Source organism: Brachyistius frenatus, unplaced genomic scaffold (assembly GCF_029030835.1).
Source record: "Brachyistius frenatus isolate BFR_SWC_R1_liver_20210118 unplaced genomic scaffold, ASM2903083v1 Contig_7, whole genome shotgun sequence".
Lineage (NCBI taxonomy): Eukaryota > Metazoa > Chordata > Actinopteri > Embiotocidae > Brachyistius > Brachyistius frenatus.
In genome coordinates, this window is record NW_027210606.1 from 2,009,544 (window position 1) to 2,153,722 (window position 144,179).

General features: G+C 41.6%; 4 protein-coding genes across 12 annotated transcripts; 3 read left to right on the forward strand and 1 right to left on the reverse strand.

Moving 5' to 3' along the window:
- Positions 1-932: 932 nt before the first annotated feature.
- LOC138615758 (voltage-dependent calcium channel gamma-2 subunit-like) lies at positions 933-71,008 on the forward strand. Its single transcript, XM_069689565.1, has 4 exons — positions 933-1,406; positions 45,781-45,864; positions 63,300-63,440; positions 68,758-71,008. The coding sequence occupies exons 1-4, from the start codon at positions 1,196-1,198 to the stop codon at positions 69,288-69,290; spliced, it is 969 nt and encodes a 322-aa protein (XP_069545666.1). The 5' UTR covers positions 933-1,195; the 3' UTR covers positions 69,291-71,008.
- A 9,639-nt stretch (positions 71,009-80,647) lies between these two features.
- On the reverse strand, positions 80,648-90,727 carry ift27 (intraflagellar transport 27 homolog (Chlamydomonas)). 3 transcript variants are annotated; one of them, XM_069689538.1, is made up of 8 exons: positions 90,516-90,727; positions 90,007-90,086; positions 84,621-84,680; positions 84,188-84,247; positions 83,848-83,965; positions 82,558-82,667; positions 82,262-82,362; positions 80,648-82,217 (listed from the first exon to the last, which is right to left on the reverse strand). In XM_069689538.1, the coding sequence occupies exons 1-8, from the start codon at positions 90,547-90,549 to the stop codon at positions 82,088-82,090; spliced, it is 693 nt and encodes a 230-aa protein (XP_069545639.1). In that variant the 5' UTR covers positions 90,550-90,727; the 3' UTR covers positions 80,648-82,087. The 3 variants fall into 3 exon arrangements, with proteins under 3 accessions (XP_069545639.1, XP_069545638.1, XP_069545640.1); XM_069689537.1 differs by having other exon boundaries at positions 80,648-82,223; XM_069689539.1 differs by having other exon boundaries at positions 82,191-82,362.
- Positions 90,728-91,467: 740 nt separating this feature from the next.
- Positions 91,468-119,316, forward strand: LOC138615740 (synaptogyrin-1-like). Of its 3 annotated transcripts, none has more exons than XM_069689536.1 (4): positions 91,468-92,053; positions 110,720-110,957; positions 114,424-114,569; positions 114,824-116,293. In XM_069689536.1, exons 1-4 carry the CDS (start codon positions 91,952-91,954, stop codon positions 114,923-114,925), a joined length of 588 nt encoding a protein of 195 aa, XP_069545637.1. In that variant the 5' UTR covers positions 91,468-91,951; the 3' UTR covers positions 114,926-116,293. The 3 variants fall into 3 exon arrangements, with proteins under 3 accessions (XP_069545637.1, XP_069545636.1, XP_069545635.1); XM_069689535.1 differs by lacking the exon at positions 114,824-116,293 and adding an exon at positions 117,223-119,316 and having other exon boundaries at positions 91,472-92,053; positions 110,720-110,921; XM_069689534.1 differs by lacking the exon at positions 114,824-116,293 and adding an exon at positions 117,223-119,316 and having other exon boundaries at positions 91,473-92,053.
- A 1,149-nt stretch (positions 119,317-120,465) lies between these two features.
- Positions 120,466-140,542, forward strand: tab1 (TGF-beta activated kinase 1/MAP3K7 binding protein 1). Of its 5 annotated transcripts, none has more exons than XM_069689554.1 (11): positions 120,466-120,539; positions 121,689-121,819; positions 123,667-123,820; positions 126,512-126,607; positions 127,331-127,469; positions 132,036-132,152; positions 133,413-133,524; positions 135,569-135,713; positions 136,577-136,790; positions 137,821-137,974; positions 139,897-140,542. In XM_069689554.1, exons 1-11 carry the CDS (start codon positions 120,507-120,509, stop codon positions 140,120-140,122), a joined length of 1,521 nt encoding a protein of 506 aa, XP_069545655.1. In that variant the 5' UTR covers positions 120,466-120,506; the 3' UTR covers positions 140,123-140,542. The 5 variants fall into 5 exon arrangements, with proteins under 5 accessions (XP_069545655.1, XP_069545656.1, XP_069545657.1 ...); XM_069689555.1 differs by having other exon boundaries at positions 139,900-140,542; XM_069689556.1 differs by having other exon boundaries at positions 127,361-127,469.
- The last annotated feature ends 3,637 nt before the right edge of the window (positions 140,543-144,179 follow it).

The window sequence follows — 144,179 nt, forward strand, 5'->3', positions numbered from 1 at the left end:
TGCCCTTGATTTTGGGGGAGCGCTTGATTCTGCTGGTTTGAATCTGTTCTTTCATTTCTTTCAGCACATTCAGTCCTGATTTTCTCCACATAGTCTGGGCCCTGCCTGTCTGTCTTGCTTGTCTCCCATCACCCTCTTACCACAGAATACATGTGATAGCCTTATTCTTCAGCAGTGCTTGAGATGAACCTTCATATTTCACTGATCCTCTGGGTTACATCAAGGTAGTCAGATCTCATCACTGAATTGTGTCATCATCTGTTGGAGGTCTCTGTTTTTGTTTCTTTTGGGGGATATTTTAAAGAAATCAGGCCGCCAACTGTGTTAGTCGTAACAACACTCCACCCCCACCCCCCATGTTTCTTCATCCCTTTTCAGTATGAATTAATTCACACTGCGTGCATGCGCATGCTCCTCCATGTACAGGTGTGTGCGGGTGAAAGTTTCAGTCTGTGAGCAAGTGTGTGTGCGTCTGTGTGCGAGCAGGAGAATGACAGTGTAGGCTGTGCGTGACGGCCTGTGTGGGAAAAAAAAAAAAAAATCAAGCGCTACGTGCACATCATTCCATACATCACCGTTGAAGCTGTGAGGATTGTAATACATGTTCCTGCTTTAGTCAGCTCAGAAAGCCAACAAAAAAAAAAAAAAAACAGGCCTGAAACAGCCACAGAGAAGCTGAGCGAAATCCTCCATCTTCTCATTATCTCAGCCTTTTTCAGAGTTTGACGTTTAGAGGCCTTCCAACTCAACAAAGTAGGCCTAGATCCCAGACCAGGTCTCTAGTGGGATCTGCTAGAAGCCTGCGTTTTTAGGTCAGAATTTTTTTTTCCAGAGCAGGGCAACTTACTGCCATTTGAGGACTAGGATTTAAAAAGCTTGGTAGCTGAGGGTTCTGTCTTCATCGCCAAAGTCTGTTTGACCCGTCTGCTGGGCCAAACAGACGCAAATCCACCTCAAACTTCACCCTTATCTTAATTTTCACCTGTTTGCTGACCCACCCCACCAAAAACCAACCATACGATTTCCCCCGAGCTCCCCTAATTCCCCCGCCCCCCCAGCGTCCCCCCGCTACCGTCGTCCACCCGACGCCGCCCACCCCCCGTTTTCCGAGCTGGCGTGGCGACGCAAACTCACAAATATTTACTTCCTGTACATCAAGAGGAAAGGGGGCCCCCCTTTCGTGGAATGCGGCAACATGGGCGTGTTTGACCGCGGAGTTCAGATGCTGCTGACCACGGTGGGGGCCTTCGCCGCCTTCAGCCTGATGACCATCGCCGTGGGGACAGACTACTGGCTGTACTCACGCGGCGTCTGCAAGATCAAGAGCACCAACGAGAACGAGACCAGCAAGAAGAACGAGGAGGTGATGACGCACTCGGGCCTCTGGAGGACCTGCTGCCTGGAAGGTGAGCCCGAGATACCCAAGCGGGCACATATACACGCACAGATACACCAACGGCAGCGCAGCTCAGGCACACAGGCAGATCGATCCCTACATGCCCACACACACATTTACACAGTACTGCATTCGTACTCACATGCCTACACATACGCTCACATGCCCACACTGTTCTGTATGTTCGCTGCATCTATTTCCTCACATAACGCTCACACTTTCTAACACACACTCATGATCTATCTATCTATCTATCTATCTATCTATCTATCTATCTATCTATCTATCTATCTATCTATCTATCTATCTATCTATCTATCTATCTATCTATCTATCTATCTATCTATCTATCTATCTATCTATCTATCTATCTATCTATCTATCTATCTATCTATCTATCTATCTATCTATCTATCTGTCTATCTGCAACCTGTGACATCATAATTCTTTGTCTGTTCAAATGAATGCGGCTTGTTCCTGAGAGGTGATTTGGATGACACGTTTACCAAATGGTCGCACACTTATCGGTGGTTTGGCGTGTCCTCCTTCTGGTCTGTCGGGGCCAGAGTGCAGATTGGCTTTTAATTGTCCCAGCAGAGAGCAGCTCGGCCCCATTAGCAAAACCGCCTAACCAAGATTTCACAGGGCACACACGGTCCAGCCAGGCCAAGTCACACAACCACCAGTCCTGCTAGAAGTGTATAATTGTTGAAAGGGTTTTCTTCAAGACGGGCTGACAACACATATTTCTTGCCTCTGTCTATGTCGGGAGCGTTCAGTAATCTCTGTAATCCTTCCTCTTCTATGCACCAGCCTTGAAGTGCTAACTAACCTGTGTGAGTCTGTAGGAAATGAGGAACAAAATCCACGATCCTTATTCCATGTAAAAATTCCTTTTAAAGTTGAGGCAAAGCCAGTGTAATGCTCCCGTAGTCTGGTTTAGCCAATTCAAGGGCTTAATTTAGACCTGGGTTAGAGATAAAACTATATATATATATATATATATATATATATATATATATATATATTGGGCTCATACCAAATAATTTAAGCCTGTTTTGACTTCTTGGGCTTAAATCTGGACAGCTGCATCACCGTGTTCAGAATAGTGGCTGCTCTGCTGGTATGTTAGAGAGCTGAGATGGACAGAAAACTGGAAGAGAGAGAGAGATGTGAAAGCATATGTGAGCGGTAGTGTGAGTTTATTTGTGATCATACGAAAGAAAAACTGTGAAATGTCTCTTTATGTGTGAAAGCAAATTTGACACATGCACACAAACACACACTGTAGAGGGTCAGGTCACACACACACACACACACACACACACACACACACACACACACACACACACACACACACACACACACACACACACACACACACACACACACACACACACACACACACACACACACACACACACACACACACACACACACACACACACACACTAATTGGTGTTAAAAGGGAAGGACAGTGTGTTGTATGAGCATTAACATTGTGTCCATCCTATATGGAAGCCTGCTTTGGGGGTGATACCTCAAAATCAACATTTAAGTAGTAAATATGACATGTTGCTGACTCTAGATATGCTCAGTAGTTTGTCATAAGAAGCACGACTCATGCACTGTGTGTGTGTGTGTGTGTGTGTGTGTGTGTGTGTGTGTGTGTGTGTGTGTGTGTGTGTGTGTGTGTGTGTGTGTGTGTGTGTGTGTGTGTGTGTGTGTGTGTGTGTGTGTGTGTGTGTGTGTGTGTGCGGTCCTACACATCCAGTTATGGATATGCGTGCTCTGATGTGCAGTTCCCTGATTGTGACCTCACGTTGTCATGTCGGTCGAGCCATGCAGCCTGATCCTGTCACACACCTTGCTTATTCATCCTCACCAGGCCTCAACGTATCTTTAAGATCTATTGTGAGACCATCTCTAATGAGCTCGTCTCCTCAGTTCATCAGTGATTCGATAGCTGTTGGTAGCATGTAGCAGAAACCTATTTTTACATGGTCGTCTTCATATATTCTACACCAGCGATGCAGATGATTGTAAACTGGTGCAAAATCATAGAGAAGTAATGAAACAGTGCAACATAAAGCTCCTGTGTAATGTCGATCACGATGCATTGGAGGTTGCTGGTATTTTTTAAGTTACCAATTTCGCCCTGACATTACATAATCTTGTTCTAGTCTCAGCTATTCTGCCATTTGACTCCATGAATTTCAACTCTGCTCCCATTTAATGAACTGTTGAGGGTTCACACTTTTACCAGCTCCCCTTTCAAACTAGCTCATCTTTTGTTTGCTTCATAGAAGGTTAAAACTATTCCTGGGTCTGAGTCTCTTCAGGTTCAGACAGGTGATTTTCTGCTGCTAACACATGCAGCACATCCTGTGGCAGCTAGAGCTGCGACATTTTAATAGACATTATGTTGTTTCCACATCAATTAGTCAATTGGATTGTCTTGCTTTGCTCCATATTTATTCTTTTGACTTTTTGACAGTTTTAATCCGAGCCTACCACTGCTGAACAGAAGGACATATCAAATTGCTCGGCTTCTTCACTTTGCCGAGCAAAATCTGCACTACACCTTCAATTACGTCTCATTATTTAAACATTATGCATTTTCTTTTCTACTATGTTTTCTTCCTACCAAGAAGTAGTGTGCTCTGTTTGGGTTAGAAGTCACAGAGACACTATGCAGACCATCCTGTCTTTGACAAGAAGGGCTTGGTTCTTTGCTGTTCAGGTTACTGCTACGGTTTAGGTCTAAGACTATTACACCTTGTTACATTTGTCTCCATCAGTTCCAAAATTGATTTTACCTTTCATCTAATGTATCGCCAGCTTTCTCTTGCCCATGGCTACATTTCCTCATGTTGACTCTGTATGAGGTGAAAAGGTCAGGCTTTGAGCTGACGCTGTGATGTCACTGTGTGGTCAGTTCTTTTTCCAGGTTTAAAGTAAAGACAAGGGGGGGGGGGGGGGAAATAATGTTCAGGCTCTTCTTTTATGTTATTATTCAAATCTTTGTTATTTTCTTAGAATTGGTTCATAAAATACAGGAAAAAAAAAGTATTTAAATGTGATGTAATTTAGATATATTTATATTTAGGCAGCTAATAGTACATGTAACCTACAAGGTGTAGTGTAAATTAAGGGTTTATGAACCTAACCGTGGGTCCATAATTAATGATTACCTCCAGATATATGGTGCAGCTTTTAGCAATAGGCCGGCAGCGGGACAGTCGCCCCGGAGTGGCAGCTACATTCAGCTACACTTCATCACCTGTTGACACAACCACAACAAGAAAAGTAGCCAGCATGAATCAGCCCGGATACAAACAAGCATCAACAGTTGCTAATGTTAACTTGTTCCAGAAAAAAACGGCACTACTTTTCTGCGAAGTTGATGGCTGACACTGGCTATACAGCAGTTAAGCTGAAGCCCCAGCCGATCGGTTACGAGGCTGCCGCCATAGGCGGTGAGGTGCGAATGCCTGCTCGATACGACCTGCGTAAAAAGGCTGTGAAAAGGAGACAACTGCTGGGTGTCAGGCTCACTCACCGACAATGCTGATCTTTAGTTTTGCTCATGAAGAGTGAAAAGGGATTTGCTCCTGTTGTGCAATTTTTTATTTTTTTGCCAATGTTCTTTTTACCCTGCAGCATGAGTACTCCTCCTGTCAATGTTAGCACAGAAACAGAAAGCAACTTGTTTCACACCTTCTTTTTTTTTCTGTCTTCTCTACAAAAAACATTTACTCATTTTCTGCAGGTGTGATAAAAGCTACCCTTGATCGGCCATGTGTCCACATTATGTAATCATGTTTAAGACCAGGTCTGTATTGCTGCAAGTTTGGAACTACTTTCCCTGCTTGGTTGTGAGTGTAAGGACAAAATGTGTTTATTTTAAAGACAGAAAACATACAATCTTGGCAGAAATTGCAAAATTGTGTCAAATCACCAACACATTTGTCGACGTGAATGCAGCCACGCCAACTCACTCCATGTGATGTGCTTATTTTCCATCGCTAAGTGGCTTTACTTTTCACACTCTAAGCTCGCTCGGTGTCCTTGGCACCAGAGATTTGAAATGGTTAAGAGCAGAGAGGAATCTGAAAGAGATCCAGCTTGCTCCGTGTGCTTCGCCTTCAGAGCTACAGTTGCTTTATAGCTGCGTGGTGCAGAGAAGAGAATGAGAGGGAGGAAGAGAGAAATCGGGAGGTGTTGAGAAAGAGAAAAAAAGAGGGGGAAAGAAGAACAAGAGAGAGAAAGAGCAGGCAGCCCTGGTTTGCTGTCACACCCCCTCAGGCATCCTTTGCTATCTTTAACACACAGGCCCACGTTCTATCTAACCTATCTTGCCCCGGCTTTTAACATAATATGTCACAGTGTGTGATTTTATTTCAATGCATGGGACATGATGTACATGGTTTGCAGACACTGAAGAGTGGCTGTTTTCAGTTTTGCCATCACAGTGATATGTTAGCGTGATCACACGGGACACTTTCATGTCTGCGGATTTGATCATGTTTGTGCTTTAATGCTCCGGCCAGTCTACAGTCATAAGACTGTGCGTGTCTGCGTGTGTGAAGCAGGATGTCTCCAGATTGGAGTGTATTATGGCGATGACATTAATTATGCTAATAGCCAACAGCTCCGCGAGCTTCACCGTGCTCATCGTCAACAGAGCCTCTCCACGCTGCCTCTTTATCTAAAGCTCTGGCTGGTGATATGCCAGGATAGGGAGTAACTAATTACATGGAATCAGATTACAAAAATAATCTGCTGGTGGGGAAAATTTAAAAAAAAAATAGTGCAGACCACCTCTTTATCTAAAGCTCCAGTAAGTGGTTCAGTGGATGGGGAGAACACATGACATGTAATCTGATTACTGAAGTAATCTATTTGGGGAAGAAGAATCATGATCTTTCCTATCAAGCAACAGCCAGGCAGTCACGGTAGGTAGAGATGACGACCAGCAAATGACATGTAATCTGATTGCAAATTAACACACACTGGTGCTTTATCGGACGCTTCATTACTTGATGTGTGGAACGGGAACTGATGACTACAAGCAGATTCCTTCAAAAGTCACCTGATTATGTGTGACGTGGGATCTGTATGCTCCTAGATAGGAAAGAATTACAAATACAGAAGAAAAAAAAAAAAATCAAATGCTGATTTAAGCATTTAGAGTCAAAGCCTGCTCTTTAACTGCCCCGTCCTATTGTTTGGCCAGTCTCTACAGTTCACAGCAGATCTTATTTGGTTGATATTGTCATGTTTTGTATTTTCTGTCAAAATTCAAGGAGTTCATACAACTATTTTTTATTAACTTTGCATGACAATACCAAGGTTTATATTCTCTTTGGATGCTGAAATATGAACCCATAATATTTTATGTACTGTTTAGTGCACAGTGCACCGTCAAAAAAAGAGAGCCTTAGACTGAATATACAAACTCACTACCAGCCTTCTTTGATCTTGTAATCTACAGAGCTTTAAATAAACCCCCTTTCTTATGGTCAGTGTATTGGTTGTAGGTCACACAAAGGTTGGATTTATTTAAGCGAAAACAAGTCAGAGGTAATTAACACCTACTTGTTTTAGACCCTGGGATATTACAAAACTGTGAGTCTGCACCCTCCTACAGTAACTTATAAAATTAATTTTAAGGAGAGCAGAGGTCAAAGTCAACGTCCCTTAATAAAAATGCAAAAAAATGGAACACATTGTTCATGATGTGTGACAGAGGAGGGTTAAGAAAAGAGAGTCATTGTTCTGCCTCTGCGCGGAGGCTTGCAAACAGTCAGCATCCAGCAGCGCTGTGTGGGCTTACTGCTGTTGATACTGTAATAGAAGTGACTGACAGGTCAAGGTAGATGACAAATTTTAGCCGTCACTGTGCAGCCACCCACCTCCTGGAAATGTGTCTCAATAAAGCAACAAAACCTTTAAAGAAAGTATTTTTAGCTTCATAACATATTTCGAGAGAATAATGTCTGTTGGCCACAGAAAGTCTAAATGCACACTGTCACAATACACTCATGAATGTTCCACCTGAAGGTATTATATTGACATGTTCTCAGAAAATACTTTCAAATTGGAGAATACGATGTGCTGTTTTCATCACTTGACATCATACGACTTTATATCCCGGTAATTCCATTATGTTAAACTGATTTTGCTGAGTGAAAATATGTTGCTACACCTCCCTAGCTGGACGTTGCCACCGTGCGAGTTATGGAAAACACCGAAAAAATATTATGTTTGAGAATAGGTTGTCGAAGAAGGAAGTCATTTGACGGAGTACAAGGGGAGACAGTGTCCTTGTAAGAAGAAGGTTAAGTTCGGTTGGCTGGACAAACAGAACTTTCACCCAGAGGAGGGTGGCATGTTTGAGTCTGTGAGAAAGAAAAGTAACGCACTTATTTGATCCAAACCATGATGTTTTCCCAAGCTTAACCGTGTGGTTTTAGCGCTTCATCTTAAGGCACTTTGTGCGTATGTATGAAATGCCAGCAGGCTTTGTTCGGCGGTCACATGATGTTGATGCAGGCCAATGGAAAACCAATGCATTTTGTGCTGTGGAGCAACATAACTATCACACATTTTGATGTGAGACTGCTCACAGCTTCAGTTTTCCGCTGTGGCAATAGTCTGAATATGCTGCTCATATCAGCAATTATTCAGCCACGCTGAAGGGTGGACCAATCAAGGACCAGAGACGGTATTAGAGTGCGTTTGTCCCGCCTCCCGTCCCTGTGAATGGACAGCTGAGTAAAAAGTGACAGTGCAGATCGCAGCGTTTTACCCAAAGTAAAAAAAAAAATGTTTTTACTCTCAGTTGACTGGCTCGGCGCAGAATAAAACCTCAGGGTCTCGTCACACTGCTGGCGTTTGAAAAAACGTGGCACTCCCATCAAAAACTATTTAAAAAGTACATAAAGTCCCATCTCAGCCTCCTGATATCCGTGCAGCCATCACGTCCTCCCGGACCCCACACTTCTCCATCCAGCAGCTATCGAGTCTGCTCCAGTTGGATTCACTCAGAGTGCCTGTCATCCTGGACGGATGGCCCCGTGTCGGTGGTCCAGCTGTGGAGGCTGGCTCCAGAGATCCAGCCTGTCGCGGTCTTCCATGATGGATCTTGCCCCAGGACAGTCTCTCGTTCCTAGGCACAGACCGGAGCTGCCCTGGGGGCCTCAGCCTTGACAGGTGGAGCTCAGCAGGCTCTAAATGCTGCTATTAATCTCCATCACGGCGGGTACGAGAGCGAGCGAGGTGTGTGTGACAGGAGATATGTTTCTGGGAATGAGGTGTGAGTGTCGGAGAGTGTACTGTGCGTGTGTGTTTGTACCACCAGTCAATTTAAGCTTTCATCACACTCAAAATCATTGAGTTACTGAGGACATCTGAACCCTCTGAACCTGTTAAAACAGCACCACATTTAATAATTACCAACAAAGCACTAGCACTGGATTGAAAAAATAACCCACACAGGGTCTTCTATGTTATCGTTTGTAATGGATGGCTTGCACATTTATGTGTGTGTATGCTTGACTTCATCACATGGGGATGAAAAGCTGTTAAGACAATGAGGGGCTCACTCATTGTGAGGCTTCACCTCCTAGTGAGGTTTAATTTGGTTTCAGTTCCCACAAGGTTCACTGTTTATTTCGCGGGTCAGGCTTGGTTTTGTATTTTCATTTAGCACAAAGTTAAAGGAAATTTCGGATAATTTTCAAAGTCAGACATGTTAAAGTAAAAATGTAGTCCTGTTCAGGAACTTTCTAACATTGAGCAGGTTTGGGAAAGAAGAGAATGAAATGTCAGAAGTGTCTGTCTGAAGTGTGTCTGGTTCTTGTACATGTGTGAGGATGATCTTGTATCTTCCATGTTGCCACAATACGCACACTTGTACACTTTTGATTTCTGGCATACCCGTATGTGTAGTGTATGTTGCTATACATAACTATATAAGGTGCGATCAAAACTTTCTGAGGAAGTACTCCAAGTTACGTTGCTTAACCAACATTACTGCTTGTTTTACACACATTTTTGTGACCACTGATTTGTGCACATTTACAATTTCACCATTGACCTGAATCTACGGTGTCAAACTTTTAGGGAACAGAGACAAGTTGCTGGGAGCCAAATCCAGCAAGTGGAGGTGGTGGGGAGCGACGATTGTGTTGTTATGGGTGAGAAAATTGTGAATTTTCAACGTGCTGTCAGTGGGTGTTTTGTCACTTTGAAAAACTAAAGTGCTATCGCATCACAGTTCAGGTCAATTGTGGCAAATGTTTTCCTTAAACGCCTCAGACCGTCAAAGTAAAACTCAGGGCTGACGGCCTGACCCTAGGGGATGAATTCACAGTGCACAACCCTGCGAATGTCAAAGTAAACCCACCTCACTGTGTATGTGAACTGATGTGCCTTCGCTCTTGGACATCCTGCCCCTCTTGGAACAGAAATGCATCTAAAACCACATCACGTGGCTAATCGCTTCATTTCTGTGGAGTTTCTGAAGCATTTCAAGAGTCTCGGCTGCAGATTTCCGGAGGTTTAAACACAATTGTATGTGCGCTCTCAGCTGAAGTTCATGAAGAAATCCCAAATACGCACGTACCAGTGATCACAAAGACAGGTGTCACAGTTACTAATGTTGATCAAGCAATGTAACTCTGAATATTTATTTAGTGAGGTCTTTCTGCTGCTCCGCTCCATTCACATGCAACACGAACGGTCTCGAAACCTTTTGTTTTCCCTTTGTATGCCATGAACTAGAGAACTATAGTGGCAAGTTAGTGACCCTGGCCTAAGCAACATTTGCTCAGTATTGCAACACTGTTAAACTGTCCGTATATGTATTGACCCTATGAGTGACCTCAGGCTTATTCAAATAGTCCTCCCATGGGAATTATTACAATTGTTTTGGTAATACTGCCCATGTGATTTAGGTGAATGGTTTAGGGGCTTTTTCAATAATTATTCTTTTCGACTTTATGTCATGTTATTATTATTTTGTTAATAATTGAGATTATCTGTAGCAGTAGTGAAATATTGAGCCTTTCTACCCTTCTTCCTTTCTATAGTTTATCAAAGTGAATACATTATAGTAGTTCAAATAAAACAATGATGTCCTGCTACAGGGTTGATTCTTAAATCTATTTGTAGTTTTGAGATTACTTTATCTTAAATTATTATCTATTTTATTTTGAAATACTAGTGGTAATATTGCAAGCAATTTGAGAGCAAATGATCTAAAACCTTATGGATTTGTATGAGACAACTTACTGCCACATAATTTAGTGTAGTGTACATCAATTTAACCATTGAACATTGATCATGTATTTTTAGTAAGATTGTATACATCACCCTATCCCCCAATAACCCTCTCCTCATTAACTAATTAATGCGGTGATTCCTATCTCTGTTTGTAGCAGCTCTCCTCGTCCTCCTTTGTGGCATTGCTGGGTATCTATGGCCACATGACACTGCGTAACTATGGCGATGCAGCGCTCTGTTGGCAGCACAAGGCCGCCTGTCAAACAGGCATCACGGCCTCTCAATCAAAGAGACTGTTTACGAGCTCTCACACACCACCTGGGACTGACACACACTCCGCTCCGCACCATGGGAGGGACATCAAATGCACACACACATGGACACACACACACGCAACACATTTACATGAGAAGAACATGCACACATGTACAGTACAGGTGTAGTTGAAACACGAGGTCATACAAGCATTTAAATTGTGCTTAATATGAAAAAATGGGACGAACAAATGCATTTATATAAAAAAAAGAAAAAGTTACACAATTAAAAAGCATTTTTAATGTGAACAGTGTCATAGATATCCCGAAAGACAGTGAGATGAGTGATTTGAGCAAGTTTTGAGGACCAACCTAAGAAATTGACTTGTATTGTGTACTTTATAGGAATTGGAGTCCAATGTTCTTACATTAGCCATATTTGAATTTAACGAACTTTAGCGGGGGCTGAGTGTTGGGGTATTTCTAAATCTGATAAATCCCTCAATTTATATCATTTTCTTGTGTAAATCTTATTTTGCAAAAAGTTTAATGTGTGCAGGACATCAAGAGCCTCCAATGTGAATCTTAAAATTTCTTCCGAAAGCTGCAGCAATGTGTCCACCAGTGTGTTTGTCCTGCTGCAGATGCTGAAGTGTTGCACTAACAGGGTTATGCAACAGGACAGAGCTGTTAGCAGTCTGTGGTGTGACAGGAGGCAAGTGTGCCAGAGCTTTGTAGTCTGTGCAGCAGTGGCCACTGACTGTCCTGCATCTATGCTGTATTATAAATATAGTGAAAGTCAGTATGGAAATCCTGCTCAACTGTATTTATACAACTAATTGAAATGTTTCTTCTCACAATGATTATGTTGTTTTAAAACAGGAGTTTAGTTAATTTGAGCTCTGTCATAGAAGATTGAGAGTTGTGAAAATGCACGACACCTGATTGGACAAATGCATTACTTGCTGGCCTTTTCTTTCTGTATTTAAATTGAAAAAAAAAAAAACTTTGCAGTCTTTTTTCCACAAAAGTTAGTTTCTGAATAAACATGAGGCCACAAATAGGCCATGTGACAAAGTGGAGCAGTGGCTCCCAACCAGGGGTTTCAACCCGTTCTAAAACCAAGGCGGCAAATACGAGGGTTGGCCAAAACGCTCCGAGACTCCTCATGTTGTGTGCGATGTGCATGAAGCAGGGAGAAGCTATAACCTTTAAGTATAACAAGTTATATCACTTTATCAACATCAGCACCTGAGTTACACTAGTCACAAAAATCTTTGATTTGTTAAATATGTTACGTTGCATTAGTAATTTACTAATGTTACTTGAAAGAAATCCCCGTTTGCTTTCTGACGGACTTCAATGTCGGTTTCATTGGTAAAAATTCTGTCTTTGGTCCATCCAACCATCTTGACCACTTGCTCACGTGACCTTCGTTTTCGACATCAACACTTAGCGTGTGCGTATCTCTCTGACGCCAACAACTTGGACCAAAAGACCCCTGGGAAGGAGAACGGACTGGAGGTTTGGGGTCACATGATAAGTGTGAGGGATCGAACCATGATTATAGAAAAAAGTAAAAATATTTCTACTACAAAATGCCATCTCTTCATGTGCTGTAGGAACAGTTTTATTAAATACTGCATAGTTTTCCTCTTGAAGCTAATCTAAAAAGAGAAAAAGCACTCTTTGGTTATTAACCCTCCATCGGCCTACGCAAACTGTGATTGGTTCACTGCGAAAAACAAAAAGGTTTTGAACCACTTGACTATAACAAAGTCTCTTAGAGTACACTGTTTGTATATAAAGCCTAGTTTTACAGTCTGATAACAGTAAATCCTGAGCTGTGTTTTAACATCTGTAAGGATTCACCCAGATCACAGAATTTCTTGAACCTTTAGTAAACTCTGGGGAAATTTTAACTATACCTGCTCTCACAGTATTGAATATATTTCACCAATTCAAACTCAAATCATTTTTGACTCTCTAATTCACTTTTCATAGTGTTTTATGTGCTTCCAAAACCTGAAGTACTTGACTGTGCCTACACCAACAGATTTCCATTTTCCCCTCCACAGCACCTCCATTTATACAGTAATAAAGTCACTCTGTCATACTAGATAAGCTTGAAAGGCACTTTTATTCTTGTAAGGGCATAAAACCTGACATCTGTTAAAATCTCAGCTGTGACTTCGAAACAACGTTGAGATCCTTCTAAGTACATTTTAAAGTGTGTTTATTTGTAAGTATTCCTATTTTAAAAGCGAAAGTGCATTTTGACTATAGAACAATCATACTCATTGGGGTTTTTTTTTATGTCTTTTTACAGCGTAGTAACAACATAATAATTCAGTATTTCACAGAAGGGTAGCAACTACAAGTCTCACTTGTATTATATAACAGTGAGTTCTATTGTAATAATAGTATGTCATGTGCTGTGCTTCTCAGCAGAGTCCAGCATTTTACTGTAGTAACAGTATGTCACATTCTTTGTTTTACAGTATAGCCGGTTGAGTGTAGCGTAGCAGAGAGCTGTTGGCACCTCCACACAGCCTGTTTAACGCCTGGTGGGAGAGGTGCTGACAGGCCGCCTGCTCCCTAATCCTACAGACATCGGGAGCCAAAGGGAATGACCGGGAGATCCGTGTGTCTTTGTGTATGTGTGGGCATCAGTGGTATGTACGAAGAGGCTACATGGAGAGACTCAGTGGTAATTTTAGGACTGTTCACATGTTGGAACCGTGGATTTCATTTGTTAAACATCCACGTGGTCACTTAAAATGAAGGCACATGAGAAGAAGTACACACGCGTGCCATGTTAATGTGAAGGGTCTGGATACTGGTCGCCAAATAGATGTCACCTGTGACTCCGCCCAGCATCAGTCACAGCAGAGTGACAGATCAACCGAGCTCCTCTCAGTGGGAACGCGGAGTAAAGCCACTGTGGAGTTGTATTGTGTTTGCAGCAACATATGGCCGAACTAATGGAGTAACAATGTTATCATCTGTAAGCTACATGACTCATAAACATAATTCCTGGATGTGTGTGTGTGTGTGTGTGTGTGTGTGTGTGTGTGTGTGTGTGTGTGTGTGTGTGTGTGTGTGTGTGTGTGTGTGTGTGTGTGTGTGTGTGTGTGTGTGTGTGTGTGTGTGTGTGTGTGTGTGTGTGTGTGGCCCTGTCTCACTTGCCTACATTAGCCCATTGATTAAGTGATATGCATAAGAGGGGGGGTAAAATAAGAAGACTCAAGCGCACGTTCATGCACACACACACACACACTAAGACAAAAATAATGCTTTGCACACACACAAACTCAAATTACATATATCTATATGTTATGTAATTATGCTTTCACTTACACACTGTGTGAGTAATGGTATATTTGACTGTTGTGCATTGACTTTTGTGAGAGAGCCAAAGAGAAGCAGGACCTGGAGGTTCTGTTCCTGCAGTAAAGAAACCTCATTCAAAATCCTATTGACATTTATTTGGAACAACACTACACTAAAATTACAGCCTTGGTACTGAGCCTTTCTCACCACTATGAGGTGTTGCTTGGTTTATATGTCACGGCGTTTTTTTTTTTTTTACATGTCTCTGAAGAACACCAACCAATAATGTCCCCATTAGCAGGCATGCTGCTGCAGCCTTCTCTGTGTGCAGAGTATTGACAGCCTGCAAGTGATGCATTTAGGGTACATCTGTAAATTGTAGCATCTAAAGATGGCTTGCATCTGTAAAATTGTTGGTACGGAAAATGACGTGGGTTACACTCTCCCTATAAAAAAAAAATAATAATAATAATGTAATGTAAATTACTTTTTTTTTTTTTTAAGAGAGATCGTTCGTAGGGTTGTGATTCATTCAGACATGTTTGTAATAACAGCGGGGCAGGGAGAACTGAATGCTGTTAAAGATTTTACACAGTAGAAATGACAGATTTTAACATAGAGCTTTGGTGCATTTTATGGATGTGGATGAAATAAACTTATAACAATGTAAGTACCCGCACTACTGCAATTGTAAATTGGATTGGATTTGTAGGGTTGTTTTGTGCTTGCAAAGTAAATGTTAAGTTTGTTAAAATAATGAAGGTTTTTATTTATAACAGCAAATGATGTCGTGGATGCAGATTTGTCTGAGAATATGGAAAGTAAACCTGCGGGAACACACTTCATTATTTTCAGACAAACATGAAAAAAAAATGCTGAATAAGAAGTTGCTCTGAGTCATGCAAGCTAGTGGAACAGAGGTGAGCCCAGATGTACGGTTATTTTGCTGTTATTGACTGTTTGTTCAAATGTATTTGTGCCGGCCTTCACTTTTCATCAAGGAGGGCAGAGTTCAGAGGGGAAAGGTCAAACTAGGAAGGTTGAGTGCTGTGTTATATGGACTCTCTGTTACAAACACACACTCACAGTACCATAAACCGATGACCTTTGACACCGATGGATACAATGAGTATTATGACCTAATTATAGCCATTTTACTCTTGAAATCCAGACTAAATAGCCACATTGTAAAACTATGACTTACTTACATCATGTTTTCAAAGGAATAATAATAATAGTTGCATAACTTTTTTTGCTCGTTTAAGCAAAAGAAACAGGGTTAATTGATGGATGGACCATATAACTAAATGTTCCTATCTTACGCTCTCCATTTTGCCGGGTTAGGCGTCACACTACAAAAACTTCCACCAGATACTGATGCTCTCCACTGCAAAATAATAAACAATCTGCTTAGGCTGTAAGATGATATTTATGTTGTTGCAGATGCATTATGATGGGATACAACCCTGGACACAAGCCATGCAGTGCACTCTTACACCATCTGGCAGACACCGAAGATGCCATAACATTGGGTTGTTTTGTTGTTGTGATTGAGAGTATATGGAGTTGAAATCATGTTTGGATGTACTGCATGTGTGTGAGTGTTGAGAGGATGGATGTACATGTAGATTAGATCTCGTTGTAGTTCTTTTGGTACAAAGTTGGTTCGTCCCACTTTAATTACCAGATTCTAATTGAGACACATTGCGTGCATGAGTGTGGTACCATTTTGAGTGTAACTAATGAACCCGTTGAAACTCCAGTCACCGACTTTGCTCAAGACGAAACAAATAGCTCTATAATCTGGTTGTTGACCGCGTAAGAGGTAACCAGATGTCGTTGCGCATGGTACAAATGCAACCCAGTGAGGTGTCAGGTTATGATTCATCAGATCTTTATGGTCAGTAGAATGAGTTTACAGCTACACGGCAGATGTGGCTAACTCACCCTAACGGTAATGGTGCAACATTAAGCAGGCGGTGATGAACTCGGCTGTCTGCTTTTTATGACTCGTGGTCTGCTGTAAATCCTCAGTGTGTTTATGTACTGTAAAGAGTGTGTGTATGTGTAGTGTGTGTGTGTGTGTGTGTGTGTGTGTGTGTGTGTGTGTGTGTGTGTGTGTGTGTGTGTGTGTGTGTGTGTGTGTGTGTGTGTGTGTGTGTGTGTGTGTGTGTGTGTGTGTGTGTGTGTGTGTGAGACTGTGTGCATCTGGGCATGTTTTTGTGACTTTGTACTTGTTTGGGTGAAGTTGTACATATGAGCCTGTCAGTAATTTGTACAGACCAGATTGTGTGTGTGATTCTGTGCATGGGTGCATTAAATATGTTTGAGTGTGTACCTATGGAGCTAATGTCATGCCAAAAACCTGAAATAAACAAACAAAACATGTTTTACAATTGCTCTTACATTTCACACAAAAAAAAAACAGTGTGGTGTGAACATACAAAGCACCATTAATAAACCATTGCGTTTTATTTTGCAAATACAACATGTAACTATCAAACACATATTTCTCAAATGGCTTGCTTCAGAAACAAACACAGAATGTCTTACAAGCACACAAAACAAAACAACCTACAAAGACATTTGGTCTTTCCATCGTATTTCTGCTGAAAATTTTCCCACAGAGATCCTGCGTAATTTGCACTATACATCAGCAGGTGCTGCCATGAGTTCTGCCTGCCTGTTGAGAACTGCACACCCAGAAAACAGACATTACTCCTAAGGCAAAGTACAGCTTAAAAATGATGTAATAGTCTTTATCCAAAGTGTATAGTTTATGAACGCTCAGAGTTATTAGACACGTTTTAGAAGTAGCATTCTTCATACGCGTCATCTGAATTATTTCCAAAAGCAAACTCTTTTAGTCCGTGTGTTTTTAGACACAGCATTTCAGCCTGTTGTATATAAAAAAAAGGATTTTACATTCAGCAATGAGGTATTTAAATTGAATTAGTGTCAAATGCATTAAGTCAAAGTTGATAAAAAATATATTGGGCGTTTTAGAGGTACATATTATATTTGCATACCAGAATGGATTTGTTTGTTAATAGTGTTTTATATTTGCAAACTCAATTTTGTTTGTTTGTGAATCTTAAGGCATTTGTAAAAACCTGTTATGTTTGCTTTTTGTTTTGGCATGAAATTAGTTCCATATATCATCCTGTACTTATATATATATGTTAGGATAAATTGGCTGACCTTGACAATGATGACATTTTATCCTCACTGTCAAGTTGTTAAAGGGGTTTGTGAAGGTTAACGCTTTCAAGCCCCAGATAACTCATTTTTATACCGAACCTATTTGGTTCTGTTTAAGTAAACTCTGGATCATTTGCCCGGTTAATACGACTCATTTGGGCTGATTAGAAAACTGCTAATCGAACCCTGAGTGGGACTATACAACTGCAAATTTGAAAATTTGACCATTAGACCATGTGGAAATAAGATGTCTCTCTGGTTCCAAGCAGACGCTGGTGTGGTTTGTTTGTGGTGTGAAAGCAAATGGACCAAACACAGTATTTTTCGATAGCTGATTTTTGATTTTAGTATAAATTTAAAAGCTAAATTACCTATAAATATATCTCCTTTTCATGAACTGTTCAGGATGCCATCATATAATAGACGGATAAATCAGCATGTGAACGCAGGGATTTTACCCTTGAAAACTTAGACAGTCATAGCTACTTATTGTCTATGTATCTTCTGTGGAAATGATCAGTTCATCAAGTCAAGAGACAGAGAGCAGAAAATAATGATTTTCATCCCGTCTCCACCTGTAATAACCTGCGAACAATTCTCCAAAACAGTGAGTTCTTAGTAAGGCCATTATTTATTACCATGAAACATGAGCATAGACCAGTTCAGTATGACCTGAAGCGCAGACTGACCTTCTGTTCATTTAGTCAGTACAGCTTTGAAAGGGATGTTAATATAAATTATGGAATGAATTAAAATTTCGGTAAAACTTTCCACAGTTTGTTTTTTACATGAAAGATCATTTCTGTGCTCCTTGATCCAATCAAAGTTTGTCAAATATTTGAACAAGAATCTGATGATATGTTGATGTCAAACATCAGTTCACACCTACCTGGTCCTGATGAAGTAGATTTGTAGAGTTGGTGAATGTTAAACTTTACAAAACTTTAAATTTAATATAATTTAACTGTAAATATTTAAAGGACAAATGTGTTGATTTTACACATCAAAGATCACAGATGTTGGAGAGCACTACGCATGGGAAGTTCTTTAAAGTCCGTGTGGCTCCGGAGGAAGAGAGATTACCTGAGGGGATTTAACTTGACTCAGTGTAAACTGGGGTTTAACAATACAAGTTTGACAAGGAAACAGTATCCGTAGTTGAAGAATTGGACAGAAGTGAGTATTTCAGACTTACGACTGCATCTCATCTCAATCACCAAGGACGTGAGCTCCACCGCTAAAACCTGACCATTGTTTGGGTCAGTGAGAGTACTGATGCACTTTAGTGAACTAAGTCTGAGAATTCATTGATAGAGGTTTGTTTGCACTTGTAAAACATATACAACACCTCAAATCTTTGATCAACACTTTGGCTCTCTGCAGGGTGAAACGATCAGGGTTCTCTAAAGAGTAGAGAGGACAAATAGGTGCTGATTACTATAATTAGCAGCTGAGTGTTTTCCTGAATCGATTGTAGTGCTGCACTCATGTCGCATGGACTGGAAGTAATGCACATGTCACATATAGGTGGAAGAAATGGTTTCTAGGGAACTGAGCTTGAAGAAATTAAATATACATTTATTCAGAATTGGTAATTTGCACAAATTAGCATTGTAAGGATCTCAGGTGGAGACTGTAACAGTTTGATAGGAGGTGAACACTGAAGCAAGAAACATCTCCAGACACGGGTGTCATGAACAAAAAACAAAATAACAAGACAATAAATTAAGGTAAAATAAATCTATTGTGTGCTTCAGTTTTATAAAATAGTACAAATTACATTCAGCTTGTAAAATTGTTGATGGATTCAAAAATAATTATAACTACAAAGTTGAGCCTAACGAGGGGTTTGAGCTGGGTTTCACACTTCAAAACATTTGTGGCACAGACTGAAATGAAGATAATTTCCGCTGCTGAATAATGACTTGTTATTTGGTATCAATTTCAATACCTAGGCTACAGCCACACGAAAATATTTTTTGCTTTAAAACAACAATAACCTTTGCTCTATGTACGCTGGAGTAAATCTCAGCAGCGACAGTGAGCCACAGTATTTACCATACATACGATTTGTACTTACAACAGTTTGTAAGGACAGTTTGTACTTGAATTGTTTTAATACATTTTATAAAACTGGTATCAAAAAAGAATTGTTCAGGAACTGGTATCAAAGTCAGGGTATTGGTGCCGGTATCAAAGATTGTGGAGCGATACACGGCCCTACTGGCTTTCAGTTCTGTAGTATTCATCTGTCCTGCAGGACTGAAGTGGAGAGTTACAGAGAGACATACAGTAAGTAGCAACAGAGTGCATCAGTTACTGAGACTTTTAACTACTCATTGATCAACTGCAGCTGCCAAATGACCCAGCAAAGAATGTGCTCGTGTTGGGCAGGTGGTGTTGTGTGGCGATGTGTAAACGTGACAATGAGATGGTGTGTGTGTGTGTGTGTGTGTGTGTGTGTGTGTGTGTGTGTGTGTGTGTGTGTGTGTGTGTGTGTGTGTGTGTGTGTGTGTGTGTGTGTGTGTGTGTGTGTGTGTGTGTGTGTGTGTGTGTCACTGAAACACTGCTTGTATGCTCATCCTTGTTAGTTAAAGTTACTTTGAATTGTGAATTTGTTCACACCATTTGGTGTTTTATCTCATTTGTCCTCAAATAGTCTCCACACATTGAAAGTAAATTTAGCTTTATTGGGTAAATAAAATGCTGGAAAAATAACATTTTTGGGGAAAACAAAAATGAAATTGAACCTTTTAGCTCGTTTAATGTTTGGGGTAAGAATTATAAAAATGTTTTATAAAATTAAATACTTGTCAGATTGTTCTCATCAAGCAACAATAAATCAGACTCCTGACCATCAGAGAAGGAGCAAAATCACTCCAAACATACGTGGATTTTATTCTATACTGCATTCTAATATACTGCAAAAATTCCATACAATAGTCAAACATTGTGATGTTTCCTTTGGTCTTTTCTAACTTAATAAAACACACAGTTTATTTAGGATAGACACGGAGCAAACTAACACTGATTTTGATGTACAAGCTAGATGTGCTTTACTCATGCAAACAGCTGATGACATGGACGAGGACGTGATTGTGCTGTTTTGAGGGAACAGGGAGCCTCTTCCCTGCAGCAGGTGCTGTAGCACATGAGTTGAGTCAGAATAAAGTGAAACGATTCAGCAGTTTCCTGAAGCCTCTCAGAGTTCAGGTCAGTGCAGTGACAGCAGCGTGTGGACACAAAATGGCCTCCAGCGAGTCTGCTTGTTTGGTGTTTTAAAACTCTATTCAGACGTGCTGACCGACAGGTGACACATGCACAAACAGCTATGCTTTATTCAGTGCAGGTTATCACAGTGTGTGTGTGTGTGTGTGTGTGTGTGTGTGCGTGTGTGTGTGTGTGTGTGTGTGTGTGTGTGTGTGTGTGTGTGTGTGTGTGTGTGTGTGTGTGTGTGTGTGTGTGTGTGTGTGTGTGTGTGTGTGTGTGTGTGTGTGTTCAAATACATTTTTGTACGTCTATATGAGCATTAGTTTCAAACCACATTGCGAATGAAGTGACTGTTAAAACACATTGCGTCGCCCGTCAGCTTGCTGTTCAGTGGAGCGTCACTTCTCACATGTTATTGAAGTGTGTGTGATGCTACAGATTGTTTGCTGTTTATTTATTTGTTGTTTTCATAAAGGCTTACTGTTGAGTATGTCTGGAAACATAAAGCACAACATCTTTACACTGGAGACACTGACGAGATGCCAAAACATTTCTAGACACACTGCGTCATTTTACAACAATTTGAAATGTCTCTCAAACAATAAGTCACTAACACAAATAATAAAAAAAAGACTAAATGTCACTGGCACTCTTAAATGAGCATCTGATAGATTTTGGGATTCCTTTTTGTAAACTTTTTTGTGTTCTAACTGTGGTTACACAAACCCTCCTCCTCTCATTTTTTTCTGTGGTTAAGTTTCTTTTAAAGCATTATATATTAGTATATTGATACTGTGAAAGTGTCAAAACACTCAGCATAGGGTCTAATGTCATGTGTTCGCCTGCACCACAGCCCACAGTCCAGCTTTTTATGTTGAAGAAAACACCAAGCAGTCATTCTGTACAAGACCGAAGAACACTGTGATTGGCCAGGGCAGGTGTCAGTCAGAACAGAGTCAGCCAATCAAAAGACAGATTATGAGAGGAGATTTAAAACTACACTTAGGTGATTTTTGGTTCTTAAAAAAAACACGTTTTTTTTAATAGATTTTAACACTGCAAAGAAACGACCAGAAAGTTTAAAATATGGGTCTTTTAAATCTCAGATATCAATATAGCTTTGATCAGGCTTAAGTTATAACAGTGAAAATTGTGGCAAGATGAAAAGGAACTTTTAAGAAATCTGTTTGCTGTAGGGACAGTCAGGAAACTTTAATTACATTATTCTCAGTCTCTCACTGTGACAGATGTTAAAATATAAGCAGTTGTTTAAATAGCTGGATATTAAACTCATTTCTATTTTGAACACTGGAAGAAGGCTGGGATGGCAGTTCCCTCTGAGCATGCTCTTTAGAAAAGACTGTCCTCCCAAGCAAAAACAATAGCATCTGCCAGACACTTCTGCCAGTGCCTAAAGATGACAAATGTGGACCTTTAACTCTGAAGGTCATGTGAATAATGACTCCTGTCTGGAAGTAGTGGGACAGCCACACAACTTTGTGGGGAGGAGGTTGGGATGATGGAGCACAAAGCATGCTATCTTAATATGGCTGATGTTTGTTTTTCCCTAAATCTAAAACCAACTGAGTCTGATGGCGGATTAGAAGACAATCTAAAGAATAACCTGTCACTGACAATCTATTTTATCCAGCCAACATGTCTTGATATTTGTCAAATATATCGACATGCCTTTTTCCCCTGCTACTGTGTTTATGAATGGGTATCTCACGAAAAAAAAAGTCAATGTCATGACTCTGAAAGAAAGTGTTTTGCCTTTGCTCTGGTGTTTTAATATGCTCCTTGTGATATTAAATGAGAATTATTATGTGAATTTTCAGCTGCTGATGAGTTAGTGTTTTGAAGTTGTGGAGAAAAACACAGCTAAAGGCTGGTCTCTTGGTTTCAAGATATTTATGGAACTAAATAGTTTATGAACTTTAGGAGGGGCAAATATTTTTGTTTTTGTTTTCTAAGCACTTTGCCCTCCTTCCCACCCCCCCCCCCCCCCCCACCCCCAGTCTCTCTGCCCTCAGTTCCTTCCTGCTCACTGCCAAACGCTCAGGCATTTGTTGAATATTCACAGATAATTTAGACAACAGAGGAGGCAGGAGGGAAGCAGAGGGGAGAAAAAAAAAAGGGAGGGAGGAGGTGGGAGAAGATGGGTAAGAAGAGGAGAGAGAGAGAGAGAGGGATGGATGGAGGTGATTTGGCGGATTTAAACTCACTGCACCCATTGGCTTTCTCTTAAATGAAGGACTGGAGGCGAGAGCTGCAGCGAGGCGCTACTCAGAATACTGGATGCTCCCTCCTCCCCTCCCTCTCTCTCTTTCACCTCCCCTCCCTCCCTCTCTCTCTTTCACCTCCCCTCCCTCTCTCTCTTTCAATCCCTCCCACATTCTCGAGGAATCAATAGTCGCAAATTAATCATTCTGCCCAGAGCACTTTGAGGGAGAGAGAGAGAGAAAGAGAGGGGGAAAGAGAGAGAGAGGGAAAGAAAGAGAGAGAGGGAGAGAGAGAGAGAGAGAGAGAGAGAGGGGAGAGAGAGAGAGAGAGAGAGAGAGATGGTTTGCATAAAGCATAGAAGCAGCAGCAGTGTGCATAATCACACCTTCAGTGCACTGAGCCTGATTAGATGTTATTCATTGTTGTTTCACTTGTTTGGAGATGAGTAATCATTGTTGTCATGGCGATTGTTGTGGCGCCCCCGTTAGATGCTCTTTATATCATTTCAGAGAGGAAATGCATCTCGGCTGAGCTGGAAATCCACTAGTTGGAGATTTTAAAGCCACAACTCCTCTGAAAATACCTAGTCTGCTGGGAAATATCCAAAAAGTCAGAAACTTTTGACGTAGTTAGTTTATTTGATATCACAAAACTCCAGAAATTTAAAACAATTTGCCACAAAGATAAAAATCTGTGAGTTGCTGAGAGTAGAATTGATCTTCTTATTCAGTTTTTAGCAAGGTGACTAACAAGCACATTTTCCAAAACATCAAACTGTTCCTCTAAACTCTATAAATGAAAATAGAAACCCAGTTACTGTTGAAATCCTTAACATTTCTTTGTTTAGTCATCATCGGTTGCACTGACTGTCTGCTCTTCCGTAGAGTGCTTTGTCAGGAGGTCCTCTCACAGCTTCGTCCTCAGCCTCTGTTTTGTTTATGTATTTTTGCTGACTCTCAGCACCCATCACAATGCTGATTAATCCATCGATTATTCGATCAATCTTTTAGTCTATAAGATGTCAAAAATAACGACGAATGTCAGTCACGTGTCCATTACATGCTGCCAAGGCCCAAAGTGAAATATTCTTGATTGTGACCAGCAAGAAACAATAAACATAAAAACAAATCTAATCATATTACGTTTTAAGCTTTAATATCCTCTCAATTGAACAACTGTTTTGTTACAACTGAAGCTTTCATGGAGCTGAAATAGCGAGTATATGAGTAACATTATGAAATATGTATAAGCCACTTGTATTGAAATGGATGTACATACATTAAAAAAAGTTGATGCCAAAATCATGAGACAGTTATTTACTTGAGTCAAATTCAGTTTAGTGGTTCAGTGAGTCCAAATCACTGCTTTCGCTTAACAAACCAATCTGTTGCATCAACTTTAAAAGTGCACAAGGTAAGTCTGCCCATTACATATGAAGTGCACCTAATTCCTTTATTACACAGTCTCAGGGAAACATATTTCTGAAAGTGCAGATGTATGTTTCTCCGACCACGCCAGAGGAAATGTGTTAAAGAAATGTAGTCTTTCTCGATAGGTCAATCATTTCTGTGGGTTCCTCGATCATAAGCATGAGTGGGAACAAGGTTAGTGTTATGGGGCTTCAGCTGTTGTTACTTATTGTTTCAGCAGAGTCCCAAACTTTACACTGTTGCATTTTTGTCTCAAGTGTAATAGACGTAATGAACAAAAAGTCCCTCCTTCCTTGATGTTGTCTTTCTGCTCAACCCAACACTGTGTTTTTGGAGCATCGGATCAGGAAACAAAAACACATTCATCTTTATCACTTGTTCTCCCCTTTTGCTGCTTTTGAATATTAAACTGGTTGGAAATGGTAAACCCAGTATCTTCACATATCCATAACTTTTGTACAATTGCTTTTTAGGCCACAGTTTTAATGGGTTGAGCCCGTGTGATAGCCTGGCTCCACCAGCCGATCGCTCACAGCTTCAGGCTTCCGTGCTGATACGCTGTTCATGTTACCCTTCGCTCAGGCCCTCTGAAGGGCGGACCAATCACCGACCAGTGTCGATGGTTAAGCGCGTTTGTCCAGCCTTTCCTTCACTGTGATTGGACGACTGATGAAAGTGGCGAGCGTAGCGGCGACCCCGAACGTTCAGCGCTCAGCGCAGAATAAACTCTCAGCGTCTTGTCAAGCTGCTGGTGTTTATTAAAAACAATTAAAAAATACGCTGTGCTCAGGATAAAACGCTTTGGCGGGCGCGGGCCCTCGTTAGTTTAAGTGATGGCCGAGGGTTGGCCGGTGTCGGGCCATGCTGATTGGTTAAAACTTACCTGAGGTCTACACCCACTAGAATGGAACAACTGCGAACGAATCTCTATGGAGCGTGCCTGGACAAATATATTTACGCAGTTAATTTGGGTCTGGCTATGGGCTACTTGTGTGAAGCAGAGCTGGAAAAAAAACGCTCCGTCAGCAGGATTTTATAAAAAAAAATTTTTTTTAAATGCAAATAATTTTGGACCAAAATAAAAAAATGTTTCAGTTGATTTCTTATGAATGTTGATGTTACCAAGCCCAAAACCCTGCAGCTTCAGTGTCCAGGTGGGGCCTCTTGGTTCTTTCCTGTGCAGCTTGAAACCAAGAAGGAAACGATCTTCAGGCACCAAAAAATGAATCTGAAGCCTGGGTTTAAAACATGCCCACACACTTAGTACAACATCCACATGCACACAAACACACAGTTTCCCAGCTTGCGTGACAGTATGTGTTGCTCTCTTTATGCAGGCTGCAAGCATATTACTGTGACCGACCCACCCAACCCAAACAACAAGTACTTCTTTTGCCTCGGGAGACTTTTCAGTTTTATTATCACTGCAGGAGAGATCATCTGTGTCCAGAAACATCTGGGAGGGATGTCACTGTCGGGTGAGACGGAGAATTGGGCTGAGGATGGAGGAAAAGTATGAAAGCGAGGAGGGGAGAAAAAATACACACACACACACACACACACACACACACAGGAGGGAAGGGGAGAAATTGAGAGCAGGAACAGTTGGGTATGTGTAGACGGAGAGGGAGGAAAAGAGAGACGGGATGAGGGGTGGAGAAAGGAAGGAAAATTGGGAGAAAGAGCAGATGGAGAGACAAACAGAATGTGGTGGAGAGGAGAAGGTGCAGAGAGAGAGATGGGGGGGAGGCAAAAAACACACACAAAAAACAGGAAGACGGGGACGTGTAGACATATGCCAAACAACATCTGCGAAGGAGGGAGAGGTAGCTGTGGATGTGTACGGGAGAGGGCTTTCCAAACAACATCTGTACTGAGATCAACGTCTGTAATGAGAGGGGGAGAGGAGAGGTGAGGCGAGAGGAAGAGGAGATCTTAAGAGTGTGCCGAGGTGATGACTGACGCTGCTTTGAGTGACTCTTAGTCATAGTTAATGTTGTTGACACAGCAAGCAAGTTGAAAAAGCAGACACTGGAAACTTGTTTGTGTTTTATGACCGCAAAAACATCAGCTGATAGTGACCAACAACACTTTCATCTTGTTTACTCCTGTGCTGATTTGGGAAAAAAGACTGCAGCTGAGCTTTTTGGGAAACATCATCCATCTCCAGCATGGCTTACAAGCTTCAGTATTTGTCCCATCTATCACTATTAAGATGCTTCGGCCTCAGTAGCAGCTGGGTACCTTTTAGCCACCGTTGCACAGCAGGGTTGTGATGCTCGGTCTCTCAGGAACGAAGGTAATAAAATGCAATTGCATCGTTTTCCCAGTTACATTACATGTGGGTGGCAACGTATGGTAATTGCTGGTTCGGTTGCGTTCAAAGGTACAAAGTAAGTACCTAAACATAACTATTTGACTACTTTCATAATACTGTGGTCCCTAAAAATGTATGTTGTCGGACAAGATTACTTATTTTGTTTTCAGTGAACATATTACTCACACGTATTGTCAAAATGTCTACGTTCTTGATCTACTTATTAGACAACATTTAAAAATTCATTTCCACAGACAACAGACTCAACAATAAGACTGAGGGTGCATTTGAACCTAGCATTTTTGATCTGACAACCTTCTGACTTCTGCCAGCAGTCCTCACCTGCCCCAGTATTTTCAGGCTAAGTTTGGCTTGAACCAAAAGGGCAGGTGTATGAAAGGAGCCTCGGACCACACACCAGATCAGAATGTACCATGAGTCGTCTGTTTCCATTCTCAAAAAACATTTTGGATGGTTCGGATTTTTTGGACCAATCACAGGAAGTTGAGCAGGCTATTTTCTCCCTATAAATAACAGAAGAAGAAGAACTGAAAAAGGAGGCATACAAAGAGGAGAGGAGGCAAAGCATTTCACAGAAATCAGAATTCAACTTAATAAAACATGAAAACATGAAAATGCCGAAATCTATTTTCTGGAAGGAAAAAAAGGTGCTAGTAGTCGTATAATGGTAATGAAATGAATCAGTTATTTTCTCTTCATATTAAAAAAAAAAAAAAAAAAAGGCTTCCGACAAAATTCACGTTGCCGTCTGCGGCACGGCGTCTACCAACAAGTATCGGGAGAAGTAGCCTACCTCGGTGTTGACGACAGGATGTGCGTATTTCATGCGAAGGTCTTTTGTGCGTTCCAAAATTCCTGTCAAACCAAAACTAACAATCAAATTTACACAATGTTCGGACATTGATTGAGACTTCCAGGTGTGGAGCCGTCCTCAGAGACAGGCAGGTCGGAAATAAAACAAAAGATAATGTTTGCTGAGTCCAAACAGCGATAAACTTCATTACAGGCTGCAGAGTCTGAACGGTAGAAAAGCAAACTGTCATAAGAAACATGCAGACAAGCTGGAAACAGGAGAGCTGGATGCAGAAGCACAAGCATATAAACTGAGGGAGGTAGTTAGACAAATGACGGACAGGTGTGTCGGAAGGTATGGGTCAGATGACTGAGGAAGGATGGGAAGAGGTGAACCAGTAGATGAGGAGGTAATGGTACGGTTTGGAACAGCGGGGAATATCAGGGGGCTGACAAACAGGCAACCAGCAGAAAAACTATGACACAACGTCAGCGTGTTCCACTGAACTCCTGGATCTCTCTGTGTGCAGATGCTCGGCGCAAATGAAAATAATATTGGAGAAAAAGAGTGACACATAAAAACTGTCATTCATCCAGGATTTTGCAGAAATAAAACAAAAATAACTGTCCTTCATTCACTTAAACTCTCTCCCCGCGCTCACTGAGCGATGATTTGAAAAGCAGCATATTTCCATAATAAATCACACTCCACGCACTCTGGTGGGTTATTTGACCCATTGATAGCATAAAAACATTGATTATTGCAGCTTCAAGATTGGATGACAATATTTTGGCTCAGGTTTATGTTTTGGTTATGAACAAATTTGTTTCATTCCTGGTAATTCTGTTTTGCACCATTTTATATGCTACTATTCTTACACTGTGAAGAAAACAGCAATATCTCTCATTTACATGTGCTTACTTGACCAATCGAGATATTTGTGCACATGGATTGGTGTGTGTGTGATTTCCTGGGTCCTTCTGACCTGTTAGTGGAGTGTTTATGGGCAAGCACACTGTCAATGTTGGTTGCTATGGACGTATATGAGCTTTTGCACAGCCGTTGCTATGCAGGGAAAGACAGCGAGCGAGCGAGGGAGGGAGAGAGCCAGCCAGAGGCCCATGCAGTGGATGAGTCATAGCCCCCCACCCTCGCCCCCCCTCCACCACGCATACCCCCTGCTTTCCTTCCACTGACTCAATGGGACCTCACACACACAAACACACACAGCTGGGCGTACACATGTATGCACATGGACAAACACAAACACACACACACACACACACACACACACACACACACACACACACACACACACACACACACACACACACACACACACACACACACACACACACACACACACACACACACACACACACACACACACACACACACACACACACACACACACACACACACACACACACACACACAGCTCCTGGTGGTTTCTTACCAATCCTCTCAGTGGTAGCCAAACCTGTTAACATGTCTTGCCTGTGGATCACAGCTAATGGGTCATATTCATATGAGTGTACACACACACACACACACACACACACACACACACACACACACACACACACACACACACACACACACACACACACACACACACACACACACACACACACACACACACACACACACACACACACACGCACTTGAGCTTTCTCACATGCATGTGCAAACACACAGCCAAACACATATGTGGAAATGCCTGCGTAAATGCACACGCATACTGTACATACATGTATAAATGCATTCATACACATGAAGGCACAAATAGCTGCACACATGAATCCCATTCAGCTTGTTCTTCTTCATACATACACACATGCCTGCGCTGCATTTTTTCCCTCAACAAGCAGTTCTGAGGGGTTGTTTGAGGGAAGCTCATAACCTGGATATTGAAGAACTGTGATTGAACTTTGAAGCTCCCAGATGTGAATGTGCGTAACTGAATGAACAGACGCATGACAGCTCATAAGTGCTCAGTCAGCTCTCCCTTTTATAGATGAAGATGAGGATATCTGCTGGATACCTACCTGATTTTAGGTCTGATTTTCCTGTCGCACGCAAGCACGTTTGAGCACAGAGACTAAAACCCCGGATCACGGCCATCACTGACGTTCATTAAATTACAGCAGCCGGCAGTCCTCACCTGCCCCAGTATTTTCTGGCATGCTTGAAATATTGCCACATGATCTGAGGTGTTATTCTGGTTTTAGCTGCTCTCCCACGGTGAGAGTGAGAGAGAAGATGGACAGGGAAGCCAACATCATTGCTTTGATTTAGTTTCATCTCAGGTGTGCGTTTATGTGAATTTGAACTTCATGCATGAAGTTGATCACCACATTAGAAACTGTTCTCGCTATCTCTAAATGTTCCTACAAAATTAGCAGCGACAGAATATTTTGTTCTCACACAGCACACAACCTACATCAACCGACAAATTACTAGCAACTGCCTGCTATTTCATACTGGTTGCGTGTTGCCAGATTCTAACGACATTTAGGGTTCAAATTGTATGTAGTGTGTAGATTGTGTGTGTAGAATGTGTTTTATTGACAATCTGGCAACTTGGGTAATGTCTGATAAACATACACAACTTACGAAGCCATGCATGACCATTCTTAAAAAGTACTTTTGAAGGCCATGCAAATTGTGTGAGCTTGTGTGGCCTTTCAATTTGGGACAAACCTGGGAAAGATTGGAATATTGTTAAGTATTAGTTGACTGAAATTAAGATATGTTCATGTCTTAGATCGGCACTTGTCCACTCAACATGCCCTGGAACAAATCCTGCCTGCCTGTCACTGTGTTCAGTCATAGCTGACCTTGGCTTGGCTATCGGTAAAATCCCAGGTAATGAATGACCTCAATGAGTGAATGACCATCCAATGAGGTTCATCTATTTGAAATAGACTAGCATCATTTAAAAAGTGGTTGTCAGATTGCACACACCTTTTAATTTTCTGTGAACGTATTCACATGACATTGACCAAATGAGAACTCCAAAAACTCAGTAGTAAACAGTAGTAAATCTTTTTTTTTTCTTTTTTTTTTTTTAATGCCTTGTCATTCACTACCAAATTTTGAAATTTTGAATTTTTGAAACGCATAACTTTTTCTCATCAGCATGTGCACCATATGTTGCCTCTACTTGGACAACCCACGTAAAATCAGTGTTTTAACTCAAGTAAGTAACTCTTACAGTAGGATGCCTTATTTCACTCTTTTCAAACTAATTTTAGGCTGAGCGCTGTCTCACTGTGACTGAAGGCCTCTTTGTGCACAAGCAGCTAACCAGCGTCTACTGACGGCATGTGAGGCGTTTAGGAAACGCAGGTAAATTGTAGTGTCTAGCCATAGCTTCATATGAGTTTAGAAACATAAATTGTAGCCTCTAACAATGACTTGCATGTGACATCTGACGTCCGGGAGACATCTGTTAATCGTGGCAACAGAAATCAGACTGGGTTACACTCCCCACCTCTAAACAGGAGGAACATTTAAGATTTGTACTCTAATGTGTGATGTCATTTTTGTTTTCTTATAATAATATGTAATTTGTTTTTTTTCTTATAAACTTCAAATTGGTGTCAGAACACAAAGTACGGCCATAAAATAAGGCTACATGTGACACATTTTTAGCTGTAAGTCTTGATGGCGCCATTATTCAATAAATTATAAAGACCGAAAACAAGGAAACTGGAAAACAAATGATGATGATCAGCACCTTTAACAAATTTAATGTTTCACAGCTGAAATAATTCATCAACGCCAGGTGATGTTTTTCTTTCTTGAAGAATGTAAACAAATTCAAATGGAAATCATCTTTCTACTTTGATTGGTAGAGGATCCCCCTCTGAAGTCGGTGGCCTTTATCAAACAGAACAAAAATATATACATGAAGACAGAGAGGAGGGGTTGTTTGAATTAAAGGGGGAAGGATGCTAGAAAGATGGAGCGAGAGAAAGAGAAGACCAGTGTTGCTGCTAGTATCTTGGTTATTTATAGTTTAAATGTCCTGGCTCTTTTTGCCTGAATTCATTGTCTGCCCCTCTCTGTCTCTTTCCTCCTCTCCCCCCTCTAGCCTCTCTCCCTCTCTCTCTGTTTCTCCCTCTTCTTTTTACATTCCTCCTCTCCTCCATATTTCCCCACGCCCGGCCTCCACATCTTTCTCTTTTCTGCCTTTATTTTCTCCATCTCTTGTCTCTTGGGTTGACTTCGCCTCTGCCCTCTCTCCCTGCTCTCCATCTCCACTAGTTTTGTTTTTTCCCCCTCTCTTCCCCTTCATCTCTTTGCTCTTTCATTAGATATTGGGTCAGTGCTCCCTGCTCACCCCCCCCCCAACCCCCACCCCAAACCCCCACCCCCTACCCCCCTCACTGATGCTGCTCACTGGTGTGCTGTTTCTTTAGTAATGTTACGCAACTGCCATCACAGACACACTGGGGGGCATGGGAGGGTGGTGGGGTGGGGTGTGGGGGGTAGAAGGAGAGAAAGCTGGATGGGGAGGAAATACAGTGGATGAGAGACATTAGGGGGGAACAGGGAGAGAGCTCACTATTCATTGGTCATTGACCCACTATCTTGCCTGCTCTCGCGGTCCTGTCAGTCAACCTTCAGGAGCTAATGGCTGATTCTGACCCATTTACACTTGTGTTCTCCACCGGAGCGTGAATGTATCTTAATGTGGTGTAATGTGTGACATTATGACCATGATTAGCTATCCATTCAACTTCCTAGTCTACCACACAATGAACATTTCATTTCGTAAATCCAACAAAATTGTATTGTGAGTGTGTCTGTGTTCTAATTGCACTATACGGTACAAGCTAATCACTCTACGGGCTGCTAATAAGACCTCTGCTTTAATCTCTATTAGATCAATTGCCCAGAAACTGATGATGACTCTGTTTTCAAAAAATGATTACGTAAAGATTTTAGGGTGACTCATGACTTTATGAATGTATGCTATATTTATGAGGATGGGTTTATTCATTGCCAAAAATATGTATTAGGTGTAATATAATCTTCTGAGTCAGAATATCACATTAGTACCTCACGTTACAATCATAGACTCTGTATATATGTTCTGGGTCTGAAAAGTGAAACCAGTGTGGATGTTTATTAAAGTGCTATCCCACTGATGGCCACTAGGGGCTGGCAGCAGATAGCCTCTGGCTCCAATAGACTCCCATTGAAAAAGCATCAGTTTTTCTTGTGAAATACAAAGCCACTTTTTTTTTTTTCCTAAGTTATTATGGTGTCATCAACTAAATTAATTCCTTCTGATCAGTGTTCTGGAAGTTCTACTGAAAATAATTCCATACTTAATTAGAGTATGTTTGGGGGCGTGCCTGGTTTGGACAGGAATAGTGTCCTCGGGTTCTCAATGGTTAAGATGTGTCCGAAACGATGAGGTAAATCGTTGAGGAACACCATGAAGATTTAAATTTTCCACCTCTCCTTGTAATGTTAATCTGTACAATTGAGTTTTTCTCTCGTAGCCGTTAAACTGTTCGCACTACATATACAGATCTGCACAGGCTTCATTAACTGCCCTTCCAGACCTGACAACAATCCCTCCACCATTTGATCACAATTAGCCAACACCAGTCTTCTTCTAGCCGATGGTTAAACCCCTTAGGCCCGAGGTCATTTTTTGAAAACCTGAAAAAACAGCCACATTTTTGTCAGTAAAAGCTACACAATTGTAACTGTAACTAGCAGAAATTAATTACCATGGGCTTTGATGTGTAAAAGACATTTAGGAGAAACTTGAAATACAATAAGTCTCCTTATCACCATCAAAAGGCCAGAGTTTTAGAAAAACTGACATTCATACTTAGGCATAATCAAAATTGTAAATTAGAGGGTAAATAAAAGGCCTTATAACAACAAGTCAGTGACAATGATATTATTAAACCTGTTTTAAAAGACTGCACTCTGTGACTCTACCTAATTAGATGTAACAGAAATGAAGCACAATGAATACTACATCCATCTTAGTCATAGTCATACTCGGCAGCCTGTTTCGTCAATGTGCATGGTTGGTAACCTTCAAAAATGGCGCTATTTGATTTTTTTTATAACAGATACGGGCTGGTCCCTTTACAGGGTGGACGAGGCAAAGATCTTTAAATGAGTGCTGAACACTGTATGACAATTCGTTTACAAAAAACACAATCTGTCACTACAATTAACCAAAGTGCTCTTGTTGTCTCAACCTAACCACAAACAGGGTTTGAACAAACACCTCTATGTGTAGTACATGAATGTAACACTTCCTGAACTTTAACTAATGTAACACTACGGAGACATTACGTAGAAAAAAGGATAACTCCCAGTATGATGGAACTATTTACATTAGCTGAGTGCCTCAAACATTTGCAAGTGGAGCTCAAGTCAGTAACCAAAGGGATTTTTTTTTTTTTTTTTTTGTAGATGATCACTATGATAGTCCTGTTGGTGTTTAAGTGTATTCAGAGTGCTGCAATTGAACACAATAATTTCAAATGACTCAGACATCACATTAATCAATAATGACATTGTCAGCATGTTAGAAACATATTGCGATGTGATTTGTTTCCTGTACGGCCCCCTTCACTGCAGTTCCTTTTTGTTTTAACATTTGAAACTTCGTGTCCATCTGTCAAACCCAGACAGATTTCTGTCTAAGTGAGGAAATCCCAAAGTTCTTAAAATAAATACGTACAAAATGATCCACATCACTTATAATATTTCCAGTCCATGTAACTGATATCAGCCTCAGTGACTTGCTATAAAAAAATATATATATATATAGGAAACATTTGTGATACCATCATATTATGTAAGGAAATGTGAAACTTTAAGTGAAATGTTGGTTTTCTGTCACAGTAATGGTGAAATAATCTGAGCTCCCATCAGACTGAGGCTCAGCTGCCCAGCGTGTTGCAGCAGGGAGGCTTTTGGGAGGATGGAATGTGGAGCTGCAGAATGAGGGCAGGTAGCTGCTCTACATATAGCAGCCGGGTGTAATTTTATACAGGACCAAACATCTGTTGCCTCATTTATCAATGAGCTTCGCAGAGAAACGATCAGCTTTGTGAGTCTAACACTTCTGTCATTTCTGTCCCCCTCTTGTGTCTCACATGTCTCATTTCTGTCCCCCTCTTGTGTCTCACATGTCTCCTTTCTGTCTCTCTCCTCATCTCTTCCCCTCCCTTCCCTGTCTCACTCTTTTCATTACCTCATTTCCCTCCTTTTCTCTCTGCATTTTCCTCTGTGCCAAAGGAATTCATCTGAGTGGGAGGGGGAGGAAAACATTTCAGAAAGTTTCACTAAACAAAACTAGGATAGAGCAGTGGAGGGACCAGAGAGAGCGCTCGGGGATTTCTCAAAAGGGGGGCAGTGTGGTTGTTTGCAGGTTGATGTTCCTCACCATTAAAACATTAATTGTTAATTGTTTGTAACTGTTTGACTATTTGACCCTTTTGTGATCCCATCTGCAAAATTGTGCCTGCAGTACATCCATAGATGGGGTTATGTGCTCCGTCATCAAGGACAGTGTCTTATCACTCTAACAATCATGCAATAGAATTGAACATTATAAACTAAAAGGTCAAATCCAATACACGATACATCAAGATGCACCAAGTCTTAACTTTGACATATGAATTTGCACTCTTTACTAACTTCAAACCATCTTAACAAAATGTAGGAAGCTCCTGTATCATCTGAGTCGCGTCGTATCATCAAATTCCACATTAATCAGCTCTGCCACAAAGTAAACTGCTCTGAGATGCTGTCGAGTTGAAAAATGTAGTTGAACAGGAGAGACCGTCTGGAAATACGAGTAAATATTGTCCGATTAGTAAAAAGAGTAAAAGTAGGGATCTCATGATCATGAACTTTAGTTGACTGTTAATCACTGGGATTCATTATTCAATTGTTTGTTTCTGTTCCTTTTATGCCACTTTTATAGTACACGTGTTATCATTGTTTAATAATATAAATGCACCTTGTGAAAAAGAAGAGCCATTTATGGCCTTGAACACTCAAACAGGTACACATACATTTAATTGCCTTTTAGGCCTCAAAAGAGGCACAGTGCAGATATGACATAAATAACAACTTAAATATATGAAGTCAATTACTGAAATATGCAAAGAAATTACTCACAATGACATGACCAATAATCAAAATAAGCAATGTACTGTAGTGGCGCTAATTCTCAGTCATCTGTCATTAAAGAAGCAGCAGAAGAAGAGATGACATCATTAAAAAAAAAAAAAAGCTCCAGTCAAACCTCCGTCGGGGGAAACGATGCAGAAATAGTCATTAGATGATTCCAATTGTGACAGGCCTAAGTGCATGTGGTTACAACAACACCAAGGCTAAGTCTACGCATCTATTTTGCATGGATGTGCCATTGAAATGTACCCTGCATCTTCACATTGTAACCAGGCACACAGATTTTAATCATGGCCTTGTTTTCACCACACAGTTGTCGCTTTAGATCCTGTTACAGCCGGCACTTTCAAATTGCTGTAGCTGTTTGGGGGGAGAGTGAGGTGGGTTAATGCGTTCCTAAAATCACCAACCCTTGTTCGAGGCGAGTAGGCACTCACCAAGTTGTAACATTCTTGTTCTGAGAGTGCTGCATGCCTGAGATACAAGTCCTACTTTTAACCGCTGACCTTCCGCCGCTCTTCAGCTCTGTCCCAAAAAAAAGTGTTGCAGCTTTTCTAGCTCTTGAAAAATTATGTGAATATATTCTTCAGCAAACTTTAGTCTGTACGTACAATCAAAAGAAATGTTCAAGCCAAAGTAATGAAATAAATATTAACAAGGAGATGTCAGCAACTGTTGTGTCACTGGGTACACTAATGAACAATGCATGATGGGAAACAGCCTCAGCACCCGTGATGCAAGCATGCACATACATTGTGATTATGGCTTGAGATCTGAGTGGGTGTGGTGAAGCATGGTGCTTCTCACATGCACGTTATCTTGTCAAATTCAGCAATTTTCCAAACTTCAACTACGTATTAGTGGTCTAACTTTAACCATACTATCTGTTGCACCCATGGATATTGCTGAAATTAATATTTAAATAACGCAGACTTTTACATAACCATTCTGATCTGTGTGATGTGTTGGCTTAAAGGAATGTTTTGACATTTTCTGAAGTACATTTATTCACCAAGAATTACATGACAAGATTCTTATTTATTTACCATGCAACAACTGGTTAGCGTAGTTTAGCATAGCCTGGCTCTGTAGCCTGGTATGAGCAGACCCAAAGTCACTGTGTGAATATGTGGGTCTGTATGCGCTCCATTGAGGAGTGTTTCTAATTGTTGCATCCAAATGGGTGTAAGACTTGTGTTCATCTTCAACTATTGGTTCAGTCCCTGTGATCTAATTTGTCATTAACATCTGCATGTAAACCTGCATGTAAACATTGACATACTGTCACCTTTTGACCCTGTTATTCTTCTGGATAAAATGCTCAACTCTGTCAATGATCTTGGTTGGACTACCTTCCCAGACCCACACTCAGTGTCTGTACGCTCACCATATACTGGTATAAATATAAACACCAACTACAACAAAGTTAGAAACAGGATTCTTCAACACCATTTACACGGAAAGCCAATTTAGAATTATCAATCAACCTTGCGAGCATGTTTTTAGACCATGGGAGTAAGTTGGAGCACCCGGAGAAAACACACAGGAACAGGGAGAACATGCAATACAAAAAAAGCCCCAGAAAGTTGCTAACCCAGAACTTTGTTGCTGTGAGTGCTTGTGCTGGCCACTCCACCATCATGCCACCCCGATAAAATGTTTTTTTTAAAAACATGTACAAATGACAATTATGGATTGTAACAGTGCTTCTTGGCCAGGTGCAATGGCTGCCTGGGCTTTTTGGTTGAAGAAAAATGGTCTCATCCAACTATTTCGATGTGACCCAGTGTCACAATAAAATCACGAGTAATCTAAACCTGCAGTAACTTTTAAGCTTTTCCTGCAACACAGCCCGATCACATGTTTGCACACATTAGACTACCTTATCTCCAGATCAGAACTTCACCCCACAGCTCAATGGTTTTAACACTGAGAGATGAAATCATTTGGACCAAAAAAAAGTGTGAACACCTGGTTGCTTTGGTGCCATCACACCACATGTTCTGCCAAATTAAAATTAAACAACCATTTGTCTCTTTTTTGTGTCATATGACAACACGCTGCTCCACTTGCCAATGTAAAAAAAAAAAGTATAATAATCAAAAGAATGGAGCCTTTTTTGCAGCAGCAGTTCTCGTTCCCTGTCACAGCTACACATCAAACTAATTTATGTGTTGTGTGTGCACACGTGTCTATGCCCGCTGATAGGAAAAGTAATTGCTTACTCTAAATTAGTTAGAGCAAATAGGGTGAGAATCTAATTCCACATTTATTACAATTATCTTTAATAGGTCTCTCTATTGTCAAATGTGTTCTGAAATTGTGTGGAAATGAATTGGGCTGTCTGGGTTCAAAGATTAAAATGAAATACAGCTCACAATGAAGTCGTTTAATGAAGTGAATGCTTTTTTTCAGTCGTCTCTGTTCTCTGCCCCATGGAGTGGAAAAGTGGAAAAGTTTTATTCCTGAAAAGTGTGAGGGGTTCATATTGTCACATTTTATGTATCGACCTTGTTTAATGGACTGCTTATTCTCTAACTTTTTAGTGTATAGTCAAATCTATAAACCCAAATACATATTATATTACAAAAGGACAAAATACATACTTTGTATCAAGAAGACTAAACTGTGTCTGTAAAAGTAGAACAAAATTAAATACATTTATTTCGTGTCACAAACATAAGATTTGACATATTTTAGAAATAAGTTGAAATCATGAATGAGGGTGTCATGAATCAGGCAGATACTAAACCTGAGTCTTAGATAAATTATCCTATTACGCTGCAGGTCATTTTCTTGTGTTTATTACTTTCTCTTCCTGACTTTTCCTCCTTTGGGGTCATGACCTGAATTATAAAATGTCGACATACTGATGTGTTATAGAATGTCTACTGGATATTTTTATATGACATTTTTGTACAAAATTTAACCTTGATGCTTCAACTTATATAGTTGCAAAGTCAAAGGGCAAAGTCAATAAGGCTGTCCTGATCCTGTTGAATTTTCTCCTGATGTATGTCACAGACCTTCATTATTTTTGCTGAATCTGACAACAACTATTTTTAATATGCATCGAAAACAATCAATTTAAACTCGTAAATCAGTTGAAATGTGTCTGACAGCAGTACAGTTCTATCCTAACCAGCCACAAGACACCAGTGTCATGTGAAGCAATCATGGACTACTAATAATTGAAGGCTTATAACACCAGAAAGCACGTCTTTAAATCCCAAATGCTTATCTCCGCTAAATATTTACAACCAAAAATGTACGTCAGAAAGTTAAAGTTTGGGGGAAATTGTATTTTCTATGTTTTGCCTGAGTAGTGTGCATTGCAGCAACTAAGGCCTTTCTGCGTATAGCTTGCTAGCTGGCGTTTAATGACAGCATGTCAGGTGTTTAGGGAAGATCTATAGGCTGCATACAAAAGGGGATATAGCTTCGGGTGCTGAAAAGCTAGACCATAGCGGAAGTGTCTTAAACTGTAATACCACTGAGGATCACTACAGGTTGGCTTTAAAAAGGCTTTGACTCCATAGACTCCCATTCAACTTTTCCCTGAAAACACATCGTCAATTCATTTTTTCTTCAAGTCGTTGTGGTGTCATTCATTACAGTCACTCTTTCTTATTCATTTTCTGGTGGTCCATGTGAAAATAAGCCCATTTTTCATGAGATGATGGACCTCAATTGTATTGTGTTTGGGGGGGTGTTGTAGCATCTAGTGATAACTTTCATGTGAGGCGTTTAGGGACCTGCTGTGTTCAATGATAACGTGTAGAAGGTGTTTAGGAGATATCTGTAAATTATTGCTACTGAAGAAAACCTGGGCTACACTCTTCTTCTGTAAACCGCATGAAGCTAAAGATTTGTTTCGTAATGTGTATTTAATTTTTTTTCTTGAAAAGGATTTTGTAAAATTAGTTTTGATTAAAGTATTGTTCAGGAGCAGGTATCGAAACTCTTTGAACAATACCCGGTGCTACCTGTGGCAGGATGAGGTTTGTCAGATTGTCTTTATTTCCAGCATGAACACAATAAAAGTTCAGTTTTCAACCAATCAAATAACTTAGGAGTTCTTTCATGTCAGTGAAAATGGAAAGTTTGCTCTAGAGAGGAGGGATCGATGTGTTTGTGGGTCGAGATGTTGTTGCAGTTTTTAACAGTCAGCGAGCAAAACGGATGTTTGTGTTCAGTGGAAACCTACAGAATGCAACGAAGTGTTTACAAAAGGATGAAAGGAGGGGAACATGCTCCTCGATGAATTAACTATAACAGATCAAGAAAAGAAAGAAACCCATTTTATGCACATCACAGTTGTAATCCACTGAACTGAGCTGATAGCAACCTTTGCTGTGCAACACGTCTCTTTTGAGGTCTCTGATGTTCATCCACCTTTGCAGCTGAAGGATTACTTTAATGGTACTTTAGCATATAGATAGAATGAGCCATAATTAGCATAAGGAATAAAGACACTATGCCAAGTATTTGCATAACACACAGTGTTGGTTCAGAGCAGGGCATTTATACTTCACATCTCTCATGCTTAAACACACACACACACACACACACACACACACACACACACACACACACACACACACACACACACACACACACACACACACACACACACACACACACACACACACACACACACACACACACACACACACACACACAGTGTTCTGTTTCTCATTGAGTGGGTTAGGATGTTCATACTTCATAAAATGATGTCTGCTAGTTTCTCATCACACTACATTAAGTTATCCTTAACAGCGGTGAGATCAGTCGATAAGCAGGCTTCTGATTGGCTTGTGACAGCAGTGGAGGTCACTGAGGTCTCTTCTTATTTGTATAAATCATCCGTCAGGAGACACCGTGGCCCCTCTCGCTGTGAGCATAAGTGGGTGACGGAGGCATCTTGACCCCCGAGGTGCAGGTTGATCTCGGAATAATAGTATCTGTTCCATGTTTAAGCAGAATGTATAATTTAACAGGGGCAATTTGGAGGAGCGACACTCCATCATGACTACTGGGTCGAGAGGCGGTAGGAGGAGGAGGAGGAGGAGGAGGAGGGGAGGACAGAGCAGGTTCGCAGATGGGGAATTTACAGCAGGCACAAGGGCTTTTTTTTGTGGTATTATTTCCGGGGGAAAAAAGATTAGTTGATATCACTGCAGCTTAAAACATGCAACTATTTATTTAGCTTGAATGAATGTAAAGCAGATGTAGTTTGTCTTGCAGTATCACTTTTTAGGGCACACCTGTTCAATTCATCTGCTCAACCATAAAAACTGCTCATATGATGCCTAAAATTCTCAGTCATTGTCATATTACATTTTAGCACTGCATATGTAGAACTATAGGTGTATCTAATAAAATGGCCACTGAGTGTACATTAACGTATTTAACCCAAAAATCAGCCGTGAAATATGCTGCGCAGGCTTCTTCCCTGCCGAGACAATGAAGTGTGCTTTTAATTTGAATTGCAGAAAGAATAAAAAATGAAAGAGAAAGAGGAGGAGCAGAGGGCTGAGCTGGCAGCTCAGTTCATATGGGAATCTGGTCTTCAGGGTACAGGCACATGTATGTATGTGAGAGACAGATAGGAGGGCGAGTGAACGAGAGACACAGGGTTGTGTGTGTGTGTGTGTGTGTGTGTGTGTGTGTGTGTGTGTGTGTGTGTGTGTGTGTGTGTGTGTGTGTGTGTGTGTGTGTGTGTGTGTGTGTGTGTGTGTGTGTGTGTGAGATAGAAGGAAGAGAAGGAAAGGGAAAATGCAATTCCAGATTACATGTGCTTGTGGTGCAGCGTGGGTGGGTGTGTGTTGGAGCGAGTGAGGGAGCGTGTGAAAGGGAGAGAGAGAGAGAGCAGAGATGGTGGAAAGAGAATGGATACGATGGAGTTTCTGCATCACCGTGAGCGAACCGATGCGTTTGACACATTGTGGGAGATTTGCATGAAGACACCAGCGCTCAAAACAATACATCAAAGGTGAAAGCTAACCACAGGTACAAAGAGGTGTTTTCATTTAAATTGAGGGAGTGATGGCAGCAACACAACAGTCGTCTCCCACTTTGTACATCACCAAGCAACCACGGCGGACACCATTTTGAATGTTTTACAATACTGTAGCTACACGTATGTTAGATGATGGACAGAATAATAGAGATCATACAGGAATGTAAAAAAAGTAATTGTCTGAGTTGGTAAATGCTCCTGTTGAGCACATTTACAGACCGGCATGTACCTACATGTAATCACCGACTTCCTGTAAGATAGTGTGGGCATACGCAGAATGTTGGTCTTGACAGTTTGAAATGATTGAATAAATACAGCGGATGGCACACTATGATTAACACCGGGTTTCTTTATATGTAGCTGCCCAAAATAGACATCCTTTTATGCTAAAATTGGTGCAAAGACCAAATTAACATATGATATAGGATGATATGTGGCAGTAAACATAAACCTGGATGAACTAGATTCTAAAATCTGTACCAACCACACTGTGTTTGTGTTTGCTAGGAATGTTTTTAGCAGTATTTTTGCTATTACTCTCATCGTGTGATGCCATTGACCCAGTTTCAGTTGTACAAATGGGCAACTTAATCAGGAGGAAAATGTTTTGAATTGTTTTGCTTTTTTTCTCCATAACTGTCAACAGCAGACAGATCCAAAACGCAGCTTTTCTAATTAACTGTTATGTCTAAATCCAAACTATAATCACTCCCGCAGCTGTGAAGTGTGTCTCCACTTCAACACAGTCAACAATTGTAAAGATCCCCTCCACACATATATACATGTATATTACATATATACATCTCATATACACATATACACCTTAAAGGTTGTATATAAAATATTGTGCTTTCAAAAATAATTTGGTTCTAGGACGGTTTTTCCACAAAAAAATATATTTTTTTGTAAAATTCCTCAAAATGACATCTAATCGTTCTCCCTCATATGCAGATGTATTATAAAGTTTACCCTCTGGACACAAGACGTCTCATATTTCACTGAAGAGTCCATTCTTATACTGCGTGTGCACACTGCAGGCATCAAGTTTCCACATTACGCTTGTGGAAATTGAATAGGACCATTTGTTTTGCAAACTATTTGTGATGTCACCAATCACGCTCGAAGGCCCGCCCCTTAAAATCTGATTTTCAATGAGCGCAGAGAAAATGTCCTCTTCGTGCAGATGAATGTGAAAACAGCCCTCTAGTTTGAAACTCTGCATGTAAATCATCCTGCACAGTGAAGCTCGAACATTTAACTGAAGGAACAAGAAGAAAAACACATTTTACGAGTAGAGGAGGACTTTATTTATCTAAACATAGATTATGATTAGATTATCTTTGTGTTTTTTGTATAATCACTTTTGTGTTTGTACTTTTTGGAAAGGATTATTTCCCTAATTAAAAGACGATCAAAGCAGGGAAACTTCTGTTCATGTTACTTGAACATTCTGTTATTTATGGATGACACCGTTCTCAACACAGATAATAAGATCTATCAGTCATAAATCTTCAGCTAAAAGACATGATGTCATTTGATAGTTTAGAATCCACCTTTATAAAAGCTCAAAGTTGTTCCTCATTACATTAAGATTGATTACGTTCAGGAGCTGGTTTCTGAAGGATTGTGGACGTACAAAGTCCTCGCCTCTCCCACCAATCATCAAGGTTTGCATCCAGACTCCGGGCTGTGCTTTGGCTCAAGTAACAAAAGCACGTCCTCATTGTCCTTCATTTTCCATCTCTTACTCATTTCACCTGTCAACTGATATTTCATTTATCGTCCCACCCCTCTTGTCTTCCCACCTCCAGCTGCCTTTTGTCTTTTTTTTTTGCAAAGTCTGCCTTGTTAAGGTTGGGAAATATTGTGATTCTGGTTAAACCAATGAGCACATTATCAGCTATCTGAACTGATGGAAGATGTTTTTAGCATTAAACCAGAATAAAAATGTTCCAGCAACCAAGTGCTGCCAGTGGCGAAAAATAACCACAAAAAGTTGAATGATGTTTGTCACTAAAAGAGCATATTGAGCTTCAAGATTGGATATTTTGTTGGAAAAATAATATTTTATAAATAACTGATACTTTCCATACCAGTGCATTGCATATTTCTTCATTGCGTAATATAAATATAATCTGGTTATTATTATGTTTCCTTCTGAACATATTTGCTGTTGCAGTTTAGTTGTAAATAAACTTGATTTCTAGGAGGCAAGATTGAAGAGCCTCCTTCATGTCCACTGGAAGGCAAATTGTATCACCAACAAGACCTCAACTCATCAACACTTTAACCCTCGAGTACACACAGTGTGATTCAAGTGTAATTAACTCTGTATTACCACTCCCATTTGCACAATAAAAACAATTACAGTAAGTAATCGAGACAAGGAACATGCAAATGTGCATCATTTTCTCCTGAAACATCATCAGTCCTCTTAGCTCAGTTAACACTTGTAAAAGAAAGCTTAAAACATATCTCTTTACTTCAGCCTTTAACTAGCTACTCTTGAAGCTCTCTTGCACTTGCCTGCACTTAAACTACCACGCCTTTAAAATTAATATTTCTTATTTTATATTTTAATTGTATTTGTTTCATTTTGTGCATTTTATCTGTTCTTCTGCATCTCGTTTCTCAGCGTGATTTCTAAATACTCCTTTATATCTGTTTTTATGTGAAACACGGTGTAATTTTCTTGCTGTAAAGCCCTTTGAGCTGCATTTCTTGTATGAAAGGTGCTATACAAATAAAGTTTATTGTTACTATCATTATTATTGGGAACCGAACAGAATTTCAACATGCAGCTTTTTCACACAGTTTACACTGAAAATATGGAGCCATGGAAGCATTTTTCAGGATTCTAAAAGGTTTCCGCATCTCTTCCCATTGAAATATCTTCTTTAATGCATCTATCAAAATCTGCCTGATGAAAAACACTTTGTTCGCCTGAGTGTTTGCTGAGGTGTATCAGACATATGTAAATATGAATCAGGCAGCTGTTAGAGTCCTGTCATCATTTTATTTTCTCACTTTCATGTGTTGGGCTTTGGTGTAAAATTGTTATTTTCTTTGTAGCCATGATGGAAATACAAAATATCTCAAGTTTAGCAGTTAGTGCTCTCACCAGGATGAGTGAGAAAGAGTGAGGTGATTGACAACAGGGTTGATGGTACAGTGTGTGTGTGTGTGTGTGTGTGTGTGTGTGTGTGTGTGTGTGTGTGTGTGTGTGTGTGTGTGTGTGTGTGTGTGTGTGTGTGTGTGTGTGTGTGTGTGTGTGTGTGTGTGTGTGTACCGATGCCCAATTGAAAGCCGGGCACTAGTCTTTCGTCCTTCAATCGGCAATTAACAAGGGCCCATTTAATTGCAGTGGTTTGGGAGGGCATACAATTACCACTAGAGCTTAACCAAGCTAAACACGTGCGCACACACACACACACACACACACACACACACACACACACACACACACACACACACACACACACACACACACACACACACACACACACACACACAATCTCTCTTAATGAGCAGCTCTATCAGCTCTCCTTTCTTCCTCTCTTATCATTTGCATTTTCCTCTCCTCCTCAGTTTAGATTAAACTCCTCCCACCTTCTTCTTCTTCTCCTGTCTGTCGCTTTCCGTCCTGTGATGTGTTTCCTTCAAAGCTGTTGACAAATTGATCTTCCTCTTCTTATCGCCTTTGTCTCAAATATTTCATCTAACCTTCCTTTCATCTTTCCTTTTTTCCATCACTTTCTGAGATTTTAAATCCATTCTTAATTCCTCCCTCTGTGCTTCCTCTTTTCCTACCACTGTTTTTCAAACTCCGTCTTCTCTGATTCTGCTTCCTGTATCACTTTTTTCTTTCTTTCTTTCTTTCTTTCTTTCTTTCTTTCTTTCTTTCTTTCTTTCTTTCTTTCTTTCTTTCTTTCTTTCTTTCTTTCTTATTATTTCAATGTATACTGCAGTCCAAGTGATGTGGGGGTATTTACCTGGACAGAAACACAAATACACACATGTACATACAAAAATTGGGTTTGTTATTTTAGCTGTTAATTGTGTACAATATTCATAACAGTTTATTTCTTTCTTTCCCACACAGGTTCTTTTAAAGGCATGTGTAAGCAGATAGATCACTTCCCTGAGGATGCTGACTATGAGGCGGATGCTTCCGAGTACTTCCTACGTGAGTTTTTCCTTTCATCAATCCATATTGCCAGAAATGATTGCATGTTTTCATCCATTTATTCATCTAGTATTATTTTCCCTTATCATCTTTCAGTTTTGGTTTGTTTTTTAAATCCCAGTTACCATTCATGGATAAAGTTAACTTTCAATGGCCATTTCTAAACTTTTTACCATGCAGTGCAACATACTACTTCTGTACAATTGTTGTGTTAAATAACAATGCTACATCAATATACTCACTCTGGCATTAAAACATGATTTGAAATAATAACAATAGTTTTAAAAAGGTTCTGCAATGTTTTGTTACAAACAGGTTGTAGTGTGCAGCGAATAATGAAAAAGATTTCCAAACATATCTTCCTGAAGTCCAGAGAAATGTGCTCCAATGATTGAGCTTTCAGAATCCCATAGAATATCACAGATACAGAAATATGTCAGGATCAACTATGTGACGTAAAAACCACAGAGACAAGATCCGGCATCAAACTGCAGCAGGGAACACAACCGTCAGTCCACTACAGAACGCCGTGTCAGTGTCACGTTTTGCCGATTATGTGTACAAAGTACACAAACAGGGTTGAAGAAGAAAGTCATGTGATGGAGGTCATGTTCAAAAAGGTCGTCCGAATAGTGATATAGATTAGGTTGGATGGATCATAACCAAAAACTTTCTCCCAGTAGACCAGGTTCATGTCAGTGACAAAGCAATGTGGAATTTTTTGAAGTAACATCCGTAAGTTACTTACATAAAATACCACATTTAACATATCATATGTTTAGATAACTTATTTGAACTCAAACCATGAATTGCTTTCTTCGAGCCAGGTAGTTATTTTTTTCCTAAACTTAACAATGTGTTTTTTGGTGGCTAATACTTAGGCATCATACTTGTCATGCGTCATTGATGCAAAACATGACACTGTTGAGGACTGATAGATGTATTACATACTTTGGTGAGATACCAGGTCAGAAAATTGAGAGCAGATCTGGCCAATGAGGTCAAAAGAAGAACGGGGAAAGAAAGCAAGTAGGCTGTGACGCAAGATGGCAAAGACAAAGAGTGGCATAAAGCTGAAGAGGAAGGCTGCAGTGTAAAGTTAGAGCGTAGAAGATGAAGAGGGGTGAAAGGTGGAAGTGGAAGGATAGGTATTCATGTGGAATAAGAAGGGCAGCAGAAAGAGTGATGAAGTCTTAAAGAAGACACATTGTGCGAGGTGAAAGAGGACAGGAGGAACTGGTATGGGAGGAAAGCAAAGGACTAGGAGAAGGGAAGGTTGTGGAGGTGAAGGACAAGGAGTAGGGTACCAGTGCAGCGCTGTCGCTCTCCCAGCGGCTTGCCAATTAGGACACTTTCTTCTATAAATACTCCAGGCTCTGCTAAGTGGGTCACACCTCTCCCTCTCCTCCTTCCTTCCATCCATCCCTCGCCTCCTCACTCTTGCTTTCCATCCATCTGTCTGTCCATCTCCGCCGAGGCCTTCACGCCTGTCTGACAGCTGGTGGATGGAGGCCGTGGGGTGGAGCGGGAGATGATGGGGAACAGGACGGAGAGGGAACTGAAGTTGTTGTCAAGTCCACTCAAAATGTTTTTCCGAAAGTTTGTGAAAGTTTGGTAAGAACATGCAGAACCTAGACATACAAACTTTTAGTTGTAGACTGGATAGTTTTAGACTTCGTGAATGTCTAAGGGAGGTTTCTAAGTTGGTTGTAAAGATTCTCTTAATATCTTTAAGGCTTTCTTTGTCGCTCTTCAGTATTGTATTTCTACAGCCATTTAGGAGGAGATGGATGCCAAAACTGTTGATTGGCAGTTTAGTATATTTTACACTCTTGTGGCCACTGAAGCCACAGCCGACCATTTTTAAGTGGAAATGCTATTCATTTTAAATGTATTATATTTTTCCTAGTTGTACCACCAAACCTTCATTCATTGCTTTCTCACTGTGTCGCCATGGCAACCAAATAAAATGAGCTGTGTCTTTGCATATTTGTTTGTACATTAAGGTACAAATATTAGTATCATCAACTTATTGGCTACTGGTGTCAGTTCCTGTGTGTACCTGTTACCATTATAAAGATAATTATCCTTTATTTGTGGCCCAGAAAGGAACGATACACAAGAAAAACTCAACTGGGGCAAATCCATGAATAAATATGGTAATTTGATTTGCCAGATTTTAGCATATGTTTCAATGGAATTTGTTTTCTCGCTCTACAATGATTTTTTTTTTTCAGTTTAACATCTTCTCTGTATCCTCTTGAGAGCTCTTTCATCATATACGTATTAAGACTGCACAGGGCAGTTTCTGCAACTGTTTGTATGCACCATTTGGCTAGCTGTGTCAGTTATTGCAAACCTGATAAGCCCATTCATTTCTAACAAAAACACAAATCTTGAGTCACTGCATAGTTTAATAGTTAAATAGTTCAAAGAAATACAAATCTCTGTGTTATCTTTAAAATAGCTGTTTTAAACAAACATTATTGCATTTTTAGTGACTATTTTCAGCAGTGAATTGCTGTATATTTGATGCACAGATGAGATGTGAGGAACGTTCAGACACACCCGCGGTTCATTCTCACTCCATCCAGATTACCACGTCGGGACCCGGGAACTTCACAGTCATTCGGCTGCCAGTAGATTATTAAGGTGCACACTTGGTAGTTGGAGCATAACTTTACACCGCTGGTCACCTACTGTCAGTCGGCTTTCCTCTCAGCCTGTTCCCGGGGCTTCCCATTCAAACTGAGGCAGAGGCCAATCAGCTGTTTAATATGCCGGTGCACCGTTTTGTGACATCATCAGTATGCGACGGTCACAATTTATTCAAAATACAATTGTTAATCATAAAGACAGGTTTGTCTGAGAGGTATTTGTTGGGCTCAGTGAAGGGAAAATGGATTTGTTTTCAGTTTTGTTTTTTGCAGTAAGCAGACAAATCATAACCTCTGGGTTAAGATATTTGCTTTATTGTATGTATTATTATAATCAATCAGCTTGATGGGAGGGGCTTATTACATTTAAAGGAGCCTCCTGAGGATGGAGGGTCAGTGTGGGCCAAGTTACAAACAAGATAACAGCTACTTTGTTGAGGCACCGTTGACTTCTGTAACTTTTTGGTTTGGAATTTTTTTTTTTTTGCAAACATTTTTGTTGTTTGTTGGTACCTTTTTCTACTTGTAAATATATTTTAGCCACCAATCTGCACTTCTGGGAGACAAGCACACAAACGTTCACCATCACTCTACCTACGACTACATCATGTTTTTTGTTATCTGAGGGCCGAGGCTGAACCCTGTCACACTGAGTGAATGAGATGTTTTTGTATAGCATAAATGAATAAGCTTCAGTTTCACAAAAAGTACTTGTCAGAAATGAAAAAACATTCTTCATCCTGTTTACACATGCCTTTAAAAGAACCTGCGTGAGAAAGAAAGAAATAAACTGTTATGAATATTGTACACAATTAACAGCTCAAATTAAAAATAGCAAACCCAATTTATGTATGTACATGCGTGTATTTGTGTTTCTGTCCAGGTAAACACCCCCACATCACTTGGACTGCAGTATAAATTGAAATAATAACTAAGAAAGAAAGAAAGAAAGAAAGAAAGAAAGAAAGAAAGAAAGAAAGAAAGAAAGAAAGAAAGAAAGAAAGAAAGAAAGAAAGGAAGAAAGAAAGAAAGGCAATACTTTATCCTCTTTTTTATCGTATACCTTTTTCATGGGATTCATTGATAGTAAGGAAAGTGTAGAATATGGGCTTAATTACATAAAGAAACCAGTTGTTCCTCCTAGAGAAGTAGGTATTTATTGGCTGAGTAACTAACCTTTAAATTAGATATTCAGCCAATAAAGTCTGTTTTAAGTGGAGTTGTTGGAAAGCTGAGTACAGCCTGTATTCCACATCTAAGAAACATTGCTGCATCAAGTCCCTAATTGTATGTGACAGCGATCGTTTTGCACGCTGTTCCTCTTCTGTTTGTCTTCTGAGCATCATTTTATAGATTGCGGGATTTAATTATTATAGATGCGCTAACACACTGACTCTTGCACTCTTCGCTTTTGGTTTCCTGTAATCTTCAGTGATATGGTTATCAAAGCCCATTCTACTGTAGCACTCACTGCAAGTCCCTCTGACTAACAGTGTCAGCTAAATTACTTCAATAACAATGCAAAGTGTGGATGATGACACATTCTGACATGGAAATGATGCAACATTTGTTTATGGAGGCAGGATGTTTTTTTTTCCTCTATTACTCTGCTTCAAATTCATATTGTCGTACACAATCTCACCTGGAAGCTTCTCAGTACAGCTCACGATAGAGCAGCTCGACTGGACTGAATGGGTGCCTTGTTATCCAGTAGCCAAGATATGGGAGACCATTGCTTTTCAAAAACCAAAGCCTCAAATGCCGCTTCTACTACTCCCAGGCAACGGCTGCCACTTTGAAATGAAATCATTGTTTTTACTCTCAGGAATATGGTATAATAAAGATTGCCATGGAAACTCATGGAAACAGTAGCTCTCAGTATTTGTTGACTAACAGGTTCTTGATATCCTCAGAACAATAATGTCCATCCTCAAACCGCAGAATTATTACAAGGAAATCCACCCTGAATCATACAGGACAGGAGACCTAATCACTGATGCAAGCGTTTGCTTTTGGCAGTCCTCATGCCTAATCTACAAAATACTTTGTTTACCAGTGCTTCCTACTTCTTTCTCCACAGTCAAAGGAAGGAGAGTGTGTGGGTGTGCAATATACAGACCAGTATTGTGCTTAAGTGTGTAATACACCTGTCAGCCCACTAGAAGGAACCGTGTCAGTGTCACGTTTTGCTGCATCTAGGCGTGAAAAGAACACACATGAATGACCGGCCCATTAAAAAGAAATGGTAAAGATTGTGTGGGATACACAGAACTTCCACACAGAAGACCAGGGTTTAAATATGTAACCGTATTAATACAAAAGACAATTCATTTTAGGTAATGTAAGAAAATTACTGATATTACATATTTAACATACAAAACACATTCAGGAACGATACTTATGTAAAATCACTTATTTTAACCCAAATCAGGATCTTGTCCTAACTCTAATCAGCAAACTGCCAAGTGTCACTGTGAAACCAAAGCTTTGTCTTTTCTGAAACCTAACCATGTGGTTTTTGGTGTCCAAACCAAAGGCACCATACTTTTCATGCCTGGGAAAAACATGATACCCAGACACGGTATCCTGTAGTGGACTGACGGGTGTAGTACATGCTTTGTTGTGATACCAGGTTGCGATACACATAAAGTGCGTGGGGAGAGAGAGTCACACCCACATGGGTGATTAACAGTAAAAAATTCGAACCAGACCCAATTTAACTGTGTGAATATGAGTCTGGTCACGTTCCATGAGGAATCATTTGCTGTCTTTCCATCCTACTGGACGTAGACCTCGGGTTCATTTTGACCATTCAGCATGCGCCGAAGTTGGCTGACACTCAGCCTCCGCTGAAACTAGCTGAAGCTTGTGTCCACCAATGCGTTTTTTTCCTGAGCACAGCGTATTGTTTTTATTGTTTTTAATGAACGCCAGCAGCTTGACAAGGTGCTGAGCGTTTATTCTGCGCTAAGCGGTGAAAAATTCTGTTTTTTTCCTGTCACCGAGAGTTGAAAAATGTTAGCGCTGTGCCCATCACTGTCACCAGTCAACCAAATCACAGTGAAGGAGGGTCAGAACAAACGCGGTTAACCACCAACACAGGTTGTTGATTGATCCGTCCTTCAGAGTGGCCGCGCAAACGTAAATACGAGCCCGAGTTCCCAGACTGTTATCACAGCGAAAAAACACTAACGATGTGAGCGACGATTGCCGCAGCCAGGCTAACAACGTTTTTGACCCAAGATTGATAGTTAAATGTTTACAAGTGCATTTTAACGACATCAAATGGTCATTCCTCTTGCTCTCCCATGTTAACTGCCCTGAAGAGTGCTTTGTGCTGATAAGGACCAACACCACAGAACACGATGTAGAAACTGTCAAACAAGGCGGGAGACAGCAAAGAAGTCTTGACATACTCTTCTTTTGTCGAGGCATCGTGATACCTCACAAGTGCTGCATCAGTTGTCTTCAACTGTAACCTGCACTACACAGGATAAAATGAACTTCAATGGACAACACCTGCTGCGACATCGCTGACTGGGATGGGTCTGAAAACAGGGCAGTGGAGCAGTTGTCTCTGGTTTGCGTTATTAGTCTGGGGATGAACTGAAAAGAGAGAATAACGAAGTGCAGCAGATGTTCAGTTTTGGTGGAAAGAATCCACAGATGAAAATGACTGTAACTCATTTCTAGTAGAGACAGACAGAAATGTCACAATTTATGAACACTGCTATCATTTAGAACACTTGGAACGACTGAAACAGCACTAGACTAATATTGAATCGAGGATGGAAGTCATCATTCATTTCGGATTCTTTACACTCTCTCTCTTTCTTTCCCCGAGGGCCCTTTCGATCTCTCTGCCTCAGTCTTTTGCTCTCTGAGCTGCCCCCTCTCCCAGCTCCCCCCAGCCCTCCTCTCCCTGGGTGAATTTGTACATGTGGTTATGTAAGAGCGAGCAGCCAGCCTTCGTCCTGCAGCAGTTGTACTATCAGCCACAGAGAGAGAGAGGACGGAGCCACCACCCCAATCCTTCACCACAGCATAATATAGAGGACAGAGCCCATGCTTTACCTTGCTGGTGTTCTCATCTAAATCACAGAGCAGAACTGTCACTGCAGAAGTCCGGTTCCTCTCTTTGAGTCGACTGCATTTTGAGTGTCGGGTCAAATTTTCTTTTAGATTTTCTCTTTTGATTCGGGTCTCTCCTTTTTGAACATTTAAACTTGAACATAAGGGGTTTGGTTAGGTTCTCTCCAGGCCCATTTTGGATTGAATGCAACATTTTGGAACCATGAGGATAATCTCACAGCACAATCACTGTCTTACATTGCTCGCCAGTGGAGCATTTGGCAGTGTCAAGCTGAATTTTAAAGGACTTAGTTAAAAATTCTGCATCAGACAAAATCACAAACTGGGGCTGCAACTAAAGTCAGAAGGACAAAATTAGACAAGGACGTGCCATTCACCTCTGAGACTCTGGGATGTCCTACGTAAAACATTTTTGATGTATAGCCTACAGTCCATCATATCTCTTGCACTGTGTGCTATTATTGCACTTGACCTCCTGTTGTCCTTGAACCCTGAGTTTGTAGTTGTTCATCATATTATTTAGGTGACAATATGTCCCTTGGCATCACCATGATCTGTTCATGTAGATTCCCTGTTCCCACAAACAAGAGTAAATAAGAATATTTATTTATTTCCAGAAATGGAATAAGACAGAGTGTTTTGTGTCCCTGTATATGTCAAAGAGCGTATTTTGAATTGGATCACATTTGAACTATGTGTATTGGGAGCTTAATTTAAATCATGTGAAGTATAAAAAAAAAAATTTGTTTAGCTACTATCGCAGCTGTGTGCTTGCAGAGTTGTAAATGGTAAATGAGAAAGGGTGTGAAGTACATAACACACAGGGTGTGAGTGTGTGCGAGTGTGTGAAGTGTCTATGTGTGCTGTGTCATGCATGGGGCCGATGAATGGGATTAGATATAGCGAACAGCTCAGCACTGGCCCTAACTGGCTTGAACAAGGCACAGTGTTACACACACACACACACACACACACACACACACACACACACACACACACACACACACACACACACACACACACACACACACACACACACACACAGACCCACGCACATTTGTGTTTATACTTCTATGCTTGCGAGAACCCTCACTAAAAAATGATTCTCTCGTATTTCATTCCAACCACCACAATCACTGCTTAAACTCAAATCTAACCACTGGTAAATGAGTCATATGTTCATGGCATTAACCCTGTTTAATTCCCCAGTGCAGCTTTTGACCACTACAGATGCCACGGACACACAATGTATGATAATAAGAAAGTTAAAAAAAAAATTTTACAAGAAAATTCCACAGAAAACTTTTGAATAAGACCGTGTTTTTACTGCTATTTACTCAACTGAGTAAAAACTTGCTGTGAGAAAGTTTAGCCTGCTTTGAGTTAGGCTGGTGGAGACTTACTGATATATGTTCTCCCCTCGGGTGTTACCATAGCTGTATGGGTGCACTGCTCTCCTTCATACAAAACCCATATAACCTACCCGACTCGACTCAACTGATACTGATAAAAGCAGAGCTCTCATACACACTCGCTGCCTTCAGCACTTTCCGTACATGCCAAACTGAAACATGAAACGGAGGAACAGACGGTTCGGGGTTAGGGTGCCCTGCACTTTATCGCTTAAAAGATGAGCCAAATTTCCAATAGTCAAAATGCCTGGTATATTTAGAAGTCCAGACCCAGAGTACACAAAGTTGAGAAAAACCACTGAAGAACATTTCAGAACTACCTGTAATGCTCATCCATCAAAAACAGAGGAAGACTACACAAGTCAAAAATGTTTGTCAGCAAAATATGTCATATTATATATATAGTGCCTAAAGAGATCATTTAACAAGTGTTAGTACTTTATTTGCATGTTGGCATTTGTATGGGCCAGTATCAGCATTACATCTGAATGTCTACAAAGAATAAAAGATACCAGTATATTTTGCTCATGTTTGCAACATACATGTATTTAATCAAGTGGACAATAATTCAAGTAAAAAAACTCGGTCAAACCCCAGAAGCTACATGGATGGAACGTGTATGAAAGGCTCGAAAGGCTTTCAATTTGAAATCAGGGATTTTAACTTGAAACAGACTTGCAGCCAATCAATCAGTTGTGAAGCATTCTTCTGACCAATGGTGACTTCAGCTGTTTTCTCCAGACAATGTCCAGATTATTGTCATAAGAAACAGAAAAAAGTTACATTGCATTATCTGATTTAATTTGTTGGGAGCATCAGCCAACATATTGTTTTGGGAGGACAAACAACACTGTTGTTCATAATGAATAAGATGTTCACGTACTTACAGATAAATGGCAGAAATATCCCGGTGTTGAACTGAATTGTTTTTGCTGATGCTAACATTATAAGCATTAACAGTGGTGCTGATATTAGTTAGCTGCTCCTGAACTGCATTTAGTACTGGTTGTGTAGACTTTGCTGTGTTGTTGTCTGACTCTGTTTGTGTTGACTTTGTGGCCTGTTGGAGCCAGGCCAACAGTATTGTAAGGTTAAAGTAACATTATTTAGACTAACCACTGGCAGATAAATGCAGGCAGTCTGAAGAAGGGAGAAAGGACTACAGGCAGTTTTTAAGAAGTTATGGTGTGCAAAAAAAGTCATGGTACATCAAAGAGTGAAATGTTGCAGTGCCGGTACTGTGTACTTGTGAGTCACAGCCCTTTACGAACTCATATCATGTTTTATAAACGAATTACATTTTTGTTGGTTCAATCTTAATATACAAAACAAACAAATCGAGTGAATAAATGTTACTAAGTAAAAGGTTATTTTCTTCTGAGATGCAGTTGAAGATAAATTCAAAGTACATACAAATATGAGCCTCAAAAGTAAAGTTGAGCATCTCTTTAGTTGTATTTAGTTATTTCACACCTGTAACTTTTTACTAAAATTATAATTTTTGTTCTCATCAAAGCCGAATAAACCACTAAACATAATTAGGAACAGATAAAATACCGAAAATATTTTACTTCAGAAAAATATCCTCAAATCATTAGGTCCAAAACTTGGTCCTTACAAGGTTGGAAAAACAACACACACACACACACACACACACACACACACACACACACACACACACACACACACACACACACACACACACACACACACACACACACACACACACACACGTACACAGAGTCCTGGTTTTCTCTGAATACACTGAAGCAGTGCGCAATCTGTTGCTATAATTAGAAAGCTGGATGCTCGTACATAATGCTAATACTTCGGATCGGGATGTTAGGAGACACGTGACGTCACCCACCGATGACGTCATGTGAATCACTGATGTCACCGCAGCTATTTTTGGAAGCCGAGTTGTGACATGGAGGCATATCACGATTTACATGAGTAATACGGTATGATAATAACTGGCAGGCTGCGCAGGCTCCTCCGTGTGCACTATTCATACGAAAACACACACAAACACTCACACAGGCACATCCAAACACACAACTGGGGGAGGGGTGTGTGTGTGTGTGTGTGTGTGTGTGTGTGTGTGTGTGTGTGTGTGTGTGTGTGTGTGTGTGTGTGTGTGTGTGTGTGTGTGTGTGTGTGTGTGTGTGTGTGTGTGTGTGTGTGTGTGTGTGTGTGTGTGTGTGTGTGTGTGTTCATTTTCTTCTAATTTCAGTTGAAGAATATCAGTTTCTTTTCAAAAAAAATGATTCTACCTGTGAACATGTTTCTCAGCCTTGCATGGACATACACACACACACACACACACACACACACACACACACACACACACACACACACACACACACACACACACACACACACACACACACACACACACACACACACACACACACACACACACACACACACTCAAACACACACAGGGATAGTTATTCCCCTGTAGCTGTTTTGCTGAGTTCCCACTGCCACATGTTATTTGCTGCTGGGCTCTCCCACGTGGGCAAAGTGTGTGTGTTAGATGTTAGATGTGTGTGTGTGTGTGTGTGTGTGTGTGTGTGTGTGTGTGTGTGTGTGTGTGTGTGTGTGTGTGTGTGTGTGTGTGTGTGTGTGTGTGTGTGTGTGTGTGTGTGTGTGTGTGTGTGGGAGACAGAGAGAGCGAGCAGATTGTTCCTGCAGTGGAAGTGTACAGTGTGTATGGGAAACACCCCACTTTGGCGAGTGAGCGAGTGAGTAGGTGGTTGGCTGATCGATGAGTATGTTCACTTTGTAGCTTGTTGAGCTAGTGTGTGTGTGTGTGTGTGTGTGTGTGTGTGTGTGTGTGTGTGTGTGTGTGTGTGTGTGTGTGTGTGTGTGTGTGTGTGTGTGTGTGTGTGTGTGTGTGTGTGTGTGTGTGTGTGTGTGTGCGAACTCAGGGAGCTCCCATGGTGGTGTCCACCCCCGCCTCTATAATTCAGCCACAATTACAAGGCTCTCCTCTGCCGCAGCTAATGAAACCATAAGTCAGCCGGAGACACACATATAAACACACACCACTGCAGCAGAGCCAACCAAGCAACAGAAGAAATGAAGGGAAGGTGGAAGTGTAAGAGAGAGAAAGAAAACGTGGAGGTTTGAGAGTGTTGGTTTTTGTGTGTGTGTGTGTGTGTGTGTGTGTGTGTGTGTGTGTGTGTGTGTGTGTGTGTGTGTGTGTGTGTGTGTGTGTGTGTGTGTGTGTGTGTGTATATCATAAACATACAGTAGTGCACAGTACATATTGACTCTGTGGATGTAGGAATGACACAGTGTCACGGTTTTGCGTAACAGAAGAAAGAAACAGCTTGTTGCAGGTTCTGATTTTTCAGATGAAACGTCACACAGCTGATAATTCGTTACATTGAGCATCAATTGTAGAAGTATATTACAGTAACAGTGTCATCACTCTCCTTTCAATAACTGTTTCTTCCTTGAACAATAGTAATATAAGGCCTTCCGTGTGCTCTGCTAATTTAAAGATGCACCAGTAAACAAATAATCTTGCACGATCCAAGAGGGAAACATAGAAACAATATTACAAAAGCACTTACATGCTGATAATCAGCAGACAGGTGACCTGACCAGAGTGTAACACCCCCCTTCGTCTAATTATGAGCTCCATCCCACTGCAATTGAAATTGTTGTATTTTTACATGTATCTGACCATACAAAAACAGCAGTCGTATCTTTTGACTACTATGTTGGAGAGATTGTATATAATCTGGCAATATCGGAACCATAACAGTGAGATCTTCTGTGATGTAGCAATTAAATGGAAAATGGAATTGTTTTTTAATCACTGAAATCTTAAGTCGGCCATATGTTTGTCACGGGGAAACAAGTCGTATCATCAGAAAGGGGAAGTTCTGCTGTTCTGTTACTTATTGACTAACGGGCAGCAGTGTGGAAATGGGTGGAGAAACTAGTAAAGACATCATTTCGCAGATGCTTGATCTGTCTTATAACTTAATCACTTCAGTATGTAAAAACCTGTGACTATCATTACAAAGCTTGTGTCTTTCTTGGGATATGTGTTCCATATAATGAGTTTATGATTGATTCACACAGAAGTTGGTCGAATGCGTATGGAGACGAAAGCGGAGCTTCACATTGTAGCTGTAATATAATGCGATGCAAATTTAAAATGAATTGTTGGAAAGGTCAAGTAATGCCATTTCGTTTAATGTGTGTTGAACTTAACTGCAATGAATTCTTAGTGAGAAATTAAACCGAGTCCGGCCCCGTTCCAGTCTCCTCAACAAGGCAAATCAAAATGAATGCCATGAATATCAATTGACTGCTCACCTGTGCAATGTCAGCCTCATACTCTAATTTAAGTTAATGACTGCTTTGTCTGCTCATCCCAAACAAGCGTAACCCATCAGTGATGGAAATGCATTGATGACTTTTTTTTTCATCATCATTTTTAAATATTTTGTTTTTGTTTTTAAACATTGTTATTAAAAGAAGCAAGTGATCCGAATTTTGATAAATAAGAAGTTTATTCTTTTAAAACAACACTGCACCTGCTGAACTGGAGCCGCTGAGACTACTGCTGAAAATTTGGATTATTGGTATTCAGTTATAGTAGTCGCAACTCGCTCAAACGAATCACCAGACCAGCTTGTGTGCAGTCTGTATAATCAGGCCATTAAATTTCTATTGATTTTATTGTGTTGTAATGAAGTAATGTGTTTTGGAACATAGTATACTGTATATACTATTTATACAAGAAATAGTATATGTCAGGAAACATAGTGGAGTATTATTAAGTATAAATATGAACTATCATTACGTTCCTACATTACACCACTGGTTTGTTGCGTAACAAAAACCATGAGAATGTTGAACTGCTTCAAAGTCATTGGATGTCGCTAGCAAATTATCACTACACGCAACAAGATGATGGAGATCTGGAGCACTGTCTACTGTGTTGTAGTCTTCGGGGGGAGCAGCATCAGGGACAGAAATATCAGCAGGGTCAATAAACTCATTTACAAGGCCAGAAATACCATTAGGCAAAACCTGGATACGTTTGAGTCAGTGAGGAGCAGCAGGTCACTGAACAAACTGCTCTCCACCGTAGACAACTCATCCAATCCATTCAAAGAGAAAGTCGATCTCATTTTCCAAACAGACTAATTCAGCTAAAGAACATTTTACGAAATCATTACCTTCCACCACAACACTGTATAACAGGTGAACAAACTGTTGCACTAATATATTTTTTATCATTCATATATTGATCATGTGGATCCTTATGCACATTACCAAGAACAAACAAAAACACAGACTCACTTTGGGCTCCATAGCACCACTAGAGGTCAGAAACTCCACAGGGTACCTTTAAATCTCTCATCACTAACATAACTATAATGTTTTTATTTAGACTGAAGGAAACTGCAGCCTACACGGACAAAGATTCAGATCAAATACCAATCAGATGCTATGGTGGTGATGGATTTATTTTTGCCATAACAATGGCACAGATACTGTATCTGAAAAGTTTGACTTAGTGAGATGCTCGGTGTGATTGTTTGGTACAGTATGATGAGGCAGGGTGGCCTCAACAAAGATCGATTGTAAACAAAGATCAATCCACAACCGGGAAGACTCAGTTTCAATCCCCACGGCAGCCTCCAGCATGCTTGACAAAGAAACTAAAAAATCCACTGTAGATGTCTCCTCCCGCTGCTGCCACTGAAACTCATTCATTCTCAACTCTCTCCGTCTCTGTGCCATGATGTGCTTGGTGGCAGGGTGCGCCTGGAGGCCAGCGCATTTAAAAAAATTCTTTCTTTTAAACTCCTTGCCTTCTGCTTAAAGCGCAAGTGCAGAGAGGGAAAGAGAGAGAGGGAGAGACAGAGATCGCTGGAGGCGAAGTAGCTTCACAGAGAAGTGAAGGCCTGCAGTCTTCACGCTTCTCCTCTTGTATTGTCTTCTTTTTCCTCTTCTGCTCTCATTTCGGTTTCTCCCTGCATTCTTTTCTTCTTTCCATTTGTTTCCCTATTCATCCCTCTGTTCTCCTTCTATTTTGTCAATGTCAGCTTTCCATCGCAGTTGCCTTTTATGTATCGTCCTGTATTTGTGTCTGTCTTTGTTGGAATCTCACATCCTCACCCAGCTCGTCTCTGTTCTGCAACTCAGTGCAATCTCTCATTGTGTGTTTCTCATTCAGTTTGGTTTTCTATCCCTGTTCACTGTCAGAGTAAATGAGTCCCTATAAGCAGCACTTGATAATAGAAGTTACACGATGAAACAAACAACATTTAGGTGGCATAAAATAGATACTTGGAAAATGTTGCAGAGCCACAGCCGGAGTGCTTACGTTATTGTAACTTCTTCTATATCCATGACATCAGGGGTGAAGGGCTATTTGATCCGGAGCCGCCTGTGACGGGCGCACGCACACGCGCACACACATACACATGCACAATTAAGTTGTTGCTGTTTCTGAGGTTGTGTAACCGCTGTTCCTACACCGGCAAGTTCATACACAGTTAATAATGTACATGATTGCTGCTTGATTTCAGTAATATCAACAATATGATCAGGCCATTGTTGTTCTGGTTTACTCCTTTAAAGTTTGGATTAAGAAATATACAGTTTCTGTCTGTGGAAATGCAAGAGGGCTTTTAAGTTGAAAGAAACACAGGAAGTGATTTTAATGCATAATTCAGTAACTTAAACAGAGAAAACAGTAGCAGATCAAAATAAGGCTTCGAATTGACATCGTAAATAAATCAACACACTTTAAACTTCAATATGACAACTTTAAATATGTGATTTGTTTTAATTGGCTCTCTTGCACAACTTATGCTTTACAGATGATTGGACCTTCAAGCACTTAAAAAATAGAAATGAATTCCAACTGAATCAAAAGAACTGTAAACATTTGACTTCCTCTCTTGCGCTCCAGCAACACTACACCTATCCATAATACCCACTAATGCTCTGTCTCTCTAATGTCATTATTCACCTAGTTATGGCACTGACTTAGCATGATATCAGCCACAGCCGCATAAGGCCCTTTGGAGGGGGTCTTTATTTTCATACAAGTCAACTGGAAAATTTGAAAAGTCAAAGCCAGACGTAGAGTTTTCCACAATCTCGTGCAGCTAATGTTACAATACGGCTGTCTAGCGTCAACTGTTACAATCTGCCGGCGACAGCTGTCAGTTCAGTCAGACTAAATCAGTCACTGGGTAAAAACAAGAAGCCTGATTATGTCTTACTTTCCTCTGAAATCCAGGACGCATTGTTATAAATGGGACTACGGACACTGATGTCATTGTAAACTGTATGTGCAACAGCAGCAACTACCGTGGATGGGCCAACAGTAGCCAACAGTCAATAAAATGTTGATCAGAAAACACAAAGCTTCCATATATTATGTGCTCTGTGTATGTCTTTCAGTGTGACAGAGTATCATCCGGCAGAGTGCTCACCTCTACTGAGAGATCAATCACAGGTGTGAGTGTGTGGCAGGAGGCATTTGTGCTTACTCTTGAAAAAAAAAAGATGTGTGTACGTACAGTATGTTCCTGGTATGAGGCGCTTTTCCACCTTGAAGACAATTTGCTCTGACGGCACTTGTCAATGAAGAAGAGGAGATGAGGTTAAAACGAATAGGATGGAGGAGGGGGAATCTTGGCACAGTGCCAACTCTGAGGTCACCTTAATATTTGATCTGCTTCAGTGAATGAAACCATCGCAGCACAGAGGAACGGAGAGAGGGAAAGACACACGGTTGAACAGGGGGGGTAAAAGCAGAGAAGGAGGTAAAACAAAGATGGAGAGTTACAGAAACAAAACCAAGGACATGACATGCACTTTGTTTATTCAACAGTCATTTTAGGGGCAGTGCCTGGTATATTATAACTCCATTATTCAGTCTAATTCTGATTTTGTTTTCATTTATTTGGGTAGGATGACTTTGTAATTTACCACAAGTGAAATGATTTCACAAGTACAGTAGTTCAAGTTCAACCAGAATTACTTCATGTGCTTCTTTTCAGTGATGATACCAAATATCAGCAAACAACTGAGTATAGTGTCTCATTTTTGGAAATTATTTCACTCCAATCATTATGCTTCACTCTTTCTTCAACTGAACATGAACAAACATTATTTACTCAATCAGATATCAACTGAACTGACAGCCAACATGTCACGATAGAGTTGTATTTCACAACAAAGGTGTGGCTCTAGTGTGTCACAACACTCCGTGTGTAAGGATATAATGACACATTAATTACCAACCCAAGCTTTAATAATTATGATGTCATGTACCAGAGCTGCAGAATTATGCAGGAAACTGTTTCAGCTTGAAAAACCACCAAATATTCAGGAATGTGACATTGGTCGCCTCAGAGGCCGGATCGAGCTCCATGACCACAGCAGCGGCGTGACAAGCCTGAGGCCAATCAGCAAATCAGCCACACAGAGGGCAAACAGACCGATAGCTGATGGACAGACTGATATCAGGGGTGAGAAGCAGGACAGAGAGAGTCCGAGACTCAGATACTTAGAGAGATGGAGCGATGGAGCGATGGAGAGGGGTCTGATGGACGGAGGCAGATGTGCTGCCCATTGGAGTAGAGATCCTCAATGTGGATAGAAAAGGAGGCGGAGGGGAGAGGTGGGAGGAAAAAAGGTTTGTTTAGGTAAACACATAATAATAATGATGATTATTAAAAAAAAAGAAGATAAAAAGTCAAAGTACAGTTTAATATGATGCTCACTATACAGTATCCTAAGACACCTTGTTTCCTTGGTTGCTTAGTTTTGGCCATTAATGCCGTCAATCCTTTTTCAAATACACAAAAAAGGTAGCTTGACTTCCTGCCCTTAAGTGGTGTTCAGTATAATGTTTTATACTTTTTTTTTTTAAATGGTACCATCAGAATATGCTGGTAGAGACATGGTTTAAAAAAAAAAAAAACACTTCCTGTTATGCTGTCTGGTGATTGTAACAAGCTGTTTACAGGCCAAGTTATTTCTCATGTCCTTCAGGTACCACCTGAAATCACTGGCTTCCTCAAATAAAGCTACGTTTTAATATGTTTGCTATCAATGCTTCATGAATTTCTTACCAGCAGCTTAAAGGTGTTCCATCCATGTCAGCTATAATTTAGTCATTCCCGTCGTCACACCATTTGTACTCATAATCATATCTTTAGCAAGTGTCCGTTGGGGACAATTATGACAACTATTTTTGCCTTGATGCGTGTGTGTCCAGGCGCTGTACGAGCCTCCAGTATCTTCCCCATCCTGAGTGTGATCCTGCTCTTCATGGGGGGGCTGTGCATCGCCGCCAGCGAGTTCTACAAGTCACGCCACAACATCATCCTCAGCTCCGGCATCCTCTTCGTCTCCGCAGGTATGAAGGGAAGGAGGGGAAAATGAAAAAGGAAGAGTGAGGGGAGGATGGAGGGGAAGGAGGATGACAGACGAACCAGGAAATGTCAGATTTAAAGTGGGTGGGCAGATGGGGGCAAAAGTGAGAGATGACTGAGGAAGAAGTCGGAGGAAGTAAAAGGAAAGGAGGAAATAGAAGGAAGAGGAAATACAGGATCAGTGTGAATGAATAAAAGGACCAATGAAAGAGGGCAGGGGAGGGATGATAACAGAGGGTATTTCAAGAAAGTCAAGTAACATCATTTGTTTCACCTCTGTCAAAGTAATGGATGGAAACTAATACAAAATTAGACTTCGGGGCAAAACTTCAAGCTCTAAACACAAAATGTATGATGTTGAGGCAGCTAACATGTTATCAACCAGTGGCTAATTTGCACATCCAGGTGATGGGGGCAACGTTAGCATTTACTTGGTGGTACTTTTGGCCACCTGATGAATGCAAACCGAATATTAGTCAATAAAAAATAGCAATTAAACTATATCGAATGTTAGAATACACAAATAAACAAAGCTCAGGACAATGAAAAAGATTTGACTGATTAACAACTGATGGTGCGTTTACGAGCAACTGGGAAAGTTACAATGTCCGAGTGGTAAAACACATCTAAACATCTGTATAAGTGGGAATATCTCAAGGAAACATGTAGACGTTCTGAGCTCCATTTCATCCCTGTATTATTTTTATATGGATGATGATGAGGTTGTTTGTTACTTTTCTTTCTTCTGACAGCAGAAGTAAAACACATTTCTTTGCCTACTGCCATGTTGCCTGTTTTTGAAACTCTCAACTTGAAAGTGGGATGTTCTCAAAATGGAAACTCTCCCAATTCCAGCCTGTCTGAAGGCACATTGAATGCCTTAACCGTCCAACTAGTAATGAGTGACCTCTGATTCTGTTTCTATGGTCCGAACATTGTTAATCACCGGTGTATAAATCAAAATTTAAAAGAGGATACGCTGAGGGCTGAGAGCAGAAAGAGGTGCAGAAAGTCACAGTCGCAGAGCAGTATTAATACTGCTGAAACAGGCAATGACAAACCTGGAGATGAAACCATTAAGGAGGAGGGTAAAGCTGTGACGGTGCTCAATGACCACCGGGTGATGTGTCGCGCAGCGTTTGACGCGTGTGTAGCCTACAACACTCGCCTCAGGATGAAGCTAGGGAGACGAAGATAGTGCAGGTTGCCATTTTGCCACAGCACTTTTGTGTTTTTTGTGTGTGCATGCATGTACTATGGTTCTAGGCCATGGCCTACTGTGCTGCACTAGATAACTAGTTCCCCTCCAAGTCAGAAGTGAGAGATGCAGTTCTCTCTGTTTCTCTCTCTCTGTCTCACTGTCTGTGTCTGTCTCTCTCGCCCTGTTGCTAGGCTAAGAGGAGGCCACTGGGATTACACTCTAAAAATAAGGTGTCCCTGATACTCTTTTGCTCTGATCCATCTCAATCAGGCCCTCTCAGTCCTCACCCCTCAGCCTGGGTCTCTATGACATTTTACAGGATTGTTTTTCGCTGTTTATTTGCATATTTGTCCTTTTGTCTCTCTGTCCATGTCTATTGCTGGCTACACATAGCCAGAGTGCTGATGTGTGATAAGAAAACTGGAAGATCAAAACAAAGGGAGGAAAAAAGAAAAGGGAAATGGAGAGAAAAATGTGAGACAAATGAGGAAGATTCACAGAGGTGGGCAAGAACGTCTGAGGAGGGTGAAACAGATAAAGAGGAAACAGAAGTGATTGAGCAAAAATAAGGAGACATGAGTGATAGAAAGAGCTGGCTGTCAATAGCCACCGCTGCTGAAATGGGTACATGTGGTCTGTTAACTGCAACAAATCCTACTCACATTAACGCTGCTGACACAGATAGGTCTATAATAAGTTATTAATTCATTTGAAGCACATTTAGTTCTTTTTTTTATCCTTATTGATCAGCTGTCTTCATCTTCTTTGTGAAGGACACTTATTTGGCTACTTGTCTTGGTGGACAACAACAGCAAATGAAACATAAACAAATGGAAAATGAAGTACATGCATACAAAATGTAAAAGCATCTTAATTATGAAAAGCCTTAAAATCACTGTAGATGTCATCCCAAAGGGCTATATTGCCTGTATGCTGTGACTTATTATTGAAGTGAAGCAGTTGTCTATAAAGAGTCAAAATAATGACAAATCATCATTAGTCATCTTTATCTCCCAGAGCTTCTTGTGATGCTAAGATGTCACCGTGCTAGTGGCAGCCCGTTGCAGCAGCTCCCCAGATGTGTTTTTGTTTTAAGTATTTTTTGTTTTTCCCCCTCTCTTCTGAGTTGTTTCTCTTTCTTTCACGTTTGTTAAGTGACGGTCAGACAATGGACCGTAACTTTTTTTCCTTTTTTCTGGTGGCTTTTCTGTTAGTTGTTTCCCTCTTTGTAACGGAGAGCCACGCACAGTGTACTGAGGGCGCCTTTACTCTCGCGATCAGCTGATCGAGCTGAGTAAACCACTGCTGCTGCTGCCCGGAGCGAGGCCTGAAATCCCGGACGAGCTGCGGAGAAGACGTCGGGGTTGCAGAGCTGGAGCTAAGCTGAAGGCGAAGAGAAGGAAATTCAAACCATCGGTACTGGCGATTTTAATGGGGAACGTGAGGTCCTTGGGCAATCGCTCGGCGCGCTGATTAAGACCCAGAGGGAGTACCGCGAGTGAACGTTCCTCCATCAGCTGATGCTGAGGCAGCAGTGGACACCATCCACTCCACTGTGTCTAAACTGCAGACTAAGCATCCCGGTGCATTTTTGGCAGTTACTGGAGACTTTAACCAGTCTGGATAAAGTACTGCCAACTTTTCACCAGTATGTTAACTGCCCCACATGGAACAATAAAACCCTGGATCTTCTGTATGATAATGCCATGGATGCTTACAGTGCTACTGCCCCCCCCTCCACCCCGGTAGGTCTGATCACAACCTGGTCCTGCTGACACCAAAGTATGTTCCTCTGGTACAGAGGCAGCCTGTAACCACCAGGACTGTGAGGAGTTGGACACAGGAGGCTAAAGATGCCCTGCAGGACTGCTTTGAGTCCACGGACTGGGACGTGCTGTGTGGACCACATGGGGAGGACATCAAGAGCATGATGGACTGTATCACAGAATACATCAAATTCTGTGAACACTCCACCGTACCATCCCGGACTGTACACTGCTTCCCCAACAACAAGCCGTGGATCACCGGTGACCTGAAAGTTCTTCTTAATAAGAAGAAAGCAGCCTTCAGGTCTGGGGACAGGGAGGAGCTCAGGAGAGTGCAGCGCCACCTGAAGGAGAAGCTGAGAGAGTGCAAGGACTCCTACAGGAGGAAGCTGGAGGCCAAACTCCAACAGAACAACGTAAGGGAGGTGTGGACCGGTATGAAGGAGATTACTGGGTTCAAGGGGAGAGAGAGACAACCAGGGGGCTCCATGGAGAGGGCCAATGAGCTAAACTGTTTCTTCAACAGGTTTAGTTCACAGCCCTTAATGGTCTCCTCCACACACCACACCTCCCAAACACCTCCGCTGCCTTCCCCCCTCCCCCCTCTGACCCCCCTGGTAAGCTGCATGGACACAGAGCCCTCAACATCAAAGGGTTCTTCCACCACTGACACCATGAGGAGGTGGACATGGTGGAGGAGTACAAGTACCTGGTGTCTCCATGACAACAGACTGAACTGGAAGACCAACATCAACGCTGTCTACAAGAAGGTGATGAGTCGACTCTTTTTTCTGAGGAAACTTCGATCCTTCAATGTGTGCAGCAAGATGTTGGAGATGTTCTACCAGTCTGTTGTGGTCAGTGCTTTGTACCTCGCTGGGGTCTGCTGGGGGAGCAGCATTGGAGCCGGTGACACCAACAGACTTAACAAACTGGTGAAGAAGGCCGGCTCCATCATTGGCTGCGAACTGGACAGTCTGGAAAAGGTGGTGGAGAGGAGGACGCTGAACAAACTATTATCCATATTGGATAATCCGGACCACCCTCTCCACCTGCTGCAGGGACAGAGGAGCACTTTCTACAAAAGACTCCTCCAGCTCTGCTGTCACAAGGACCGATGCAGGAGATCATTCCTACCCACTGCTACCAGACTGTACAATAACTCACCTCTGGCAAAATCCATCACACAACAATAATACCGTTGGTTGTTTGTTTGCTTAAATCCTTGCACTATTGTTTAGTTAGTTTAATTTAATATTATTCTATTTTATTGTATATATTGTTCATTTTCATATTTAATATTTTTTACTCTGTTATTTGTATTGCTTTACCTGTATTTATAATGCTGCTGTAGCGGAAAAAAAAATTCCCGTGTGGGAATATTAAAGTATCTATCTATCTATCTATCTATCTATCTATCTATCTATCTATCTATCTATCTATCTATCTATCTATCTATCTATCTATCTATCTATCTATCTATCTATCTATCTATCTATCTATCTATCTATCTATCTATCTATCTATCTATCTATCTATCTATCTATCTATCTATCTATCTATCTATCTATCTATCTATCTATCTATCTATCTATCTTTTAATCAACACTGTCACAAAAGTTTTGATTTAATTTACATTGTGAATAGACTGCAGTTTACAATGCTTTACAATGATTCAGTGGTGGCAGAAGGTGTTAGATTAATAAAAAGGATTAAGTTTAGGATTGTGTTAATGTGGTAGCTAACTACTGTCAAAAAAGAGAACAAACAAATATTCGTATGGTACGTTGATGGGTATTGGGTTTGCACTGGTACCTGCTGCCTCCAGGAAACATCTAGATGCATGGTCTCTAATGCTGCCTTCTCTGGCTTTAGACAGTATGTTACAAAACTAACTGATAACAATATAAGGTCAATGGAAACATATACCTTCCTAAAATGCATTATAAAGTCGCCCGAGTACTTTATGCCAAAGTTGTGTGAAGCATTGTGGGTAGGGACTGCATGACATATTTTTCCCCGAGGGTTACCGTACCTGTGTACACATGTTGCCACGACTGTTCGGTATTGCAAAGTCATACAGACTGGTATAGTCAACTTGGATTGGCCGCTGCTCATATCAGCCTTAGTTAATACAGTCCATGCTGACTTTGACACTTCCTGTAAATGACAAAATGAAATGAAGCCCCAAAACATACTAAACTCATAGGGCCTCACTAGAATTGTTCCTGTACCAGATTCACAGCAGGCTGTGGTTGCTGAATATGTGGACTTATTTGAGTTTGACTGTATTTTAGTTCTGATCTAATCTGCCTCCCTCTTTCCCTATCCCAGGTCTGAGCAACATCATAGGAATAATTGTGTACATATCAGCCAATGCTGGGGATCCTTCCAAGAGTGACTCCAAGAAGAACAGCTACTCCTACGGCTGGTCCTTCTACTTTGGTGCCCTGTCCTTCATCATGGCCGAAATGGTGGGCGTACTGGCGGTGCACATGTTCATCGACCGCCATCGGGAGCTACGTGTGGGGGCCCGAGCCGCCGACTACCTCCAAGGAGCGGCCATCACACGCATACCGAGTTACCGCTACCGCTATCGACCCCGCTCACGCTCTTCGTCCCGCTCTACGGATCCCTCCCACTCTCGTGAAGCATCGCCAGTGGGCCTGAAGGCCTTCGGGACGCTGCCGTCCACTGAGCTGTCCATGTACACGCTGCCCAAGGGCCAAACGGGCACCCCGACAGCCACCTATAACTCCACAGAGAGGGACCACAACTTCCTGCAGGTCCACAACTGCATCCAGAAGGACCTGAAAGACTCAGGCGGTCACAGCAACACCGCTAACCGGCGCACCACACCTGTATGAAACTGACACAGACACTAACAAAAACCAGAGGAACTTTGGGGGGAAGCAGCAAAAGACAGCTCATGGTGTAAGGAGACAAAAGGAGGAAGATAAGAGGGCTTAAAATGGATAGATTGAGGAGTGAGGGGTAAGCGACAGAGGGGGAGTTCTGAGCGCTCCACAGCACCTCAGATAATCACTGAGTTTCTGTTTTAAAAAAGGAAACGGAGTAAAAATGCATAAAAAAAGAAACATGCATGATTTTCCCATGAACCATTGTTTAACAAGTTTTGAACATGTTTGTAAAGAGTTGAGGGGGAGGACGGGGAAAGATGAGGCGGGAGGAGGGCCTTCGGGACACTGGGGTGGGGTGGTGGTTGTCTCGGGGCTGTGGATCCGTGGAGTGGTGGGCTGGGCCAGACTGCCTGTTTAAAGGTGAACTTTATATTTTTTACTCTTCCTCAGTCTGATTAAAAGGGGGTAAGGTTTGCCCCTCAGCCCTGCCTATGAACCTGCCCTCGCACTACCATACCACAAGCCCCCAACCCACACACCCTAAACTCCCATAAACCCCACTCCTTTCTTTAGTTGCTGTATCTTCTTGATTTCATTCTTTATTCGCATTAATACTGTGAACCATTGCGGTGTGGGAATTTAGCAGGGAGCAATTCAGGCCGCAAAAAAAGGAAAAAAAAAAACAAGAAAAAAAACACATAAGTTAATATATGTATTGATTATATATAAATATATGAATATATATGTTAATAAATCATGACTTGACTTCCCTGAAGCAAAAAATATTAAGAAAAAAAAAGAAAACAAGGTAACTTACAAGTGAAACTAAATCGAGTCGTCATGGAAACTAAACCACGACCAAGGATTCATCGTGACTGGCTCATTTGACTGGCAAAGGCTTCAGCCTACTTGAAAAACTGATATTGGTTAGTATTAGACACATTATCACATTCTTTTACAACAACAACAAAAAAATATCTTTTGGCCTTCCGCCGAAACCCTGGCAGCCATCTTTGTTCAGGGTCAACTAGAGATGAAAAGTTGACCTCACTTTTTTTGTTTTCTTTTAGCCCCATAAAGGGGCGGAGAGAAGAGAGAACTCTGGGTAATGGATGGTCTCTCTGCAAACTTGAAGATGACTGTGGACAATGAAACGTCACTACTGCCAAAGACACAAAGTAGTGCGTGAGAGAACACGGCTACCAGCGAGCTGAAGCTAAGTGACTCCAAAAAATTAAGAATTTACATGCATGCTAATCAAAATCATCCGATCTGCTTTTAAGGAACCTATGTTTTGAACAATTGAACAATGATACCATGTAAGGGCAGTGGGAGTGACAAAGTAGAAATTAATGTTACAGTACTATGTCTATTTCAATTTTTTATTTTTATTTTGAGTGGGTAATTTGGGGTGGGGCTTCATTACGCTTGAAACAAAAAAAATACAAACTTTGGAGAACGTATCAAGGATTTTTTTAACAGAAGAAAATATTATCTTGCCTTTTCATTTCATTTTATTTTCTCGGTTCTTTTGAACTCTCACACAGCCTTATTCTCTTTCTTTATCTCATTTTTCTTGTTCTTTGGTTTTGCGTTGTGTTGTTGTAAATGAGAACTTAAAAAAGCGTAATGTCTTTCAAGGTGCCAAAACTGAATGATTCTGAACTTGGATGCATCAAGTCCTGATGACGAATAAAAATTGAACCCCCCCGTAGGGAACTAAATGAGACTTTGTTGTATTATATTTGGTCTAAGAACACAATGCTACTGGGTCCAGTTAGACCAGAAGAGAACCAGTAACTTAGCCCTCAGTAAATTTAAGGCAACTTGATCAAAAAGAGAGACAGACAAAATAAAAGAGATTTTCTAAAAATCAGAAGATGAGACAGAGATAGAGACAGCAGCATTGTGATAGACTGAGTACCATCATTCATTTCTACCTTTTGACAGACTAAAGAACTCTTCATTGAAGGTCTGATGATAAAGACATGATTCAACAAAATAATTTTTGAAAAAAATTAAAGTTTGCAGCTTCCTTTTCTACGCTATGCAAATTGGTTGTGTGTCAAAGCATTGCGGGGGGCAAGAATGGCAAGCGACACACAAAAGGCTGGAGATGTTTTTTGAGTGACATTTGTGTTTCCGAGGGGGCGGAACGTCACTGTCCGAAGAAGGTGCATCAGGTCAGGGGTGCAACCAGGTGGGTTTTCTTTGACCTTCACAGGGTCGAGCATTGTGAATTCATCCACCGGGTCAGACTGTTAACACTCACTTCAACTGTGATGTTCCCATGAAATCTCAGGGAAAACATTCAGTCCAAACGACCTGAACTATTTGCATGATGGCACTTGGGTTCTACACTTGTGAGCAAGAAGCATGACAGTGCACCCGTAAGTCGACGCATTGTCACGTCGCTCCCCACCGCCCCTACTTGCTGGATTTGGCTCCTCGGGGCTGCTTTCCGTTCCCCAAAAATGCGACACAAGATTTGATGTGCTCTGTCTGCTCAACTCTCAGATCCATGTTCAATTGGCAGACACGCCCAGACCAGCGGTCACAAAAATGCGTGTAACTCAGATGCTGATGTTGATAAAGCGGTGAAACTTGGAATACTTGCTTCGAAGCAGGGGTTATTGCTTCCCCCTGCTTTGTGCCTGTCAGGGTGCTGTGCACCGTTGGCGCACAACAGCGGCAGTCTAGTTACCTTTTGATCCACCCTCATAGAACATAGCAGAAGCAATTTTAATGATGAATCATTAATTGATGCATTGCCGCTAATAACTTATTGATCAAAATTCATAATGTAGACGCTAAGGGGTATGTGATTTAACTGTCAGAAAATACATTGTGGATTTGCTGTGGTACCCAGTTGCTGTTTAATGTTTCGAAAAGCTGCAAAAATGTTGCATCTCTCTGCCGTGTGGGTAGGAATAGCTGCCAGTCAAGGCGATGGCCAGTGTGGTGAAACATTGCAAAGTTTTGAGATGTTGTCGGAATGTAGCGTATGCTAACGCTAAACTAATATCTCGAACAGAAGCAGGATGATGATTGTCAGACCACAGAGGGTAACGCTGAAGCTGCTAATCAGGACTGAAACAAAAAATAATTAAATGAGTCAGCAACATTCCTTCATTTCAGCAGTGGCAGTATTGAAAGACTTATTGGCTTGATAAAGTTGGTGCACCAATATTTGTGGAAATGTGTTGCAGTTGAGCAGCTGTTTCCGACAGTTTCACTAAATACTACAGTGAACTCGGCCCAAGTCACTCCCATCATGTAGACAAGAAGTGTGCATATCTTTGCACAGCCAATGCAATTGGGGTTCACCTAGGTTTTGTGTCTATTCGATGATATCACGTCATTTACTGTTGAAGACTTGTTTCCGCAGTGGAAAGGGTCTCTTGCCTGGTCTCGATGGCAGCACACAGCAGAGGAGTTAGTTGGTTGTCAGACACCCTTGCTTCTGCTCGGGGATTGGGACTCTTCCCCGTAGCTTCCACGTGGGTCTTCTGAAGTGTCGTCACCTCGGCCTCCCACCCTCAGACCTCTGCGTGGACAGCGTGCACCTCACAGTCTTCCCTCAACCATCTCCATCTAAATGACAAGCTTCCAGGGGCTTTCTCCGAGGGTCGATGGACTTGATGTCAAAGGTGCCAATAAAGGATCCCTGTATGGGACCCAGTCCTGGCCCACCGATTGCCAAACCTTGGCGTGATTCTGCGACTCCGCCCTGGTTACCATCCGTGGGCCTTTGATGAAGGAGAGTTTAACCTTGCGCTTAAATGTCTTCTAGTTGTTGCCAATAGAGGAAAATGAACCTTTTCTGAAGGATTCCTGCCATTGGATCAGGCCAAATACTTGAAGAGACGCACACGTACATCTGCATTTGATGAACAGCCAACAGAAACGCCCTCTCTCTGAAATGACCAGTGACCTCCATCACAGTCTAGATTTTCTTAAGCCTGAATATAGAACCAATACAATACAGTATGTTGAAAAGTTAATATGCCAATTGTGCCCGGTGAAAACAATTTTTTTTACCCTTGCTTCAAATGAAAAATGGGTCAGATCGTTTGATTTCTTTGTGTCCAACTCATCTAATCTGAAATAGTTTACTGTATGTTCTGTAAGTTTACAGTTTACAGTGTTTATTAATTTGTTTAGATGCAATAGATGAGCATGAGCTCCACAATTTAAAGTAATTATTTAATGTATTTGATCTATAACTGTGTTTACTGTATTTGTTCTTCTAAGTCACAATAGACTGGTTTTGCTAAACTCTGTCATTAGTTAAAAAAAAAATGTAGCTTCAGGTAAAACATCCACTGTGTTACATTTGTTTTTAGCCTTTCAGTAATTTATGATCGTTTATTGTGGCAGACCTTAGGTGACAAGGCTGTTTGAGGTTAAATGCTGAATGGTGTGCTGCTTATTCTCCAGTACCAGTAGAGTGGGATGCCCATCCACCATAATATTTGCAGCTCAATGTATGGTTCCTCCTGTCTGCGAGCCGAATTGTACCCGGAGTTTCCTCCGATACGAGCTATATTTGGTATGAAAGTGAATGGATGAATGGGAGACATTGTAAAGTGTTTTGTACCCTGTGCAGGTAAAAAGGCACCATATCAGTGCAGACTACGTAAATACCTTTTCTAAGAAAACACTGTCTCTCTGTCCTCGGTATGGAAGCTGCAGTTTATGTTGCGTCTCAGCGCACCAGCTTGCTCAACTGTCAGTCAAACACCTACACCGACCAGCAGAGTCATCAGCTTGAACGGAAAAGGTGTGTTTCAGATTCGATCTTGTTGGGTTGAAAGCGACAAAAATGATGCAGCACTACATTGAAGAACAGGCAAGACTTCATCAGGGTGCCAACAGTGTTTACAGCAACATGTGCTTAACACTTGGTCATTTTGTACTTTTTTAAAATTACTCAGTCACCACTTATTCACTCTATGTCTGGTCCTTGTTCACTCTGTCACTTTCAATGACTCACTCTCATTCACTCTCTTTCTCATCTTCATCTCCTTCTTCACGTATTCACTCACAGCACGTCCTCTAATCTCTCTGTTTTTCTGTCATTCGTTCACTCTCTACGTCCGTTCGCTCTTCACTGGTCGTTCCATCGCCGTAAAATAAATGTCAACTTCCTCAACATCAGCCTCGATGTCCTGCATGCTGCATGTGATACTCTGTCTCTGTGTGCTGTCCCTCTCTTTATCTCTGCCTTCCCTCTCTCTCCCTCTCTCCTCTCCTCCCCCGGTGCGATGATCAAAGTGGCTGGCATGTCTCTCTGCAGTGCTGCTGTGATCACCGAAGAGAGGCGAGCGAGGGAGGGAAGAGGAGGAAGAGGAGGGAGGGGAGAGAACAGGGAGTGGAGCAGTTGTTTAGCCCGTTTCAAACAGCGCCACAGTGCCCCCATCTGGTGTGGAGGTACATTATGATCCTCAGTGCTGTTCGAACTCAGTGACCTCCCCAAAGTGCAGAGAAAATAAGTCTTCCACAACCGTGTGTGTAAGCAGCATCAATATGGTGGACGGTAAATTCTGTTGACTTCCTTAGTTGCACAACAAGATTGACCTTCGTGGTGTGACTCCACATCGATATGTTGGATTTGGGGTGTGCTGTGCGCCACAGTTGTGACAGTATTACATTCGAATCAATTAATAAACTGATAATTATTAACTTTACAGTATACTCCCAACACAAAACACGTGTCAGTCAGCCCTGTGAGAATACTTAAGTGCTTTTAAATTATAGGATCTTTTTATCTGTAATGAGCTTGTTAGCATGAATTTTGGGATGGAGTATTTCTGGCAAACATTGGGGAAGGACTTAAATTTAGAAATTCAATTAGCTATTAATTATTGAATTCAGGAATATTGAATTACCACTATTTTCTGACTCTCGTTGGCATTAAGTGGATTTTATTTTATTATTTTAACATGGCTAAGCCAACTGTTATTTTCAATAAAAGCTGAGTTTACATGCTCAAAGGCCTTAAATGAAAATGATATGCAAGTGAATGTTTTGTATACTTTACTGCCAGAAATAAGCATATTTCCCATAGTCATGAGTTATGCAGTGATATTGTTTGTGTCTGAAGGATTTTAAGGTGCTACTTGTTGTTACTATTAGCATAAACCAACAAAACTGAAGGCCTTTGCTGGGTATTTTACAATATGTGCCTCCAGGTCAAGTTTCATAATAAATCTGTTGGATTGCTCTCTGGCACAACACAGAAAACTTTTATTGAAAAAGCTTAAAATAGCACCTGCAGGTTACCTTTTTTTTTTTTTAATTATTATTATTATTTAAATGTGAATGCAAGCACCACCATGGTACATTTGTTTTGCAAGAAATTGCCTTTCATTTCTCAGATAGGATATAGTAATGTGGTGAAACATTTTTGCTTTTATGCAGGTGAGCTTGAAGGCGTTGTTGCTGATTATTGTCATGCTGCAGTTCAGACAGGAGGGTAGCAGATCTGGGAACAGCTGCTGTGTCCTCCCTCACCTGCAATTAACAAGCTTTTTTAGGTCATGGACAGTTAGGGGCTATAAAACAAGCAATGCTTGGATAGACACACATATACGCACACACACACACACACACACACACACACACACACACACACACACACACACACACACACACACACACACACACACACACACACACACACACACACACACACACACACACACACACACACACACACACACACACACACACACACACACACACTCACCTACAAACAGACAGACAAAGCTTAAGGTAAATCCTCTTTAAATTGAATCAAATTACTACATGAGTTAGAATAAGTTAGAATTCTGGTATAATAATGTTGTGTGTAAGATTGGCTTAGCTCAATGCTTGATATCACCTTTCTCGGACTATTATGGCGTAAATGATAGAAATTGCAGAAGATTTTAAAAACTAGTACTGATAAGGATTGGAAACAGAGAAAACAAGAGTCACCAAACAGGCGGAGAACTGATCTGCAGGAAAAGTGCGACAGAAACAGAAAAACAGCGAGCGTAGGTGTAAGATATGAGCTGCAACTCTTCGCCCTGTGCTCAGGCTGTGTCATGAATACAAAACTCTGTGTTAGTGTTTGTTTGGGTGAGGAGCACTGCAGTGAAATATCGCTGAAATAAAGTCCTGAGGTCCCAAAGCACACCAGCACAGATATGATGTGCAGAGAGGGTACGCTCGGGCCAACTGCAGCTGTCAATTTGGGAATGCAGTCACGGTTTGATCACCAAACATGCATTTTTAATCATGTAAAATAGTACTGCTTGCCTAATTTAGAAAATGTGAACATATGATGCCATTTCAAAGTAATACAAGTAGAAATCAACCAGGTTTTATCCAAACAGCAATTAGTGCTTCAAATGTTTATTCAACCTTTGCTGTTTGTATCACGTGGACATTTTCAATGCAGCAAATTGGGCTCTGCTTTGAGTACATTTCATAAACTGGATGAGAGCAGGCTGTGGTGCTATAAAGTCAGAACTGACCAGTCGATGCCACATAAATGATAACGTATACAGGTCAAGGCTCTGCTCTAGCTCATAGAAGCTTTGCTGCACTAGCCTGGTTTTACTCGACCCAAATTCACTCTGTGAACAGAGAAGATCTGGTCATGCTTCTTTGGGGATTGTTTTCAGTTGTTGCATCCTAATCGGTGTAGGCCTCGGGTTCATTTAACCACCATATGACTCATGTTGTGCGCCGATACTCACCCAGCTGCAAACAGCAGAGACCCTCCCCCAGCGTGAGCAGAGTCCAACACCATGCTGGTAAATGACCATTGCAGACTTTGCATAGTAAATTAAGCCTTGTTTTTCATCCAGCTTCAATTCCTCAATATTTGCTAACACGGCTGCAACTGTTTGTGTCACCTCATGTAGCTCTACCACTGCCGCCACTGTTTGAATTATATTTCAAGACAAACACTTGACTACAACATCATCACACTCAGGCATCCCCACGGGTCACTGATTGGTCCGCCTTTCAGGGTGGCCGAGCTACTCTTAATGTTAACAGGGTTTCCAGATTATAATCACAGCGAAGACTAAAGCAGTGAGCAATAAGTGGGCGGAGCCAGGCTATGGGTGCATCACTAAGTTACACAAAATGTACAGCTTGGTGGGGGCCATAATGTCAAAAGTCTATTTCTAAAGTCATGATGGGCCTCAATAAATCTAGCATGGATTCTAGCCTGTATACAGCACGGTTTTTTTTAAGAGGTTTTTTATATTTTCAAAAAAGCACCGAAAAGTACGAAGTTTCCCATAAAACATTAATTTTTTGAATCCAGAATACTGGCTCAGCTGGTTTTATAAGGCTGAAATACATGTATGCTATAATTATGTAGACTACACCAAACTTGTAATAGGGCCCAACGACCCCATGTATGCCAAAGTTATGATCAAAGCATGACAAGGCAGGCTGCTGAATGTCTCCGCTGTTTGGTTGCACAAAAACATATTGCACACAGGATGAGCTAATATACTTCTGAATGGCAGAACATCGTACGATAACTTTTAATGGGCAGCCCGAGATCACAACAATGCCTGACAAACATCCATTATTACAGTGCACAAGTAGATACCATGTCAGTGGCATATTTTGCCGAGACGTGAGAAGTACACGCATGTATGACCGTGGAAGAAGGAAGTTATCTGACAAAGTGCAATAAGTGATAAAGTTCATATAGGGAGGAAGTTTGGTGTATTTAGATGGAACAAACACAGCACTCTCACTCAGGAGAACGTTTTTTGAGTCTCGGACAAAGCAAAATTCTGTCAATTTTTTTTTAAGTAACATGTGCAAGTTACTTAGATAACATATTCAACTTAAAATAATGTTTGTTAACTACCTTACATGTATGTGTAATGTGTGATGTTACTTATGTAAAATCACCAAACCACGATCTTTTCCCAGCCCGAACGAAGCAGCTTTGGTGCCTAAACTTAACCAAATTGTGATCGAGTCCCATTTAATCCAAACTATGATCTTTTCCTAAATCTAATCTAATGGGTGAAATAGTTTATAGCAAGACAAATAGCAAATAGCAAGACATAACTAAAATTTGAAGGACAGTTTATATCCGTTCACTTCCCTTGTCCCATTTTGTTTTCCTAGAGTTAGATATAAAAATATGAATATATCCTGCTCTTGTAAGAACTTTAGACATTTATAAACCATGTCTAATACACTTCCAAACTGAGCATATTCACGTTGATGTTAGGAAAGTGAACCCTTTTTGCGGTTCACTATTCAAATAACCTGAAAGTGCAAGCAGCAGTGTAGCAGTTTATTGCCCACTGGGACCATGCATGATAAAATGCAAGCACTTATGCTATGCTTTAAAAAAGTCACCCACCTAATGGCACATGTAAGCATTAATATGTGAGCCATGAACAGCTTTAAAAGATTCTAGTGTTCTGCTGAGTACTGCAAAAAGCCCCTGCATTAATTACTGTATATTAGAGAATCCTACATGAAGATAGTTGAAGTTAACACAAGACAACACAAAGTTAACCCTCTTTTATCATTATGAACTTAACCAAACTCCTGCAAAAGAGATGGTTGAGGTTTACACCACGGATATTGAATGCCAATAAAAGCGCCTGAATCTATTTTAGATTTACACGAACACACACTTAATGGACCCCAGACCAGTTGTTAGAACATCCCAAAGTAGACCTCTCAGCTTTGAAGGGGAGGGGTGGTGATCATTTTCACCCTCTCTTGTGGCTGAACGGTAAACAGCACTTGTTCCTGCTGTGTTTTAGGTCTGTGCCAAAGGAGCAAATATGTTCTGAATACTAATTATTGAGTGAATGATGATTGCGTTCAGTAGAGGCTGATGATTGAGCCTATGAGCGAGCCACGGAAAAAAGGCCAAGCTCGGCATCACTGTAATCTCTGACCACCCGTTTCAATATCTGTGGAAATGAGGAAGACTCTCCCAAAGCAATAAGCAACAACCCACGCTCTATCTTGTGATATTATTAAGTGACATTCCCAAGGCAGGATGCTCCATTTAAAATGAATAGAGGACTGTCGGGACACTGTTAGGGAAGAACTTCCAGGATGGAAAGTGATGGTTTTACACCTTTATGCATGTGTGTATGTTTGTGTGTGTGTGTGTGTGTGTACATACTGTCTATTAATGTGTGAACAAATTTGATTTCCAAACCATCTTTGTGAAAAAAAAAAAGCACATTGTAAAGGCATTTTGGACGGTCCTTCCCACAACTTCAGAGACTTCGTTTTAAGGTTATGGTGAGAATTAGATTCAGGCTGGGACCAGGCTTTTAGTTGTGATGGTTGGGTAAGGAGCTAGAAAATGTATCATATCAATGAGTGTACACACAAAGACAAAATTATGTATGTGTGTGGGTTTACTTACAGGCTCAGCACTGAAGAAGCAACTGCAGGTGGTAATTACAGGAATAAGTCATGGTGAGTGAATTTTTGTAATATATATAAAAAAAGAAATCAAATAGTGCGACTATCCTTTCGTCTCGTATCTTGTTTTTACTGGTGCCTGGTGGTAATGTGTTACTACAGCTTAGTAGTTAGAAGAAGTTAAAGTTACTACAGGTTCTGGTAAAACCATTGGCTGTATATAAAAGGAGAGTTAGTTTGTGGGTCTGAAAATTGAGGAAAGTGCGCTAGTGCCTTACCACTGAGGGCTGCGAGGGGTTGGTTCCATAAACTCCCATTCAACTTCTCTCATTCATTCATAAAGTCAACTAAATGTTTCCGAGTCATTATGGTGTCGTTTGATAGTCATTTGAAGTCACTCCTTATTAGTTTTCTGGCAGACCAATCATTACTATCATTATTAGATATTAGGCCTCAAAAAGCTGTGTTTCAGGGGGGAACGGGGGGGGGGGGGTTCGTGCCTGTTTGATTGACAGGCCTGTGGTGCAGTCAGGTTTCCGCCACAGGTGGGCGGGCGAAGTGTTCGGATCCACGGTTCACAGCCTCCCCAGCTGGTCCAAGTATGGTCACTTCTGGTTCCAAAATAGCAGGATGGCGACGGCCAAAATTGTACAAAATTGTGTAAAACGTGTCAGGCGCTGCGAGATTAGACGCTACAGTACAAACAGGAAAAACATTGAAAGGCTACTTCAGCCATCCAAAAAGTTTTACGTGGTAATCCTTCAAACAAAATGTGGTGAAATGTGAACTTTAAAGTAAAGTAAAGCTTGCATATCACAAGTCTACCACAGCTATGCTAAGTCATTTGAGAGCAAAGCACTTGTCCATCTATAGGTCAGTCAATTGCTAACTTTGACATCCAACGAATGAGGTAAGATTGTTAAAAGAAGGAGGGCAGGTTCTTTGAATATTACTCAAATAGTCCCCAGCTGTTTTATTCAAAATGCCCATCCCTGCTGGTAATACTACACACATTGCACACATTACAGAAACCTTTGTGCACATTGTTGAGCACAAATAAAGAGAAGCCATGTCTAATCTACATGCTGGTACACAGAGTAACTTAATGTGACAGACTGTATTGCTATTATTTGTAAATATAATTATATACCAGTCAAAAGAAAAGACGAAGACAAAAAAAACAACCAGACAGACCAGAAAACACATGCAGACGCCCTCACACACACATTAAAGACACAATAAGGAGAGAAAGAATGAAAAGGATAGAGAGCCTAATTGCTATAATTATGATCACCCACTCAAGAAGTACAAAAACATTGGGCTACAATAACAATTAAAAGTTGTTAAATGCAGATTCCGTAAAGAACCTCATTACAAATCAGTTTTCATTTTTCATGAAAAAGGGTGACGGGTTAGTTCTTTTCTGTTGTCCACAAACCACAATAAAGACAATTTTCATTTCCAAAATGTTCTACATTTGTTAACAAGTGACAAAAGAAAGAACACCCAAAAATCGGACTCAGTGACAGCATTTGGACTCCACATTTCCCAAACAGGACAGAGACTGTCTCATCATTACTACATGCTGCAGTCACTCTATAATGAGATAAAAACCATTGTGTCTGGCTGGAACCGGCATGCCCTCATTTGAATGGTGGCAGCTGGTCTGAGAGGCACGGAGAGAACAAGGACGTGGCTTTGACCTGGTTTGAATGGGAGAGTGCTAATTAGAACGGTAATTACTGGTTGTTAACGCCGCACTGGGGACACGACTGAAATGATGTGAGAGGGCTGCAGCTGGGGAGTTAACACAACAAGAGAGACCGTGAGCTATACAGACAGAGAGAGGAGGGAAAGAGACAGGACTCTAAAGAGAGGAGACAGCAAGTGGGAAGAAGGTGTTGTTGGTTTTTTTCAACAAACCAGGGAGAAATTCATGAAGGCAGAGAGACAGAGCGAGTGAGAATGAAGGCAGACAAAATAAATATGAGGCCAGGAACAAAGTGACATTGAGATAAAAAGAAAACATTAAAAAAAAAGGGGGAGGGTTACAGGCAATAAAATAGGGTAATCAAACCTCAGTACTGCATAAATGCAAGAACAAACATCGAGAAAGGGAGGTACATACTCCGCTTATACCTTCACAATGAGCTGAACTCTTGTCGTGGTGGTTTTGGTAATCACCCACCCATCACAGTGAAAGTAAACCCCACTACACTATCTGTGCACAGAGAGGGAACAAAGAGATACGAGACAACGCAGCGAACCGCTAATTATCACGGAAAATGACTTTATTCATGGCCATATAAAATATTACTGTGGACAAGCCGTTCTGGGCCTGCTCTGTAGCTTGGCTGTTACAATAGAAAATAGTATTTTCACGTGTTATCTGTATTATGTGAAGTTTCAGTGGCCCTCAGCCCATTAAATTCTCTGAATGGAAATATTGTGTGTGTGTGTGTGTGTGTGTGTGTGTGTGTGTGTGTGTGTGTGTGTGTGTGTGTGTGTGTGTGTGTGTGTGTGTGTGCGTGTGTGTGTGGGGGGGGGTTCAGCCCGGACTAAGGTTCTGGATGGTCTCAAGGTGCTCTTGGTAGAGAGAGAGGAAGGCCCGGGCTAAACTGAAGAGCAGCGCGTCACAGTTCTCCATCTCCTTCTGCCAGAGAACACGGAGGTTAATGCAGGGAAACGTTACCGTTTGTACGATTACACAAACAATGGCATCAAGGAATTTTTGTAATCGTCATTGCTAATTGTAGTTCATCCTCCAAATGCGTGAACTGTTAATGTCCACAATATCCCCGAGTCATCAACACAGAATATTGTGATGTCGATATGGAGCTACACTTACAGCCGACGTCTCATGGTACTCCAATCCCTGGCTCTGGGCCCATTCCTTGGCCACAGACGCCTGCACCTCCCTTCTAACAGACAGATCTGACTTGTTGCCCACCAGGACACCTGGAAAACACACAAGTGTACATGTTTACATAAACACAGACTTAAGGCAAAAGTGGCATGTATTGTTTCCATCTCTCTGAAAAACAAAAACAAAACAAAACAAAAACTCTCCTCAAAAAGGCACACTATTTATGGAACAAAAACATAAAACACTATCAGCTTTGAGAGGCTTACAATGAGACATGAAAGACATGAAACTAAAATCTAAAACATTTTGCTTGAAACACCCTGTCACACTTTGCTTTCAGTCACAATAAAACCAATTAAACATTATGACAGGATTTTGGTGCATTAAATTCTGCTTAATGAGTGCGTATCCGCGAGGGGATAAACTCAATAACCCAGCCAACAATCACAGAATAACCAAGTTTTTTTTTTAGTTTTTTTAACTTTTAGTAAGAAACAACAGCAACATCAAAAAAACTGAAAAATGTCTGGATGTGGAAAAGCTAAAGAAGTAAAGGAAGCACCCGATAGAAAGAATATCCTGCGTGATTCTGCCGAGTGCAGCCGAACTGTGCAGAAAGTAACAAACTGAAATGGTTGGCTAGAGAGCAGTTTGTTTTGTGACTCACTGTTTCACCAAAGCCTCCTGGGGATTTATTATTTATTTTAATTTTTTTTTTTTAGTTTAAATGACCTCGTCTGTAATTTTTGACACACATCCGACCTACAACTGTAACAGTGGAGGAACCTCTACCTGCTTGCGCAGTTCATTTATTTACCGCAGCGCAGAGGCCGACCCTCTCAAACCAGCTGGGTTGATGACATAATCTGAGCCTGAACTGAAGGTTCAGTTTATGAATTTAAGTCTGGTTTTCAGACATTTACATACATTTCTAACTGACACGCATTAAAATGAGGCTTGAGTGGGCAAAGATTTCTCACTTAGCAAAACGCCCGTTACTCCGACACCTCTCTTCTTGTGTTTCTGTCTGTGTGAAAGTCGATTACATAATCGACTGCATTTAAAAACTACACAATAATTCAGACCTTCATTGCAACTTAATTAAACATTAAATATAATTATTGATCTTGGAAGTAGTGGTTTGACCAAAGAATCTTAAATCAAGATTCACAAGAATTTGTCGTCGAATTTGTCACATTTATAACTTTCTTTGTTGAACTACGACATAACTCTTGCTGTCAGTCTGCCAGTATCCCATACATTTGTTGTTACCTGGAACATGGAGACCTTGGCAGTGGGCGCGGATTCTCTCAATCCAGCGGCTGCAGTTGGCAAACGACTGCTCGCTGGTCAGGTCAAAAACCAAGCACAGCAACGAAGGCTCACCCCACTGTGGACGGAAAGGTGGCGAGTGGTTGTGTAGGGAATGAGGAGAGAGGGACAGACGTCGAGAGACACAGAGTCGGTAACACTTCTTTTCTACTTCTGTGACAAAATAAATACAACTCGAGTGCCTCCGCTGGGTTTTTAATTTAAATGAGGACGCAGAGCTCCGGATGGGGAATTTCACTCGTTTCATGCGAATAGAAAAATTCCAAAGAAGCAGTCTCACCATTTTCTCACAGCCTTCCACTAATGTCTCCTTCCCTGCCGAGTCTATTATGTAGAGCTCCTGGAGGGAAAAGGCAAGAGGAGAAGGGGAACGAGGAAGTGTTATACACGGGGATTTAGTCAAATTACATGGTTAAACTTCCTACTTTCTTTGGCAGGGGCATTAATGTTCCTCCTACAATGCTGCCACACTGAATACAAATTAGAAACTAACAACATTATATGTCTGGAAAAACTTCTTCCACACTGAGTGATGGATTACAATTCTCAGCATCCACCTTCAGCAATTTAGAGACTTTCTTTTAAAACGGAGAAGAAGCCTGAACCGCGGTTGGTTGCCTCATAAAGTATCTGAAGACAAACGCAGCAGCAACATTTCCATTTAGTCATTTTGTTGCGTGGTTGCAGGTAAAGTTCTGGTCAGAGACACTCACCACGCTGTCGTTGGTCTCGGGGATGTTGACGCACTTCATCAGCAGCTCCACTCCTGTCGTCTGACAAACAAACACAGCAGAGATGTTCATTGAGAATTTGTTATGTAAAGAAATGCTCAAACACCGTCATGAAGTGTTGCGGCCATCTCTTTTCTATCTGCATGCTTCTTTAAAAAAAAAGATCTGCTACTTGTTGTTTCAGTCACAGATTCTTATTGGGTCAATATTAGGTTTTCAGCTCCATTTTCTTATGTCATTTTTTAACTGTTGTAGTTGGTCAAGTCATATCGAGAGGAGAGGAGAGGAAGAGGAAGAGGAGAGGAGATGGGAGGAGAGGAGAGGGGAGAGAGGAGAGGAGAGGAGAGAGAGAGGAGAGAGAGAGGAGAGGAGAGGAGAGGAGAGGAGAGGAGAGGAGAGGAGAGGAGAGGAGAGGAGAGGAGAGGAGAGGAGAGGAGAGGAGAGGAGAGGAGAGGAGAGGAGAGGAGAGGAGAAAGTTGCACAACAAACTGTCTGTTGTGATTTATTGTTAATGTCAAAACTTAAGCAGCACTAATTAGCAGCTTGGCGTGACTTGAAAGCAGCTTCACCATCCTGATGTTCGTATGCTGACTGAACCACCTCTGCTGCTGTGACTCCATTACTTTAAAACATAGATTTATTTAATGTCTCAATAAGAATAAATAAGCTGTGCATAATTAATGATATGGCTGCTTTGAGCGACGGGTTGTTAGGGTGGCAGTTTGTGAGTATCTCTTGGTGGCTCGGTCGATGTTATGTATCCTCCACTGTGCAGAGGATTGTGGGTCAGAACAGCCGGAGGATCAAACAGATGCAGTAGGACATTCTGATCATTTTACCAGACTGCATTTAACAGACTATGTACTGAGACATACTCAATCTTTTTTTCTGGCAAATCAAATAGTATCCTATTAATATTGGAATGCAAGTAACATTCCCAATATTTTGATTGAACTTTGAAGAAACTATTGCTGAGTTCTCAATCACATCGTTTTTCTTTTTACTTTCAGTCTGTACTGCAGCTACCTTTACAAACGATGTTCTGTTGCATGCAGCGTGCACACAGGTGGGACATCCTGCTTCATTGTAAAAAATGGGCCTTGAACTTTGACCCTCTTGGTCGCATCCGTCACGATCCGTAGCGTGACATTTAAAGTAAAAGGACAAATGCCGCATTTAACGTTACACTTCTTTTTTTTAATGCCGGCTCTTCCCTTCTTCCTTTTGTGAATTGCAACCCTGCGGAGTTTTAGCGCCACCTGTTCTCTCAATGCTGCTCTATCAATGTGACATACTTTCTGCTGCACAGAGGATTGTGGGTCAGAACAGCCAGAGAAGCATGTTGGCTTGCAGACTGCAAAATATGACATACTGAGACATACTGAATCTCTTTCCTGGCAAACCAAATAGTATCCTATTAATACTGGAATGCACAGTTTGTAATTGAATAATAAGTGACCAAAATTCAGAATCTGACCACAGTCTCACGCTGGCTGCTCAGTGTGTTTTGGCAGACTAAAATGAGAGACACTATTTATCTCTTCTTCTTTTTTTTCCCTTTCTTTGGTGGAGGTGGTAGATGTGCTTTGGAATCAACCCAAATGGCTACTCAAGAAGAAGTCGCTGTTTGAACTTCGGTCAAACTGTCTTGATGTAAGAAAAACTGCAGAGGAAAGAGACATTAGTGGCTGAGACTTTTCAGAAATGAAACCAGGGCAAATAGAGGTAGCTGTAAGATGCAGGCAGTAGAGGGTAAGGAGAGTGTGGATATAACTTTGGTCTTATCACAAATGCACCTTCTTCACAAGCTACGAGATCTAAAGGAGTCCTAAGTGGGCTGGATGGTTGCAGGCTGCTTTTCCCTGCTGTGTATTCACTGGTATGAGATCAGTAGTGACCTTGAAGAAGCAACTCGAGGTTTCTTCACATCAGCACCAAACTCTAAATTGATCTGATCTTCTGAGCTCACACTTAACTAAGCATGTCAAATGCAAGAGACTGAAGCCCAGAATAACACACACACACACACACACACACACACACACACACACACACACACACACACACACACACACACACACACACACACACACACACACACACACACACACACACACACACTTCAGCACAACATTAACCTGGTTCATACACAAACACAGTTCGTAGCAAGCATCCGGTACACACACACACATCCAGACCATGCTGCAGTCCCACTTCAGAGCGGCCTAATGAGCTGGTGTGATGCATAGGAAGCCTCTCGCTGGAATGTCAATGAGGGCCTATTAGTAACAAATAAGCTCCGAATATTGCTAACGGGCCGTCTGACATTTTCAAAGGAGGACGTGAGCCGAATGGTCGACAGCCTCCGCTACCCTTCAAAATCAAAAGTTGAAGAACATTAGGGATGACTTGGGCGTCTGCACTGGTTTCTTTTTCACATCGGTCCACATGGAAGAGACACATGTTTCCATCAGCAGGTAAATCCAATCTGACATGTGCAAAACAACAAGAGGTTTAAACTCCTTGTAACAATTAATGAGCTCAGCAGTGGCAATCTGGGGGTTCAAATTTGAACTGTCTTAACATTTTAGGAGGATGGCACCAAATAAAAGATAAGTGTTTCTTTTGTCCCAAAAGGAAAGGTTTCATCCTCCGGGGACGACCGCAGTAAACTTCATGTCGATCTGATCTGTCAAATAAGATTGTGATATTTCTTGAGTAAATGTTGGAATTCTGGAAACATGATGGTGTGATTATATGTAGAATTCCAGGATCACAAATGTACACTGAATATCTTCAAAGTTTTTGAAAGTGAAATGCCTTTTACTTGAAGCACTTGTTGTCAAGTGAGTAAAAAGTAAAAAAAATATATATATATATATTTCCAACTAGTATCAAGGCTTAAAACAGGTGTTTTAACGGTTGCATAGCAACAGCAAAGCCTGTGACCAGCACTTTCCCATGAGCATTTCTTTCAGTGCATTCAGATAATAAAGTGGTGTCCTCTCTACACAGAGCCTTGATTTACAGGCACAAATGCAAAACTGAATTGTTCTCTACTTGCATTCAACACGGCATCCCTTTTCATATTCCTGTTTGTCACATTGCACGAACACCGCAACACAACTCCATCTGTTTGTTCTGTTTGTATTTCATTTCCTTGGAAATATTCCGACTATGCAGTCGTGGAGATGTGTTGCGGCTTGCCTGGGGTTCAGTAAGCACACATACGAGGCCAGCGCATATTAAAAATACAGCACTATTGCAACCCCTCTCTACTTTGGTAATCCTCTGCAAGTCGTACATGAGGAGACACACACAGCATCACAAACAAGTGGGTATGAGCCGATGCAGTATGGACAAACTCAACACTGTTGTTGTACTGTGTGTGTGTGTGTGTGTGTGTGTGTGTGTGTGTGTGTGTGTGTGTGTGTGTGTGTGTGTGTGTGTGTGTGTGTGTGTGTGTGTGTGTGTGTTTGCTTGTTAAGTACCTGTTCTGGTGGCTTTCCAGAATCCTGCTGTATTAATTATCGACGTTCCTGTCACCTCAGAACCCCCAATATCGCTGACACAGCAAGAGCTTGAACAAATACACACACACACACACACACACACACACACACACACACACACACACACACACACACACACACACACACACACACACACACACACACACACTGGGCTCTTCTCCAGGACTTTACTTACCAACCTGTTCTGTACCCTAACCAGCTGCAAGGTTTAGATATAAACTGTATGTAAATGGTGGAGAAATATATGTGTACAAACCGCACCGGTGTGTATTCATGTCCATAAGTCAGTGCTTATGTACTGCACCTGCATTCACTTGCATTGGCGGCGCATGCAGCTGAAGTCTGAAGCCCTCAGAAGCTTGACTGAGTGACTCAGTGAGCGGTAGCCATGACCCCATATATCACAGAGTCAGGTTAATGACACGGTTCCCTCCCTCATGAAGATTTGCATAAATAATGCAGATTAGCCTTCTCTGCATCAGCATTAATTGGTACATTATGCTGTTTTGCACTTCAGTGATTCCTGTAACAGATTTAAGAGACCTCTGCAGGTCCTTGAAAAGCTTGCAAGGAGTTCCACTAAAGAAACGACACACTGTATGAAGAGGGATGATTCTCAGTGACTATAATAATAATAATTACATCTTCTCCACAGTGGTGTCTTCCTCAGGCAAATTAACATAACCACTAAATTAAATGTTTTAATAATTTCCAAATTCTACAAATATTGACTGTAAATTTCAAATAAGTGATTGGCCCCAATCAAGTATGCAGTGCTGCTCCACAAGTACTTAATCACTGCTTAATCAGTGCCTATAAATATAAATATATACAAAGCCTGCTACAATCTCTCCACATATGTGTACTTTGTACTTTGTATTGGGAAAGGTTAATACTAGTTACTAGGTAAATGTGTTTTCGACTAAAGCAGCAGATTTAGCTGATTAACACGCTCATTAGCTGCATGCTGTGGTCTCAGGCAGGAATGAACATCTGAATAAATACTACAGCGCTTCATAGGCACAGATCAGGCTATTCCCATCACGCTGCTGTATATTCTGTGCTGGCAGTGAGCCACAATTAAACTTCTCGGGTTGCTCCTTCCAACCCCATTTCAAAACCTCCGTTACCCAGCTCGAATATAAATCTATAAGCCCGTGGCTAGTCGCAGAGCACAGCCCTATCTCTAAATCCCTCAACAAGTTGTTTTACAACTTACAACTTCGATTGTGCGATGTGAATATAATACGTTATACCCTTACCAGGATGAGACTGAATACTCCACATGCACACCAGTATATTTGGAAGAGCATGCCCTTGTTCTGAGGTACGTGCAGGCACGTATTGCTATTTGTCAAAGTACTTGAACGTTGCTTGTCTGAAGCATCCTTGTCTGATTTCAGTCACAACACATTCCTGAAAATGTCTCAAAATAAAACCTTTCTAAGGGCTTTTATTTTTAAATGGGTCCGCAACGTAACACAGTAACTTTCAACAGGCAAACGGTAGCGGATCAAACCGCGGCGTGGAGTTGATATTGTGAATTGATCAGTACCAATGTGACAACCATTTGTTTTTACTGGCTCTATTGCACGGCATACGCTTTAGAGATGATCGGATCTTCAAGCACTTAAAACAAAATGTACATGAATTCCAACTAGATGAAGACACCCGTGACCATTTTATTGTTCCACACCCGGAAGAAGAAAAAAAGCAGTGGAGGCATCATGCAAGTGCGCTCCAGCAGCACTACACCTCCAATCACGTGACGGTGTTAAATCAGGGATCGAACCTCCACCCTTTTATGGATTGTGTGTCAATGCTTTTTTTTTTACCATGCTGTAGTTTTTCTGGAAGAGAGTACCATCACTGTAGAAGATGTGAGAAAGGGCGCTTTTCCCCACTGCAGCATCTCCTGCACACACACACACACACACACACACACACACACACACACACACACACACACACACACACACACAATGTTAAATGTGCGTTTAAAAAGTGCTTTGTCAATTAAATGCATAACTACCTTTGGTTTCTTGGTCTGTCAGAGTTTGAACTATCTGGTAAAGTATACTGTAAAAACATGTTCAGCATCCTTTGTGACTGACATCTGAAGTCTGCAACTTACATCGGATTTGCACACACACACAAAAAAAACCCGAAACAAAACAAATCCTCACGTAAATAAACATGCTGTTGCACATCGATAAAAGTAGCAGACGTGTATGTATCTCGTGTCTTTTCATGCCTCTGTTGAACTGACTGTTTTGAAGCGGATCGGTCAGCTCCATCTTTTGTACCCAGTGTAGCAGGATGAGCTCAGACTTTCAAACCTTACCGACGAGCAGACATCTCGCTCTCAGCTTCACCATGAGTGCGGATGTCTCGGAGGCAGTGTCAGCAAACTCTCTCGTTGCTCTCGAAACTCTCTCGTTTCCCCCGATTAAGTTAAAACAAAAACAAACAAAAAAAAAGGTTGTTTCTGTTTTCAGTTGTGCATCAAATTATTCTTCCTTACGCCTCGGCAACATGGCTACCACGCGTCTCTTAGCAACCAGCTACAGCGGCGTCTCATTGGGCCAGCCAGGAAGTACGTAACACACGTACTCGTGCTGCCATTGGCTATTTGTGAGGACGGCGGTGTGTATTTTACCCCTGAGTGTGTCTTGTCAGGCAAGGCTTGATTTAAAAAAATAAAAAACATTTTTACAATATCGCCATTTAGCAGCACTAATTCAACATACCGATTAGACTGGTGTCGCTTGTTGGAAAGGCACGAGAGTATGAATCATATTTTAGGAGGAAGAAACTGCCTGGCTGAGAGTGACCTCGTGCATGAGGATATGAAGGACCTCGCAAAGTGTGTTCAGACCGCTAGAGGGCGGAGTTTCTGCACCAGCGTCACGCATCACTTTTAACATGGTGTTTGTAACGTCACAATAACGCTTTCCAATTAAGCATTTCATTTGCACAGTGGTTTTAAGACACATACTATTCATATATTTCATATGAAATCACCTTGGACATTTTATTTCCCCTAAACACATCGTGGTGCCGTATTTAGGCCTACATAACTGATCCTAATTTCATAGCAGGTGCTGTTTGAATGAACTTTGTTTTCCTCGCTGCCTCTTTAAAAGAAAGAAAGAAATAAAAAAATAAAAATAAAACTCCAGACAAATGGATAGCGCGTGACTCCTTGTGGCGATCCTGTGAGCACAGGCGCGCGCCTCGCATAAACACGTCCGCGCGCTCGCGCTGTGTTTCCGACATTGGTTTTTAGATGATGAGCTCCCGGTCCGAGGCGTGACAACGGAGGCGCGTTCACGTGGTCGCCACCGGCTTCTGCGCTCACAGAGAGGGAGGAAGCATCATCAAAAACACTGGCGTAAACAGCCTCCCAGATAGCAAAGAGACAGCAGGAGATTTAGAGGTTAAATTAAAACAAAACAACAACAACAACAACAACAAGAGAGAACAGGGGAAGGCTGTGCACCAAGGAGCCCGGGACAGACGCGCATCCATCCGTGCAGAAGCGGCCGTAGTAGCGCGGCAGGAGCAGCAGATTCGAGGGTTTTCCGTGTCGGTTTGCCCGGTGCTCCAAACACACACACACACACACACACACACACACACACACACACACACACACACACACACACACACACACACACACACACACACCCTGCGCCTCAGAGCCAGCAGAGAGGAGGACCAGAGAGGAGGACCAGAGAGGAGGACCAGAGAGGAGGCTGTGCAGACAGGAGGAGGACCATGGAGGGGATGCAGGCATACGGAGCCGGGAAAGCCGGAGGAGCCTTCGACCCCGTCACCTTCCTCCAGCAGCCTCAGACCGTTCTCCGCATAGTGTCGTGGGTGAGTCAAAGCTCCGAAAGGAGACAGAAAAAAAAAGAAGAAAAATAAGGTTTTTTTTATTTTTATTATAGCTACAGAGTGGCTGCATTGGCTCCTACTCATTACTATTCCTATAGTACATTTCACGTGTTTGCATAATGACAAATATGGGGTTACATTAGCATTGAAGAGGGGCCCTTGAAGGCTTCATCTGTGAGAAATCATGTGATAGAGATTGCTGGAAGATATCATAACATGGTATTCATTTTCATTTTGAATATATATTTAATAATAGTATAACCTATTATTGGTTTATTAAAATCTATAGTTATTATTATAGGCTATATGTATAGTACTGGCTGGGCTGCTAATGTGCAAGAGTCCTGATCACTGTCACATTTACCCTCCACAGATAATACATGTGTGACCAAATAATGCTTTCTAATATGCGTAGTGAAAACACACAGGCACAATGATTTCATAACAGATTTCATATTAACTGCCCACTCTCCCCCAGGGAGGAGGACGTCTAATCAAAAGGAGCAGCAACAGTAGGGGAACACTTTTAAGAAGCATAGTAAACAGATGGCAACACACAAGTCCTCAAAGGGGCCTGGTGGCATTTTATAGGATTATGGTCCCAATGAATTCTAGATGAATGTAGTGGATGGGCAGCTTTAGGCACTTTTGACTCTCATATCACCTTCAGAATGAAAGACAGACACACCATAAGATTTGTTTTCATGAGGGAACATGAATCAACATCTCTGCCACCCTCTCCCCTGTCCCCCTCTCTATGTTTTAGTTGTACATCTTAACATTTATGGTCAGTTTCTTTGCGAAATACTGTAAGAATATAGTCGGCTCCACAGGCCCGTCAGTTCCTGTGAATTTGAATTTATGGCTACAGATTAGGACTCAGTGATGACATGCCATGAGACAAATTTGCTAACTTTTATCTTCCAAAAATCAGTTAATCCGATTTTAAGACCAGCAGACTGTTTAGCCAGAAGTAATGATCAACAGTTGGAATGCTTCAAGACACTTCACACTTGCTTGTTGTTGTTTTTTTGCTAAATGTACACAACAAAGTTGTTGGTTTTTTTCCCACAAACTCACTCCGGTAAAGCATTCAATACTTTAACGGTGACGGTCTCCCCACTTTACAGCATGAAATTCACAAAGCTGCTGTTATGTCTTATTTATAGGGTTGTGTCTGCATGGCCGTAAATAACAGCAAGAGCATTTTCAAGAATGTGCAAAAGGGAGATGAGACAGGTGGAACTTATTGAAGTTTACTACCAAGTGTCTGCACACCATCGTCCTACTTCTGTCCCTTGTGATGAAAGCTACAAGTGTGATTAATAGTAAATCTAATACTCACATAATACATGAATTACATCCTGCAGCTCTAAACCATATGTCAGCGTGTTATAACCCCGAGCTCCAAGTAACATGTGAAGCCAAGTCATGTGGTCAGTCAGTGAACCATGAAATTATCGGATGTAATGTTTGCAGTCATGAGGTCTGTTTTTTTTTTTTTCCCCTGTAGATAAATACACAGACATATCTTAGTTAATCCAGTGAGATGAAGGACTTTGTGTTTTATTGGACTTTATTTTGAGGCCAGCGTAATATATGTGGCAGTCACAGCTCTGGTTAATGAACTGATTATACATATGATAAATACTGAACAGTATACTGTACAACAGGAATATTTGTTTTATTTAGAATTAAGAAAGACAGTTATTTAACGTCGTAGGGGTGTAAGGAAGTTTATGATTTAAAGACTCAACACTTCCTGTATGTGTTTCAAATTTCTAGCATTTTAGAAGACAGAAAACCTTCATTTCTTAACAAGGCTTTTATTGTGAAACATCTGCAGGAACTTCTTGTGACTGAAATCAAACAAGAACACTTTTTTTTTGGAATAACCCAGAACAACCGTTGAAAATTGTGTCATTACATTGTTGACTTTGTTAAAATAAAGCAATGTAAATAGATATTTTTGATGATTGTATGTAAACTTGCCACCACAGGAACAGTGGATACACAAGCTTAGAGACGATCCACAACTTAGCGTGCCCAGGTGCACTCTGGTACTTACAGCACTGCCCCTGCTTATAATACTCTTCAACTTCAACTGTAACAACATATGCTGACACAGGAAATTGTTTTCCTAAAATTAGGTAAACAATAACTGTAATATATTACCCTACTTACAGTATCACAATATATCAGGAAATATCCCCAAAAAATCACCCCTTTTCTTTTATATATTTATCGTATCACCAGATTCTTACTAATACACAATAATGTCACAATATAATACTGTGGAAACACTGGTATTCTATGAATATTAAGTTTGATTTTTCCAAATAAATTAAAAAACAAAATCTTTAAGTAATTGTTCCTGTCATTATCCATTAATCTGTCTTTTTTTAATTTTATTATTGACTGAATAATTAGGCAGCAAAAGGGCTCCAAATGATTTGATAATTGTATATACAATATATATAGGCTATATAGTGACCTGATGATACTTCTTTATTAATGCAACTGCAACCATTAGTCGACATCTCAAAAAGAAGACGCTGAGACAACAAATGTCAGGATTTATTTTCTTGATAAATGGCTAAAATTAAGCGTATTTATTTAAGTGTAATTTTTGGTTGACAAATTGCTTCCATGGTGATGATATTGCTGTGTTTCATTCCTATAACCTTCCCATCCAGCAGCCTTGTATTTTTCAGCATCAGAGGTTTGATTCAACGTTTGATCATTATCATCACATTAAAATTTTATAAAAAAAAACAACTAATATAGCCTACACAAAAAAAGATAATACTTGTGGTTTGGCCCCTCATCATATGCCCCGCCCTAAGGCGTCACCAGAGCAACATGTCTCCATAGTAACAGCCCGAGCCGGAGTTGTGATGTTTTTTGTGATGGTGTTAATACTCAGTCTGCTGCAGTCTGTGGGGAAGGAAACATTCAGTACTTTAGACATTTGTTGATGGGGGACGTCCAACGGGTGTGTGTGTGTGTGTGTGTGTGTGTGTGTGTGTGTGTGTGTGTGTGTGTGTGTGTGTGTGTGTGTGTGTGTGTGTGTGTGTGTGTGTGTGTGTGTGTGTGTGTGTGTGTGTGTGTGTGTGTGTGTGCGTGTTAGAGAGAGGCAGACCAACAGGAATGAATACTTGGAAAGAGAGAGAGCAGTTTATGAATGGTGGTTGAGGCTTCTCTCTGCCCTCCCTTTTGTCTCTATCTCCCACTTCTTCTGACTTATGATGGCTGAATGTGGAGGTGATAATGACTGTGTGTGTGTGTGTGTGTGTGTGTGTGTGTGTGTGTGTGTGTGTGTGTGTGTGTGTGTGTGTGTGTGTGTGTGTGTGTGTGTGTGTGTGTGTGTGTGTGTGTGTGTGTGTGTGTGTGTGTGTGTGTGTGTGTGTGTTTTTGTTTTCTGACCTGAATCCTAAAGTAAGCCTGCCATGTGAAGCAGTGCACAAGCTGAGCGAGCGTTTGAGCCGTATATGGCTGAGTGTATGTCCTGTGTGTGTGTGTGTGTGTGTGTGTGTGTGTGTGTGTGTGTGTGTGTGTGTGTGTGTGTGTGTGTGTGTGTGTGTGTGTGTGTGTGTGTGTGTGTGTGTGTGTGTGTGTGTGTGTGTGTGTGTGTGTGTGTGTGTGTGTGTGTGTGTGTGTGTGTGTGTGTGTGTGTGTGTGTGTGTGTGTGTGTGTGTGTGTGTGTGTGTGACTCACCATCAGAGAGGCAGTCCTGCATGTTTGTGATGATGCACGAATGATGGAGAAAACAGAAACAGTGACCACTGACAGATGGAGCGAGAGCGTGTTGTGTGTGATCAATTTCTAGATGAAGAAATAAGAAGAGCTGAATGTATTTACTGAGGTAAACTAAACTGCATCGACCCGACTTGGAAAGCAACGATGACATCTTTTTGCCCGTGGTTCTGCTTTGATCTGTTTAAAAGAGTATTACTTTTGAAGTTTGTATCATTGCTTTCTTTGCTTTGAGCATAGTTCCTTAAATGCTGCTGCTGCTCAAGGATTTGGCTCATCACCAGGGCAACTTAAAACATCCATCAAATCATTATGCACCTAAACAGGCTGTTTAGTTCTGCTTTGTGCTTGACTCTGCTGAAGAAGATTTTTTTTTTTAATTTTCAGAAGTCGACATACCCAAAGCATCGTTTCTGTCTGCCCGCGGGGTAAATGCAGATCAAAGTCCACCATTTAACTCTGTACTAACGCAACAAAAAGAGAGATATTTGCTGTGTGTGTGTGTGTGTGTGTGTGTGTGTGTGTGTGTGTGTGTGTGTGTGTGTGTGTGTGTGTGTGTGTGTGTGTGTGTGTGTGTGTGTGTGTGTGTGTGTGTGTGTGTACTCTGAAATAACACACTTTGAATAATGTTTCTGCTACAGCCACCACAGTCAGTGATAAAGCTCCCCCTGAATTCCTTTTATTTCCATGAGACTGTTGCATCCAAATCAGACAAAAAGACACATTTCAAAGATGACTTTTAACACATTGTTATTTACAAATACACAAACACTCCCCTCCAGATATGTTTTAACCAAAAACCCAGCGCTTTGATTAATGAGTTATGGTTGATACTTTTTTTTTTTTTCCAGTAAAATCACCTGCAGAGAAATTCTTAAAATAACAACAACACCCTCCTCATTGAACAACCCTACGCAAATATTTTGTTCAGCTACTGAATACAAGGCTTGTCACAATTATTACATAATCGCCTGATCAGGATCCCTTCTGTATAAAACGTTACCATTGTTTCCCTTCATCTGTATGAAAACAGTTTAATGAAACAGAAACATCAAAGCTCCGTAACTTTTTTTTTTTTTTTTTCACCGTTTGAGCTTTGATTGACACTCTTGTCATGACCTCATCTCGCTATGCCTGCTTTCTCTGCTTTGGTTTAATGGCACGAGTGGAGATTTAGCACCACCAACTGTTTGTCTCAAGGTGCTTAACTAGTCTTTAACCAGCTGCATTTTGATGAACATCTATTGACAATAAAATAATGGATGAAGTGGCAAAGCCAAAAACTACAGCCAATAAAATGTCTCTTCTTCTTTCTAAAATGTGTGTGCATTAAACTATGATTAGGCTTCTGCAAAAAATAGCAGCATAAAATGAACAGAAAAAGACACTTAAATCGTTAATTGCAATTATTTGTATTGTCAACTGAAACGTTGCAGTCATTACAGACCGAAGTACCAGATGTCTTCCACTTGACTGGCAGACCTTTCTTAGTATACATGCAACGCAGACTTAAGTTTCCACATTATTCCTCAGTGAGTTGCTTTTTATATCAAAACTGGCTCCCTAATTAAAATTAGTTAATTAGTTGTGATGTCACAAATCCTGCTCGCAGGCACACACCTTAAACTCAGATTTTGTGTGAGCGCAGAGAAACGTTCCACCGTAGCAGAAGAACTGATGGACAGTCTTCCAATTTTAAAAACTAAGGCTTTACACGATGAGATTTTTGGATAGATAATCATCAGTAATGTACAAATAATGACTCAGTGGATAAAGGAAATAATAGAACAGTTAGAACAGTCTGGTAAAATCTGAAAATGATATCAGTTTCCTGTAATGCAGCCTTAAAAAACAGGAAAAGATAGAACTTATTCAATATCAAGTTACAATGATATATGATAGACAGTACATATCATATCATATACGTCTCATATCACGATATTGATATAATATCATTATCTTTATCTGCTCTACTTATACCAGTCTGCACAGCCGAGGTTAAACATCCAAGAGAAGTAAAATTGGAAAGCTGCTGAAGAAAACCCGACTGTTCTGATATTTCCATTGAATTAAAACGCCCTTACATAAGCAACGTGGGTTAATGCTTTAAATTTAGCTGCGATGGTGACTGGGATTTCAGAGGCCAAGAGATTTTATAATTGTTGAGTAACTATTTGATATTAGCAACACAAACACACAAACACGGCAGCGTGGCACATTCTGTCAGCTCCGTGCTGAACCGGAACACTCGCACACAAACACCCACAGTTTGTTAGTGCCTACATGTCAGAACACCGTTTGAAAGCTATTTTGAGATGTAGGTTGCATGTTTGCATTGTACAAATGCCTTTATCTGCTTGCAGTCATCATGTGTGGGCGTAAAGTCTTCCGATTTTTGCATTAAATATTTACAAATGACCCGAAAGCAGGGCTAGACTTTGTCAATTAGGGTTGTTTACACATTTAGGAATTTGGCTAGTCAGCCTCAGTAACACCCTAAACTCCACTGATTGGTCTACATACTGCACTAAGGATAGTGTTTATTGGCTTTTGTGGGAAACCTCACCCAGTCAATTCTCTGAAGTGTGCACATTAAAACAAATTGTGATCATGCCTGTTGTGTTTGTCCTTAATTGCCAGAAATCTAAATCTAAGATGGATCTGAATGGCCTTTCATACTAATGTCGGATTTACTTCCTTTACTGACCACTTTCAGTTTTGATTTTCCTTCCATCAGGCATGAGTTCTATTTCTGTACAATATAGATAATCTATATGCAGGCTGTTGAACCTTGCTTTAATAGTATAATGCACACCAAGGCTGCATTCATTTCAGTCATTTGCATATTGTTGTTGTGTAGAAAACAATTTAAGTCCAGATGGCTTTGAAACATCTACTCTGCCTTGCTTTATAATGATAATTTGACTTTGACTAATATAAACTCAAACTTGGTGACGTTAAAGAAATCCGTCCCAAGGCTTTGTAGAAGTTTCCTGGTGGTGCTGAGCTCCGAGTGGGTGAACTTCTAACCTGGCTCCACCCAACTATTGCTCACAGTTCCAGTCTTCATTGTGATTATAGCCTGGAAGCCCTGGTTACATTAAGGCTTTCTCAGCCACTCTGAAGGGCGAATCATCCAGCGACCACTGGGGGTGCAATAACAGTGAAGGTGTTTCAACAATGATGCCGGTGGTTGAGTTTTGGCGCACTGCAAACAGTAGATGTATTTTTGGCTGCTCCAAAAAATGTGTTGAATTCTTTTGAGATTTACGCCGATTTGGATGCGATGACTCAAAACACCCGTCAACGAAGCATAGCTGCTCCCATATATTCATACAATAAATTTAGGTCTGGTAATACCAGGCTAGGTAAGGTAGACCCAGAATAACGGCAAGGTAGCTCAAAAGGATCAGTAGGCAGTGACCGGCTACTATGTAGTGCAGTTGTAATCAATGGGTGAATCAGTTTTGCATTCAGACAGTACGACCAGGAGACAATTCACAATGATGAAAGAGAGATGAAATGAAGGAGTTAAAAGAGGAGGAACATGTAGAAGAAAGACTACTACAATGGTCTTCAAAATGTATCATCAAGCCTACACTGATTCAAATGTATATTCTTCATGAGTGTGACAGACTACACAACTCAATCAACAGCCTGCTAACAGCTTTTCATGCAGCATAGCAAATGCATAATTTGCAGTTGTAAAATTTGCATTTGTAATAAATGGGCTAAAATATGGAAAGCTTCTGGTGTGGTCCTTTTACGAGCATTCGCAAAGCTTTAAGTGATTGGCTCTGGTCCGACTCAGCAGAAGTCAGTGCTTAAGTCTGAGTCGTGAGGTAGGCTGAGGCTGGTTGGACAAATCCAGCCCAGGACTTTCACCCGGGAGACCTGAATTTGAGTCTGAGAGACGTGAATTATTTTAAAGAAATCTTTTCCGAACCCGAACCGAAGCAGTGTTTGTACCTAATGCTAACCACATGGTGTTGTTTCACGAACCCCTTGCCATTTAAAAAACAACAACTTGTAACTGAATGAGCACCAGTCCAGACTGCAGTTCTATTCTCACTGATTCTGTTATGCGAGACTTGACAAGATTTAGGAACCGTCTGTTTCCTTGCACTGATACAGTCTTTGGACTCACCTGATCATGTTCTCACTCACTCCCACCCCCAATTCAAATGGAGAGGAGATGATGATGAAGCAAAAAAAAAAAAAAAAAAAAAAAGAGAGGCATATTGAGAAGAGCAGAGTGTGTGTGAAGGAGTTACTCAGCAGAATAGAGAGTAGATGTGTAGATATGAGTGGCGCTGTGTCCTGGACTTGTGATGCGGTCTGCCTGTCTCATTGTGTGTCCTTGGTGCTGCAGTGGCTCTCCTTCAATTGTACTTTGACAAGGTCTCCCGTCTCTCTCACTCTCTTGCTCTCATTACATGAGCAGCTGCTGCCATGGTGACAGCGGCAATCAGGTATCCCCAGCCTAGGCCAACGCTCTGCTGCAGACAATAAGCCCACACACACACACACACACACACACACACACACACACACACACACACACACACACACACACACACACACACACACACACACACACACACACACACACACACACACACACACACACACACACACACACACACACACACATCCACACACACATCCACAGTGATACCCTCCGGCAGTGATCCTCTATTAAGCAGCTGCGAACTCAATGCTGACTTCCAGTGAGCATCACTTCTCACCGTCATCCTCTTTCACAAGTTACTTTTACTGACCATTCACGGCTTCGGTTTTCTGTCAGTTTGTTTTTGTTTACTTCTGACAGCAGAACGAACCAAATAACAGGGAATCTGTGGACGAGTATTCAACACGTCTGTTCTGTGTCCGTTTGGTTGTATCGTAATGCTGGGCGAGGTCTGTGTTTTCTTTCACTGTCCATTTGAAATAGTGGACATTTTGACATTTAGCGAATGTCAATACAGTATGCAGACTGGAAAGAGTAACATGAAGGATCAGAGTGGAACACAGCCACCAGTGAAAAAGTGTTTGGAAAATTCTGTTTTTGTTTCTCCTTTTTTACATGGCCGTCCATATTGTTTTACCGGTTGCTTGCCGTTACAAAAGATATGAGGTTATAAAAGGCGTGGAGGTTCTCAGGCTGATCCTTCATGATCAGGATGCAAGTGAAAGCCCTCTCGCCTCACCTTTTCAACCTTGGAATTAGGCTCCATCTTACAAGTTCTGTAACTCTCCAAAGCTAAACATCCAACCAGGGTGACCGTGTTATACGGTGATGGGTCAGATGTGCTGAGCTGCAAAAGTTCACCCTGTTTCAATGATTGTCATGTCTTGCTTCTTTCACGAGCACATTTTGAGCATATTCCCACTTTAAATCTTTTTCACAACTTGTTTTTCGTTCCAGCCTCAATCCAGTCCCAACACATACTGGACTTTTAGGGCTGATGCTGAATTGTTTTTTTAGGGAATAAAAAAATACCAATTGCAATATGTCAGTCAATGTTCTCTATATACCACATATACAGTTGATATAAACATTTTTATTGCAATGATCAAATGTCCAATGTGGTTATCAAACACTTGGTGACAAAAATATGCTACACTAAACTTCATTGGAGATGTAATCAGTACAGGTAGCTCATTAAAAAAAAGAACAATTTCTAATTTACCTCAAGCATCTTTTTCTGCATTATGTTCTATAAAAAAAAAAGTATTTATATTTGTGCATATTGGCCACCACACACTGCTGTCCTACTTCACAGTGCTGCTATATCTTTTATATCTATCAGATACATGGGATTCCCCAAATTCTCTCTCTGTATTGGCACTTCCCAACTGCAGTACTTTAATTACTTCTTCCATGTATATGATGGGTGTGTGCCTGTCTGTCAACAGTCCATGAAAAAATTACAACACAAATAATTTTGGCTGCTTAGCCAGAATGTTGAAACATATTTTTCTTAAGTTTTCCATGCGTATGACTAAATTCCACAAACAAAGGCTGGTTCATTTAAAAGTAATGACATTGGTTCACCCCATGGGCTTTCTTTTCTTGTTTTAAGAAGTCTTAAAGGACTCAATCCCTCATAAAGACGGATTATTTGGGAATGTAATTATAGTTTGGACTCACAATTTCTTTCATAAACTTAAATTTGTTTTTAGATGAGTCAGTGAACAAGCCAACAAAGAGGATCACGAATTTACTTTTTCAGTATTTTATAGAATGTAATCTGCTGTTTGAATGTGAGCGCACGATGACGAAGGCTGCAGCCACAAAGACCCGGACATTGCGAGACCACTTCTGTGTGTGTGTGTGTGTGTGTGTGTGTGTGTGTGTGTGTGTGTGTGTGTGTGTGTGTGTGTGTGTGTGTGTGTGTGTGTGTGTGTGTGTGTGTGTGTGTGTGTGTGTGTGTGTGTGTGTGTGTGGCTTGTTCCAATACAGGATTGTGCACGAGGTACAGTGTGAATACCAGGCTGACATGAGGCCCGGCTCAATTGTTTGGCCGTTACAATGCATCCAAAAGGCCTTTCAGCCGCCACAACAGCAGCTTTAAATCATTCACAACCAGCCAGACTGAACAGATATGATTTCGGTCTCGGTTGCAGCTGAGACAGGTGTTTGTTTGGGTGTGTGTGTGTGTGTGTGTGTGTGAGTTGCATGTAGCAATCACTCAAATGACAGAATTTATGATTTCAATATAAAGACAGAAAAGAAAGGAGTTAAAAAAAAAAAGAAAGGCAAAAGCACAGTGACCAACATCATAAAAGGGAGATGCCAGAGGCCTTTACGCACGCATGGCTCCAGCACATGCCAGAGAAACACAGTTTCTCTAACATGTGCACACACATATTATGCACACACTTCTGGCAATCAGCATCCTTAATGTGCAATTTGTGAGTGACCCTCCGATGGTCACAAGATCAGAGGCCCCACGTGGTTTTCTTCACAGTGGCTGCTTTCATCACCTCCAGAAGCCTTGTGATGTGTCTACAGATCTGTGGGGCTGGGGAACCTCCACACACACACTCACTTCAAAAAGTCGTACACTGACAGAAAAGAAAGAGTGGGGGATGGTTTAAAGCAGAGTCATCTATGAAACCATGTCACATGCTCCACTTTCCATGGCTGCTGAGCAAGTGAAGAATGTTTAGGTGCAGCGAGTTCACCACATTTCATTTGTCGTGCATGTTTCTGTGTGGTTTTTATGTGTTTACAATGTATGCTTAAGCTCATGTTTGTATCACAGTGGTACACAATGTAGAAAATGATGCACTCCACCTTGCGATACACAGTTGCTGCCCATGTGAAGGACAGGCTCTCGCTCCAGCCATCACAAACTCATCTGGATTTCTGCTGGCAGCCGGAGAAAAGGCTCAGTAATTCAATCTGCCCACTGCCATGTGATAGCAAATATAATTGTGACCCTGAAGACGACGTGTGTTTTCAGTCTCGGCAAACTAGGTCATGCCAAAACCAATCCTTATTTCAAGTGAGAGTGTTTGTGTGTTTGGCGCCTGTGTCACTGGAGCGAGCAGGGAGAAGGGGAGAGTTTGGAAAATAGAGGCAGATAGAGTAAGAGAGTCCCGGGTGGTGAGTTTATTTCCCAGAGGAGTTTCTCTGGGGACCATAAAAAAAAAACAAAGTGTGTCACATCACTAAAAACTAGTGGCCCTGCAGGTCCCGCTGTCCCTGTTACAGAAACTGACAAACTTGCTTCTGCATCCAAATCAAAAAACAGTGAGAGACACGGATGAACTGTACATCCGCCACAGTCACTGTATTTGTAAAGCAAACACTGCGAACACCGCTAGTTCACAATATGACGCAAACTGCCATCATAATCAATGAAATATGCATACAGATGAGGGGTAACATGCAGAAAAGATGCCTGGCTAGAACTGAACTGGGGACCTTGCAGTTTGTTTCAGGACAACTGGCTTTTTTCAGAGGTTTCCATCATGTGACGTAATCACAGAAATGTGATCATGTGAAAACAGGTTGCGTTTTGTTGGGAGAAGATCGTATATGGCTGCCTATTCAAAGATGATCCTGTCTTTTGATGACCGGATCTTTCTCTGGTCATCCACTCATTCCTGCTAATGACTTCGGGCTACACTTAAGTCACGTGATAACGCCAGAATCAGTTCCATTCACTGAAGGAAGGCTGAGATGTGGCAAGAATGAAGCTCCGCGCTCTATAAATACGCTAATAAACGACAAGCTGTGTCCATTATTACAGATAGCAAGAGGCATCAGAAATGTACACATGATAAAAAAAAAAAACTTGAAATGCTCTTTAGTGTATTTACTTGCATGTGAGTAAGTGGGATGAGAAAGCCATGTAGAAATGTTCATCACTCTGACAGACTTGAGTATTTGTTTGAAGTCGTTTCAATTTGGTTAATACATCATCACTGGCTTTTATTAAAAAGGGTATCTACATTTTCTACCATTGGAACAAAATATATTACGTCTATGATAAGTCACCACATTTTCTATAGCTTTAAACCGAGAGCCACAAATCTAGTGTGTCAATGTTAGATGAACAAATATAAGATGTTATATATTCTCTAAAGAGGAACGTGAACAAGTAAACAAATGAAAAATATACACAGACCACTTTTCTGCTCATTGTACTTTATGCATCTTTAGCATAAGTTTATTTCGTGACTATTCCGAGCAGACAGGGTGTTTTGATATCATGTGATTGGCTTTGTGTGTGTATGTATGTATGTATGTATGTATGTATGTATGTATGTGTGTGTGTGTGTGTGTGTGTGTGTGTGTGTGTGTGTGTGTGTGTGTGTGTGTGTGTGTGTGTGTGTGTGTGTGTGTGTGTGTGTGTGTGTGTGACTTTTTGTTTTCTGACCTGAATCCTAAAGTAAGCCTGCCATGTGAAGCAGTGCACAAGCTGAGCGAGCGTTTGAGCCGTATATGGCTGAGTGTATGTGTGTGTGTGTGTGTGTGTGTGTGTGTGTGTGTGTGTGTGTGTGTGTGTGTGTGTGTGTGTGTGTGTGTGTGTGTGTGTGTGTGTGTGTGTGTGTGTGTGTGTGTGTGTGTGTGTGTGTGCTCATTTTTCTCAAGAACGCTCGTGGGCAGAGGCAGGGCCTGTAACGAGGGGAGATGGGAGAAGACGTTGGGGGAGGGAGGGAACAATGATGCAGTCGGTCTAAAAATAGCACCGCCTCCATACCCGTTCTGCCCCCAACACTTCCCTCCGCAATCCCTCCATCTCTTCCTCCGTCTCATCATCGTCTTCTCCATCCTTAATGAAAATACTGCAGGTATATGAAGGAGGGGATTGAGGTGTTACTATCCTCCTCCACACACCATTCAGTCGGAGAGCAGAGTGCGTGAGATACATGGGCCGGAGAGCAGAGAGGCAGAAAGTGGGTGGAGGGGAACCGAAATGTTGCGCATGCTTGCTAACGAACTGTTACAGTTTGCCATTACACCACAGACTCCAAATGCCAGCTTGTGTTTCCCGCTTACAAGCTATCCAATCGGTTTGTCATTAAAGTCGGTTTAAATGATGGGATTTTACAGCACGATAGCTCAAAATGGCTTATTGTGTGTAAACCATAATACACCAAATCCCTTTTATTTCTGCTGATTAATACAAGTGGCCATGCAATCACTTCGCCAGTAAGTTTTACCCGCAGATCAAAATAAATGTAGCCTCCAGCTCTGAAAAGTAAAGCAAATGTTTTAATGCTGTAAAGTTGTAAAGTGCAATACCACTGATGACCACAAGGGGCAAATATATAATCTGGCTTCATAAATTAAAAAGCCTCAACTTCACAAGGTCAAGTTTTTTGTCTATTTTTGTCTTGAGCTAAATTCACTCCTGATGAACAAATAAACATAATAAATGCATAATTAATTATTAGGCCTCAAAGAGAGGTATGTTTGTGGGCATGCCTAGCTTGATAGACATCATAATGTTAACAGGCCACTGTAATGACTGTTCAGTCCTTCAAAATATAACATTTGTAAGCATGCTGTGTGTGCATCAGTTTATTTATTATTTTTGGTATCAGAATTAATGTCCATAATTGTGGATTGTAGTGGAATTGGTTACAACTACCAACTTTCTGATATTGCGACATCCCTATTTTGCATTATGATACTGAAGGACCTGACAGAAGGTGACTCATGTTGGCTTTCTCGCATTTTGTAATTAGCATTGAACACAAAGTATAGCTGAGTTTGGTGGGACGTCATTATTTTTAGTATTTAGTTATAAACCGGAGCACTGAATAAGATCTACTTTTTTTTGGTGATGTAGCCTGATGAAGGCTCTTACTTTTGCTGTGACTTGAACTGAACAAGCTGGTTGTCTGGCGAGTCACAAGTTATTCCACCAGAGGGGGAAGGCAGAGCTATACACACACAGAAACATGCTGCGACCAACCGACTGATCACAGGCAATACTGATCCAATCTGTGGGAAGTTAAGTCCAAAAACACAACTGCCATTACACCTCATCCCCTTAGGTGTCGCAAAAGAGGACACAACTGAAATCTTTGAGTGTGTGACTTGAAGGCCTGGACCAAAGTCCTTCTAATTCAGCAACATTATCCGAGACTAGGAATGAGCATTTCAAGCAAAAGTACTATTTGATAGTCGCTCGGAACTAAAAGATTATTAACGCCAATCCAATTCATGGTGTGGAACTGGGCCGTATCAAATTTCACAGGAATCCATCCAATAGCTATTTCGGTACAAATCCAATCGACTCAGGCATTCCTATCCTGAAATGCCGTGCTGTTTATATAGCGTCTTATTCGTTTTCTAGAGCTTTCAACTACAGGTCACTGCCTCCTTTAGAAACACGGCCGCACTCACCATCACATGACATAAGTATGGAATTTATCTCGACCGAAAACTTTATGCCTTCAAGAAAACCATGCAAATGTAAAATAAAAACAGTAACTAGATCTTAATTTGATTAGATTTTTCAAAAATATGTAATTCATCATTTCAGGGCTTGTTTGCAGAAAACAATTATTCTAAAATTAAACTCAATATATTCACTGAAACTATTCCAAACAACGCAGCCGCAGATAGAAAATCAACTTAAGGTAACTTCATTTTGAACTTTTTCTCTTTCAAAAAAGAGATTGTGATCTCAAACATGTCAGTCTTGAAATGATGAAGTCTGTGTCAAGAAAATTGAATAGACTTATACTCTGCTTCTGCTGGCACTTCAGATGTTGAGCACACAACGTCAGCACTAAAATTGTTGTTTTCCAAGCGTGGAAAAGACAGTGGAGGGAAACTGGGAGGTTTTCGAAGATAAAGACGGACAGGATTGAAGAGAAAAACTGTGCTGTAATCCCCATCGTGACTGACATCCCTGTCTCCTCGCGGCCCGGTTGCTGGCCTTCATGGTCAGGGCTGTCGATGGAAGTAGTCTATTGTGTTTTCTCCCTTTTGTATCGCTGTCATTTACCACACAAACACAGACGCAACAGCTGGGTAAACTATCCACCAACCCGGGGTTCACTTGGAGCTGTCTTTCTCTCCATCACATACACACAGACGCACTCTGAATCCATCACTCACCGCTGCAAAGTCCACACGCAGACTGCCGGCAAACATAAACATGCTCGGTCTCGGTTTTTAGCTTCATAGAAAAAGCTCCCGCGAGGTTTGGTCTGAGGGCCTGTCTGCTGAATGGAGTTGTCTGATCGGCTGGTATCAAGTGAAGTACAAAGTAGACTTGCTATACAGCACTGCAGGGTGGAATACCGACACTGAGGGGGTTTTGGATTCATGGGTTTGATAAGGGTGTTTCCGTGATGCTGCAGAGGAGAGGAGAGGAGAGTTAGATGGTATCTTCGTAGCCTCCCCTTGTTACTGACTCCATTTTGTAGCTCTTTGAGACAAAGGCAGACAGAAGCGGAGAAGAAAATACAAGACCGAGGCGAGAGGATGGAAGAGGAGGGAGGGATCAGATGCTATCAGAGTAACCTTGTCCCTTCATTGGCTCCATTTCGCCACCGTCACTGTCCCTCCCTCCACCTCAGCCGGCCCACCGCTGGAAGGACAAAACCTATCCAGCACACAGCCTCACAGAACATCTGCATTACAGTATTGTCAGAAATAATACTTTAATGTGCCTTTGAAATAATGAATTGTCATTCCAGGCTCCGTGTGGAATAAAATGTTTTACTGGCACATGTTAATACATTAATGTCACATACACATATTTTGTCAGGCTTTGTCAGGTGCAAATTATTGATATGTTTACAGCATCTTTAATTTGTTTCTAATTGTATAAGTTTTAGTGTAAATGATCAAATCCTGGTGAGAGTGGATGTGATTAATGTCTCCTGCTACGTCATTCACGTTAATCAGATGCCGCATTTGAATAAAATAGTTCAACATTTTTGGGAAAAAAAATCCTATTCAATAATCGCTGAGTAATCGACTATTATTTGACTTTTAACCCCTCCCACCCCCCACACCCCCATCAATATGGTCAACAAATGCCAATCCGAGTTCTAAAACCTTCGCTTTGGTCTGACCTTTGATTATCGATGACCGGATGGACAGTTGCTCGGTGCTTTACTCTAATGATTGTACATAACTATGGTAGACTGATGATCTGATAGCTTCAGCTGCAGAGTTCGTACTGCATGCACCTCATCTTCATTTATGTTTTGAGGAAGTTCCACACAGAACTTTTTGACGGCTGGAATAGTCTTTGTGTGTTTCTTCTGTTCACACTGTGACATCTGACCTCACAGAGCCACACATTTTACCTGCAAACCTGTGGAGCCTTAACATGTTCCTTCTCTCTTTATGTTGTTTAATGGTGAATAGCAGACAGCTTTTAGTGCTTTAACGCATTATGACCAGTTGCAAGTAAAAAAAAGGGGAAATAAGGAAGGAAGATAGTTGCATTTGCTGATTGATTTTTAAATTTGAAAATCATGATCAATTCATATCACTTGCTTGATAAAATAAAATAAAATAAGATAAAATAAAATAAGAAGATATCAAACTTTTCCCAAAAATATATTGATATCTACAGCAGTTTTACTTCCATAGATTCTGATTGAAGTCCATTGACAAAATTATACTTTTTCCAGATTTTTCCTGATAGTCACATTGTACACAAAACGGACTAACTATCACACAGAGTATGAAGTGTTCTCATTGCGTGTTCAGTATTTGTCGTACTGAACAGCAAAATAGCAGAAAAAGACACATTTTTCTTCAATCAAACTTCATATTTTAAGAGAAAACCTGGAGGTGCATTGAGGCATGATGGATTATTCATGAAAGCTCCCCTGCAGGGTTGCCGTGACATTATGGGCTGAGAGCATCACGCTGAAGTGATTTCTTATTCACAAATTACCTGGTCAGGCTAAACATACCATATGATTGCAGCAGGTGCTTTTGTTTTGGGATGTCAATGGCCCTGATGAAATTCTCACAAAACAACAGAGAAAACCAAGCAGGTCCACACATACAGATGTGAGCAGGGAGATCAGATTATGAAGGAAAAAAACCATTGAGGAGCACTCAGCATGGAAGCACAAGCATTATTAGCATGCACATATGAAACAGGCCATGCAAACATCATCTATGTAAAGAAAGACTAAATTTACTCCTTATTCACTCCAAGAAACCTCGCTGCAGTTAAACTAATAAAACTGTAATAAAGCTATTAAAAGTATCAATTCCTGAATGACATAATAACTATTTAGTTCTGAAATAATACAATGTATCCACGAACTACTCCATTAGCTGAAGTATTTTCAGTTAATTTTTTTTTTAGCAATTTTGCACATATTTTCAACTCCGTTGATAGTTGTCAACTACTCAGTGAGTCAAAATGTTGATTGTTTCAGGGTTTTTTTTTATTTTTTTTATGAAAACATTTACTGGTTCCAACTAATCTGATGTCAGAATGTTCTGCTTACTTTCTGAGTTTTTTATCTTGGTATTTATTCACTGGCTTTAAGTACTATTAGTGAGATACTGTTAGTCTGGGGAACTGTGATAAACAAAACTACTGAGAGAGTCATTTAAATAGCAATGCACATTAGTCAGTGATGGACAGAGCTGTTACTTGTTATCAGGTTGTTGGATTAACCAGCAGTTTTACTATTTGAAGTTATTACAGTTCTTAAAGATGCAAAGTAGCCATTTCACAATTGAATTATTGTAATGCAAGTTTTGTTAAAAAAAAAAAAAAAAAAAGAATTGCTTTACACACAGTGTGCTAAAACACACACAACGTTACTCTTTGACAGACTGAACAGTAATGACAGTAGAAGGTTTTGAGACAGCTCACACTGCTGCCACGTTCACCCAAACAAGATCATGTTATCTCGTTGAATCTTGAGTGTGGAGCATTGCTGCAACAGATGCTGTCAAAATTCACAAACAACAACACAAACATTTCAGGATGTCAACATTCAGATGATGTGTTGTAACAACTGAGACTCGTAACTGGGAAGCCTGTTTGCAGTGCTTAGATAGGTTTGCGGTGTCGTTCAGAATGATCCGTGACACCGTTTTACTGCTTTTCAGTTGTCTGTATCTTCAGTGTGATGGCATAACAAATGAGTGCCGTCACATTTTCTGAATTTTGGCATCAACCTTTTCCAAAATATCTTTTTTCATGACGTCCTGAAAGCAAACATATCGTCAGAACACATAAATGGCTAAACATGTTTACATACATTGTTGTTATTGAAGTTTTGTCTGTGTCTCGTCCTGAACAGTCAAACAGACTGAAGACGGATCTCTGGCGCTGCCTTTCAAACGCTATCCTGTTTAATGTCTTCTCGACTCTCCTCTCTGCTATCCCATTATCATCCCTTCTTCTCTTGTGTTCTTCCCTCCAGCTCTTCTCCATCGTGATCTTTGGCTGCATTGCCAATGAGGGCTACATCAACCGCCCCAAGGAGGTGGAGGAGTACTGCATCTTCAACCGCAACCAGAACGCCTGCAATTACGGCGTCTTCATGGGCTCCATGGCCTTCCTCTGCTGCATCGCCTTCCTGGCTCTGGACGTCTACTTCCCCCAGATCAGCAGCGTCAAAGACCGTAAGAAAGCTGTGCTGGCTGACATCGGGGTGTCAGGTAAACCCGGAATCTCTTCATGCTTCATGTGCCTTATTTCTTAACAACAGAAAAACAACATTGTGAGTAGTTCTTGTTTATTTTTAACATTCATTTGTTCAGACAGCTATGGGTGACATTCACATATTCATCAATTCAGATCAGTTAGAATATCTCCGTTTAATTTCAAAGAAACAGCGCAATAATCATTTCCAACTCTTTCAGAAGGCCCACGTCCTACAGATGCGGTTCTGCAGCTTGCTGTCACATCCTAAGATATTACTGCTATAGTTTACAGACACAGATTAGTTCAAGGCCTATTATATTTCACACGCTGTGAGACTTTATTTTTACAACTTGTTTATTTGTGTGAGATTTGGACTGCAAGACTCACTGTTATCCAGTAATTTACTCAAACATCCACAAGATATATAATGTTTACAGGTAACATAACATAGGGTAAAGATTGGGGGGGTAAAAAAAAGCAGCTGAATAAAATTGAAACAAACATTTTAACCTCTTTGGCTTGAGTCAGTGACTTTACGGTCTTTCAGGTAATGTTTTGAATGTCGTGTTCTGACTCAGGTGTCAGAACAAGCACAAGGTTTGGTCTGTCATATACTGTAGCAGACATTGTGCTGAATGTACTGTATTTAACAAAAATGGACGTAGCTTCCGTGACAGTGTCTGACTCAGTCTTACGAGCTAAACCAAAATTGGGCCAAGAGGTGGTGCATGGGAGGAGCTTAGAGGGGCAGAATGAAGCCTCCTGGTTGCTGAAACCAGTCTGTATTTATGATGGAAACATGCAGGCTGTTTGCTAACTGTGACAGCATCCTCCTGTCACTCAAAACAGCATTATGGTGCGTCCAGGTGAGAAGTGGGAAACTTCCGATTTGGTAACCTCCGACTTCCCAGTTGAGAGCGTTGTCACGACAACAACAAAGAGGTAACACGGCATCCCCCAGGAAAAAAACGTGACAAACAACCTCGTCATCACACATGTAGACCATCACAGGGATGAAATGGAGACATTATGATTTGTACACTACATTTCTACATGTGACAGCTGTGTGGGAGGACTGTTACCACTTGTCGTTGTCTGTTAATATACTCATTAGTATTGTTTATTGGCACAACACCCTGTTCTAACTAGTATGACCTAATTAAATCATGAAGTGACTTATTTTTGTGCTGAGCAATTAGTCATATATTTTTCTTTCACCACAAACGTTGGCATGTTGAGCGAAGTCAGACCTACTTCTCTGAGCTCTCAAAAACCTCCGACTATCCAAGAGGGAAATTCCCAGTTCGACAGGCGTTCAGGTGATTTCTCCCACTCGCACACAGGTCGGAACTTTCCTACTTCCCAGTAGCTTATGAATGTACCCATATAAACTACCCATATAACGATATGAAACTACCACCCATATAAAATGGCTGAATTAAAACAAAATTCACCCATACTGTTGTCATGAATGGGGAAATTAGCTATGGAGATCAAAACCACTTTTTGTATCAGGCGGTAAACACGTTTAATGTTGCTGTAAAGCTGGGGGGGTCTGTAGGGATGGACTCGCTTTTGTAGGTCGCCTCCAGTGGGCATTTATAGGAACTGCAGTTTGTGGTTCTTTCTTTCTTAGTCCCGCAGATTTCCCCCTGGCTTTAAATGACACGTAGATAGTAAAACATATTTAATGTGATAAAAAGCCATTTGAGGCTTCGATTACAATGCTTTTCTGTTGCCAAAACAATTGGGGTGTCGATGAGAGGCGGTAACACGACCTGATCAAACAAACTGGCGGCCATCACTGCCTGCAGTGTCAATCAGAAGATTGGAAAGGTGAATAGAAAGAAGCAAAACACACGCTTTCATACACTCTCCTCAAACGCAATTGTAACGTGGCACTATGATGTACACATGAAAGAGATACGAGTTGTCTAAAGTAATTTAACACTGAAAAGTTCTGTGAGTTTTGTAAAAAAAAATAATAACAAAGCAGTTTGAAAGCAGACGTTCTGAAATCAGATATTTCTGATCTGATAATCAAAGGTTTTATTTCCCAACCACCGAGTTTGATAAACGCCACCATTTGAGGTTTTTTTTAATCAAGTTTCTCTTCCACATACTTACAATTCTACTCTTTCTCCAGTTGTATGCTACTGCACCGCTATGTTTTGTTGTAGGGGGTCAGGGTGCTCTTGTGGGTATTTTTTGGTTAGGATGAGGATAAAGGCAATTTTACTCCCCTTTCCTCTGTGCAGATTTTCCTCACTGACATTTCACAGACTTCTAGTGACGTTATGATCACAACAAAAGGAGAGGAGGAGTGAGAGGGACAATAAGGAGACGAGGACTCCTCCAGCACTAACAAGCCTCTGCGACTTTGTGCTTTGGTGTGTCTGACAGCGGCTTCCTTTGCTTCTCTGCTGCACTGCTGCCGCAGTGAACTCAGACATGAGGGCAAAACCGTCCAGTGTTGAGTCGGGTAATTGGGTACTTCCTGTCAGAGACAAGATTCACCTTCCCTGTTTTTATCATTCACTCACACTTTCTGTCTGTCTCTCTCTCACCATATCTACATTGTACAAAGAGATGGTTGGTGGGTTAGTAAAACAAGAGGACAACTGGTATCCTGAGCGGACCTGGATGTTGCTGATTAAACTTGATATATTTTCTCTCTCCACCGTATTTCCAGCTCTATTAATACCTCTCTCCTCGTGTGGTTACCACTACAGGCTAGCAGGAAAGAAAAATATCTGATGTTGCGGGTAATTCTTGCTGTTTGACTGCTCATTTTTCATTTGGGGCTTCGCGGGGGTCAGTCCTAGGTCCCTTGCTTTTTTCTCAGTTGATCATCTCCACTTATTTTTATTGTTATGCTGATGATATACAATTTATAGACCTCCAACTACAGCAGATTATTTGTCTTGCCCTGCTCTACCTGTGTCACTGTCAAGTATTCTATTTTGGGAAAAATACACACAAAAAAACTTTACAATTGTCCTTCAAACTGGTATTTGTTGGCACTCATACATTTGTTTCAAAGGACTAGTTTGACATTTTGGGATCATGCTGTTTTGTTCTCTTTGCCAAAAGTCACTTGTAATTGTATTGTCCTGTCTGTTTAAAATGCAGCAAAAGCCAGCAGAGAGATAGCACAGCCAAACAAAAAGAGTGGAAGCCAAAGGAAACAACTCGCCTGCCTCTATCAAAGCTTTAAAAAAAAGTCTTCATCTACCAGCACCTTATTAAATGAACACGAGCTAACATGTTTATTGTGAGCTTTGGAGATGCTGTTTGGCAGATTTTTATGTGACTTTGGCATGAGCCAGGCTCACTGTTTCCTCCTGCTTCCAGTCTTTATAGCAAGCTAACCGCTTCCTGGCTCAAGCTCCCATCCCAGATCCCAGACTTGATACAGCATCCCAGGATGTATCATATCTTGTCCCATTTAAACTGTGTTTTCTTTTCTCTCTCTTTCAGCCTTCTGGTCCTTCATGTGGTTTGTGGGTTTCTGTTTCTTGGCCAACCAGTGGCAGGTGACCAAGCAAGAAGACAACCCCCTGAGGGAGGGAGGGGACGCCGCCCGGGCAGCCATCACCTTCTCCTTCTTCTCCATCTTCACCTGGGTAAGGATCCGCACACCTCATTGGTCCACTGTGTAACACAACAGGGCACAACACCAGCATTTGGTGGGAGCTTTTATTTGAAGTTTGGGACCTTGTTGTGGCCTCAGAAGGGATTGAACACCTTTTCCCTTCCTCCTTTAAAGCCAATGAGCTTGTGTGCTCGCCTTTTCCATCTTCTTTTTGGTTGGTGTATGGATGAACATTTGTATTTGTGTCCATGTGAACTCATGAGTGTGTGGATGTTGTTCCGACAGGGCGCCCAGACTCTCTTCTCTATGGAGAAGTTTAAGAATGTGTCATTTGAAGAGGAATACATCAAGCTGTTCCCCCCTCAGCCTCCTCAACCTTTTGTCTGACTCTGCTCTCCATTTGCATCCTTAACCCTCTACACACACCCCTGTTACTTTACTGTGGCTGTGTGTGTGTTTAAGGGCTCCTACTAACATCCAACACTGCTGGAAGTGAGTGTATTTGTGATCCAGCAGTAAGAACAGTTGTATCATTACAGCAGCAGCCAGTAAGATGTTGTTTCATGTGATTGCCTAGTATAGTTACTGTACGTATTTCCTGATGCACACACCTTATGATTATAACGTATGCATAACATGACTGAAATATTGATCAGTACAAATGACTCAGCAATTAAATTGCCAAATTCACAAATTTCTGACCATAAACATCTCCTGAAAAGCCTGCTGTCCGGTTTCTATCTCACTGGAAGTTTTAATTGCTCCAGTCCAAAGACTAATACTACATAATAATGTTTATTTCTGATAGACAAAGAAGTCAAAAAAGAAAAGCATGCGAACAGGGTTTTTTTTTTTATATATATAATATTCCGCTAATAGAGAACTTCTGTTTTCTGCCTTGTAGTTTTCTGTTTTTAGCATTTTGGTTTCAAAGGTCAGTGTTTATCGCTGAGGTAGCTCCAGCAGGTGTACAGTGTGACAGATACACACTAAACATGGAGCCGTTAAATGAGTGCTGTCTCAGTTTACAGGACTGATCACCACCTCTTCTAATCCTTAACATGAATATCCTTCATGTGCTTTTTTTTTTCTTCAGTGCACAACAATATTAAGGCGACAGGTTTTACCACAAGTTTATTTAAATAAAAAATTTAAAAAAAAACTCAGATCTCACTAATTTGTCAGAGTGCATTTCTTCAAATGGTGATGGTTTTGCTTATTTTATGTTTTTTCCGAAGCTTCACCTTCACTCCCTTGGCTCCATACAATTTTAGAAATACACTTATTCACAGTCTAAGAATAACACATAGAGTTGTGTGGAGGGTTAAGCACAGGACAGTTAATGTGTTTACATCCTGCAGTGACCGGACTTCAGGATCAAACAATCAAAATAATATATGTAACATTAATAAAGTGCTTTTGTTGGATTTTTTTTCACCTTCAGATGGTGCCAGCTAGCTGTTTCTCCCTGTTTAAAGGTTATATGTTAAGTTATTCAGGCTCCAATGGATATCTATTAAAGTGGTATCAATCTCCTCCAAATACATAAAAAAACAAAAAAAACAATGCACTTTACATGTGCAAAAAACTCACATGATCACATACACATTTAAATGTTCACATGTGAAACATGTATTTTGTCCATGGAAAACATGGTTTTGGAACATTTCCATGATGTTATGTGTGAAGCCCATGTAGATTTCTGTGTGAAAACATGTACACATTTCCCCCATGTTATCGGATGTTACAAAATTAGGTACATACATGTTGAAAGCATGTGAAACTCATTTCCTTTTATTTCTGAAGTTTCAAATGTGAAACTTTTTCCCTGCAACTCTTTTCCCATCAGTGACAGTTTATTGCATATTCAGTGGGTTTAATGGCTTGTAACTGTGGATCTTACTACGTCACACTGTAAAAAAGTTACATGAGTTTTATACTCAAATTTTCTGCCTTTAAAAAATCTGAAATATTCAGGGTTCAGACAGCAAAATGTTTTTACTTTGTCCAGCTTGTGCTCCAATAACTACAGTTTTTTCTAAAAATCTATTGAATTTTTTTTCATGTTAGACAATCAACCAACCTGAAAATACAGTATAATGGGCCTGAGACATTGTGATGTATCAGACTGAAAGAGTCAGACTTGTGGAAGCACAATCTGTCTTCAACATCTGATCAGCCAAAAACAAATACATCCTCTTCATGTAACTTCTCAGAGCTCTTCTACCTTGTATTTTTCCCAGTCATTGTCGGTGGTTGCTCTGCTCTGGTCTCATGGTATCTCTGGCTTGTGAGTCTTGAACCATCTCTAATTTATTGATAAATGTGTGCTGTTTCATACTGTGGGCTTCAGCTGCTCAGTAATGCACACAGACTCTGTTTAATTGCCCTGTGACTCTCCTGCTGTAGACTGGAGCGGTGCTTGTCTTTATGGAGCTGAACAATGTATAAATGGCCTTTTTGCACTGCTGCATGTAAAAGTAACCTGCTGTGACTCGTTAAATGAACTATCAAACTATCTAATAAGCTTCACATGCTTTCCAGTCTATTAATCAATGTTTCCTTTTCTCTCTATCTTCTCCCAAACTCTCTGCTCTAACATCACTCCATATCTGCTTCAACTTCTATCTATTCATTCGTCATCTGTCCGCCTTTTCTGCCTTCTTTAATCATCTGTCCCCAAGGCGGGCCAGTCCTTCCTGGGTTTCCAGAGATACAAGCTGGGGGCCGACTCGGCCCTCTTCTCCCAGGAATACACGGACCCCAGCCAGGACGCAGCCGGAGCCCCCTACACCTCCTTCGGCGGTGACGACGTGGAGAGCCCGGTAGGAGGAGGGGGCCAGGCCATCGGCGACGGGGCCTTCGACGGCACCGGAGGGTACCAGCGTCAAGACTACTGAGATGGGGGGAGGGTTACCCAACAACAGTGACTTATTTTGACCCAGTGATAGGCACAACAATCCTGACCTCTTAACTGTTGCAAATTTATAGTTACATTTACAACACAGTGCACATCTGACACCCAAATATTATAAAAATGTTGGTAATACATATTAAGGTGTACATTCATAAAGTATGAGAATATGATAGTTTGGGTTAATACCATCATTTAGATATTACTGCACTAACACTGGGTCAAAATAACACACTGTCTTGCAGGATTTTTATACATGGATAAAGTTAACCCTGTTGACAACAAGCACCAGTTAAAGGAGGAGCTCTTTAACCAGTGTGACATATAGTAATGAAGGATAAACATCGGTGTCTCCAGATTCCAGAGGCCCAGTTAACACCCGGGGACAGGACAACATCTCGGTTTGGTGTCTGCGGTAGAATAACATAAATAGGTGGAGGTCGTCTGTGGGAACGGGCCGTGGGATGCAAAATAATCGAAGGTGTTCGGGAGGGTCGGGGGAGGGAGGGGGGGGCGGGGGGGCTGAGAAATAATTGGCAGGTCAGTTGGTTTTGCAGAAGTGGTCACCCTGTAGCAGATCAATGCTTGTGACCACATTGCCTTCATCTTCTGAGGTCTGCTGCCAGTCAGCAAAATGATCAGTGTTAGTTCACACACACACACACACACACACACACACACACACACACACACACACACACACACACACACACACACACACACACACACACACACACACACACACACACACACACACACACACACAGACAGACACAGGCACAGGTTCACAGTGTATTGATTCTAAACAGATAAAAGTTTCTGCTGACAAAACTCCTTGGTGGTGCATTACAGGATATCAGCACAGACAAACAAGCAACAGCGGTATATCTGGCAACTCCTCCCCTCAACTGTAAAACAAGAGTGTGTCTGTGTCTGTATTAAAAGGTCTTTTTTTTTTTTTTTTCTTGATGTGTGGATGTGAGACGGTGTGTGTTTTCTTGTTTCCCTCTGAAGCTGTTTCTCTCCTCGATTGTTGCCTTAGTGCTGACTGCCAAGCAAAACCCAACAAGACAACATGAACCCAACATTCACACGATCACGGTTCTCTTACAGCATCGTTAATGCGGCGGTAAAGATAATACTTCTGTCTTATTTTTGTCCTCAACCCCTGAACAAAACCAAACATTTATCATCATTAGCAGGCATCTCAAATAACATAAAAGTGGCAGTTTCTTGTCAGAAGGAAACTTTCAACTGAAGGATTTATCTGTTGTGTTTTCCACTTAATTTCAATGAATCTACAACTGAGGCGACCATGAACATCCTGACTATTTATGAACATGCATTGCTCCATTTTCTTAAAGAATAAAGTATAAAGTATATCTATCTCTATAAATATATGTAAATCTATAATTCAGTATATTAAAGTGTTTGGGAAAAAAGATTATGCTTTATTTTAGAACATTATGCTAGTTCTATATAAAATAAGAAAAGACAAAAGAAAGAAGATCTGTGGTCTGTTGAGTGTTATTGTGATAAGATATGTGGTGAGGATTTCCATACCTCATCCTTTATGTTGCTTTCAGGGTAAGGAGATGTTTTTATTTTGGGATAACAATACTAACTATAAAAAAAAGGAATATGGCAACAAAACAATGTGACCAAATTATCAAGGTATATATGCACATATATACTTTACACTGTACATCCGTGTAGACGTAGAGATGTGTGATGTTCCTCTGTGAAATCCATTAAAAAAAAAAAAAAAAGCAAGGTAATATTCAAGAAAAAGATTGTGTACAAATGTTTGTTTTTGATGTGTTCAATTTTAACCAGTAAAAATAAAGAAAAAAACAGATAAAGATATGACTCGTTGGTCTCAGATTCTTGGATGTTAAAGTCTTTTATTTAATATTTATTTTCCTGAATGAACTGATATATGCCAAAAACAAACATCTGGAGCTCTAATACCAAACAGCAGCAGATTTTTAGTTTATAAAGTCTGAGCATGAGCTTGGGTCAGCCTTTTTGGTCAGCTTTCCACCTTTTAAAGTGGATTGCTGTATAGGAATTGTTCATGCATTTTTAGCAGGCATCCTCTACTTATACCTCAAGTGACGAGACTGAATTATGACATGAATATCTTCCTCTGCAGGCATTTTCCTTTACAATGTGCTCATTCCTAGTTGAGTGCAAGAGAGTGAAGCTGTTCAACTGTGGTTGTGTGTGTGTGTGTGTGTGTGTGTGTGTGTGTGTGTGTGTGTGTGTGTGTGTGTGTGTGTGTGTGTGTGTGTGTGTGTGTGTGTGTGTGTGTGTGTGTGTGTGTGTGTGTGTGTGTGTGACTTTAGATAGTTATGATTCATTTCCTAAATTCTTAGCTCATGATAAGCTTTTAAAACAGACCTTAAAAAACAAATAATCTATATAAGCACATCATCAACAAAACACACTTGCTACCATAAAATAATGTATTATTATTAGACAACCATAAATATTATTATAACTCAAATTAAATGTAAATTTTACTTGATATCAGTCCGATATAAAGGTATGTAGAAAATGATGGCCCAAAGGCTGCAGCCTATAGCCATTATTTGCGTGCAAGCTGCTGTTTGCTGGTAATTGTAGTTTATATTAATCCCACACGGTGGCAATATTGTCAAATAAATCCAGTGTGGCATCAAACCGGAAGTTGAGTTTGTTAAATTAAGTTTAATAAATAATCTAAATTAAGAATTAGACTGTTAACAGCCAATTTAGAAAAAAAAAAAAAAAGTTATATTCACGAGCTCAACAACCTTACACGGATGCTGCCTTCATGCTTATTAGTCTAACACGTAAATCATTGCGAAATGCACTTTCACGTATTGTCTTTTACATCCTCCTTAGTAACTACGAATCATAGCAGCAGTCTTGAAAGGTGTCGTGTTATATTCGTCTTCATATCATTTGACCATCTCCCTAAATCAACTGCAGCGTTTACGTTTACGTCCCGAAGTCTCAGAATTCCGACCTTTCACGACGCGTCCTGAACACAACGGATCTCCATCCAACATGGCGGCGCAGCGGAGGAGTTTGATGCAGAGCGTAAGTGAACAACGCAGCTGTTTATTCCTCTTTACTAAAACTATGTCAGCGCTGCGTTACTTTTGAAGCTGGTCTCGGTCCCGGGTATCTCCCTCCTCCTCCTCCTCCCTCCCGGTGGTCGCTGTGACTTCATCTCCTCGGTGTATTGTTTGATCGGTGTCGCTTTAGTGATGCTAGCGCTAGCTGCTGCGGTCGAGCTGTTCTCCTGTGGTTGTGAAAGTGTTTGTTGACGCTGAGCTCGATTTAACAACTTCAACTATGAGATTAGATTCAGTTTCAGTGAGTCTAAACTGAATCTGATGACTCGATGGAAACCTAAACGTGTTTGGCCAAAGGAGGCCGATGTGTTTCCCGTGTGCGTCGTACTTCGCGTCACAATAAATCATGGTTACACACTTATATCTGTTAAATATAGAAACACATGCACGATACAACAAAGTCAAGACCCATCAAATGCTCCTGAACACGTTTTCAGCTTTATACAGTCATTTTAGGTGCAGCAAAGTCTGCAGATTATGTTGATTCCTTATTAAACAATGACATTTAATCAAATACCTCAATATTCATGCTGTAGGGAAGACTTCACAACATATTTACACAATGGGATGTTTGATGTGAAGTGTATGTTGACTTAATGGGTAAAGGCAAATTATATAATGGCGAGAACAATCTGGTAAGTACATAAAGTGTCATTACTTTACTGTAATGAAGCCGTCGGAAACCAGGGAATGACAACACTTGTGTCATATCACAATAATACAATATCTGAAATCTAAATCAATATCTAGTCTCTCATCATGACCAGATATAACATGGACATATTTCCCAGCTCCAGTGTTTACCTTTTTAAAACTGCTGCTGGTTTCGATCTTTCTACTTATTCACCAGCCGGATTATATTTATGAAGATGAATGATTTATTCCTGTTTTAGACCATTTCAGGAGAGTATTTGTAAACAGAGTTTAATAAATGTATTTATGAATTAATGCTGTCACAGTGTGAGTTAAACAGGAACAATGTAGTGGAAGCTCAAGCGCATTCAACATGACTTCGCGTGCTCACTAACCTGCAACACACAGATCACGACTTCATGCTTTGGTCTTAAGGTTTGTTTGATTTGTCCCTTTCTTTTTTCTTTTACCTCGGCAGCATCAGATTTGGACAGATGACCTGCCTCTGTGTCAGCTGTGTGGGGTTGGCACAGCACCCAACTGTGTGTACGGCTCCGATGGCAAAGGAACTCAGAGCCACCCGAACGAGGACGGACACCTCAGGTTCAGGTAAACAAACCCAAAGAGGGAAGGACAAAAATCTAATCTGGAGTGATGTCTGCCGAGCAAGCGCCGGCGTCAATTCATCCTTTTCTCAGTGCTCACCGACTGGGAATGTGAATGGCATGCAGTAAAAATATACATTACATGCAGCATTATTAGATTAAAAAAAAAAAGTTAAACAATAGGGATTTGCTGCCAATAAAAGAGGGAGGGTCAAAGGGTCGGAGGGTTAAAGGGTCGGAGGGTCAAAGGGTCGGAGGGTTAAAGGGTCGGAGGGTCAAAGGGTCGGAGGGTCAAAGGGTCGGATGGTTAAAGGGTCGGAGGGTCAAAGGGTCGGAGGGTCAAAGGGTCGGAGGGTCAAAGGGTCGGAGGGTCAAAGGGTCGGAGGGTCAAAGGGTCGGATGGTTAAAGGGTCGGAGGGTTAAAGGGTCGGAGGGTCAAAGGGTCGGAGGGTCAAAGGGTCGGATGTTAAAGGGTCGGAGGGTCAAAGGGTCGGATGGTCAAAGGGTCGGAGGGTCAAAGGGTCGGAGGGTCAAAGGGTCAGATGGTTAAAGGGTCGGAGGGTCAAAGGGTCGGAGGGTCAAAGGGTCAGATGGTTAAAGGGTCAGATTGTTAAAGGGTCGGAGGGTTAAAGGGTCGGAGGGTCAAAGGGTCGGATGGTTAAAGGGTCGGAGGGTCAAAGGGTCGGATGGTTAAAGGGTCGGAGGGTCAAAGGGTCGGAGGGTCAAAGGGTCGGAGGGTCAAAGGGTCGGATGGTTAAAGGGTCGGAGGGTCAAAGGGTCAGATGGTTAAAGGGTCAGAGGGTCAAAGGGTCAGATGGTCAAAGGGTCGGAGGGTCAAAGGGTCGGAGGGTCGGATGGTCGGAGATGTGCCCCCCGTGGAAAATCTGAAACATCCAATAGAAGAGCGGCCTCAGGTCCCGCAGTTGACAAAAGTTTAAGGATTTGCATTCACTCTCATTCGGCCAACGCCCTGCACCAGGAAGTAGAAGTAGTCACACAGAAATGTATGAAATATAATTTGGAAAGAGTTTTTATTGATTGCTTACAGGCGCTGACAGACGACCAGTTGCATTTCAACAAGCAAACTATTATTATAATATTTCATTTATGTTTGACATGTTCAAGTAGTGTTTGTTTCTCTCGTGGTTTGGAGGGAGCAGCTCCGTATTAACGAAGCGCCACGTCTCAAACCACCTGCAGCTCATTGCTTTACTGCCACAGACCGTCGTCAAGGGAACGTTCAGCAATCACAAAAACGAGTGGAGCTCAGCTGCTGACGTTGATCAAGTGACATAATTTGGAATAATTTCTCACGAAGGTTGCAGCTTCCCTCTGCTGTGTGCACATCACTGTGTTGCGCTCCACATGCTACAGTAAACTTCTCAGAACCTTTTGTTTGCCCCTCACAGCATTCACAACATTACAGTATTTCACCACCTGAGCAGAATGTGTGGCTACACCCGAGTCATCACAGCAAAAACTGGTTTTCCATTTGGGATCTGAGCGTTTTGCCACAAAAGCAAACAGCAAGCTCATTCCTATCTAAATGCTGTTACGTAAACATGACATCATGGTAGTGATTTATTGCCAACAGGTCCAGCCATGTTACTGCATGAGGTAGCGCCAGTCCCGCTACGCTTCGTTCAGTATCAAACGCTGCAATCACGCAAAGTAGCTCCATTAAATGTACACGTGTATCTCTGCTGTTTGGCATTGTGGAGTTTCAGTTCACACAAAACACACGACAATCCCGAGTGATGGATAAAGGATGTTCTTTGGTCTTAATGTTCATTGTTTACTCCTTAAAGGAAACAAAGGCCTCATGTTTGTTGTCTTCTGTCCACCAATCAGAGGCGAGGACGACTCCTTCCTGTACGGGGTTTTTAACGGGTATGACGGCAGCAGAGTGGCCAGTTTTGCTTCCCAGTGTCTGACGGCTGAACTGCTGCTCGGGCAGCTGAAGTCCAGTCGCACCGACAACGACGTCCGCAAGATCCTCACGCAGGTCGGTGTCTGCGGGCTCGTACGGTTCACGTTTATGCTCTTCACATTCTAGCAGGAAGAACAAATAGACTTTTACTCCGCAGGGTGGGAAAGGATTTTTCTCACACTTTTTCCGTCACTTCTTTTAAGACAAAATTTGTAAAAAAAAAAAAAAAAAAGAGGATAAAATTCAACACACTGTGTCACAATTCTTGGCGCTTGGGTCTTTAAACATACAAACTAACTGCAGAATATTTTAAGATACATTTAAGATGGTTATGTTTTCTGAAGCTTTCAAAAGTTTATTTATCACAGTATTATTATTATGCAGGAGTAAAACAAGTCTTTATTTTCAATTATGATCTAATGAGAAACACTCACAACACTCGTCTGTCATTATTAAGTCAGACTCTACGTACTCGGACGCATAAAGGCAGGTTATGCTAGAAAAGAACACGTTTTCTGCTCGACGTCATTCGACCACTCACAGTTTTGTCGAGTGGTCTCACTCGTATTCGGGGTGAAAAGGCATCACAGGGAGCGATGAGACGTGATGAGTTTAAATCTGGAGCTTCAAGTGCGAATGTTCGGTCTTTCCTTTAACTCTCATCAGGCTCCCGTTCAACTTCTCATTAAATACAAAGTCAGTCATTTTTTCCAGCGGTCATTATAGTTTTATTCTCTAACGTTGCTCCTTCTGATAAGTTTTCTGGTGGCCCATCTGAAAATAAATCCACCATTAATCAGATATTAGGCCTCAAAAAGCAGTATGTTTGGGGGCGTGTGTGTTTGATTGACAGGCCCGTGGTGCAGTCAGTAGTCTGTTATAGGTTGGTGGGCATAGTGTCCTCAGGTTCCCGGTCACATTGAGTTAAGATCACCGCTCGCTCCTCCCCGGCTCGTCAAAATAAGGTCACGTCTGGCTGTTAAACAGCAAAATGGCGACGGACAAACTGCCAAGTTCGAGGCTTCAAACACTGCAGCTCATAAACCGATGGGAGGGTTTCTGCTTGGTTTCACCTCCCGCCGATCCGAACCAACGGCTGCCTGTGTGATCTCGCTCAGTTGCCAGTAGGCATGACTTCACGCGCGAGTGAGCTGAGTGAACCTGTTGTTAGCTCCGCCTCCTTTCTCTGGCAGAACAACTCTAATCTCATCACTAACTTTGAGCCGCAGACACTCGACTCGTTCCCTTCTCACACTGAAAATGTATTATCATCAAGCCACAGGCTCAATCAGCACTATGTTACCTCGTAGTGACATCACACACATTTATTTAAATGAAAATCTTTAAGATGATTATTTCCAAGCATTCAAAGTGTTGCGTTTGCTCGTGCAAATGAAAAGCGACCGAAATACTTTGACGCTGAGGAAAGTGAGGTCAGGGGTCGTTTCCAAATGACCAGCTGATCAGTAAATCCTAAATACCATGTAATTCCCTCCAGTAGTGATGCCATTTACAGATTAAGCTATGAGATAATGGTAAATTGGTAATAAAAAAAAACATAACTAGTATTGATCAACAGAAGGAAGCAGGATCCATTTTCAGAGTGAACAGAAGGGGATACATGCAAATATTAGTTACAGGGTTCTGAAAACCCAAATGCTGCTGCTGAAGTGGATCAGTTGAAATGCTGGTGTAACATCACCGTGTCGCGGCGGTCCGGTTTGATCCGCGTTTGCAGGACATCGTAGCTTTAAAAACAAAACGGAGCCACATGTGCTTCATGCGCAACGGTCCTGTCAAACCACAGCGGATGGAGACGCTGAACTGATGAAGAGGCTGTCGATAGTTGCAGGGCTCACTTCCAACATCCTTTCACGCCGTACACTGACCCTCACCTGGCACCCCGTGCTGAATCCTCATTGGAGCGTCAAATATTTTGTGTCAGTTTTTACCACCTGATCCTGTCCTGCTTCAAGCCGGTTAGAAAATCAGACGTCAACACAACAAACTAAGTCTTTAATGTAAATTAAGCAAAACGGCTCCAACTCTGGCCAAACTTTCTGAGGCAGAAGCAGATCAGGAAAATCGTATTCTAATCCTCTTCTAGATCGACAGGAAATTTGTAAACACAAGTTTGAATTTTCTTCAGTGATGGTATTATAAACATTTACACACATTTATTGATAAAAGACCATCTCCAATGGAAGTTAATAAGTCCATGCGATGTTATTATGTGCTAGAAGGAATATTATAAACGTATTTGTGCAGAAGATGCAGCTTGTGTATTCTAGATGGCCTTTACAGACTTTCTGTTTTGTAAACCTACGTTACTTTATGACTCAGGAATTGTTTTGTAACTTTGTTCTCAGGGTTCTTTAAGTTCAGAATATAAAAAGGAAAAAGTCCCCGCCCGTTTCTGTTGTGAGTTTTCCTTTACTGAGTAGTATGTCCGTGACTCCGTAAACTGCATCTGCATCGCAAATCTTTTAGAAAAGTTCAAATTTTTTAGCCCAACACACAAAACACCTCCAAGAAATCCTGGAGATTGAATACTGTCAAAACTAGCGTTGCATTAGCAAGTTCTCTGCTCATTGGAAAGTCATGAGTTTCAGCTCTTCAATAGTGAACCTCACCGTTCAATGCATTTGTAACCAGATGTGGAGCGTTCCCCAGATGTGGAGCGTTCCCTCGCCATCGATGGCGATGATGTGAGAAGCACATGTTAAGATCTGACTGAGTGATCTGTGATCTGTGATCTTGTTGCAGGCCTTTGATGTGGTTGAGAAGAGCTACTTTAAAACCATAGACGATGCTCTGGCTGAGAAAGCTCACCTGTCCAACTACCTCCTACCACACAACGAGGTACACACACACACACACACACACACACACACACACACACACACACACACACACACACACGCACACACAAACACACACACACGCACACACACACACATTATTGACAGATTAAGCTGAAAATTGAGAAAGAGGGGTTTTGTGTTCGTTTCCGTAGCAACCACAGATTTGGGCATTAGTGTGAGCTAATGTCTCAGCCATTGGAGAATGAGCTTGTTAAGTTCTAATTGGTTTCATCAGATGAGCCGGTCTCAGTTTTCCCTCTGATGCAGCTCTTCTCTCCTTCGTCTCGTGCCAATCTTTGGTTTTATCTCCTATATTTTCTCTGCTTCACGTTCTTTAATATTAACGGCTGGTATTATTGCTGGTCTGGCCATTTTTTTAAGATAACGTGAGTCACCTTTGGTGTTTTAGTTCAAGAAGAACATCTAGTCATAATCTCCTTTCGTCCGTTCTCACAGTTTTCTTGTTTTCTTATGTGTCTCACTATCTCCTGTTCTTCCTCGTCTCTTATCTTCTTTCATCTCACCTCCTTCCTGTTTGCTTCTTTCTTCTTCCTCTACTCCTCCATCTCCTCTTGTTTTGGCTATTTCCTCTTTTTTTACTCACCAATCTGCCTGCTCCTCCTGATTTTTCTTCTTTTCCTTTTCTCTCCTCCTTTTCCTTCCTCCTCCTCCTCCTCCTCCTCTCTATGTTCGTCTCTCTCGTCACCTCCCGGCTGGTTAGAATGTGTCGTTCCACCAACTTTCTCCTCAGAATCAGAAGGTGCAGGAGCGCCTGAAGGAGCTGGAGCAGGAGGTGTCCGGAGGTGCGACGGCCGTGGTGGCACTGATTCTCAACAACAAGCTCTACATCGCCAACGTCGGTACGGACACACTCATATTAAAATCGTCTGAAGTTGTCTTGATACCCAAATTTGGACTTTTATAGTCATATTAGAGATTTGCTATTTAATGTTCAACTGCTGCAGATCCATCCAAAAGCTGTTGATAGCAATATGTGGCAGCAAAAGAGCATCCAGTGGCAGGTAGCCGCTTCACAATCTGCTTTACACCAGCAGATGTCAGGCTTCACACACATTTGACAAAGACCATGTCTGGTCAGCCACACCGTAGAAGCTGGGCCAGCGGGCCAGCATTTTTTCGAACATTTTTGAATGAGATCGAGCCCTTCTTGTATGATAATATTTTGATTATTGTAAACATTAGTTTTTTTTTAACAAACAAAAGCAAAAACAGAAATGTATGGAAAGGTCAACATGATGTGGCATTTTTTGGGCGTTTCATTGACTAAAGGAGAAGACAGTAGTTGTAAAACCACAGTCAGCAAACATGAAGGCAGTGAACATGTACATGCAGTATTACTCCATGCTGCTGTGGGACAGCGTGTTTGACGTGCTGCAGAACTCCCATTTGAAGCCATGAAAACCCACATCTCCCCAGAGAGCACACTGGTGCTATTTTTAGCACCCATGTAATCTAATGCTGAATAGTCAGCATCAGCTTCAGGCAGGGTGACTGGTCCAGTTCAAGCTTTTTTTTGTTTTTTTAATTTTTTATTATCGTATTTGCTCCTTTTATTTTTGCATGAAACACGCTGTGCAATTATAGTTACTGGTCTAAGAAATATTTATTGTACAGGTCGATTTAAGGAGCTACAGAATAGGGTTTTTTTGTATTGTTTGTATTTCAGGGTTTTGCTCAAAGGCACATCAGCCGGGTGGATGCCCACTGACAAACAGTCTACAAACATGCAGAGGTCATCTAACCTCACTGCCAGCCTGCCTTCCTGATATAATTAGCAATTAGCACAGCATTTATGATTATTTCTATTTGTGCTGCACCAGGTGCAATCAAAAGGTTTCCAGGACTGGTCCTGCTGTGCGTGAATGGAGGGCAGCGCAGATATGTGCAAGAGGTTGCGTAGCTTGATTAACGTCAGCACCTTTGTTCCTCACATGTTTGTGACCGGTGGTACGAGCACATTTGTGAGCACAGTCTAATTTTAAACTTGGAAAATCTGCCACTGAGACCTTTAAATGCTTCCGCATATATCAGTGAGCCGGTGTTTTGAGTGGCGTTCACGTTTCCAGAGCGGCAGAGTGCCTGGCAGGGTTGTGTATTGTTGTCCCTGCGACTTCTCTGTCTTCCCAAGGAGGTAGACCATAAATTTGATGTGTGCTCTGCCCAAGTTTCTGGTCCATGGTAGAGATGGGACATGATTTTTGAATATTTAAATAGTCGTTAAATTATATAAAATCGATTATTATATGCAACTATCCTTCTTTGTTTCCGTTTTTTACTGGCGCCTGGATGTAATGCGTCACTCTTGTCAGAAGGTGGCAGCGATGCACCTAAAAGCTGTCTGCCAGCTGCCCTGTTGGTGTCACAGTCGATTAATAATTGAATAGTTCAGAGTAAACTGCGCCTTTTTTCCTCATTCCAAGGTGACGTACCACTGGTCGCCAAAACATGTGTAACTCGGATACTGATGTTGATTAAGTGACATAACATGGAATACTTACTCACTGAGGTTATTGCTTCTCCCTGCTCAGAGCGCAACGCTCTGCTGCACTTTGTTTGAACGCAACAGGAAGTCTCTCAACTTTTTGATCGTACAACTAGACAGGTTCTTTTCGAGCCATTAGTTAGCAACCCAGACCAAAGCTGTAAGCAAACAGTATATATATGATACATTATATGCTATGCCTCTAAAATAAAGAAAAAGGAAACAATAAACACATTGAACCCCCCGTCGGCAAACATGTGCTTTACTTACTGTGCAGAAAGTTTATTTCTACAGAGGAAAGTAATTTGTTCCCACATGTGTTTCCTACAACCTACAGACATGTTGAAATCGTATCGACTCTCCTAAATCAAAACATACATACAATGTCAGTTATTGCTTTGGAGTCTCTGCTGCCAAACCCGCCTCCTACAGAAAACAGCTGCAGGACGAGTAGCCCGGTTCTCGGTGTGTCTATATTTGTGTCTGCACACAGATTCCCACCTGATATCTTAAGAACAGGAGTGTCTGTCAATAATATTTCACTACCTGAACCCGCAGGCCATTTTAGATCCTTAAATTCAAATGAGTCGGTGGGAGACGGATAATCACAGACACACACACACACACACACACACACACACACACACACACACACACTTGTTCAATGGAGCTACAGTCATTTCTGTGAAGGATTTCACTTTAAGAGTCATTAGAGCTCATGCCAAAGATTCCCGCTGTTGCAACGAGCTTTACTTATCTGGGAACTCTGCGTATTCTTATTTCAGCTTGATTTAATCAGTAATAAAGAGAATGAATCTCATTCTAATGATGCACTAATTCAACAGTTTTTGTTGAATCCCTTAAATGTAGTTTTTCTTTTTAGATGTTCCTTTCTTCTTGCCTACATCTTTGATTGCAGGGCAGCCAAAGGAAAAGAGCCCCTCACCCTCGCTCTGGGTTTTATTTTCTTTTGTCCTCAAGGACCCGGTACTAAGGAAGAAAAATGGAGGGTAGTAATTAGTAGTGGGTAGAAAGGAGGACCGTTCTCCCCACCGGCCCTTTGTGTGAGGGTCAAGAGTTCAAAGTTGACAGAACACGGGTCCCAGGGAGCTTTAAACATACGAGTAAGTGTTCTCAATAAAGCACTCCCAGCTGTGCGTTGATGTGAAATATATTTGACAGTTAAGGTTGTACGACCCGTAATTCGAGCTGGGACTGGGGGTGTGTGAGGGGCCGACGCTACATCAACATTAAACATCGGAACTAGTTGGTTACTCTTTACATATAAGTAACGTAGCAACTTTATTTATGCACATACGTAAGTGAGACCAGGCTAACCAGACGGGTCCGTGTGGTTTCGGACTAACACGTCAGTTTTAAACACGACAGCGTCCCGTCACTGCCTGAATGACACACAGGTCGACACGGGATCCTAGTGGATTGGACGGCCGTGTCTCCAGAACACACAACTCCAGGCGTGTTCAGGACATATAGGATTTGGTTGGAGGTGTTCCCGAACTGCATGGCGCTTCTGCACGGTGGCCCAAAAGTATTGATATAAAAGTGAATTATTCATTGATCAGTCAATAATCCATGTATAGCTTTTTAATGGGACCACAGCATCTTACCTGATTAATTGTCTTTTAAGCTTTAGACCTTCAGTGCATTTCTCTCCCTGCATCACAAATGTGTGCAAGAATTAGAAGGCTGAATCTCATGAATGTGAATAGGTGTATTTTTGAACTTTAAAATTTGTGTCATGCTTTGCGTGCTGAACCTTTTACATCATGACGTTCCCTAATGTTAAATCTAAAATGTAATTTATACCAGGAGGAAATCTCATAGAAGATGCACTTGTATAACATTTTGCAATTCGGTTTAACGGTCCTGAAGTAAATGCTCCTGTAACTGGTTGAGGCTGTGCTACTGGTGGTATTTAGGTGTTTCTAATATTCTCATCCTTCTTGTGTCTAAATAGGAAAGCCAAAACAATGAAATCAATCTTTCAATATAATCCAGCCAAATAAACGCCACAACTAAACTGTGTAGTTGAATGTTGTAGCCTGTTTAACGTCTCTTTTTCACAGCAGACATTTCGATTTTTATCATAGCAGAAAAATCACAGGTGTAAGAAATACTACTAATGTTCTCTATAAATGTTGAAGGTGTGGCCTGTGAGCAGGCATGCGCAATACTTGAACCCTGGATAACCATTAATATTATGAATTAGACCATGAGTGATGAGGATATCTGCATTGAAAAAGGCCTGTTTATAAATGGCTTTTGAAAGAAGGAGCCCTTGTTAATGTTATTAGGTCCATCTGTGTCTGTTCTACTATGACAGGTAAAAACATCTTGGATGAAGAAGGTCTATATGCGTCACATCTGCTGCCTTTAAAAATAACTCGCAGTTACAACATGAGGGGTCATGTGCACAGTACGCTCGGTGCCCAAGGGGTTAAGTTGGAAGACAATAGTTGCTTAGCAACAGCACCATGGACGGCGTCTCGGAGCCACAGAGGCTAAACATTTCGAGCGAGTTAGCAGGTTGGTAAAGTAATGCAGGAAATTCAAAGGCATAATGTCAGAGGGAGAAGACGAGGCCGCCAGGAGCATTAACATTTTTCTCAGACGTATTACGGGAAAAAAAGCCTATTTGACTAAAATTACAATGTATTAACTTATCATCTCACTGCAGACGTCAGCAAATACTTCCCCACTCGTGAACTCTGAGCTTTCAGAAAGTTCCGAGGTTGTGGACACCACAAGAGAGGCGTTCATACGGACCCCTCTCCTAAACAATGTAAACACGAGCTCATTCAATGGCAACCAGAGATGTGACTGGTCCAGACACAGTCGACCTCATGTTGGTGTTAATTCACACGTATACGTCTGATTATGTCTAATATGCGTGCGCTTCCAGGTACCAACCGAGTCCTGCTGTGCAAGTCCAGCAGCGACGGCCAGAACCAGGTTCTTCAGATTGGTCGACCACACAGTACCGACAACGAGGATGAGCTGCAGAGGCTGGCTGCTCTGGGTGAGACACGCCGATACTGTATGTACACAGCTACTCGCAAACGTGATGGAGATGGAGAGTAGATACAAATGATGCGTCCAAACTCAGTCCCTCATTCACTGATCACTATGTTGTAATATAATAGTTGACTTTTTTTTGTTTTTGCGTGGGGTCGCACAAAGGTCATTTCCGCGTGTGTAAATCGCGATAGATTTCATCGTGCGATTGTTGTTAGAAAGTTGTTTGGATGCCGAGGTGTCTTCGGTGGAGAATTTTTGAGGAAACTCTAAAGAGCATAAACTTCACACTCCGCATTCAGATGTGCAAATCAAAAAGAAGAAGGGTCAATTTCAACTCCAACTGCTTTCCAGCACAGACCATGACCAGCTTGGTGTTTATGGAAGGTTCGTTTTGTGAACTATTGACTATTTGTTTGGCTTTATTTATTTAACTGATCACGATCAAAACAAAAAAAATGTAAGTGCTCAATTTGGGGAAAATGAAACAAAAACTGGTATCCTGAAGTGTAAAGCCTTTTTTGTTTTTATATTTACCCGATTTCCAGTGGGAGTCAAACATACTGGTGCTAACTAGAAAAACAAGAACAGCTCTTTTTTTGTAGGTTCTTCCTATTTGGTTCTGACAGATGAAGGAACAGAAATGTATCTTTGCCACATTGGTATTGAGATGCTTTAGATTAGCACGGTAGCAGACGCTCCTTACCTTCCACTTCAAGCAGGATATCCAGCCCGACACAGACGCAATCATTAGTGCAGACTAAGAGCCACAGAGACGTACTTAGAGTCATCCATCCATGATGGACAGCCAAGCTAATGGTCCCGTAATGAGGGTCGTAACAGAAAATACATAGAATGCGATTAGCTTTGCAGAAGAGGTGCAGCCTGTCACCTGTAAAGGATATAATGGGGAATTAGCTGCGTTGTTTCTCAGCATTTCACACCATTAGAGGAGACAAAGGTCTCCAGCTCCAGCTCCAGTTGGGACTCCCATAATTATTCTGTTATTCGGGTCCTCATCTGAATGATTTAAAAGAAATGACAGTCATTCCATTAACCCAGGCCAAGGTGACCTCTCCCCTCATATCTCCAAACACACCTCAAACATCCAGCTCCTCCTCCCTCACCCCCACCTCCTGCTTCTACTTATTACCCTTGTTTTATTGCTTTATCCTCCCCGTCTCCGTACACATGCTCTTGCTCAGCCTTCTGCTCCCCTTCAACTCATTTCCTCTGTGTCTCCAAACTGCCCGCCCTCCTCCAGGTGTGGATTCAGCTCGTGTAAGACAAGCAGGACAGATCGCGGGACAGAGCAGCACCAGGAGGCTCGGAGACTACCGGGTCAAATTTAACTACAATGAAATCGACTTGCTCAGGTGAAGCCACGATTCACAGTGTTGTTCATGGACTACCTTGGCAGCACCACCTCCCACACTCATCTTATTTGGTTGTTTGGTTGGTTCCTTGTTCCTCCTTCTTCTTGTATTACATTGATGTTTTGTCCATCTATCAAATGCAAAAACACCCCAAATGACTATGTTGAAATCTTGAATCAGTTTATTCAAGCCTATTCTGCGTATTGGTTGTTAACATAGTCAGCTGAAACAAATGCATTTATCTTCCTCTAAATGCCATCAGAACTTTTCTTGGCTGTAACCGAGAGCCAGTTAGCTCCGTTTAGCATAGAGGCAGGACGTGGGGGGAAGTTAAAGTTAAAAAAAAAAAAAAATCTGCTGAACAGCACCATTAAAACTCACTAATGAACACGTGAACACATTTTCTTTTCTCTTAAAGGAGTAGTGTCCAGGATTTAGTGGCATATAACAGTTTGATTTGGTTGCTGATTTCAATAAACCGAACACTCCTCTGATCCCTGATAAGCGTGGAAGAGAAGCTATGACTGTGAAAGTTGCGGAAACACAAAAACCCTTCTCCAAAGACTGGTTGGTTTGTCTCCTCCAGGCTACTGCAGAAACATGGCAGTGCAACATGGTGGACTCTCTTTTAAGTCTTTAAGTAGAGCCTGACTGATCCTGGGTTTTTGGGGCCAATTCTGGTACTAGGGAGTAAAAAACATCTGATATTGATGAAATCTGTCGATAATTCTTTATACATGGAATATACAGTATATTTAAACACACATCTGCTGCTAAAATGTGGTTATCAAACCGTTTTGACACTTTTGAGGCAGGATATTTTACAGTTTATTCTCCACACTGACATCAGTGCACTGAAGCAGTCAACTTTACTGGGAATGTAATCATTATAAGTAACTACTTGAACAGTTCAAATTTATCCCACAGATCTTTTTCTGAATTATGTTCTGTAAAAAAGAACGATATCGGGGATCTGACTGGAAACCTGGAAATACTACGTCCTGCCCACCGATAGCAGAAACCTGACTGCACCACAGGCATGTCAATCAAACATACACGCCCCCCAAAACATGGCTTTTTGAGGCTTATTTGAAAATTAATGACAGGATTCATTTCAGTTGGACGGCCAGAACAATAATCTAAAGAGTGAATTTAGCAAATGACATACAGAAAAGCTTTATTGACTGAGCATTGTATGAGAGAAGTTGAATGGGAGTTTATGGAGCCGGAGGATTTTTGGAGCCGACCTCTGGTGGCACCCGACGGTATTACAGCTTAAGGCACTTCTGCATTGGCCTCATTTTGCAGAACTGGAATGTCCATTTTTATATACCGTCTCTGGTTGTTTCTTGGAACTACTCAGTCACTTCCTCCGCCGGTTGCCAAGCAGTGATGACAAACTTAACATGTCCATTGGTAAAATTTAGAGGTGTTGGCATGGAGACTAGCTGTCCCCCCTGAAGAGTGCTATCAGTCTTTCAAAGCAAATTGGGAAAGCTACCAAAACATTTTAGTTACAGGTATTTTTGAATATGTATCAGTGTGTGTGGACAGAGATGGCTCTGTGTCCATATCATTGTCTGTATTTTCCAGCCTTTTTCTTTTACCACAGCTGAGCCTCTCTAGATTCTCCTACCCCCCCCCTCCCCCCCCCCGCTCATTTCCTGTTCATGTCTGCTGTTGAGGCGAAACAAATCAGGCGACGACGACACCTACGAGTCAATGGTGATTCTCAGTTCGACACACAATGGAATCTTTGTAGTTTTCCCCCTTTGTAGCATCAAAGACGGTGCAGAAAATTTCATGTGGGTGAAGTATATATATAGGATGTAGGTCAGGTGCTCTTATGTCTCTTTTTCATCTCAAGTATCCCCTCGTACTCCTTCCATGTTGTCTTCCAGTCTCGACTCGTCTTTGCTTTCATCTAAATGTCTCAGTTTTGTGTCTCTTGCAGTCCCTGTCCCTGGCTGTATTGATCTCTGGCCCTCTGATATGAATGTAACTACTAATATATGCGTCTCCTCCCGTCCTCCTCCACCATCAGTGCGGCCAAGACGAGGCCAGTCGTCGCGGAGCCCGAGATTCATGGCAGCCAGACTGTGGATGGTGTGACAGGCTTCCTGTTGCTGATGTCAGAGGGTTTAATAAATGCCCTTGAATCCGCCCACGGCCCCGAACAAGCCAATCAGGTAACGGATACATTCTGATGGCCTCTTTCCACTTTCTCTCCTTTTGTTCTCCTGCTGTTTGATCCCTGCATGACGTGTTCATCTTCCTTTTTTCCGACCACCCACACTGCATTTCATGTCCACTCTCCACTTCCCTCTTCTGTCCTTTCATTGACGTCCTTTTTCTGTCAGTTTTTAGTTTTTCTGTTTCGATCCCATGCCCATTGTTGTCCGTGTCCTGTTTCCGTGGCTGCTTCTGTCTGAGTGTCCAATCAGGACTGAGAGAATAACATGAACGCAACACTTCAGTCCTGTGACGCCTGCTGCGTGGTTCAGCTCATTATCATCATCACACATGCATATGGTGTGTAATATAAACTATAAGCAATGATCATTGTTTCGTTGTCTTCATTGATTGTCCTTCATACAGTTAACGAGTTTATGGAGGAAAAATAAATTCCGTTGTCTTTAACAGTATGGATCCAGTAACCGGAGAATGCGGTCGTGCTCCGTTATTCCATTTTGCCGTGTGTTTGAGGTCAGAGCTCAGTCAGGAGCAATGCCTCTGATTGGTGGACAGACAACCCAAAGGATCATGGGATTGCTTATTAACTGCTAATTAGAGCCTGACCGAAATATAAGGCTGCCGATTTTATCTTCCGATATTGTCCTATCGCAGAACTATCAGTGTTGGTGTTGGCCGATGTGCAATTTTTTTTTTTTTTTTTTTTTTTTTTTTACAGAACACAATGGAGAAAAATATACTTTGGGTGAATTAGACGTTGTTCTACTTGTGTTTTTTTGATTATTCCTAATAAGTATTTTGTTGAGTTTTTATTTCTCACCCCCCCGCCCGTCCCCGTCTCCTCTGCGGTTCATTGTAGGAAATCGTTGCCATGGTAGCCGCAGAGCTGGCCCTGCAGACCAGTCTGGAGGCAGTGGCTCAGTCGGTGGTGGAGCGGGTGAAGCGGCTTCACCACGACGTCTTCGTGTCCGGCCGTCAGAGGGCGACCTACTGTTCCCGGCACGAGGACATGACCCTGCTCATCCGCACACTCAATTACCCGATGGCCGACGCAGCGCTCACGCCCACGCAGGGTAGGAGAACGGCATTCTGGGGTTGATTCACATTTCATGGAACGCCCGTCTAGGGAACAGACCTCTGCACCGGCTACACCAACACAATGTTCCTCATTTAGAAGTTGCATAACTTAGTCAGATTGGAAATGCGTTATTCACACAGAACCACGAGAAGGTTGTAACCGGTGGTTTGCCGACCTTTTTGACTTGTGACCCTTGGAAACAAAACCAACTCATAAGCCTTGATCAACGGTTACATACTTAATGTTCTTGGAACGGACAACAACAACAACAAAAAACAATTGTTCTTTCCTCAGATTTTTGATCAGGCCTGTAAACCAGCAAAGTCCTCAAAAATGTCAAATTTGTCATTTTACCAGCTTTGTAGTTTTGAATCAGGACCGCCAGCTCATTCAGAATACGGCGTGGTGTTGTTCTTTTTTGCGTGTCAGATACATGTTTGACGTTTGGATAAGTACGTTTTGGGTTGCAGCTGTCACGATACCGATTTTTAATGTCTGACTGAGATCTGGTACAGAAAATCTTGATCAGGGCATCCTGCATTTTGACTGTTTGAAATTGGAACCATACAGAAATGATCGAATAATATTAAAATAACATCATGTTGGACTTGGCTTGTGCGACTGAATACTTTGTCTGTTTTTCAGACATGGATTAAAACTAGTAATGAACCGAAAATGTATGCAGCGGAGAGCTTCACGTTAGAGCGAACCTTTAGAAAAAGAAATCAACGATTCTGAGAGTCGTAGCCAAGAATACCAAATAGAGCCAAAATATCAAGGCACATGTAGAAAATACTCATCTCAGTCTGGCTTCTTCACATGGCCATTTTATGCCGAGCTTGCACACGAGTCCCAGTCTTTTCGTTTGTCTTTCATTAAAAACAAAAATAAAAGTTGAATGAATGGTGAACGCTTACATTTTCGTTTCAACCCATTGGAACAGCAGCCTTTAACAGTATGCTTTATTAAACTAGTACGTTCTTTTCAACCATCACTTTAATCCCCCCCCCCCGCACTTCTTTCAGGTGGTCGTATCTACCCCGTGTCGGTGCCCTACTCCACCAGCCAGAGCACCAGTAAAACCAGCGTCACCCTCTCGCTGGTCATGCCTTCACAAGGCACCCTCACCAACGGCACCAACACCGCCTCCACCCTGGAGGAAGGCACCCCGACACCAGGGTGAGCTTGACTCGTCTCCTGCCTGCTCTGCATCTTTGAATTAACTTTTGAGTTTTGCTTTTTGACCCTCAGCTGTTGTGTTTGCGGTGTAAACTTGACTTCCCCTCCCTCGCTGCTGTGCTGCAGCGTGGGTGCTCTGGGTGAGCTTTCTTCTGGCTCCGCGCTACCCTCCCTACCGTTAGGGTTATTTTGGGTGTATTTTAAATAAGCAAGATGTTCGACTTCCACGTCTCTCCCTTGCTATATTTATTTTAGGTTAGCTTGATTTTCACTCCCCTGTGTCCCTCCACTGCTATGCTTATTTATAAGCATAGTTTTCACTTCCCCATAGTTCTGCTGCCGTGCCACGGTCCTTTTCACGTACTTTAAAAGAAAAACTTAGCGGAACTTATTGAATACTGAACTTCCCCCTACATACAAGCTGTGTCGGTTTATAGATGTGAATAAATCAGCAGAGTCCCCTTGAGTCAATTTGACTGATTTCTGACAGCGTTGTGCCGAAATCATAACTATTTCACAAATTGCTGCTTAACTGCTCAAGTGTTAAATCAGTTCGGATTCAAGTATTTAAAGCATAAACTGTATAAAGAAAAGCACTTAGTCTCCAGGTCTGAAAAGTATAGCCAGTGCATCAGAGTGCAGTACCACTGGGGGCCACGGGGGGCTGGCTCCAAAGACGCCCATTCAGAGAGCGTCAACTCGTCTCTTGCAACACGAAGCCAACATGTCTGGTGTGAGTGACGTGTCTGGTGTGAGTGACGTGTCTGGTGCGAGTGACATGTCAGGAGGGCAGTCAGGTCGTCCTCAGGTTTTCAGTCGTGTTCACCACCCCGGCTCGTCCAAATGGCCACTTCTGGCTCAAAATCCCCCCCCCCCAAAAAAAAATCTAAGATCGCGACAACCAAAATGCCAGACTCAAGCCTTCAAAGCAGCCGTTCACTAACCCGTGGACGGGTCACCGTCGGGTTTAAAAGCTTATCAGACTCCATAACTGGATAGTTTTTTATCGGTTTTAGTCGTAACAGTCCTGAAGAAAGGCGTTGGATGTCACACAGTAATCTATCAGGAACTTGAACTATCATTTTAGTGATTGGTCAGCAAAACAGCTTGCCAGATACACTGTACGTTGTGTTGCAGAAAAAAAGTAGCGGGTTCAGTGTTGCTGCTTCTTCCCACTCGATGGACCTTTGCCCCAAATAACACAGGAACGCAGCCTTGTCCCTCATAAACCACAGCGGCACACTCCGTAAGGTTTCGTCCTCCGTGTGTCTGTTTGAGCTCTTCAAAGTGAGAGTAGGTAGAAGTTAAGTATTATATAATATTATATATTAATTTATCAGAAAGAGTGAATGATTGACAGGTTGAAATGTAACCGGCTTCAAACAACTTCCGGTATGATGTTACAGAATCAGAACAGGAAGCTGCCCATTTTAACGTGCATGTGCATTTTCTTTCCTACTTCATGAGTTCCACTCTGTTCCCGTCCGTCTCTCACTGTCTGACTCACGTCTATATTTCTCTTCCTCGTGGAATCTCCGTCCCGCTCCTCCACTCTGTCCTCGCCTCTCCTTGCTCCACTCCCGTAGCACGTTTCAGCCCACCACCTGCCAAGCCTCCGTCGACATCCTGCAGCCCATAATTGAACTCCCCCTTTCCCCTCTTCTCTCCCTCTCCCCTCTTCTCTCCCTCTCCCCTCTTCCCCCTCTCCCCATCTCCACCTCCCTCTTTTCTCTCTCCACCACCCCTCCTCCTCCCCGTCCTTTGCCTCTGTCCACCTCCCTCCTTTGTCTCTCCACCCGCGACGTGGAACCCCTCCCTTACGCTTCCTCCTCCTCCTCCTCCTCTATCCCGACCCTTATACCCGTCTCCTCCTCCTCCTGCTCCCCTTCCTCCACCTTCCCCGACCACCCACCTTTCTCCAGCAGTCAGAGCCCCACAGCCACCCTGCAGTCCACCAACACCCAGACACAGAGCTCCAGCTCCAGCTCGGGGGACGGAAGCCTGTTCCGCCAGAGAGGAAGCCAGGCGGCGCAGCCTGATGAGACGGGCCGCGTCCCGCCCTACGTAGACTTCAGTCAGTTTTACCGGCTGTGGGGGAGCGACCACAGCGACGGCCACAGCACCCAGGGGGGCCTCGGACCCCAGTGAGGGGGGGGGGTGCAGTCGGACGGAGACGGACTGAATTTTCTGGTAGCAGGGAGGCCCATGGGGGTTGTGAGGTGGCAAGAGATTTTATGACTGATGAAATGCTATTGATGTATCATAACTAAAACTAAGTGGCCTGAAGGTGCATGGGGACGCAGGGAGGAAGGACTCAACCTCTTGCTATGAAATGGTGAGAAAATGATGTCACTACACATCCCACATTGATGTTTGCATAATAGACAAAAGGTCATGAGGGAATACTTGTAATCCAGATTGTAGAAATTATTGCAATGTAAAAACAGGACCTGCGAGTTTGTGGAGTTAAGAATGATTACATACTGTAAGGCCTTAAAATGGAATGAATGAATGCGCTTGAAAGTACTTTTTTATTTGTAATGAAAATACATACCCAGGTTAATCAGACGCTTCTCTGAGCTTCTCTTCATACAAGTGGTTCTCATCGCATTTGATAACTGCAACTACACCCAATTCATTTCACTCTGATGTCCTGACTTCCATCAAGGAACTGAAAATGTTCGTCCTGAAGATTGTTTGGTAGTTATGACCACACCTGTGGTGACGGACGGGTACATTAGATGCATTTTCATTGTCAACAAACCCCGGAGATTAATTTGAAATTAGTACCTGAGGAGGGGCAGGAAAGAGAAGTTACAATTAGAAACATATTAAGCGTTAATTTAGAAAATGATTATGAGTTTGTCTTGAAAGGAAAACCTTTTTTTTTTTTTTTCTAAATAAATATGATGCTATTAACCACGACCAGGTAACAGAACACCAGCCCGCCTCTTCCACATGTAACATGCATCATTTCCTGTATGTGGACGGATCATGTCACACGGTTATACATTGGAACGAGTCTAGAAGTACTTAAACATGCATTTACTAGCCTGGTATTACCGGACCATAATTCCCTTGAGGGACTGACCTCGCTCCGTTGGGGATTGTTTCCAGTCGGTGCATCCCGCTGGACGAAGACCCCTGACCTGTTTTAAAGCTTTTGGAGCAGCATTCAGCCAATCAGCATCGACCACCACGCGATGTATGTTCTCCTACGAAACTGTACCACTGCTGCCATTGTTGAAACTCGTTCTTTTCAGAAACAAACCTCTGACTTAAACGTCATCTCACACACACACACACACACACACACACACACACACACACACACACACCCCCGCTAGTTGCTGACGGGCCCTCCACAGTGGCTGAGCAAACCTTAACGTGAAACAGGGTTTCCAGACTATAATCACAGTAAAGACTGCAGCTGTGACCAACAGCTGGACGGAGCTAAGCTCTGCTTTTACAGTGACAGGTTCAAATGTAGTATTTGAACGTGTTAATCCTAATCATTACACACATCTAGCCCATTAAAGATCTTTTGTGAGACCCAAAGGGTTTTGATTTGATGCGGATTGATTACGCGGACCTCGCGCACAATTCAGTACAACATTTTGATGCCAAGATTTTCTTTTCTTTTTAATAAAAATCCAGCTGCATGGCGGCAAGACGACACCACGCAAATCTAAATCTGACAACTCTTGACGCCAACAACCAAACACCAAACCTTGAGGTTTTCGGGGTTCAAACGGTGAAGAGATTTAGCACCCTTGTCACGCAAGACGAGCCAAAGTCCGAGAGGAGGTACGAGGTGATCTGTTGCGACGGTTTTGCATCCCTGGATCTGAAGCGCTGACCGTTCCTTCAACAAGACAAAGAAGAGGAATGGAAGGAGACCTCTCTGACGCTCCTGCAGCATGGCATTGATGGATGGTGAACCTGGAGACTCGAGCGCCAGCAGATTGTGCTCATAACGCGGTGAAGTCAAAAATATGATCGACGAAAGCGGGACGGTGGGAGGGGGGGGGGGGTGATTGCTGAAGCAAATGGAGCCATCCATCAAGGTCAAACTGAGCCATCACTTATTGGCTTTTCTATCCCGTGTGCCGGCATGATTTCCGAATCGGCGAGGGCAGTCGGAGAGCGCCGACCTCCCGCCGAGGCCGATTATCTGCTTCAGAACGATACGTGAACGCGCTGCCGCTGCCGCCGTGACGTGTCCTTCAGGATCTCCCCACAACAGGGCCGACGTTCCAGTTTGGTTCTCGCCGAATGCTCCACAATGCCTCCTTTTTGTATTCAGTTTGAGCAGGTAACGTTCGTGTCCCATCAAGCTTACCGGTAACACTGAATGTGGATCGTGATCCGGAGTCGTCGTATTTTTAGACTCGCCTGCTTTGGGAGTTTCCCACCGTCTTACCGGATTTGAAGATGTGTGGCCAAATATGTCGCGACGTCAATGAAAGTGAAGAATAATTTGTGGATTCGCTACGTGATTCTGATGCACTTCAAACGCTGCACCCTTCCACCGACTTCAATGAAACAAATGAGCAGACCGCTCCGAAAAACATGATCTCCTCGGCAGAGGTAATAATCCAAACTTCCAACTCACTAACGGGAAATTTTAAACTCATCTTTTTTTTTCATCTTGCACTGCTAGATATCCGTTTTTCATGCGCTTTGCCTTTCAGGATACCGTATACAGTTTTGTTGAAACTTTTCAGCTCACCGCTCGTATTCTGCCTGACTCATCAGATTCTCCCACTCTCTCCGATTCCCCTTTTTTCCCCCAAAATCATTGTCAGGAAAGGAAGAAGGACATTTTCCATCCGAGAAAAAGTCACATTCTTTCAAATACTCCTTTAATGTCGGATGTGCAAACATGCTGCAAGCTTACAGCGCTCTGCCGCACTGAGGCCCTGAAGCCTTCTCCAGCATTGTCAGAGGGCTGTGAGACAGTTTCTCTCCTCTGTGACTAAAATAGCTGAGAATTCTCCACCTGTTCGACTTGGAAATTTATCAGCATGATATCACGTTGCCAGGGTGATTCTGTGAGCACAAAAATATTATTATTTCCATTCGTGTTATTACATTTTATGAACATTAAACAGCCAGTCATCGTCTAATGTGCTTCCACAGAGGGTGTCTTCTTTGAAAATATTATCTCATCCTATAAATTAACTTCACACTATCAGCAAACCCTAATTGCTTTAATCAGAGAAGTTATAAAATGAAGAATAATCATGTCGCAAGAAAGCTTCACCAGCTGGAGGTGAATTGTTAATGCAGACATTAGAATGTTGCTAATAACTCAATTTGGAGTATTTTATTTTATTTTTTTTATTATTATTTAGGCAAACGACCTAATTCTTGAAAAGTGGAGTCAAGTAACTCTGTTGTATCTTGTAGAAAAGAAAGGGAAACACAAAGCCTTTCTTTCTTAGGGAAACACAAAGCCATGAAATGAATGGTGAGCGGTAGAAGTAGCTGCACTTTTTCTGCTTGTAGCCTCTCTTTGTTTTTGTCAATAAGGAAGTCCATTCACTCGTGAAGCTGCGGTCACAGAACCTGTTTCAGAGATGCCCAGCTTCCTCACAGAGGAATTATCTTATCTTACCTTTGTTCACACCTGACCCGTCAGTCCGGCTCGTTTGTGTGCTGCATTGTGTTTGGATTTGCAGGAGTAATTTGTTACGCATTAAAAAGCATGTTCGTATGCTTTGTTACTATATTTAGTCCAGAATCACGCAGCCACCAGACAGCAAACTGCACCACCGTTCCCAGAGTTGTCCCGGTAAAACCAGGACTGGACAAGTGAGAGTAATATTACATTACATTACATTTAGCTCACGCTTTTATCCAAAGCGACTTACAATAAGTTCATTTCAACCATGAGGCTACAAAACCCAGAACAACAGCAATCAAGTAAATACAATTTTCTTCAAGAAAGCCAAACTTCAAAGTTCTATCAGTAAGTTACATTTTAAGTGCGACTAAAGTTCTACTATTCAAGGTAAAGTCTGAAGAGGTGTGTTTTTAGTTTGCGGTGGAAGATGTTCAGAGTTTCTGCTGTCCTGATGTCGTTGGGGAACTCATTCCACCATTTAGGAGCCAGGACAGCAAACAGTCGTGATTTAGTAGAGTGTTTATCTCAGTGAGGAGCAACAAGCCGATTGGTGGAAGCAGAGCGGAGGGAGTGGGC

Coding starts and splice junctions, on each gene's coding strand:
- LOC138615758 (XM_069689565.1), top strand. CDS start 1,196: ATGGGCGTGTTTGACCGCGGAGTTCAGATGCTGCTGACCACGGTGGGG. Junction 1,407..45,780: donor GAGGACCTGCTGCCTGGAAG/GTGAGCCCGAGA, acceptor TTTCCCACACAG/GTTCTTTTAAAGGCATGTGT. Junction 63,441..68,757: donor CATCCTCTTCGTCTCCGCAG/GTATGAAGGGAA, acceptor TCCCTATCCCAG/GTCTGAGCAACATCATAGGA.
- ift27 (XM_069689537.1), bottom strand. CDS start 90,549: ATGGTGAAGCTGAGAGCGAGATGTCTGCTCGTCG. Junction 84,248..84,620: donor CCGAGACCAACGACAGCGTG/GTGAGTGTCTCT, acceptor TTTTCCCTCCAG/GAGCTCTACATAATAGACTC. Junction 82,668..83,847: donor CCAAGGTCTCCATGTTCCAG/GTAACAACAAAT, acceptor TGTGTTTTCCAG/GTGTCCTGGTGGGCAACAAG.
- LOC138615740 (XM_069689534.1), top strand. CDS start 91,952: ATGGAGGGGATGCAGGCATACGGAGCCGGGAAAGCCGGAGGAGCCTTC. Junction 92,054..110,719: donor TTCTCCGCATAGTGTCGTGG/GTGAGTCAAAGC, acceptor TCTTCCCTCCAG/CTCTTCTCCATCGTGATCTT. Junction 114,570..117,222: donor TCTTCTCCATCTTCACCTGG/GTAAGGATCCGC, acceptor TCTGTCCCCAAG/GCGGGCCAGTCCTTCCTGGG.
- tab1 (XM_069689554.1), top strand. CDS start 120,507: ATGGCGGCGCAGCGGAGGAGTTTGATGCAGAGC. Junction 135,714..136,576: donor GCCCCGAACAAGCCAATCAG/GTAACGGATACA, acceptor GGTTCATTGTAG/GAAATCGTTGCCATGGTAGC. Junction 136,791..137,820: donor AGCGCTCACGCCCACGCAGG/GTAGGAGAACGG, acceptor CACTTCTTTCAG/GTGGTCGTATCTACCCCGTG.